The sequence below is a fragment of the Sander vitreus genome, chromosome 17 (genome assembly GCF_031162955.1).
Source record: "Sander vitreus isolate 19-12246 chromosome 17, sanVit1, whole genome shotgun sequence".
In the NCBI taxonomy this organism is placed as follows: Eukaryota; Metazoa; Chordata; class Actinopteri; order Perciformes; family Percidae; genus Sander; species Sander vitreus.
Window position 1 is genome coordinate 13,922,331 of NC_135871.1, and position 110,029 is coordinate 14,032,359.

General features: G+C 39.3%; 1 protein-coding gene across 1 annotated transcript; it reads right to left on the reverse strand.

The window, feature by feature from the left end:
- Nucleotides 1-265: 265 nt before the first annotated feature.
- Nucleotides 266-97,192, reverse strand: LOC144532843 (uncharacterized). The gene is made up of 53 exons (XM_078273779.1): nucleotides 97,076-97,192; nucleotides 95,244-95,318; nucleotides 95,056-95,155; nucleotides 88,412-88,535; nucleotides 88,038-88,313; nucleotides 87,304-87,384; nucleotides 86,459-86,578; nucleotides 84,884-84,946; nucleotides 79,642-79,686; nucleotides 76,829-76,873; nucleotides 67,482-67,544; nucleotides 65,642-65,677; nucleotides 63,894-63,923; nucleotides 63,756-63,782; nucleotides 63,182-63,226; nucleotides 47,203-47,247; nucleotides 44,255-44,290; nucleotides 38,620-38,682; nucleotides 38,501-38,545; nucleotides 35,555-35,587; nucleotides 32,302-32,340; nucleotides 32,130-32,174; nucleotides 29,934-29,960; nucleotides 29,466-29,510; nucleotides 28,293-28,346; nucleotides 27,765-27,818; nucleotides 25,960-26,031; nucleotides 22,997-23,038; nucleotides 22,045-22,122; nucleotides 21,630-21,665; nucleotides 21,443-21,496; nucleotides 21,150-21,203; nucleotides 20,347-20,388; nucleotides 17,264-17,368; nucleotides 17,036-17,089; nucleotides 16,525-16,578; nucleotides 15,375-15,428; nucleotides 15,163-15,216; nucleotides 14,591-14,635; nucleotides 13,510-13,560; nucleotides 13,296-13,340; nucleotides 12,237-12,263; nucleotides 10,976-11,029; nucleotides 10,207-10,251; nucleotides 9,839-9,883; nucleotides 9,679-9,741; nucleotides 9,209-9,244; nucleotides 7,601-7,645; nucleotides 6,874-7,017; nucleotides 5,891-5,957; nucleotides 5,647-5,784; nucleotides 2,320-2,397; nucleotides 266-412 (listed from the first exon to the last, which is right to left on the reverse strand). The coding sequence occupies exons 1-53, from the start codon at nucleotides 97,161-97,163 to the stop codon at nucleotides 312-314; spliced, it is 3,387 nt and encodes a 1,128-aa protein (XP_078129905.1). The 5' UTR covers nucleotides 97,164-97,192; the 3' UTR covers nucleotides 266-311.
- Nucleotides 97,193-110,029: the final 12,837 nt, after the last annotated feature.

Consider the following 110,029-nt stretch of genomic DNA (forward strand, 5'->3'; position numbering starts at 1 on the left):
TGAAGTTGATAAAATAAAGTCATTTCATGGTCTTGAAAGACATAATGAGAGTTGACAAGGAATGCATTACATCACAGTAGGGGATGTGAAAACAAGAAATACCGTAATAGTACAGCATTGCAAGATGAAAGAAAAAGAACAAACCCAACAACAAGAAATCATGACTGCATCCAAATGTTATTGTAAAGTGAACAAAAGAGGTCAGTTGTGAGTCTGTCCGATGAACCAGATCTGAGGAAGCTCTTACATACAGCGAGGCAGCCGGGCATCTATATTCGATCCAGCCCGATATGTGAACCGCTCTGCTGGGTTCACAGGGATGGAAGGAGACAGCCACTGGGGTCACAAGTCCCAGGAGGTCCACGGGGCCCCGGAGAGCCAGGAGGGCCCTTAGAATTGATCCCAGGAGGGCCTTAACAGAGAATTAGACATTATTAATTCCTGTGCCGGGGGGCCCTGCCTCCTCTACAGCTCATACAAAAGGAATTGCAGGTACAGCCTTGTCCTTTTCCTCCCACTGAAAACACAACTTGCCCTTTTCATCACTGTCACAGCCATCTCCTGTTTAACTGCTCACACACAAACTGTCCACAGTACTGTGGTTGTTTGTACTGTCAACAAACACCAGAGTAAAAGTGCACCATCATTATCAAACATGTTTTTCTCCCAATGTGTTAATTCTGTATGTTTAGGTGGCTATTTAGAGCTGCTAGCTCAACCCTGCTAATTAGCTACAGGACAGCACTAATGCACTCCTGGCGAGCATGACTTCAGCACTATCAAAGTCTATTAGGGTACAACAAGTTGAGGGCAAAGACAGCAAATGGAAAATTGTGGGAACTCTCACATATATTATAATAGTTTTCATTTACTGAGTTGTACCTAGCCTTTTCACCAGTGTTGTAACATTCTCATGAGAAGCAACAACACTGAAGAATCTCCTGTATGTGACTCATATGTCCCATTCTCCATGAACCTGGAGGTAGTCCATTGGGAACCTGCTCTATGTGGAATTCAAGGGGTACGAGCACGTCCCTCATTATGATGGCCAAGTGACAGAAAGTTTGGTTGGAAAAAAAGATCTTCAGTTGTACAGGAACTACAGTAAGTGCACAGAAGAAAAACAAAGCAGTGGCCCAGCACACTCATACAGTAGCAGTTTGTTCAACTTTCCACCAACTCTTTCCAAGTGTGAATACAGCTGAAGTCCAACCCCACCAGTTGGGCCAAAGGTGCTTACTGTGCGCCCCTGGAGATGATGTCTTTCAACAGCTGTGATTTGTCCTCTCCAAAGGAGCTATAGCGAACTTCCCTTTGCCCTACACATGCATTATGCACATACATAGTTGGATGGATGACTTTAGGTTCAGGGATATACCACTGCTGTCACAGGCTGAAAGTCAGCATCGGGGTATGGGGAGTGATTTTTTTTTTCTTCACAGGAGCAGGGGACAAGCTGACAACTTGGGTTGTATTCAGTGAAACCTTTGTGCAGGACAACAAGCCGGGCTTCTACTTTACAGAACGGCCAACATTGCTCAGTCACTGCAGCATTTTGTCTTCTACTATTGTTATTATTATGTCCTCCATTTGTGTCACAGCAGCGGCTGAGTTTTTAGAAAACATGCCATCTGGGAGTTGTGTTTATCTCCAACATGCTGAGATATCAAATGAAGGCTGAAATAGAATTTGTGGTTTGAGACATGACACAACCAAAGTTATTTGATATCACAGTGAGATATGCTACACTTTCCGACTTTTGGTGGACAGGTAAGAAAACCTGATAAACATGGGTAGATGTGGCGGAGACTGGTCATTCTGTGACAAATTAGGTATATAATCAAAATATAATCAAAGCATGACTGCCAGAAGTGCTCTTTTATACAGGTAAAAATATAGAGCTAGATTGGCATTCATGTGGAGTTGTATTTCTCACCACCTGATGAATGTGAGTCCAATATTCACTTTTCCTTTTGTTCCGTTTTGGTCTCCACCAATTCCTGAGGGTAATATCTCTTTTTAGCAGCATTGTGCTCCCCTACGTTCGCCAGCTAGTCATCAGCATCTCTGTGGGTTCATCACAATGGATGAACCTTTTCACTCTACACACAGTCATTTGATTTGTTGTTAATATAAACATATTGATAAATGCAACTTTAAGTAATAGTTTAATAAAGAAGCAGTTGAAAAAGTCTCCAATGGAAAGTAAAAGAGCATGGAACACATTATCTTGACCAGTCCTTGCTGATGCCTCTTGCTGACTGTGATAAAATACATACATTACATTAAATTAAGCATACAAACTATGATGTCTCTCACCTGGTGGGCCCATGGATCCTGGATCTCCTGGTAACCCCAGACCAAGCTGACCTCGCTCTCCTTTCTGCCCCCTGTACCCTGAGGACAGACACAACACTTGGGCTGAGTACAAATACTGCGGAGATGAAGTAGAACTGTGCTGTGTCATGTTTACAGAGCATGGTAGTACAGTTAGAAATATTAGTACAAATGCCATAACCTGTTAAAATCCAACTGTCAAGATGAGTATACACTTTCGCAACCTTTATATCTCTCTAGGGACTCGTACAGATTAGCTTCTTGATGATATTAATATCATGTCAGGTATGAAGTCTGCATTTATTTTGAGAAAAGTAGCTTTGCTTTAGCTGATGTAGAAACAGGCTGCTCTGGATTCCCAGTTTCAATCCCAAACGTGAATAATAAAAGACATTCTGATATCTTGCCAAAATGAAAATCATCAAATAAGCCATCTCTACGTTAGTTTTTGAAGAAGGATGCGCTGTGGGCTTGTACAACTTTCTGTAAACAATAGGGCAAAAGCAAATGTCTTTGAAGAATTTAAAACAGAGCAAAGAGGCTTTTTTTCGGAGGTCAGATATCTGGGTCACTAAAGGCATTCGGAGAGAGAAAAGAAAGACCTATTCTGTAGAAGACAGATGCAGAAAACAATAAGGTCTATTCTTGACAACTAGACTCAGAGATGTAATTCATTGGGAGATCATAAAGCTTTTTTCTGTTTGACCACAGAGAGAAAACTAGATTATGTTCAATCTTTTTTATAATGGCCTTTGGATAAGATACAACATAAAGCAGATATGAACACAGGGACATGCTCTGGCTGATGAGTAAAATCAAATCAAAGCATTTGCACTAATCTTCACATCAGGCCAATGTGTGTGTTGCCGATAACAATATGCACACAAACATGTTATTCAAAGGCTTTCTCACTCCATGCAAAGCCATTTAGTCTTTACAGTTCAAAACAGCAGCATATCAAGTAAGAATATGAGGGGCTGCGAATATATTTCCCCATGAGGCACTTAAAGTAATGGAGTCTCAGGACCAGCGGTTGCATGGAGTGCATCAGAAACATTGACAGGAGTATCAAGCATTGCACCGCCTGGCCCAAAGGGGAAACGCTTCAACGCTTACATGTCAGAGAAAATCTCAGAAAAAAGGCTTATGAATGCTCCAAAACCGAGTCTCAAAGAGAGAGGGGCTATCCACACATTGACGCAATAATGAGACTTCTTTCAACACTCACAGAGCCTGGGGCATTCATTCAGGGAGGAGACGTTCCATGGAGAAAAGAGCATTGTACCTTAAGCAAAAAAATACTGAATAGCACACAGGGCAATGAGCTTGGGTTGCACGCTGGATTGGTGCACTCTGATAAATCGAAAACGCCATACTGCGTCTGCACTTGGTTGAAAACAAAATTATTTCTTGGGGCGCTAATGGACGAAATACATTAATAGAAAATAATATTGCCACAGAATGCTTTTTCATGTTTGATTGATAAGATTGCAGTCCTGCACCTGTTGTAAACACTATTAACAGCAACATCTATGTATTCATGCTATGCCTTACAAAAGAAGAAAGCTGCTCCATCAAAGACAAATTACTGTGAGATATATACTGATATTTCCATATTGTACAGCACAAAGCAGAGCAGTTCTCAAACACAGAGATTACAGGCTGATATAATGAAAGACACTTTGTTTCAGTCAGTATTAATAAATATACAGAATGCACTGAAAATACAAAATTAAAAATAAATGTTAAAACAAAAATGATTTATGAAAAACGCACTCAAACAAAATGGATTACATCAGTGAGACTTTTCATTACACTCTCAAATGCAAAAGATGACTAGAATGATAATGGAGTACTCAATTACAACATAGGGGAGGGAAAAAACAAACAAAAAAGTGCTGTCTTGCATGCGTCCTTATGGATATTCTCAAACAGCTTGAGACTTTCACAAATGTGAAATCAAACAATGAGGGAAAAAAAAAGAATTCAACAGAGGGGTTATTTTTCTCCATAAACAATTCATTTTGGCATGTCGGGGAAGAAGTCAAGTTGGATATTCCAGAGGAGCACAGTCTCCAGCAGAGGATGACAAGAAATAATGAGGATATATTACCCCAAACTCTCTCCCCAGCTGAGTGGAGGCACAAGTCATCAAAGAAAACATTAAGAAGTTGTTGCATTTTTGATTTATCAAAGGAAAAAAAAAAACTTTCCTCTTTGTTTTCAATAAATATTTATTGCAAAGCTGCACTAAGAATAACCTATAAAACACTCTTTGGAAGCATAAAAAAATAAAACAAGCTAAACACAATCCAATACATGTGTAATGCAAATGGCATTAACACAACAGATATTTATAGTCGAGTAGTATAATAACTACATTACTCATGAATGAAAGCAGCATTTTATATTATAGCAGTGGGTTAAAGGGTAAGTGGTCTTGAATAATGTGAGGTAGATACAAAGCTCAAAGAGAAAGGCCAATGCAGTGGTGCTTTGATCTGCACCAACACGTAACACACTCCTCTTCAAAAGTTAAGACACCGTAGTTCTGCTGCGACACAATACAATTCTAAGCAAGTTTGAGGTATAAAGCCTGACTGGCAAACCATTAGTGTTGTATGAGCAGTCAGAAAGTTGTATCAGTTTGATAAAGAACGTCCACCCTCTTTCCTGACTATGCTCCTTTTCTACTTTAGAAGCTTTCTTTTTCCTGGAGTGAGGTATCAATACTGGGGCTCTTTCCTGTCCACATTGATAATAGTTTCTCTTATTCACAGCCAATTCTTCGTTTGTCTTCATATTTCCCAGAGAGCCGCTGTGCACCACACTCCTGGCCTTGCCTCTGCTTCCTGCCCCTCAGTCTGCATTGATATATGGGTCTAAGCAAGAGAAAAATACCCATGAATCCCTACAAAATACATGTGCCCCCACCTCATTCCAGCTCCAATGTTTCATCCCAACTCTATGTACAGAAAGAACATCTTTAACTGAAGGGTGTTGCGGTTCACTCTGCATAGTCAACCTGCAGCTTTGTGTTTACAGCAGTAAATGCTGCCTGCTTTAAATGTGTGTGGTACAACATACGGTAATTGGACTAATTGATGTAATTAAACTCCAATGAGGCGTACACATATGGTGTGGCTACATACATAGATTACAATTACATCAGACAACAGAGGGTTAATTGTCTTCAGTAGTTATGAGCAGTTAAGAGTGTTATTTCTAATTCATATTTCAACAGAAGTGGTTATTTTTCTGAGGTGGTGTTAATGTCCTACAGTTCAGTCTGGCAGCTTGAGCTCTTACCATGAGGACCAGGATGTCCGGGCTCTCCTGGCGGGCCTGGTAATCCGTCCTTTCCGGGAGGTCCTGGAGGCCCGTGGACCTGTGAAGCTAAGATCCCTGCAGGTGTCTTCTGCAGCGTGGCCGTGCTTGATACCTTCTCTACAAAGTAAGAAAAATCTAAATTCACATTCAGAATGCGGAATATGGAAACATAGAATAAAGATAGCGAGAAAACGTGAAACATTTCATTTAGAAAAATGTATACCTTCGAAGACCCTCAATACTTCAGTTCTGATAAACATTTTGAGTTCTTCCATGAAGCTGGGTTCACCCTGTGTGTGCAGTGGAGAAGAATACATCTTTCATTCATAGTGAATTGGCAGCAGAGGTGATACAGTCGTTATCACTGCATGAAATCTAACTGATGCCTGACATGTATCTCAACTCAAAGACCTCCACTACAACTCGGTGGAAACCATCTGTGTTGAAAACAAGGGCGGGGAGGAGGGATTACTGCTGATATTTTTCTTTTCTAACTATTCAGTGAAATCCCACCTTGCATTATTATATCACATCTGCGCCACGAATCCAGCTTGAAATAAAATGGATTCAGTCGGGGAATGTTAAATGAGATATTCTGACTCTATAAAGAGACTTCTTGGTGTTACTTTCTGATATAAAGTGTAGCTTTTCATAACAGCTGTGTATGCCTCTAAATATATGTATTATTAAGGAACATAAATTATATAACAATATATGCTCTGCTACTCAAACATTGTTCAAGCTTTCCAGTGTAGCAACGACAAACAATAGTAGCCCTGGACCTTGAATCTTTCCAAACAATTTCCATCTCTACTGTGAATGTTATATAACTGCTGTGACCGCGTACAGAGTGTGTAAAATGTCTGTGACACACGGAGGTGTTTTCACTGCTCTGCAGAGCTCTAGGCATGCCCACATTTATCTGTCTTTTTCTCTGTCTCCGTCTCCCTCCCTCTCTGACCTTCTGTTGCGCCTGGATGAGGAGGAGTGAAAAGCGTTGAGCAGAAAGAGAACAGCAACCTCCCTTGCACAGCCTTGTTTGATGTTTCATGCAGAAATCTGTAGCGGCACCATTTTTCCATACAGGGAACGAGAACTGAACTAGTTACACAAGCTCAGAAAGGAAGTAGGCTGATACAGGTTTTAATCATCTCTTGTTTGATCGGAGGTATCTGCAAACTCAAGGACCTTGTCTTTACGACTTACCATGAGGTTTACATTGTCCAAATTTACTGGAGGGCCAGGATCGCCTTTTTGGCCTGGAGGTCCGATCTGTCCAATGGGGCCAGGATCTCCTGAGCGACCCCTCTCGCCTTGAACACCCCTTTCTCCAGGAATCCCTGGATCACCCTGCAGTAAAGAAACCCAGACATTTCTCATCTCTCTCTCTCTCTCTCTCTCTCTCTCTCTCTCTCTCTCTATATATATATATATATATATATATATGATGCAGTACTGGATACATTTAGATCTGGTGAGTTCTGTAGTATTACATTGAAAACTACATTTCCTGGCTGGCATCAGCTGCATCAGAGTCACAGTCATTTTACAGTCTGACTCACTCAACTGTATCACTTAACATGCTGTGCACACTGACCTATTTCTCCTAATGTGTCCAGTCAGTCACCTGTCCTAAGGTTCTGTTGCCAACAATAAAGCTAAAAGCCTCATTTTGCATCCTCTATTTGCAATAGATTACTGCGTAAGTGTGACAGAGCTCTTTAATTTTGCCTTGCAAATACAATAGGAAACTGCACTGAGCCTTTATCTAGTGCTTACGCCTTTATCTAGTGCTTACGTGCTTGTTGGGATTAGTCACATTTGTGCTGAAGTGAAGACTTCCATTACTATTCATCAGAACCTTTTGTGCATTATAGTCCGACTCTTAAAAACAGCTTATTTTTTTTAGGAAGACAGGGATGATGCTACTTACACGTTCTCCTTTGGATCCTCTGTCCCCTGTTGCACCTGCAGATCCCTTAGGAAAAAAAAGCAAATAAACATGTTTAGTCTTTGTTGTTATAGAAGAAAGGTAAAGGAGTGACATCTAAATAATTGGGAAAAGAAATGATGCTGACCCTGAAGCTATCACCCTCTACACAGAAATAATTGATGTTTAGTAACATGCAGGGGCACACATAACACTCCACTATTGTAATCTGTACATGAAGCAGAGATTACTGTTATTTACACCCACCCTATTGGCATAATGCTCCCATCTACTCTAGTATTTGCAAATGTTTCTGTTCTGTTGCCGGAAGAAAAGAAAAAAAAACGTGAGCAAGCTTTTCATGAATTACTTGACTTTGAGAAATTTACACTTTTCAGACGACTGTGCAGTGATTGCTTCTTACTCAGCTCAGGTATATTGCTTGTATAATATCTCCCTGTACAGTGTTTCACCTTCTGCAATGTCACGGCTTCTCTACATCACTCCTATTTTGATTGAGAAATGCCTGCGTTCCCACCAGCTGTCTCTACTGTATGGAAGAGCTGGGAGAGTAAATACCTGTCTCTGGCTTCATGTCACAACATCTTGTGTCTTCCAATCTCTCCCTGTCACTCCTCATTGCTTCCCTTTACCATGCTCACAGCAATACCCCTGGGAGAATCTTTGTATCAATTTCCTGCTGGATTACAGGAGCCATGCAAAAGACAATCTGGCATGATGTGCTTTTAAAACGGGCATCTCTTTGTGATGCTGTTCTCCCCTGCCTGCTTTAATCTGCAGTACTCTGTATTCCCCAATGCCTGATGGGAGGCTTAAATCTATCATCTTGCCCACTGAAATGTGCTTCCCTGAGCATTACATTAAACCTCAAAGCAGTGTGCAAGGTGTCTGGGTAGAGGAGGAATGCCACCTGCTAGATGGCACTGTTGTCCCACCAAAAAGGCAGGCACTACTGCAGAAGGACATGAGGATAAAACTGTAGAAGGGCTTCATGCAATGCTGAGATTTTGGTGGAAGAATATTAACTAATACTAATAACAAGAAAACAATAAACTGTTGGAGTTGTCATTATGGTGAACAAAATATTGTAAATCAGACAGCAAAACAAAGCAATACTCATAGTCAAACCAGTTTGGTATTAGACTGTATAATGTGTTAATAATGACTATTCATAGCAGATCTGTTCTGCATGCTGTGAGCCCATTCTGTGTTATAATGCAGTAAATAGTGTATAACAGATTCAATCAGTCACCTAAAAGCTGCACTATTTGTTTCAATTTTAGCCAGGTTCATCAGGCAGGGAAATGCATATTTAATCTAAGTGTCTACTGCCCTCTATTACAAACATTTTATCATTGCCTGAAAGCATTAATGGTATAATTAGAGTAAAAAAAGACTAAAAGTCAACAAAGCCTTAAATCAGCAGGATTTCATTTAGTTTTTATCATGCTAATCTCAAATATGCAAATAGGTTTAATGCACTCAGGATGCTGTAGCTCTATTTAAAAATCTGCTGTGCCATCTTTCTGTAGCTCGGCTGATGTAAAGCACTTTCTATAAGGGGATTTGCAACACGTTCGCACATCTCACCTTGTATCCAGGAGTTCCATCTTTTCCAGGTCTCCCCTGCTCAAGGAGTGCAACACAAACAAAGACATGTTGTATCAGCTCCCACCTTCGATTGGATCAGCACTGTTGCACTCCTAGTAATCTCCACAGTTAATGAGATATCTCAACCAAGGGATAATGATCCTGATTGCTGTGCGAACACTCTTCCATTGTGCGCTTACAGGAAAAATTACAGAAACTATCTCTGATGGTAATTACATAGAGGATTGTAATCCTCCCTCGTCTACAGGACAAGTGATCTCTAACATACATTTTTTTCCATATTGTCCTTGAATCATGTTCTCCCATATATAGGTAAAACAACCTGCTGATGTAAAGGAGCAGTGTGTTGTTTTTTTGCAGCCTGGACATTACTGGAAGGTGCTTTGGCAACAGCAAGTAGTGATTATATAGGGTAGAGCAACAAAATTCATGTACAGTAGCATCCTTACAGGAACACCTTGGGGTCCCTCGGGCCCTGGGAATCCTGTCTCTCCGAGCGGCCCCCTCTCACCCTGTCAGAGAACAGAGACAGCCAATGTGTCAGTCGGCAGTGACAAAGGAATGACACGTGGATTGACAGCTCAAAGAGAGTTAGAGGCTGAGGCTCACCGGCTCTCCTGGGATCCCTGGCTCTCCGCGAGGGCCGGGCTTCCCCTGTCAATCACAACATAGGAAAAGAACAGACTGTGTTTGACAGGTCCTCAGTGGTGTCATATCTAAAGCTACCTCCTGTTTATAATAAACCAACCAGTCTACTATAGCTTCACAAAAATATCCACTGAACAAGCCGCAGGTACTGTATATATCCGAGGTTCTTAATCAAAGTAGTGTTGTGTTATGGCACTTCTGTTGTTAAAGGCTGGTATTCTTTGTACTTCATGAAACATCATCAACTTGTTGCCAGCAGCAGACTTAAACAGCACAGATGATTCATCAAGGAACAGTGTGAGTCATAATAAATTATTCGTAATACTTACAGGAGGACCTAGTATACCAGGTGGACCAGGCAAACCAATATCACCCTGAAGGAAACATTAAAAACGTGTCAGATAGATGACATACACATAACATAAAGAATACACATAAATCACTGTCAAGCTGACACATGGATATTGATAACAGAAACTGCCTAAACCTGGGTGTAATGGATGCTCCGGGGCTTCTCACTGTTTGGACAAATGCAATGCAAATAGGCTTAAACACTTAAAAACACAAGTCTCTACTTGAAAAAATCACAAATAGGGAACCTTCTTTTAAACTTAAGTCTTTTTACTATTTCAACAGCAAACACTTTTCATATGTCACACCTTTAACAGTATTCCACTAAAGGATAAATGATGTCACAGAAACTGGAACGTTCCACCCCTGAGCGCACACTCGTTTTTACAGATTTAGACTTAGATTTAGATGTTTCATGCAGGGGTAGCTTTGTTCCATTATGGAAAATGCATCCAATAGTAGCAGTTTGTTGTGCAAATGGTTAACTATTAACTATTACATTTGGCTCCACATTGCTGTTCAAATAGCTCAACTGAAATTCCTTCAGTCAAAATAAAAAATTGCATTCTGAAGTTGACTTGTACAGAAAGCTTCTTTTTTTAAAAAACTGGATATCTTATTTCAAAAATAAACTCTTTAAATGTTCTGTACTGAGAATGAAGAACAGAGAAAGTACTTTCCCTCACTTTGTAATCAGGTTAGGTCATGGCAGATGGGACGCCTCTCTGGGCCGATACTGTTGCTTACCTTGGCACCGGGTAGCCCTTCAAGCCCGGGTAATCCCATGGCCCCTGGGTCCCCCTATGACAGAAAAACACACCACCTGCTGTGTCAAGACAAAAAAGTCACTACTGATATGGACTATGGGTGGTTAGTTCCCCCTTTCTGCATCCAAGAATGATGCTATTTTTGTCTCACAGTCTTCAATAGGAGAATGGGTTTGGCGATGAGCCACTGGTGGCTGGTGGTAAATGGTATAATCATAAGACTCTCAGTAAACATTACGCATGAACAAGTAAATAAAGATCAAAGCTACATAAAGGCAAATAAATTAAATTCAGCAGGAGCCAAGATTTCCCACATTTTCATTTCTCCTCTTGATATACTCAGCAACATATTAATACAACCCTTCATATGTCAATATGAAGACAATCCTAAGAGGACAATACTTCAACCTGGGTTTATTGTATTAAATTATCTATGACACATGCTGTCACACTTTGTAGGCTATAGATGGGATAGAAAAGGAGCCCCATTTAAAAATCACAATCAGACTTGCCTTCTGCACTAAAAATAGAGACCCATTCCCAGCGATGAAGCAAGTGATGGCCTCTATCTACCTCATCTTGCTCAAGCGTCCATGGAGAAATGCCATTGCACAGAATAGTGGGGCGACTGGTGCTGACATAGACGGATTGTGCAGGTAATTGTCACACATGTAGATTGTCATGAATAAGCGAGTGCGACTAAGGGGAGAGTGGGCCAGCCAGAGTATCAGCTGTGAGACGGATTGTGGCAATTCCACCACAGCACTGGAGCTGCTCACACAATTTATTAAAATGTCAAATTAACATCCTGGTGAAAAATCACTTTGCAACAAAACAATAAAAAATGCAATTGGCCCTGTGAGAAAAAAAGAATTTAAGTTGATGGCAGGAGCATCAAATTGTTTCCATGTCTGCGTGGATTGTTTTCAGCCGTCAATATGGTGGGGGTGGGGGGGGGGCATTCAAAGTGCAGAGAGAGTTCATAGGTTCCCACTTGCAAGACAATACAACAGTTTCATATTTTCAGGAGACATGATCATTCTTTCGCTGTGTGTTGGAGTTCTACTGAGAGTGGTTAAGTGCTTAAGCTTGAAGGTCTATTGACTTATGTTGTAGAAAACCACAGATACATTGATAGAAGGAAACTGAAAAAACTCTGACTTCTCTATTTTTTGGACAGCACAAAAAATAGAGAAACATTTCATGAAAAATATATTCAATAATGAAAAGCTTCAACTCACTGCAAGTCCTTCATCTCCTTTGGGACCCTTAAAAGAGAGAGAGAGAGAGAGAGATAGAGAGAGAGAGAGAGAGAGAGAGAGAGAGAGAGAAGGACAGATTACTCCCATGAATGCGACAACTGCTACCATACAAATCATAAATATCGTCTGAAATGACATGTGGCTACTGTTATGTTAGTGTCATTAAAATTCATAGCATATATCATTGCTTCTCTTGTCTCGCAATCTTTTGTCTGTAAATCATGCTTACATTGTGTTATATGACACTGGTGAGACTGTGGTCTTTCCTAAGCAAGATTTAAAACCATATATAATAATATAATCCAGTCTGTTTATCACACATGCTTTACAAACAATGGTCATGCATGGTTACATTTTCAGTGAAGAATTTCTAGCATTTTTCCACATTAAAAAAACAAGGAATAATGTACACATTTGGCCTCTTCTCCCTCTTAACACTGATGAAGATGCTCTCATATTGGTTGCTCCAGAGGAGCTGTGGGGCTGTGATGGATGCAGTACAGGGAGTAGAATCCTCAAGCTTGAGCTGTGGTTCATGTGCATTGTGCACTGGGGATATTGCAGTGTCTATTTTTTGTTACAACATTTAGTGTCTTTTGTGGAGGATGGATCCCTGCAGGGCCTGTGAATGAATGTCTCCCAGGACACTGGACAAGATTACAAACTGTCTGATAAGGCAGAGCAGGGGGGAGCTGATAAGCAAATCGGGTCACTTCAGTGTGGCACCGTACGGAGCAACTGAACTTCTAAGTTCATTTTGCATATCAATAATGTTGTGAGCCCTCGGGGGCGGGTCAGAAACACCTGTTTGAGAATCAGGAAGCCTCTTAGCTTTCACCAACCATCAGCTCTCCATGAACATGATTGACTGTGATAGGACCCTTAGAAGCCAAGATAACACTGGAGGGCTGGTCAGATTATTTGTTATTCAGCTCTCTCAGGCTCTGCACCTCATGCAGTATCACGGTGCCTGTGTGCTAGTGTGTCTCCACAGTAAACCGTAAAGGATTTTGCTTCAGGCATGATGATTATGCTTACCGGAGCGCCAGGAGCTCCAGGGGGTCCTAAAATAGCTCCACCACTCTGAAAAAACACATTTAATGTTATGACTATATACACATTATTTTCGGAATGTGGGTCAAACACATTTTAAACACAATTTTTTGCCAATATGATTGAAGGCACTACGACGTGGATACAATGGATCACAATGACATTATCACTGAGTTGAAGTCATTTGAGAAGTCTTTACCTGCAGCTTGTACAGACTGCTCATCCCATTGCCCTCCACATTGGGTACACCCTGAAACACAATCAACAGTAAATCATCTTCCAACTGTTCTGTTGAGTTTTAGGCATCCAGAGTCTTTACATAGAACTGTACAGTAGGTCTGGAGCAGTTATACACTGTTAAGCCCTTAAAAGCTACATGGGAGAGATCAATAGCTCATTTGGTGATTACACAAAGAGAGGGAAAGAGTGTGCAAGAGAGTGAGAAGTGAAAAGAAGAGGAAAAATAGAGAACAGTAGACTTAATAATCCTTGAGCTAGTGGCAATTCGGAATACCAGAGTATTTCAGAAATACAAAAGAGCGCAGGGATTAAAAGAGATTCGGGTATGAGAACTAGGTAATCTAGTCTTCTTAGGTAGTATTAGGACATAAAAGAATGTTTTTCCCATGATAGATTGGTAGAGGGCAGCTATTGTAAATGTAGAAGGAGTGAAGATTCTCATTTAGAAGCAAGCGGATGCCTGTGCCCTTTTCAGGCCACCGAGCCATCCCCTGTCCTCCCAGACTGCAGTTTATGAGACCAGGGTGTGTGGGGGGGCACGGCAGGATCAAGGGGACGGCTGATGAATTATAGATTTGCCTTTGGAAGTGCTTACTCACTGGCCTTTTAAAGGGTACGAGCATGATTCAATGCTAGTGAGCAGGTCGCCACAATTTCATCATATTTGAGCTTGTTTGTCAGTTATGTTTTTCTTGTTACACTAAATACTGTTAGACTGGCTAAAATATGTGCACTGATGGTGATTTCTGTAGGAACAGATGCCAAGGCAAGGTTTTGGCTCTAACATTTACTTGATCATGGGAAAAGAAGATCTTCGGATAGTGCTGAGAAAAGCAAGACGATTAAATATGTTTCAATGTGCCATCTGTGTTGAATGGATGGCTATAAGTAACCTTAAGAATGAAGAAGGTTACATTGTGTAACAAAATGACCATAAAATGTATTTAAGCGTACATGTAGGGCAACATAGAAACTATGACCTTAACAGAGGTTTTGAGACATATCAGCATCTGGCTCTTGTTGAGGCAGGAGGAACTTACTGGAGGCCCTGGAAGCCCTGGCCTGCCTGGGGGTCCTTCATTTCCCTGCCAAACACAAACCAGAAGAATTGTTAAACATGTCTGTGGAAATGGAAATGTTTGTCAAGCACAATGCCCATGCTAATGTAATACCATGCTATGGAACCTCATTCGCCAACCCTGAGAAAAAAAACAACTAAGATTCCTTTAAAAGATCTGGCTTCCTACACTTTGATGCATATAGCAATGATGAAAAGCCTTGAATTATTTAGTATTACAAAAAATATCTTTATCATATTTATTATAGGAACTGGAGCCATTTTGTTTTCCATTTTATAAATCAATCTTTAAAATGTATGATAAAACTACATTTTGAGGGGGAAAATATAAAGAAAAGTACTTATTACAGGCTTTGAGCCATGGTATTCTTCAACTAATCATATCTGAATCCTTTGCATGCAAATTAGCTTGGTTAGCTGAGTTTAAAGTTATATAGTGGACACACTGATCCACTGTTTACTGTATATAAAGCACAGGAAGACATATACACTACCTACATTTTAAAGATGCATGTTTATATGATAACACCTTACTTTTTCTCCTTTTCCTCCTAGTTGGCCCATTGGCCCGGGTCTACCCATAAGCCCCTGCAAACAGAACAGCATCCTGTTTTAGGCATAAACCTCAGAAAAAAAGCCTCACACATGTTAAGATAAAGTCACTGTAAAAAGATAATTTGTGTTATTTTTCTACAATGAAAGAGATTCTGTATATAATAAGACCACGTGAACGGCAGGTGTCTTACTGGGGCCCCTGTACGACCGGTCACCCCGGGAAGTCCTGGCACTCCTGCAGTCCCCTGGAGAAGACAAATTGGATCACCATTTTTCAAAATAATGTCTCTTTTGAAATATTTAAGTTCACATTTTACAGTAACACTGTACTTAGAGTGTACAACTTTACAGATATGTTCTCATGGGTGCAAATTTAAACATTAATTACAGTCAGTTCATTAGTAATACTTCCATATATGGCGAGAAATAGGTGATGTGGGCATCTGGCCCTGCTGTCTTACTGGCTGTTCACGACACAGTAAGCAGATACTCTACCTAAGTAGTAAAGTGTAAGTAAGTCTTATCCAATTTCTTGATGCCTGGACCAGCTTTCTATGAATCCATTAGCGACAACAATCACAGATGAAATAATACAGCACATAGAGCTTACAACAATACTATAGAGGATGATTGAGAAAACGTTTCCATTCACTGCAATGACTCCTGTGGTTATGTTCAAATGTTCTTATCTCTGTAACACCTTTGATTATGCAGAAGCTGTGAAACATGCCATTGTCTATGTATATGCCGCATCTTTATTCATTTGTTTAGACAAGGCATTTCTGTACTGTTTGTTGTATTTTAGAGATGCATTGCATGTATGTATCTCAGTGATTTCTTTCATCATTTAAAGGAAAAAAAAGTCAACGGGGCTATAAAACATGTTTTACTGAGCCTATAAAATCCAGTAACAAGTCTTCCTGATAGTGCAAATCTCCTGCCATTGCACTTCAATGCTGAAAGTTGACCTCTGAAATGCTTCTCAGCTTCTCTAAAGAGTGGCTTGTTTTTTAATACACACACACACACACACACACACACACACACACACACACACACACACACACACACACACACACACACACACACACACACACACACAGGGCAGGCTTCGTTCTTTATAAAGTGCATAGTGGGCATAGTGCACATGCAGCACTGTGGATAGCTTTTGATAGATTCTTTTGAAAACAGACTTTTGGAGTAGACAGGCTTGAAGATGAGGCAGACATTACAAGATATTTACATACTTTTAAAAAAACGACCTCTCAATGTCACAGTGACTTCCGTATGGTTACTACTACCGGATTCATTTTTTTTTAGATTAAACCTTTCTTCACTCACCTCATCACCTTTATCTCCTGTGGGGCCTGGGAACCCTCTCTCTCCTTTTACTCCCTGCAGGGGAGGCAGAAGCAACGAGGGAGGAAAAAGAGTTTTTCACCAAACAAAAAAAAAAGTCCTAAAACTAAAGGCTGATGGGTGTAAAATTTCAAAATGTCTCTTCCACTCTTACAGCACACGCAATGAAACACTGTATCCATAGCAACAACTTCTGCAGCGAGCACATAAGAGTGTGTAGAATAATATGAGTTGTAGAACAGCTGGTTAGGCTTTCAGAGATAATCCAAAAGGCGATTTATGAAAAGCGTATGTCAATGTAAATCTCTATATATTAAATTAAACACACATTTTAATAAACAGTATCATAGAATGAGGCTTTTTGTGTTACATATTATTTTGCCATGCTGAGAAGCTGAATAATTCATTTAGATCCACACAAACAATTACATTACAAAATGTGTTTTATTGTCTACTGAGTATACTGAGTTACACCTGATATTTCCTTGCCTACCTTTGGGCCTTCTTTTCCAGGGTTACCCATGGGACCTCTTACACCTGGATCTCCCTGTTTAGGATAGGAGTACACAATTAATATGAGTGTAAGTGCTCTCAAAGTACTTAATAAGCAACCCCAAGAGTACATTTAACAACTGTCATGTAATGTCAAGTGGCATGGTCAGATTAACATGTTTACAGCAGCTGTTCCAAATAGCCTGCCATGCTGATGAGTTACTTGTACCTTTTCTCCCACCATGCCTTCGACTCCTTGCGCTCCAAGGGACCCCTTCTCTCCCTTCTGCCCAGGAAGCCCTGGGACTCTCGTCTGGCACACACTGCAGGCATTCTGCCAGCGCAGGCAAGGCAGGAAGCAAAAGCGATGGCACAGATAAGATTTCATCAAGTTGAGCTGGAGCACTGCATTTTCGCCCTTTATTATGTCACATCCCCTGGGTGGAGGACAAGACCCCAACTGACACAAAGTGTTCTCTAAATGTCTGCAGAGCAGAATAATGTGAACCCACCAAGAGTGTCTTCAAGAGTGTCTCTCATCTAGGTGAGGGGTGAACTTTGTCAAACTCATTGACTGTGACATTTAGGTGAGAATCTTAAATATCATTGTCCCTGATCCAGTCTAGATATAGGCACTGCACCTTCCAGGAAATAGCTGGAAGTTGGAGGGAGGCAGTAGAAACCAGTGCACCATTAAAAAGCAGCTGAGTCTAAAATACAAAATGGAAAATAATTTGAACATGTCGTCTAATTATCCTCCAAGACTCCAAGGAAATGAGTAAAAATAAAACAACAAAAAAGAAAGAATGTTTTTATTGAGTATACTATTGAAAAGGGAAAATAAAATAATAATAATGTTTATCCATTTTTGGATGCGTCATCGAGGTGTTGAAAGTACTAATTAGAGTGGAACTGAGCAACCGTGATGAAGGCAGCAGCTGAAGCTAAGAGAGCTTGAGGGCTTTGAGCTTGAGCTAAGAGGGCTTTGATGGAAATGGCCATTAAGAAAGGTAACAGCCACAAAAGAATCTCAGGTCATAAAAGGTAAGGTTGAGAAGTGTTTCACATTATGTTTGGCCTCGCAGTCCGAGTACAAGTTCTGCATTTGGTCAGTGATTGATGAAAAGATGAGGGCGAAAAAAACTTGTATGTATGATGATGTTGGAACACAGTTTCAAAGTGTGAAAATAAATATACAACTTCTTTTAAATCTTTGAGAAGAATGTTTTAGCAATCCAACCAAATGCTTCAATGCTTGGTAATTGGAGGTGAAGGTTTAAGTGACAAGGGAAATCTACCAGAGGAAATTAAATTAAAGCATTTTAGAGGTCAGAAAAGTGAGAGTTGTTCTCAAAGGCTTATTTGGGGTGTTGCATTGGATCTGAAATAATATGGACTGAAACAGTGGTGCATGCCAGGTTTCATCTGAGTTGATCTCACTTACTATAAACCAATACATAAAAGGCCATGTTGTGATGCCAAATTTAGATATATACATTTTTTCCATTTGTTGTGCCATGTAGGCTACATTTAGTTGATAAAACATGCCATCACAATAACAATCAACCTAAGTATTTTTATAACTTTAATGATAAACAGATATGCTGTCATGGAGTTACAAGATTTAATATTTTTATCTCTGTATATCAGACATTTAAAGATTGTAAAGATAGTTTTATTATTACAGGACAAAAACATTGGGCCCTATCTTGCACCCACGCAATTGACTTTGTACACCGACGCATGTATCATTCCTATTTTGCACAGCGGACTTTTCCCTCCACAGACTCACGTTGGTAAATTAGGGAATGAACTTGCGCTCGCGGGGGCGGTTCAGAGAAAAGAGGAGGCGTGTTCCGGCGCAAACGTTCCCTAGTGCAAAGTTGCAGTTTCAGAAAACAATTCCGCCACAGACCAGGAAAAACCTAGTCTAAAGTCAGTGGCGCGTTATTCAGATGCTATTTTAAGGGCGCATGCTTGGCCGTAACGTAGAGTGTGCACACCGCGCATACACTTTGCTTCTCTCATCTCATGGACCCAGCAGTTCCCATTTTTTCAAACCATACATAAATACAAGGAAAAATATGACCTTGTTTTACACATTTCCATGAATCATGGATGTGTTGATGACATAAATGAGGAAATATTAGAGGACTTAAGGAGATGTGATGTTGAACTGCATGTGCCGATGTCACTTATCCCAAATGCCCCAGCGGCAGCACGGGAGAGGAGAGACAGAAGAGCTGCATCGTCTATAGTGAGGTAATCTCGGTCTAATGTTAGACTACATTGCAAAAATATCATCATGCATTCATAACCTCGTGATTCAGTGAGAGTGAGCCCAAAAACATCGGAAAGTATGTTTTTGTGACATTTCTTTATTTACATTTTGTCAAAAAGAAAAATCAATAGCAAACGTCTCCTTGGCTGTGAACCGCTCCTGGCGTGCGCCTAGCAAATCCGCCATTATAATAGCAATCCGCCATGGAACAAGCGCGCCTGCTTTTAAAGGGAATGTGAGCTAACAATCTGATTGGTTTATTGCATGTTACGCCCAAACCACACCTATTAGTAATGTAGCTACTTCAGACCAACCCATTTTAGATTTGCATCCGGTGCAAGAATCATTTATCCCGCCGGTATAATAGCAACACCGCCCAAGAATCACCCACAAAGCTACTTGCATTTCAGATTGTTAAAATAGGGCCCATTGGGTGATATAGCCTCATTTTCCAAATCTGACACTTGTTTATTGCTGCCTAATTAGGGCTGATTGGTGCAGTATTACCATAATTCAGTATAGTAATCCCCTAAATTATGTATGCAGGTTTTTATTTTTTATTTTAGTACGCAGCATCCTCAAGAGAAACAAATTATTATTATTGACAGTGATTTACAGATTTTCACAATTCATGCTATAAAAGCTTTTTTTTTTACACTATGGATGATTGCTGTGAAATAAACAAATTTCAAATTCTGTATGAGTCTTCATAAATTGCCACATAGCAATCATAAATATGTATAATTGACAGGCTTTAGTAAACATATTGTCATACAGTATGGCTATACTGTGCACCTGTGGCAAAGGAGTTAGCCTGGATTTCATGTGAGATAATTTGAATGCCTTCTACACATATTTCTCCCAGTCATCCTGATGGAGGCACTAGAGGACTTTTACTATCTCTCTAAACTGAGAGAATGCATATATACCTTTTCAAATACTGATCGTGTTTAACTACTAACCCAGGCACCCCATTACATGTTATTGTTTGTGAAAAGCTGTAATTATCATTAACTATGAAAATAAAATACCTTGAGTAATGCACCCATGTCTCCAACAATTGGCAGGGCAGTCTGTCAAAGAAAGAAAAAGAAAAACATGAAACATTGCCACAGTTAGAATTTCAGAACTAACAAATCTTTCATGTTTTGGAAATATTCTGCTGTTCTTTGTTCAGTTCAACTGCATCTGCTAAATTTCTCGAAAACATCAATTCATAAGAGCATCTTATATGCCTTTAAGGAATGTGATTTTACCTCAAACATTTCTTCGTTTCATTTTCATTTTTTTTTTTTTCTTTTTTAAATCTGTAACGCTTGAGGAAACAGTTTAATAACTTTGTTGATGGAAAACAGATTCCTCACATCTTGAAAATATTGTTGTTCTTGGGAGCTGAGGAAAACATTTTGAATTGCATCCCATGTATCTTTTCAAAACATAACATCGACAATAAATGGGCTTCATGGGTCTTTACAACACATGAATATATAACAGGTTCAAATGCTAAATATACAAGACTTTGATGCAGCAGCACTCGTATTGTGCTCACACTACAGCTACCAGAACTATAATAAATGTTGCTTATTTGAAACACTTGAAAAGACAAGAAAGAGATGAAAACGTGCTAACAACAGGGTGCTGCCAATTTGTCGTAAACTGCAACATTTGCTTAAAAGTGATGTTGACTAGTGAACAGCAGGACAAGCTGCTAATTATCCACAAACTGAAGCTGCACCGTGAAAGTTGACTTTGACGTCAAGGTTTGCTCAGTAGTTCTCCTTGCAGATCAGTGATGCTGAACTGCAGAAAGCAAAAATGAGATTGTCTCACTTACTGGTTCACCTGGAGGTCCAGCAGGTCCCGGGGGGCCTGGCCATCCAGGGGAGCCCTTTAATTGAAACAAGAAAAGGAGTTAACAATCCTCCTGGCTAGGATATCAAGCAGACATGCAAAGCTGTGACTCTGCTTTCACACCCATCTCAGTTGGTGCGGTGTCCAGCATCCGTGATACATCGTACTTGTTCATCCACAGTGGAAGCTGACATTCTTTTATGCTTTCAACCGTCTTTCATCTGCAGATGTGTGAGGGAGTGAATACGAGTGGAAGGGCATACTGATCTCACTCACCTCCGTTCCTGGAACTCCAGGAGGGCCAGATAAACCTGGGGGTCCGCGAGGGCCCTGAAAAACCCAGACACTCTCATTTTTACAGTCCTTCTTATACAACCACACAACAAGTGATCAACACTGCAGGATGTTATTTGTATTGTAAAATATTTGCAAGACCGCTGGAGTCTGAGAATTTTCCACAAACCTCAATTCCCGGCTTTCCTGGGGGTCCCATGCGGCCCTAAGAACACATAACACATCTTGTTAACACTATCGGCCTTCTAGTACCCAGGACCCAATAAAGGTATTGTGTTTGACACCTTTTGCTCTATTGATTTTCTGTCTTTAACAATCCTGTATTTCAAAAATGAAAGCAGACTCACTCTCAATTAAACCTGTGTGAGGTTTAAACTAGGAGTGCAGAGCATGCAGTATAATGGTGAAGGCAGAGTGCAACACGCTAGCACCTCGCAGTATTGGCAAGCGTTTTCATCTGAGAGTGTATTTCATGAACACTGATATTCAAAGAAGATCACTTTCTCTTTATCTCTTTTTGTCATACTTTGAATTAAATAATGAATGTGGAAGACACGGACCAATCAATACAACATCATACTCACAGGTGAGCCTATGATACTCTCTCCAGGTTCGCCTTTATCACCATGGTCTCCGGGCAAACCTGGGACACCTCTCTCACCCTGACAAAAATACAAGGGAGCAGTCAGTGGTGTTTCAGTGATTGTAAAATGTAGAGATGGAGAGCTGCTGCACTGCATAATCATTAATTCAAACTCTGCCAGAACTGATTTTCCCTTTATGTTTTGTCTTTAGTTGCTTCATAGGTAAGAATCACAACTATGCTAAAGGCCAATGGTATGCACATGGTCATTATGTATTTCATTGGAACTCATGCGATACACACTGTATGTTCAAATGCTTGATTATTATCTTTTCCATGACAACACCTTTAATATTTGGGGCATCTTTAGGGCATTGTTTTGCAAACCTGCTAACAAACTCAGCATGATATTGTCAGAAAACCTTGAAATCTCTACTACAGTTTAAAATTAAGTACATACAGCATGTGAGCAGATTTTGGTTTTGTAAAAACTAATAAGCAAGCAAGCAGAGAGGACCTACTACTACCAGTTAGCTGAGAGTAACATCCTACAAGTAATGGAGACATAGTTTAAATAGCTACACCTAATGAATAAATGGTTGAAGTAGCTAAAAAGAAAATATTACTATAGGCTAAAAATGTCCACAACATCCAGTTTGAAGTCAATAACTGAATAAATAAATGAACACATTTGGTACATGACAGATGGTCGTCATGAAGGAGTGCTTGAGATCATCTGACAGGGCTGGGGGGGTTTCAGTCTTACCAAACAGATTGTGAACCACTGACCTAAACTGTACCTGAACATTAAATCTTTTATTTTTATTTATTTTTAATAGTGTTAACATAACACATACATACTGGAGTTGCCATAAATACAACTGATCTATCTGCGGAATATTAATAGTGAGATGTTTGTGTTGGTGATGCTCCACCACCACAGTGCTTCCTACCTTGGGCCCGCGAGACCCTCTGCTTACAGACAACCCATCGCCCTACAAAACAACAGGAAGAAGACATCAGAATAGGGATTCACTGCACATTCATCAACAATTCACTTTGAGACCCGAGGTGCAGCCCAAAAAAAGCTGTTCTAGTGCTGGAATTTGAACAGGTATTGAATCTGTACGAGCTGCACTCCACACTGCAAATGGTCTGAACACAGTGTTGCATTATGGGCTCATGTTCAATACTGTTTACAACATTTTTATTAGTTTCTATATACAGTGACAGACTGATAATGTCATACCACAGAAAAAAACCTTGATTGGAATAGAGGCTACAAGCATTATTTACTGTACAGTTCTGATGGGACATTGATTTCTGTGGTCAGCATGTATTAGTGTTACAAAGCCTACATTGCACAATGTAAATTAGCTGTGGTAGAAGTGGTTAGTCAGATTTGAACTAACACAGCAATTCTACAGTTTTAGGGAGAAATGTACCAATTCACTCAATCATAAAACAGAGAATAGTTTGGGAAGTACAGAACCTTTTGAGACTAATAATATAATCCTATGACTGCATTTTCTTTTTCAAAAAATAAAAGGTTTAATTAGACATTATGCATTGGCACTTCACTGAAACACAATAGTACAGTACTTGAGAGGAGAGGGAGACTGCTAATCTATTAAAATAATAAAAGTTATAAGAAACAAAGAACAAATTGATCATTATTCCTTTAAAGGCAAAATCAATAAAGTGACATTAACAACTTGAGCAGGCTGACTCATTAGAGATCCTCAGACCATCTGCATTAACTTCTGTTTATTGCTTTTTCCCCTTTTCTTTGTCATACATTACAAAGATCATAAAATGTTAAGAATCCATTTTCCTCCAATGCCTCCAAACAGAAGTGATGTCCGTAAAAGACAATCAGGATCTACGCAGGAGGATGTCCACTCTAAACAATAGACATCTCTCTTTGTTTAGCTTTTGAACTACAACATAAGAGGTCACTGGCCTGCGTCTCCCGTTGACACAATTTTCAAAGTGCTGGAGTACATTAAGGAGGTTTAAATACTTCTGCCTGAACACAATCTTTCCCTTATTACTCTGCTCAACTCAACCGACTACCCATTGCTTGATGAGTAGGTCTGCTGTCGGGCTTAATGTTCACTTCAGTGTTTCCACGCACAAACATGATTGTTTAAAGCCATAGAGCGATTGATTGAGGAGTGCAAGCACTGTCAACCAGGACTGAGGCCATGGCTGCACATGTGCTGCCTTTTTTGGGACCCTTTAATGAACATTTCTATATGCAAAGCCATGCCCATAAAAGAGAGTGCTTCAACAGCTATAAGCTCCAAAGTGGGAGGAGAGGTGATTACCCAGGCTGGGGTTATTCAATGGTGGATTGCTTAATGGCATTGCATCTCCATAATGTCATGGCAGCTACGCAGCCAGAGGAGCTAGTTTTCTGTACCTTGTCTGCTGCTGTTCTAGCTGTTTGCAGATGATATATGCATGGTGAACTTCTGTTGAATTGTTATTTTCTACTTTTGTGTCCTGTGACTCCAGGGGCCTCATTTATAAAACCTGTTACGCAAAAAAAAGTTGCGTGAAGCAGGGTGAAATTTGCCATCGCAACATTCCTCGCAAAAGTCGGGATTTATAAAGAATTTCCATGCATAAAAATGTGCCTAGTTTTCCACAACCTTTTGACCATGCGTGTGATCATGCGTAATGCTCCCAAGGTTTTGTAGACTGCGTTTTAGTGAACTCCAATGGTATCCCCGTTTTCCGAACCCAACCCAGTTTTTGTTTTCCTGAACCCAACAATCCCGTTCTTTCCAAGCCGACCCAAAGCTGGTCGAGGTGCCTGGCGAGGGGCTGCCAGCAACGGGGAGAGGCAGGGGACCCTCCCACACCATGCAGCGGACGCTAAAGGAGACTTTTAGCGTCAATAAGAAGAACAAAGGCACCTGACCAAACATCCCTATTTTACAAGATGGGAGTGAGAATCTGTTGATGTGAGCAAACTCTAAATTTTAATAATAAAGAAAAAATATGCTATTTATTATTTCTTCTAACTCAAACTCATTGGCCTTGGCTCATTTTTTGTGAAGAACATAACAAATAACTTATTTTCAATGACTGCACACGGTACAACCCCCTACACATAACTATTACATATGAGGTGTTCGGGTAGAGTGTAATAATTGTAGGTGCTATGAAACTTAACTGTGTCCTCCTCCTAACTGGGCCTGCTGTGTGTGTGTTTCTGTGTGTGTGTGTGTGTGTGTGTGTCTGTGTGTGTCTGTGTGTGTGTCTATGTGTCTGTGCGTCTCTGTGTGTGTCTGTGCGTCTGTATGTGGGTGTGTCTGATTGTAGGTGTCTGTGTCACAAAGTTACAAAATTGTTACATTTCAAGCACTTTCACCTGTTCTGATTAAGTGAACCATAAATTATGTATATGTCATTGGTAATTGAGCTAAATCTGTTAAGGCTGTGTAACAAAAATATGAACACCACACAAGGGTTGAGGCTTCCAAACAGGATTTTGTTTCGATGTTCTACCTCTGTTAGGAGCACATCAATCTCACAATCACTGAATCGTGTTTTTTCCCCATTTTTTTGTTTCATGATTGGTCATCAAGGGCTTCTTTACAAGGCTTCCATATTCATTGATTGATTAACATGGACCTTATTAGGACAAATATGGGACGACCTTGGGAGGAGCGTGAGGCTCGTGCACGACCACATAAGGTAACGCACGTCCGTATTTATAACGAGAAGAGTGTGTACCGGTGTGCGCCGCAAGGTGTTATAAATCTGAATTTTGTTTTTGCGTACGAAAATTCTGAGTTTTTGGTGCACAAAATCTTTCAGAATAGAATCTATGCAGTTTTATAAATGAGGCTCCAGGGCTGAAGCCAAAAAGGTCAAATTAAAGGGAACTTGATATGGTACCCACCATATATCCACCTCCAGGCTCTCCAGGCTCACCCTTAGGTCCCTGTGGCCCCATTACTCCACCAGAGTCCCCCTACAAACAGAAAGCATTCAGAAGTTTCTCCATAGACATGTCAGACAGGCTCTGTCATCTCATCAATGCAAAGGATGTTCTGTATTATACACAGGGAAGTGAACAAGGAAGAGTCTGGAGGGTGAAGCAGGTGCACACACCATTTACCAGGATCATTTTGCACCTCAATAGTTATAAACATTAACATTGTTTGTTAGAGGGGACAGCTTTTGGCACTGCATAGACCCTTACAAACCATCAAGTTTCTAGGTTGGAAATTGCTGTCCCCAAGGCAGTAACAGCGGTGTCTGCTTCCTGCCTCAAATATATTTGGTGATTCTCGTCAAGGATACAATTTAATTTAAGTGTTTTGAATGTTCTACCAAAATCATTTTTATTTACCCCCCAAAATGAAATTGCACTATGCACTTTGGTGCCTTGATGCTATTATCTTATAAGCGACATGGCTCTACAGATGGCAGTGTTGGTCGGTTGATCCACCACTGTTGGTAAAGACTCAGATGGATTGCGATTACATTACGTACAAATAAATTAAATCCTACTAATTTTGGTGATCCTCTGACTTTTTCTATAGCAGCATCATGAGCTCAAAATTTCAATGTGCCTAATAATTTGAGTTAGTTTATGACCAAATGCCTCGCCTCAGCTATACTTTGCTTTTAGTGTTAATTAGCGAATATTAGCATGCTAACAGGCTAAACTACAATGATGAACATGATCTTCTAAATGTATATAAACTGGACCAACAGATCCCGTTGCTCTGGACGGAGACCAGTGAAGGATAGTAGAAGCACTTTTCCGGTGATGGCTGAGCGTTACTGCGCAGCCTCCAACTGAGCTCGAAGACATAGATCTGACCTGAGCAACCTGTCTGAAAGTTGTAAGTCTTCTGGTAGCTGTGCCAAGAGAAATCTCAATCATTCCGAATCTTGCAGAGACGGAGAGCGTAGGTATATGTAAGGAGATAACATAGGCATGGGCTAATTATTGCTAACTAAAATGCTAGTTAACATTAGTAATTAAACAGCTAATGTAAGTCGAAACTGCCTGCGAGCTTTTCCCTTACTATACGGTAATTCCTCTACTATGCGACAGTAAGTCGCGTGGTTATGACACAATCGTAAGCCTATTTTTACAAAAACGTCTACTACGGAGCCATAACATGAGATACAAGGTAATGGAGCCTTTTATACATTGTCGTGTTTCTTTAGAAATAAACAATGGACAAATAGAGTCTATACACGCTTCAGATGTAAAGTTATTCGCTGTCAAAGTGGCGCCAAAATGAATGGCAGTCAATGGAATGCTAACGGGAGGTGATGGCTTGGTAGCATCAAAATGGCGCCATAGGAGGTACGCGTTCTGGGGAGAGGCTTACCCCCTTGCTAAAAATCAGCATGTTAGCATAGTCACTGTGAGCATGTTAGCATGTTGATGTTAGCTTTGTTTATTTTGTGACAAACCATCAAATATGCATGTCAACTGTGCACTTTTCCTCTTTCAGCACATTATTTGAAACGAGTCATACTGCAAGAAGAAATGTGTGTACAAATAACAGTAGTCAGAGGCATCAGAGGCAAGAGCACAAAGGTACAACATGATTGACAATGGCATGCTGGGCAAGTAATCTGAAAGGTGTCTTCACAAGTTGTCTACCATGTTCAACCTGTGATGAAAAATCATAGCTTCATATTTTTCTTTGGAGGTAAGAACTTGATCAGAAGTTTACCTACCTTTTCTCCTTTCAGGCCATCTCTCCCAGGCATCCCTGACTCCCCTGGCGAGCCCTGTAAATAGTGGTGAAAAGAGACACATCTATCACCAGGCCTTCATCTCCACACCCACATTTATCTCCTCCTCCTCACTGCTTCAGCGGGCTGCCGTGTTCCAACATAATTTCCCTTAGCCAGGATTTATGAAATGCCTCTTTTCCCTCCCTGCTTTTGAGTAAAGACAGATGCTCATTACCGAAGCAGGTGTGGAGAACAGATTGAGCCTCTGCCTCCGTTCCTGGCATAAAGAGCTTAGAGTTGTCTCTTTCCACTAATTAATTCTTAAATTTGATTACTGATCGTCTGTGTAAAAATTCTGGACTTTTCTCCCTACTTCCTCTCTGTCTCTGCCTGTTGACGTTTATCTGTTTATCTCTCTTTTTCATTTTGGCAGGCTGAGTTAAAGAGGAGAGGATATGCCATGGTGACAGATAAGGCAATGAAAGAAAGGAAGGCTTGACATGAAGTGTCTACCGCTAATATACTTACTGGCTCGCCTGAGAGTCCTGGGAGTCCAGTGGGTCCAGGCAGGCCTTGCTTGCCCTGGCAAAACACAAAGGAAAACCAACAGTTTGGGCTATTTTCTGCCTTTGTTTGGTGACAGAATTTTCTGGGCTTTTAAATGTTACAGCCCAGCCAGCTACACTGTGGACACGACTTTTGAGAGTATTTCAAATAGCCCTGTTTTTTTAAGTGCTGCCCCTGCTAACTTTTTTAATAAACCGTGGTTAGTTTCATGGCAATAACTGTATGCCGAGGATATCATCATGACGTTTGAGCAGCCGTAGGTTTGCACGCACATGTTATATCAAATACATGCTTAAACCCTGATTATGCTGTTATTCTAGATAAGCTCTTTATATGAATTCCCCTTTTCAACTCATTATTGTCTTTGTAATCACGGACGAACTGAACAATCCACATTACCATGGAAACTGAGCTTACGTCTAATGATAACAACTGAGAAAAGGAGTACACAAGCATCATTACCTGGCTGCTATCTCCTGTATATTCCCCTTTTTATCATTGGGAAAAAAAAGTATCTACATTATTATGACTGTTTTATAATATTTTTATAAACCAAGTTTAAAAAGAATACTCTAGTATCTTCAATTATGAGTTTTAAGTTTAATTCATGTTAATGAGTTGGTTTACAGTGAATGCATTTGCAATACTTGTAATACCTGGTATTATTATAAGGAGTGAAGAAAAGGTAACGCAGGCCACGAAAGTTTAATAATGACGTTTCAATCCTACTTGGATCTTTGCCAGATCAGAATGTTTGAAAAATGGAAACCACACCCATATTTATACATCTTGCACACCAATACACTGACACACTCTATGATGGCAGGTGTGGTTGATCAAAAAATATTACAAACATTGCCACAGAAACCAAACTTTCACCAAAACCAGCTAGAAAAACAGTGAAAAGGTAAATACAATGAGATGTTTACATTTCCGTATGCTAGTTAATATTGGCCTGAACCAGCTCTTATGATCAAGATTTACAAGTAACAGCATCAAATCTTTTATCCAGTTCTATTATTGACCTAAACTTGAAAACGTTCGTCTCACTGTTGTTTATGTTCAGCAGGTTTTAGTCTCTGTTTGACCTACTGTAAGTGGCACAGCTGACATGAGATAAATACAAAGACTCACCTCTGGTCCTTGATCTCCTTTGAGTCCTGGCGGCCCGATGTTTCCCTGTCACAGCACCAACAAAGGGTGAGTGAGAGGTATGGGGGAGGCAGGAAAACGGAGGAGAAAAAAAAATTAGGCTTGTCACAATAGAAAATCTGAATTCAAGATAAAAAAGTTTGGAGAGGCATAAAAGTCGACAGCAGAATAGAGTGAAGGTCTGCTTCAGTTGCAACTGGAAGATAATTATTGTGGCGTGTTTTCTAGAAACAACCGCTCAAAAACACCAAACTGGACATCTATAATCTCTGGCATGTTGCAGTGCTGCTGTCTAACTCAGGACTTGACTGTATGTCAAAAAAAGAATCTTTTCTACAATAAAAGAAAAGTTATATTTAATGGACAAAATTGGCTTTGGAGTCTTATTTTGTTGGCAGTAGATATTGTTGCTCAAGTTCTAGTGCAAGTGCTTTATCTTCAACAAGTTACCTTGAAGCCTTGCGGTCCTCTCTCCCCCTGTAGAAAGTAAAAGAGATAGACAACCATAATTTCTTAAAGGGGTGATAGAATGCAAAACCTATTTTACCTTGTCATAGTTGAATAACGACAGTTTGGTGGGTAAATAGGACATACATAGAACCTCAAAATTCCATTGACACCTCTTTCCTCTGCAAATCTCACAATTTGAAACTGTCTCTGAAAAGTTGACGTCAACTCGGTGGCTCCTCCTCATTTGGCTCTAGTCTATCTTTGTCACGCCCCAACATTTACATAGGCTACACCACTTATCTGAGATCAGGTAGTCTTCTGAATAGGTTGCGCAGATCTCAGAAATTGTATACATTGTTCGTCTGCTATTTTACCACTAAATTCACTTCTGAGACTTTTTTATGAAGAAATCAACTATGTAGAGGTCAAATATGGGCCGTTTTACGAAAATTGATAACTAATTGCAAATTTTGTCCGACTGTGTGTCGGAGTTCAGCGGCCGGTGCTGCCTGTGTTGCTGCCTCGCCACCCGGCCTGCCTTCCTTCACAGACCCCGGCCTGCTGGTCTGCTCTTACCACAGGTTCCAGTTAATCTTATAATGGATATGTGTGTTGAGTTATTTAAACAAACAATCAGGCAAATAAACGCCTCTTGTCCGCGAGTCTCATTGATAGAGCCCACGGCTGGATGGAGCTCTATCAATGAGAGCTAGCTAGCCTCCTCTTAGAATTCCTCTGGAATTCACAAAAATGCTTTAAATTGAAATCAGACAAAAGTGTTAGCTAAGCTTTGTAAAGGCCTTAGGGTAGCTGTGATATACATGTCGTGACGAAGTTCAAACTGTTAATATACTCTAGTTATGCCGAAAGTGTAGCTAACTAGCCACAATCTTTACCCATAGGATTGAATGGACACTAGCAGCTAACGAAACCCCTCATTTTCACAAAAATGCATTAAATTGAAATCAGACACAAGTGTTAGCTTTGTAAGACCTTGGGGTAGCTGTAATATAAGTGGCGTGACGAAATTCAAACTGTAAATATACTATAGTTATGCCGGCAGCTGGCCAGCTCCGCGGAGCCCCAGTAGTCCAGGAACCCAGAAACAGTGACTTTGTCCTGGGTATAGAACCCAGCAGGCTTCCGCTTTCTCGTCAGACTGTGTGGAGCTCCTGAAAGTCCAACACGTCTTACCAAATTCACAATTAGCCATCAATGTTCGTAAAACGGCCCATATTTGAGCTTTATATAGTTGATTTCTCGCATAAAAAAGTCTCAGAAGAGAATTTAATAACGAAATAGCAGACAAACAATGTATAACTTTGTAGTGTCTGAAATATGAGACCTGCTGTCTCGTATGTAATGTAATGTATGTGTATGTGGTTTGTTCAAACCAATCAGCGCACAGCTCATCTAAATATTTATGAGCATACCATATTTGGAGGAAAAGCTCTTGTTACAAACAGGGCCATATTAAGTTAAGGGCCCATAAAATAGCACTTGGGGAATTTTCAGCCCAACCAATGTTACATACCCTATTAGGAGACCTTAAGGAACAGTGTAAAATACCCTATATAATCATTCTATCACCCCTTTAAGACGTGCATAAAGGAAATTGTCATGTAAGCCATTCCTCTTGCTGACTGGAGTAAGTTTTTTTTTTAAAATGTCCTCAAGGACCTTTATGAAGTTGGCTTTTATATTGTGTTTCCTTTGCAAAGTTTGCTTCTTTGTTCTAAGAATGTGAATACAAACAAAACAGTAACTTTAAAAAAATAAAAAGAATGATTATGATTACTCGGTGATATGCCGAGTGTTTGGTTTTGATAAAATTCAGTACATTTTTCATTTGCAGATCCTTATATCTTTACATGTAATTTATTTTCTTCTTTTTCATTTAGCTGACAGTCTTTTGATGTTCGGTCAATAGCTGCATAAGTGGCCTTTGTAATCTACTTGCCTCAAGTAGATGCATCTGTTGTTTTGCGGTCTTAGCTACAATTGTACCACAATTTATTCTGTGCTCCACCTCTGCGCAGCACAAAGACGACATCAAACTCATCTGAATGTCAACACTGCTTTTGTAAAATCATTTTTACGCTGTAGTGTCAAATGTTGGATGCAATGAAAACTAATACTGAGTTTCTTATGGTTTTATTGTCTTTACTGAGAAATAATAATGAGGGAAATAGTTACCTCATCTCCCTTTTCTCCCTTTAGTGTCTTCTCCGTCATTGTATCCTCAAACACAAAAGAAAACAGACCACTTCAGATTCTGACTTAAGTGAACCTGTAAGTGTACAAGAGGAACAACAGGTAGCGTACATAAACATTTCAAGTTTTGTGATTAAAAAAAACAGCTGCTTACAGTTTCAGAGAGCTGTCTCAATCCATGAGCTGTCATCACCTAGAAGTAATGAAAAAGACACAGTGTTCCCTAAACAGTCACCACTGAAGTAAACGCTGTTGGTTGTTTTTTTGAGGAAATATAGAACTTTTTCTTGATTTCCAAATATATAATAAATCACTAGCTAGATATCATGTTTTTATATTTCTTTTATATCTTCAGTGAAGTTTAGAAATGGGGTGACGAGGCCACTGGACAGAGCCATCAACAACAAAATGAAATTAAATGAAAGGGGAAAGGTCAACAAAATTGAGGCAGGCGGATGCCTAGAACTACTCCAGGTGAAGAGGAGAAATGTCCACATTAAATCTCAAATCTAAAGCAGCAATTACTAGGATTCAAAGTGTTTTTACAGAGCTACTTGATCCTCATATCATTCTTTGTACAGGTTACACATCAAATCAAAGACCTGACATTAACATCACAGCAGATCAGAATGAGATCTGATAGCACTTGATCAAATAAAAATACAGGTGTAAATACTACCCAGGACACATTGAGGATTAATTGCTCTCCAAAAGCAAACCACAATCAATTTTTAAATTGTAAAAGGAACAATTCCAGTGAAATGTAATCCCGAACTACTGACATAAGTGACCACATTTAAGTGTAGATACGCAAACGCATTTTTGATCTACACATCTGTAAACGGAAAATTAAGTCCAACATTCTACTGCACAAAAGGTTTCAAAAGCAAGGCCAATGTTTAAAGCCAAATGTATTAAAAACTGAGAAAAGCAATCTCAGAGCAAATCTAATGATCTATCTATAATCATCTGAACTCATTACATTTTAATGTCCTCAGGCCCTTTCTGTTGTGTTAACCACATGTTTCACCCCCATATGCAGTTATAACCAGTTCAGTCTTGGGTGGTTTTAGCATATTAATAAAAGAAATAAGAGACAATAGAAGCAATCTTGAAACTAAAAGACATATCCAGATGGGGAAAATTGTGGTGACCCTGTGGCACTTCCATTTTGGAAGAATGTGCCTATTGAAATCATTGGTTTATTCCCTTTTTTCCTTTCTTTGTCCACCTGTGTAAGTGCCCTTGTTTCTGGACTAATGTTTGCCAGTGAGCCCTTTGAGAGTGTTACTGTGATTAAGGGCTGTACAAATAAACTTGACATGAAGCTGTCCTTCAGCAGCAATGGTCAAAATAACCTTCAGTAAGGAAGTGAATCCCCTACTGCCCCAGTGGAGTGTCTGCATAATCAGTCAACCTTCAACCTGCAGTCACTCACTAAAGCAGCTGCAGTGTCTCAGTTTCATCAGTACCAGATCAGAAATGTCTGCCACTAGAACACTGCAAAGAACCTTTTACTCAACATAACTTGGAATAACAGATTCAGTTTAATAGATTATAAAACTCTATTGTAAAGTAATACTGGCAGCAATAAAAACAGGACAGTCTCAGAGCTGAAAAGACTGTTTTGCCACTTTAAAGGCGTTGGGGGAAGTGATGGCCGTGCATGCCTGTAAGCACACTGCTCCTCCCCGTCACTAATAAACAGAGGCGCAAGAAGGTTTATGAAGGGAGGGTAATGATCCAAACCCTTATTTCTGCTGTGTAAGGGAAATCAATGCTTAACTGCCAAAATTACCTGCCACAGGAAAGCCGAGAGCGCAGACAGAGACTGGTACTAAATATTCAAACAGCCTAATTTATCAAATGACTAATGTTTTCCCCTCTGCTGTGTGCTATAGTACTGTATACATCTTCTATATCCTGGGTGGCTCATACCTCACTACACAACAATGAACACAACTGACTATTTCAGTTTTGATATAATATTTCTTTATCTTGCTCCCCTAATTTAAATGAAATTTAGGGAAATTTTATTCAAAAATAATTGCAAAGCAAGACCTCAATGTTTTGAACGGCTATTAAAACCGCCTACATTGATATCTATTCTTATTAAGGGAGTAGACTTTGTTGGTAAGACAGAAACCAGTGAAACCAGCAGAGGGTGAGCGATATTTGTTCTCTATATAATTAAGCTGTCAAATTTCCATATGAAACGCTTGCTAACAAGCAGTGATGAGAATGAGAGCCATCAAACTTTGTTTCCAAGCTCATGTCTGAAGCCTTCAGAGGGTAAATAGGCAGCGAGTCTTTAGAACCAAACCCATTAGAACAGAGTCATCTAAATGTCAAACCCTTCACTTTGTTATACGTGGGCTCCAACACCACTTTTTTATTTGACGTTTTTATACTTTAATTTCTTTATTCTTTTTTTTTTAAAGGGTACTTATTGTCGCAGCATTTTGAGTCAAACCTGCCCCCTCCCAGATATTTTACTATAGTTTTTGACTTTAAAAAGTCTAAGCATGAGTTCTCTCATCCAAGCACCACCCACGCTGTGTCACCTTCAGTACAGACAGCCACCATAACGTCAGACTTTCACTTTTAAAAAAAAATATTTTTCTCCACTAAAAGCAGCACTTGTGTCTTCCAACAAAAATCATTTTACTATAATTTACAATTATGAACATTATAAACAGGTCATGTACTGCATGGCCCCCATTAATTCAAACTATACAGATTGTTTTGTTCCAAGTGAGATCCAAGAGTAGGACATCAGTGGGGGGTGGCTAGTGCAAATGTGTTTAATTTGATACTAGATAGGAAAGGAAATCACAGTTCACAGCTTTCAGTGCCTCTGCAAGCTATTTTGTGCATATTTATTTGCTTTGCTGTACATTGCTAAAAGAATTACTCACTGGGAACTTGCTGCCAAATATCAGTGAGTTCATTACCTGAAAAAAGGAAGCTTTTCCTTAGAGAAATTCAACACAACTAATCTCAACTGCCCATGTTGCATGCCCTTTATCAACACTGAGCCACTGTTTTGTAGTTAAAATACATATCTAAACATAGAACAAATCTGCAGGGTTGTCATTGAATGGAAATTGGTTACAAGATGACATGCCACAATGTTGGAGCTATGACAGCATGGGTAATACACTACTGTTGCTTTTTCATCCATGGTCCCGACATTTCTTTCATAATAGGATGTGAACCTCTTACTAATGCACAAACATTTCTTTATGTTGGTCGCAGAGAACAAAGCACTGACATTATAATGATTTCTTTTAGTGTTAGTCATCCAAGATGTTGTGGTGTCTCTCCTGACAAAACATTGATACAATGTCATACTAACTGAAAATGAATGATATTCTGTTGGGCTTTCACCACTGTATTGTACTCACAGGACCAGGAGGACCAGGAAGGCCAACATCACCCTGAAAATACACAGAAACATCAATAAGAGACTAATAGACAGAGAGACAAAGAGACAAAAATAGAAGAAGAAGAAAAATACACAGCCTAAAAATTTCACTTGAGAAACTACTTCTGAAAGGAAGTTGCCATTGGTGACCTTGTACAGCTACATCAATAGGTTTTGGAGGAACAATAAAGGAGGCAATAATATGTCCAGACTTCAGAGAAAATACTGGCTACCTCAAGTGATGTGATAAGAACCACGAGATGAGTGGAAAGAAAAGTATACTTCACTGGTGTGCATTTCATGTAGAATGTACTTATAGTGTGTGCAACCCTTTATAATGGGCGTACTGAGTGCTCCAGGGAACCATAGACTGTTCTTAATTGTGATGCATTGCATCTGGGAGCCTCCACTCCTCCATTCATAATTTACAAGCTATAACATTTGTGCTTTTAATAAAACAAGAAAACACAAGACAACATCTGCATACACACAGTACTATAAACTAATATAAAACACTAAGAGAATACACACTGTACCAAACCTACACAATCCTTTGAATGTGTGATTCAAAACATATGTGTTCAGACTTTTAAACAGAAAAGGTTTAAAAGTTTTTAATCCCCATCTGAATCTGGATCAAAATACACATAACGACAGACAATCATCCAGATTTCTGGAGAATACCTAGATCATGGGAGTAAAGGACTTAATGGTTTAATTAAACAAGTTGCACAACTTATCCCCAATATGCAGACATTCATGGTCCCCAGAGGATGAATCCTACTGACTTTGTTAATACCCTGACTTTTCCTCTAGCGCTACCATGAGATTGACATTTTTGGGGTTTAAGTGAAATATCTCGACAACTATTGGATGGATTGTCATCAAATTTGATACACATATCCCATACGACTTTGGGTGATCCTCTGCCTTTCATCAAGCACCACCAAAAGGTCAAAGTTGTCACTTAACATGTCAAATATATCAAGATCTACCAGATAGACTGGCAGAAAATTGCACACAGACAGTCATGGATCCAACTGTTTATCCTAATGGTACATGGTGGAAAACCATAATACATTTTTCCTTGATTCATGACAACATGTACAACCATAAAAAGATGTACATACCCAAACACTCACACTGACGCACACTGTCAACAGCAAGAAAATGATACATGTCATGCGTTCAGGAACAAAGGATAAACAATAGAATCTATAAAAACCAAGAATTAATTACAGATTTATTATTTGCTGCTAGATGATTCCAAAGAACCTTGGAAGATAAACAGACTTGAAGAAGATAACTAACTCAAAAGGTTTAAAAGGGGTGAGAGAATGATTATATAGGGTATTTCACACTGTTCCTTAAGGTCTCCTAATAGGGTATGTAACATTGGTTGAGCTGAAAATGGCCCGGGTGCTGTTCTATGAGCACTAATGCAACCCTGTCAAACAACCCCAGACTGAAACAAGAGGTTTTCTCCCTTATATGGTATGCTCATGAATATTTAGATAAGCTGCGCGCTGATTGGTTAGTTTAAAACGAGCGAAGCACACAAAATAACACTGCAGACTGACAGCGTTTGAAGATGCTTATTGTTAAGTCATAGCGGGGCACATTCCGTGTCACTATGTTGATAATCGCACACGTCTACAGTGCATGTTGTGTCCGAGCCTGGCCCGGCCCAACACATTAACTGGAATTATGAGGTCGAGCCCGATTTTAACCAGACAATTTTTTAATACGTGGGCCATTATAACTGACTTTATAAAGGACTCTTGAGATATCTGAAACAATCTGGCCTGGTTGGGCAATTATCGAAGAAGGCTACAAATGGGGGATACACGATTTAGCACAGTTTACTACACACTCAAGTCAGTGCAGGACATATACTCAGAGCTACGGGAGAAGCTGGAGAGGCATAGCTTTCTCCCCATGTTCTCCCCATTTCTCGGCATTTACCTAATGGATTACGTCGACTACGTCGTCGAATCGTCCCAGCCCTACAACATACCGTGAACCGTCACCGGCAGGCAGCTCCACAGGAGCTCCAGCAGCACACAGCCCGTTACCACAAGTCCTCTGCGCCGCCGCGTTAGAGCCACAATCCATTGTCCGATATCTACTCGTTCTAAACACTTTTCTCTTTGTGTGCATGTACACACATGGGCCAGTATTCAGCGGCAGCAGCTCCAGCAGCACACCGCCCTTTGCAAGTCCTCTGCACTGCTGCGTTAGATCCACAAGTCCCACTCCATTGTCAGATATCTACTCCTTCTAAACACTTTTTTCTTGGCCAGTATTCCGTTCCTGGGACATTTACATTTACGACCGTGGTTCATTTTCAAAATCCTTGAAAAACTTCCAAACTTTCTTCTTTCTAAAGTACACAGCGCAGCTTGCAGCTAAACTCATGTGTGAGATCTACATGACCTACATTCTGAACACCAGCTGGTCTCAGACCAGTGGTCTGTAGCTATGTAAATTTTGGGGCGTAACAAAGGTACAAACCAGAGCCAATTAAGGTACAGCCACCAGGTTGACGTCAACTATTAGCTTCGTTGAGATTCGCCCGTTTTCAGCAGCAGTTTTCTCAAATTGTGAGATTTGCATAGGAAAGAGGTTTGAAAGAGGACTTTGAGGTTCAATGTATGCCTATTTTACCCACCAAACTGTCTTTATTCAACTATGACAAGGTAAACTCGGTTTTGCATTCTATCACCCCTTTAACCTCGGAGTTCTAGTATATCATACCAATTATATCGCTTGAACTACCTCACCTCCACCACCTCTGTCTCTCCTTTTCTCAGCTCTGCTTCTTTTTTCTCACGCATACACACACACACACACACACAGGCTGAATCCCAGGGAGCACAAACAGAGGGAATCATCATGTATATCACTTGACATTGATGTGACTTACTTTTTGTCCTTTCATCCCGCTGGCCCCTTCAGCACCTGGCTGACCCTGTTGGAGGAGGACTTAGTTAATGACTCTGTAACATGATGGCATTGTAAATGTCACTGCAGGAAAATACGTACAGGGTCTCCTCTCTCTCCTTTCTCCCCTTTTCCCCCTGGGACTGCAGGCTCACCCCTCTCCACCTGTATGTGAACAGAACAGATCATTGACAGTGACTGACAGAAAAGGCAGGGCAAAAAGACAGAAAGCTCAGAGAATGAAACTTAACAAGGGCAGACATTATAAATAAGTAATCAGAAAAACATACAGTATTGTGTCATTTCAGAATAAAACAAACAACACGTTTGTAATCATGCTAGAAAAAAAAGAAGCACTATGTGACTTTGTGATACTATATATGGAGTTGAACGGCTAGCAGGATAATGATAAACTCGAGCCCCTGTTGCAATGCAGCACATTTCCATTTTAAAATCATTCCCCTGTCTGCCAATAGATGGCACTTTATGACTGCTGGTGAGCTGTCCTCAGAGTATTTTTTAATAGGATTTCTTCCTGTCAGTTATGTGGAGAGTACTCTAAGTAAACATAACTGTAAAACAAATGTACTTGCACATTGGTCAAGACATACTGTACAGGGAATGAATAATCAAAAATATTTGTGATAGAACATTTTTACATACATAAATGCAAGAGAACTTAAAGCCTCAACAGAAGACTCATCATACTATATGCATTATTATATGCTATTTTAGCTACATAGCAGATATGTGGCTAATAATTCACTAAATGCATCTGGAGTCGCAGAAATACATTGTTTCACATCTCCGAAGACACTTCATAAAGTTCATCTGTTTTTGTTTCTTGTCGAAACATAATAACAGAGAGCAAAAAAAAATTGATTGTTCATCAACAATTATTGTTCTTTTGTATGACATGTGTGCAGATTTGTCGGGAACGCTTCAGATACTCTGTGCTGAGACATTATGGAGCAATGAGCATCTGTTTAGCAATCTGAGAAGACATCTGAGAAAGGTTGCAGCATATTTGCACACTCCTCCTGAGCAACGTCTGGACTCTAACAAACAATAATTGCCATTCCGTTTCAGCCCCTCCCCCATTCCTTTCACTCACTAACAGCAGCCGCTGTGATGCCATTCATTTAATGAGATATAGTCACTGTTTCCTCGTCCAAATTATGAGCTGTTATTAAGTCAGCACACTGCTGCGATGTATGAACAGATGGATTGTTCTATTAATATTTTAGGTGGGGAGGACAGACTGGTGGTAAAATTGACTTTGAGTACTAATTGAATTCTGTTCAGCTTTATCAACCACATTGGGAACTCATGACCACTATAATCTTACAATAATCTTATCAACTATATCACTGTTGGCGTGCTATCAGTCAGAGGGCAGTTTCCTAACAAAGGCAACTCACAATACAGTATCTGTCTTACAGTAACTGTAAAAGACATGCTGTATTGTACACAGAAAATGGTCTCTCACTGAGTAATGACTCAATGTAAATCCCATCGGGTGGAAAGGTAGTATTAGCCTGTGATGTCACTTGCTGTAAAAATGTTGTGCACTGTATTCTGGCTTGGACTCATGGCAAAATATTATTGCTATCATTGTTAGATCTCCAAGGAACATCATTCAAAGTCAATGTATTGGCAGAGGGGTATGTAACAAGTTAATAAACCTTTCAAATGAGATTAACTGCAGCACGACCAGTATTTATCCTGATTATAACTGTATTTATACAATGACAAAGCCCAGCGTGTTTAGGACAGGGACCTGGTACACCTGCAGAAGCCTGCGGGTGATATGTTGACTTTAAGTCACCTCGAGTCATCAAACTGTAATTAAGCCAGTCTGCATCCCTCTCTGCCTCTCCATCAATATCTGCAGTGTTCTGTCAGAGCCCGTTTGAGACTGTCAGTGGGAGACACAGTTATGGAGATGTGATTCAGTTGAATGTGCACATTGTACACGGCACAGACCTTTTGTTTTTCACTTTAAAACATTCACACTCTGCTGAGTGAGTGAGAGGGGGCTCGGCTCATACCAGATGTTACAGTTTAGTCTGTTTTGCGTCTGTTTTGTCCAAGCGAAAAAATGCACAAGGACGGCCACTGAGAATCTCTGATGCTGCTCAATTATTACTGCTACTGGAAACTTACTTTCCATTCCTCTGTGATGTGTGATGGTTTAGCTAGCTTCTGCCGCTTATCATGCTGGATTGGGGAAATTCCTTTAAATGCACAGCTATGCTTTTGTTTCATTTTAACAGATTGAAATGTAAAGTTATTCTCTTGGACAAGAGAGTTTTCTTGTCATCCACAGTAAGCATGAATTTATAAAGACAAAGGGAAGATTGTTCTGTAATGTGAGGGCATGACTGATTCATGGCAAGGGCAAGGCTGGCATGCACAATTAATGTAAGCAATCTTTGTGGTGTGTTTCTACATAACATCAGCATGAGTTGACATTCTTAGAAAGAATGGTTAATCATATTATTTAATCATAATGCCACCTTTAATCTAATCTCAAATGAGTAGCTTTGTTCTCCTGCAGGTGTGACTCTACCTTTCATCCTTCTGAAATCAGTTGAAAGTTGTATGTTACAGTGAGCCTATAGGTTTACTTTCTTAAACATGTGTAAACTTTACCCTACACTGTTAAACAATGTGTTGCAACAAATGTTACATGGAATTAGCTTTATGTGTCTTTTCCTTTTCTGTGTTCAAACTCATCAGTCATTTATTTAACAAAATACCTACAGTATGAAAGTGAAGTAGCAATAGCAAATATGATGCAAAATCCACACTCTCAGAGCTATTTTCCTTTATGCCACGTCAAGGTTTGAGTTTTACGGCTTTATTTTATGATACGAGAGCGATTCAAGTCACATAATAAAGCTGCAACTCAGTAGCCAATTACAGAAAACTCATGAAAACCTGATCAAGGTAACTTCTGTTTGTCATTTTGTTCTTAAGCTTGATTTACAAGGGCATGGTAGTACTATGGTATTTTTCATCCAAATGAAACCAATTTCCATTGTGCCTTCACCTGAGGTATACTCTACTGTAATACCATTTGTTTTGAGGTATAATAAGTGTGTCCTCATACAGACAACTTTGTTTTTCAAGGTTGGCCAGCTGACACATCTCCTTCCTCTGGGCAGAGGGAGCAGGAGGAATTCTGCGGCCTGAGCTGACACACCAGTAAACGACGCATCTATACATCAAATGAACAGCTGCGGTCAGGAGGTTGTCCACTACACAATAGCTTTCACTCTCAGCATGATCACAAGTGGGCCACTGGAGGCCTGGTGGGTGGGGGCTGAATGGGGGTTGGGTTTGTGAACGAAGCGGGTAGCAACAAAGAGAGTAGGAGGCTAGGTAGAGGTCCATGTTTGTGAGTTTTTTACACCACATATCTCATGTGCCTCTGGTGAGCTACAGCACCCCTGGGCTTCATGGAAATGATTGCAGACCCTTTTTTGCAAAAGCACTGTATGTAATGGCCATCTGTCTGTTTGGAGTGCAAGCAATGAGTCACGCTGTGCTGCGCAACAGGAGGCGCAGGGTGGGAACAGCTATTTAACTTGCACAGTAGATAGGCTACAATTGACTGAAAGGTGCCATTTCCGACAAGGGACATCCGTTCCTGACTGAAAACACAAAAAATGTCAGTCAGTGACAATGAGGTCTGGTCACACATACATCTGACTTGTCTTGGCTGGCTTCTTGAGACAACTACTTACACATGGTGAGTCTTTATACAGACAACACAGTGCAGATGATTAAACTACGGTGGAACTTAAGAAAAAACACGCAAATAGACAAAACACAAGCAAATTAAGAAAACAACACATGTGCAGCATTCAGCAAACGCGCTGCAAATTCACACAACACAACCAAATACATAAACGCGCTGCAAATAAAAAACGATGCAAAAAGAAAAGCACGCAAACCCCGAAAAAAGAAGCGATGCAAAAAGAAAAACAACTTCATTAATTTGACAACACATGCTCAGCATTCAGCAAACGCACTGCAAATACCCACAACACAACCAAATACATAAACACACTGCAAATACACACAACACAACCAAATACATAAACGCGCTGCAAATATGAAACGATGCAAAAAGAAAAGCACACAAACACAGAAAACAAATGCAACAAAAAAACGCAGCATCCAGATTACACAACGGAAGTTCTCCAGACCTCTAGGGGGAGCAGCTAGTGGAACAGCTTGATTTTCGACCCCACGGGGAGAGAGGGAGGGAGGGAGAGAGAGAGAGAGAGAGAGAGAGAGAGAGAGAGAGAGCAACTGCATAGACTGTAAATATTAAGTCTATGTTTGAGATATGTTTTCTCTTGTTTGGTGGGTGTGTCTTTGCTCAGGTCACAGGTGACACTCAATCAGCAGAGATGTCTGTAAACTCATGGTAATAAAACATTTAAAACTGCATCAGCGTTTAACGTTGACGTTTGTTTAAGCCATATTACATGAGAGGGTTTCATTTCGAGGTCCGAAAGGCGCATGTATAGGCAAGTATAGGCCTCCTCAAGTGTAATATTGTGATTATACAACAACGGTTACCAACAAAATAAGTGATCAATCTGTATTCATATTGTGGAGCAATTCGCTCTTGAAATACAAAAAACAGACAGGATTTATAGTCCCTCCCTGTTTAGTAAACCAGCCAGTTTACCGTGGGATTTATCAATCTAAATAAATCGCACATATAAACACAAAACTGCTTTGCTAACTCCAACGTGTTGTAAGTAAGACATCTGCTGAAAAGTTATTGTATTCATTAGCATGATTGCCATACTGTTTAGTTCACAAACATCCAAAACACCAAAGTACAAACACATAGCGGACCAGACGCGAGCTTTTATTTTGAAAAGCCGAAGCTCGGGGACGGCAGCAGCCGGGAGGGCATGAGACGGGAGCATAGACTTTATATTATTAATATATTATGTTATTAATAATAATATGAATTTAATATACATATATGGAGTTCTCCAGGCTGCAGCCATACCCGACTCTAATAAAAAGGCAGAGTGCTCTCTCCCCGTGGGGTCGAAAATCAAGCTGTTCCACTAGCTGCTCCCCCTAGAGGTCTGGAGAACTTCTGTTGTGTAATCTGGATGCTGCGTTTTTTTTGTTGCATTTCTTTTCTGTGTTTGTGTGCTTTTCTTTTTGCATCGTTTCATATTTGCAGCGCGTTTATCTATTTGGTTGTGTTGTGTGTATTTGCAGCGCATTTATGTATTTGGTTGTGTTGTGTGTATTTGCAGTGCATTTGCTGAATGCTGTGCATGTGTTGTCAAATTAATGAAGTTGTTTTTCTTTTTGCATCGCTTCTTTTTTCGGGGTTTCGGGGTTACGTTTCTTTTTGCATCATTTTTTATTTGCAGCGCGTTTATGTATTTGGTTGTGTTGTGTGCATTTGCAGCGCGTTTGCTGAATGCTGCGCATGTGTTGTTTTCTTAATTTGCTTGTGTTTTGTCTATTTGCGTGTGTTTTCTTAAGTTGCAGGGCGTTTGCCCCGGTTGGCCACCGCATTAAACTCCTTGCCTATCTGGAGGACTGCTATGATGAACACTGCTCAGTCATCTTGACAATTCACCCTTGCTGGATTTGCAGGTAAGGAACGGTTTATAAAACGGGGAGACAGCTCAAATCTCCACATGTCAGTACTTTGTTTTGTGATGAACAATGTTTTGAGTGATACCTTGACACTTTCTCCTTCCGGGGTTCCTGGGGGACCCTGCAATTACAAGCAATGGGTCTTTTTCACACAGAGAAATGATAAAAGGATTTCATGTCACAAAAAGATGTTTAAATGAACACTTATGAACAGCACCACTTTTTAATCACTTTAACCATCCTAAACCTTTCCTAGCCTTTGTTTAACCTGGCAGGTTTACTTAAAAACATATTCAGATTTACAGCAAAGGCCTGTTGTATTATATTTTCTAACCTTTGCACTAATGTTAGCACTCATAAAAGACATGGCAGGCCCCCAGCAGTCTATAGATTATCTTTGATTGTGGCCTTTGTTGCATGCCTTTCACAAACTCTCCTGTTGTCGTGCAATGCTAATTTGACTTTGAAAAATAACCGCCGCCCCCTCCCACTGTCCTGCTGCCAATGGACAAGAGAGAGAGATGCCCTGGTGTGTGTTTTGAATAGATGATTTGCCCCTGAGATCTACCTCAGCAAAAAAGGTGACTCATAAATGCCAATACCAGGGGATGGAGGCAAAGCTGGTACATGCTAAGGGTATCATCGGGACATTGCCATTTAGAAATGTCACACCTTCTCCATCCTGTCTTTCTTTTGTCCTACGATTTTGTGTCCTACAAATTTATGAGTTATTAAGGAGTCAGTGGATACATTGAGTCATGCGGGAGAGGTTTAACAGTGAGTAGCTCAATTATTCTAAAGATAATTGAACCTATTGAGCATAACGGTGATAGATGCAGAACAGAATATTTTTGGATTTCTGGGTGTAAGACAAACCCTATGTGCTGATTTAATGTGTAATCAGGGTGATAGTGCATGAAAATAATTGGACACCCAAAGCTACATGATGCCTAAACACTCCTGTTTGTCCTGACATCAGAGCAGTTAAGAGTCTGACAGGCTGTCTTCTTTAACACATCGTGGTGTTTGTGCCCTTTACTGTGTGGGTCACTACACAAACACACAAACAGTGTCTGGGATTGGTTTGGACGCCTGGGGAAAACACCATAATTCAAGGAGTCAATGGGCTTTATAGGCAGACTTGTCCTGCTCATCAATACAAGCATTCTCAAGAGCTACCTTAATATACTGCTTGTGGTTTCCTGCTAATAATATAGCCCACTTGCAGCAGTATGGGGTTATGGGAGATGATTTTGAACAGATCAATACAGCCTAAGCATGGAATTAATGCAGTCTACAGAGATGTTTCACTATGAAGAGTGTAATTGCTCTATTTAAGATAGATTTTGTATTGCAGATTGTTGTGCTGATTGACTGTTTGTTTTAATATGCTTTTATAATTATAATGACTTTGAAACTTTTGTAATGTGTCCAATTTTAACGAGGTCTCAACTTAAAAAGACATTGGTAATCTCAGTTCTCTCAATCTCTCAATTCTTGGTCAAATAAAGTTAAAGGACAAATCTGGCGCAAAATGAACCTAGGGGTTAATTACATATGTGTCAGAGTTTGACCGTTCTCTGGGATATGTTTTCATGCTAATCGAATGTGACCAGTTTTAGCACAAACTGCTAATTACCTTATAACGCTAGTCGTCGGGGCACGGCTAAAGTAAAAAGAAATCGCTATTTCTATACCACTAACAAGGTTCAAAATAGCACCACACTTCCAAGGTAGCATAATGAGGGTACAGTTCAGTATACAGGCGGGCGCCATCTTGGGAAAACAGTCACGACCAGTCGAACGACGAACGCCCGTGCAACCAGTAACCAGTAACATAGCTCAAGCACGGCGTTTGTCGTTCAACTGGTCGTGACTGTTTTCCCAAGATAGCGCCCGCCTGTACACGTGAACGGTACTGTCTTTCTAAACTATCTTTTTAATAAACTGTCTGTACACTTACAAAGTTCTCAATGCTTTGTTTACATGTAGGGACCATCATTATGCTACCATGGAAATGTGGTGCTATTTTGAGCCTTGTTAGTGATATAAAATAGTGATTTATTTTTACTTTAGCCGTGCCCGACGACTAGCGTTATAAGCAGTGTTTCCCACACATAGACTAATGTCAATTAATATCAACACCAACCACCGCACATTGCATTTCGTTATTCTTTTTTTTTTGTAAAGCTATTTAAAACACGTTCAGCTGCATTTCCTTTCCCTGCTCTCCTCCGTCTCTCTGTCAATTGTGTTTCGCTGACATACACACACACACACACACACACACACACACACACACACACACACACACACACACACAGCTCCTCCCACCTTGTGGTGTTTGGTGTTTTTTAGCCCCCAACATTGCCTTCCAGGCAACGCGGCAATGGTTATGTTTAGGGTTAAGGTGAGGGTTAGCTGCTTGTAAGGCGATGTTGGAGGCTTAAAACACCATCGAGCCCACCGTGCACACAGCGTCTGTCTCCGTAAAGGATAGAAGACGGCTGGCGAAATTCACAAGTTCACGAAAGGTTGGTATCTATCTCGTGAACACCTTTACACAATCACACATTAAAAAGTGCTATAAAGTGCTTAAATCAATGTTGTGTTAATGTTGGAGTACGGACCCGACTCTTAGCAAACAAGCGATTGTGCCTGCTTTAGAAAGTTAACTAGTCGCAAGTTTGCGGTAAAATGCAGTTGGGTTGTCGATGCAGTTGGTTTGTCGAGGTCAAAACACTATATAGCAGCTGTGAATCCAATTAACGTATTATAAATAATGTTGTCATTTTTTACTCTTACACTGAATGTTTGCTGCTTCAATCCAGATTGTATTCTCATTCACATTAAATAAATACTGTTCAAAGTGCTGCTGTATCATACTGTCTGAGCTAAGCTTTCAGGGTTCGTCATTTGGTCAATGAAATCACTGCAGACATGTATAGCAGGTAATTATTCCTTGTGTGTGTGTGTGTGTGTGTGTGTGTGTGTGTGTGTGTGTGTGTGTGTGTGTTACTGTATATCACTTACAGGCAGGCCTCTGAGTCCAGGCTCCCCAGTCTTTCCTCTCCGTCCCTAAGAAAGACACAAGAAGAAAGAAAAAAGATTAAGATGAGTGAGTGAAGATGCTACAACAGGTGTGGCTGGGCATACGTGCTGCCAGCAATTAAGGCTAGACAGCAACTCCTGTCGCAGTCTCTAATTTGCTTTTAATTAACAACAAGAAAACAGCTTAATTGCTGCACCCCGTGTGGCCCCGTAGTCTTTGTTCCCTCCTCTGGTTTACTACCTCCTTTCCAGCTGTGTAAGTCCCTTGGTGCATCAATCAACCCAAGGAGCAGATACAGCAGCAAACAGGCAAAGCCAGCTAGTGCTGTCCAGCATTGCAAAACAAGGTCAGAAGGAAGCAACCGTTTTTTAACCATTTTTGCTTGCTTTAAGGCTAAGTTCTTTGTTTTTTGACATTTTGTGAATTGCAAAAGGCCTTCATGCTTGAAAGTCTGCAAATCTTGAAAAGCTGACATCTTAATGAGATGTAATGCTATCCAAACCAAACCAAAGTTGGTATAATTTACATCAAGAGGGTTTATGTCCTTGTGAGAAAAGAGGATAAAGCACTGTGGATATCCTTACAGCTATCCTATAAACTGGCAGAGCATCACTGGCTCTGTGTTATAAAGAGTGCCTGGAATTAGCTGGCTTTCACACACACACACACACACACACACACACACACACACACACACACACACACACACACACACACACACACACACACACACACACACACAAGACAGATGTAAAATCAACTCATTTAGAAGATGGTAATACTCTGGCCAATATCAATTCACTGTGCAGCAGTGTAATCAACGGCGGAAGTATGAGACAATGCAGATATCTGTTTTACAGCTACACATGATTACCTCTTTCTAATAGGAGTTTCATCATCTGACACAATTGCTATATTGAAACAGTGTATCTCTCTCTGTGTCAGTATGGCGGGTGACACAAAAAAAAAGTTAGTGGTGGTGTAGATCTGTAGAGAAGTAAGGATCACTGGCTGCTGAAAGAATTACAAAGCAACGCCCACGAATCTTTCCTTCTGACACTCTGACACTGTAGACTTTGATTAACTGGGTCGAATTGGACATTAAGGAAGGAACTTCACTGAGAGCGATGGCTTTTAATCATTTGTTTACATGTGCGCTCATGCTTACATGCTGTGTGTTTCTCTGTTTGTACTGCATTTCACGGATTAAGGACTAATGAAAACAGGAGAAGCCAAGGTGTAGTACAGTAAATATTAACCTTAATAATGACAAAGTGGAACCAGTGTATGCCTCCTTTTGGGAATTGCACACTTTCCTTTGTTCATGCTTTTTGATGTTATAAACAAAGGCTTGCTTGGCCAGTGCCTTTTGATCATCTATGTTAATGTAGCTTTGAGGCTACATGTGCTTTAATGTGAGCATGAATGAGTGCTTTTCTCACAAACAAAGACAGTGTTTTGGTGAGGGTGATTGGTGTTATTTTTTCTCTTTCACTGACAATAGGCAATAGACACTGAATCATTGCTACGTTTACAAAAAGTTCAGACTGTTTGTTCTAGCATCATCCGCCTTTGCTGCCCTTTCTCCCCTGAACTCGAAAACAAAAGCAGATTACAAAGATAAGTAATTCAGGTAATGGATATATCATATGCTATTATTCCAAGCAAATTATGCAGTTTTCAAAATAATTTCTCCACATTTGCCCTTAAACCTCTTTTAACACCAAAGTCCATACTAATTTTATGTCCATGTATTTGCATATTATCATCAAAACAAACAGACGACCCCATATTATCAATTTTAGGCCTGAAGCTTACTTGCAGTTATCTACAAGTTGTACAATGGTTCTTAATAATGTGATGTGATTTTGCTTCCGATTTTATTTCCACATGTAAAACCCCCATTTGGGAAAGATGTTCTAATTTAAAAAGAAAATGCAATTCTGTCATACAATAGGAAATACTAACATATTTTATCCTTGAATTACTGCCTTTATTACATATAAAATATTCACACAGCTTAGCTATGTGTAGCTGAGTGTAGATAAACTTGGTTGGGGGTGTCAATGTTGAAAGTCCATGTCAGAGTTTTTTCTTCTTTGATAAAAGATTCATTTCATATTCATAAACACCAACAGCTCAGACAATCATTTCCACTATAAAGCAATCCATTTAAAAGACTACAACAGGTGACCTTGTGGTTAGACTGACACCTCTCTGTACAGAGGACCTCTGGTTAGCACGCCATCCCCAACAAATCTGTGCACAGTGACAAGAAATAATTAGGCACAGCTTTCATCACCGTTTGCACTCAGTTGACTCTCCAAACTGAAACACCTGCCAGTGACACAGCCAGATAACTGCCTGTGAAGGGACGTACAGGCTCTGCAATACTGAGATAATCAAGATGCCAGCAACCGCCGTAGTGCCCATGAGCACCCAAGTTTAGCTTTTAGCACAACTGTGTGAAGTGTTTTCAGAGTAGAAACTCAGGGTTTTAAGTTGAATCCTGACATTTCAATGATTTGATAAATTCTAAATGTCATGTTTGGACCTCCTAGACTTTTGTAAAAGTGAAACTACAGGGATAATCTGACATCTGGAATTGAGGTCATTTTATAATAACATTTAGTCAGGTTAGAGATTTCTTTCTTCAGTTGCTTTAAACTGTTTGTTGGTGTGTTGACGTTGCAGACAACAATAAATGCTTCTGGGTACAAGCTAAAAAACTTTAGTACCAGTAATTGTAACACTGTTAACACTGCCAACATTTACTTTCATTGTAGAACTATCAGGGAAAAAAAACATCATATATTGAACGTCCCTTACATTCAAGCCATTGCCAAAGGAGTTGATACAAAGCTAATTACGCCTATTAGCTCCACAAAACTCTCTCTGTATTGGTCAGTATGGCTATGTTAGGAAATAGTGTAGTCCTTTTAGACTTGTGCATGCAGAAGCTTGAGTGAAGATAATACCGCTTGTGAAAAGTCCGTCATGTTTTTTGAATCCTTCGAGTCGGGGGGGCACAAAATGGGGTGCGCGCGATCACAGACGTTTTGCCTATCGTTTCTTTTTTGGTTCACTGTTTTCTCGGTGAAGGAGGTAGACACAACACCAGAAGAAAGTGTCAGAGGTAAACTGCAGTCCAAAGCAGTCTCTAGGCAACAAGGATGAACAGGAAACTGAAACTGAGGATTTTGACTTCGAAAACAAACAAAAAAAAGAAATGCAAGATGTGAACAAAATGAGAAATGTGTGACAACAAAACAAAAAGATGTTTTTCTTGATGTACAAGGACTTTACGGAGAGCAAAAGAGCGTCTACATACATCATTAAAATGGCTATTCTACTCTGCCATAATCAAGTCATTTTTAAACTTAACACCACCTATGTGTGCCCTAATGCCATAGTACAATATGTCACCACGATAATAATTTTAACTTGAACAGAGTGGCAAGCTTACAAAACCAGCCAGCAGTGTCTGTGAATCTTTTCTTTCAGCTAAGCCAACCTTAAATTTCTCATGTCCTTTTCGGTTTCTCAATCTCTCATTTATTTCTCTTTTCTATTTGTGTATAATATCATAACTCTCCTCTTATCGTCTCATCTCATCCCTCTCTACTGTCGCCTGCTTTGCTCGTCATCTCTCCTTCCTTCTCCTGTCTCCTGTCACTCGCCCTGTTTCTCACTCACCCAACTTCCAGCGCCTGTTGGATCACCCTGGCAATCTCTGTTGCTATGCAACGCTCAGTGTCCTATAAATTTGACAACATCCTAGTGGTTGATTATTATTTGAGCGCTGCAGTGTGAAGCCCTCCTTCAAGTCATTGCAGTAGATTAGAGGGAGGGAGAGATAGAGGAAGGCAAGGGAGGAAATGAGGGATGAGAGGGAGGGAAGGAGGTGGTGAAAGATGAAAGGATTGTGGAGGAGAGGAAAAGAGAGAGTCAGAGTTAAAGATGAACCAGCTTCTTGAGTAAATGAAAGATGGGCTGGCAAGACCAAACACATATTCACCAGCACTACTTATCTGTTCCACTCTAAAAACCTTCAAACCATATAACAGAAGTGTGAAAAGCACTCCACATTAACTACTAATTCAATAATGGTGCTAGTAAAGCAAGAGTGAGTACATGTTAGAGCTGAGGTAAGAAGGAGGCCTCAGTAGATTGACAGCGTATTTTCAACTCCCGACATAATCCACATGGATCCCAGCCTCGACTGGCTTCAGCTCTGCTATGAGTTGTAAAGTGTAAAAGGAAAGCACAGACATGGGGCCAGGCTCAGTCCTGCAACACAAACCCCAATCTGAGAGCAAAGTCAACAGTGACAGTGACACACAGCAATGGCACTCATTGATGATGACTCCATAATCCTTATCCCAAATGTCAACATGTTTCCATATGCCTGTCTGACTACCCATACTGGGATAACACAGTGGTGTAAAATGGAGAGGCCAAAATGTGCCGCATTTTTAGCAATAAAGCAGATATACCATCAGAAAGCCACATAATCCACCTGACAAATGCCCCTGTCAAGAGAGGTCAGTAGATAAGCTGCAGGTAGCCTTCTGAAATGATCACCACAGAGGACCAAACTCAAACCTGACACACAGCACGGAGGGTTGATGTTTCTTTTTTCTTTTACATGCAAGAACAGCTATCAGCAGGTAAATCAATTTGAACTAATGTTAACATTCCAGGTTTTATCTTATTTCAAACACAATATATTTAATGTTTGATTTTTGCTAATTTGTCTTTCTATGTGAAAAAAGATAACTTGCTATGTGACTATGCCTTTTTCCTATTTCCATTCATCCTCTACTAAATTATTAATCAGTTCTGTTCTTTTACTTCCAATTAGTTGTGTTGCAGGAGCCATAGTATGACAATTTTAGTGGGGGTTTAGACCTTGAAGTTTAGGAAAAAACGGCTTTTCCCGCTAAGTCACACATTGTACATATTGTATTCACTTATTCATCTAATTCACTTTTAACCAAATGTTACACCCAAGACACTTTGAACAGAAATCTTTGGTATACTGCTTTTCTTCTGCCTGTTTCATATGTGACACAGAAGTTTTATATCCTGAAGGGGAAACTACCTGACATTACCAAAGCCAAAGTTGCGACAATGTTCTGTGGCTCATGGGAGAGATGACCTTTTCTAGCCTGAAAAAACTCACATGCCACTCCCACTCTTTCTGCCTGAGTTGAGTCCTGTCTCCCTCCGGGGACATGTGCTCAGGCCACCTGAGCCTTTTGTCTAACTGAACTGCTGTACTGCGTTTAACTGGAACTGACTATGTAGCTTTTGAACAGCTGTATTTGCTGGGAAAGCAAATTAGTACAAAACAGTGAAGATGATACATACTATCCTCATGTCTTTTAACAAGTCGCAGAACAAAGAGTAGATGGTATGAAGTTTTCTGTTATCTCTGTCACAAGGTGCCCTTTAGCAGTACAGCGATGGGACAAAGACAAAAACATCATCCTTCCACACCTTCAAAGGATTATTTGGACCATCCAAAAAATGGACATGGACATCCAGAAGTGTGAACTTGTGTAAAGTTGTTTCCACTCAAAAAAGACAGAAACACAGACAGACACAAGAAAGAGAAAGTTTGCCACAACATAGCCTGTCACAATATTTATTCCCAAGTGAAAATGCTTGTCTGCCCCCGGCCTGTGAATGATGAAAAAAATAAAGGACTGAAACATTACAACCAGATGTACTTGATTCCCTCATTCCATCGGTCAAACCTAGAGTCTCTTAGGAACACTTATTGTATCCAGATTCCGACAAGATACAGACAATTACTCTCACTGCCAGCAAAAGCTAATTTATTCTGTAATTAATTCTGAAATGTCATCCTCTCCCCTTTGCAAATATTTTCTGATTTCTCATTTAAACATTTGCACAATGAACCATAAAAATTCACAAGCAACCCAGCATTAAGTATGCACAAGGATATCTAAAATACCAAGATTCCTCTTAAACCTTGCACATGTTTATCTCAACTACAGTATGTTTCTAATTATTAAGTAATATGTTGCAAATGAATATAAACATTACATACAGTCCAGCGTCACAGTTTCTTAAAAGGGAAAGTAGTTGTATTTTTTCTCCAAATAAAGAGCAGAAAAGTTTGTGAAAATCTACAGTTAACTTGTGATGATGTGTCTATTTCTCTATTTTATAAGAGAATAACTCTCTCTAGGCACATACTCAGCTTTGTCTACATGCTTACTGTAATATTTTCTCACACATACACTACAGCTGCTTCTGGGCGTTAGCTTCAAAATATCAAGCTAAGTATCAGTTGGAGAAGGGCACAAATATTCAGTGAATTCACACTGTGCAGCTTGATATGCTGCAGTTGACAGAATTCTCACCAAAGCCCTTTTCACTGTCACATCAGCTATTAACGCTTCTGAGGTAAATATTGATTATACGGCCTGCTTGAAATGTCAAAAAACACACTGCCGAGACCGCTGTCTCACCTGCTTCTGATTAAGGATCCAATTAGAGACAGACAGTGCAAATTCCCTACTTGTGACTGCCCTCGCTGGATGCCATCTTAGGACACTGCACAAGCTAAAAAAAAAAAAGCCTGGGCACTGAAGCTTGCAGAGATCCCTTGCACTTGGTAAAAGCCTCAATAAAATAGGATTTGTTCCAGTTGTTTACTGAGGGTTAAGAGGAGCGGCCGGGGCAGGAAGAGAACGGCAAAGCCGACAGCTGCCTGGCAGGGGCTCAAATGCAGCTTAGCATTTTCACCATTCTGACTGGCACACAATGCTCTCTTTAACTTGCAGCCATCTAAATATTCAGGAACGTATAAAGAGATGGCTGACACTGCAGCCGACTTAAGACACAGCTCAGCTGGCCAAGATTGCACCTATAGTCTCTTGGCTAAAGCTTTCCATGAAGGCTTTCCTCACAGAGACTCAATCGTAGATCCCATGTGACTAAATGGTGATTTGCACTTGTGCCACTAGATGGCAAACTAGCTTCATCACAAATGTTGTACACGGTGGGGGACAGAGCCAATGAGGAGACTGTACACTCTCTATGAGAGGATAGATGTCCTCAATGCATGAATGTATGATGTGTGTTGGGTAACATTCCTAATTAGGCAGTCTGGCAATTAGTCACTGAATACCATAAAGGATATTTTTTATGTAGAGGGCTTACAACGATGAGAGAAGAAGGAAATAGACAAGAGCAAGAAGCTGTATGAGCGCAAGAGAGGGGGACAATAATTTTCATACCGCATTATGGCTCTTTTCAACTGCCACACAATACAAGGGGACACAGGTGGCATTACAAGGGTACCCAGTCATAGAACGCAGCACAAAATTGGGTAAAAAAACCCATTATAGAGCTACTTCAGCAAACACCAAACTCCTCACTGCCATACAGTATGCAAACACAGATCCAAAGGCAAACACAGGAAATGCAGACAGTGGATGTCTGTGGAAAACTAAGCTAAGGCAATCCCAAGGGAGCCTCAGAACAGCTCTTTACAACAGCCACGTCTCTACCACGTCTTCACGGATGAGTTTTAAGAGCTCATTGATTTTAACAGCTCCTAAGGAGAGGAAAGAGGGCTGATACTATCTGAATTTGCATTTTTATGTGGTGAAAATGATAAATCTATATTATACTATGAGCTCAATCCCCACCTATCAGCTGAATGTCTGTGCAGTGTTTCCATGCGAGCTGGGTGCCTATTGCATTGGCTCCTCACTAGGCCGGCATAGCCTCTTGAATGTTCTCATCTCCTAATGGATGCTGTTATTAGTCTTGGCTCTTAGAAATTTCACAGTCTCATCTGGACTTTTGGCTGTATTATTCATCCGGAGCAGATTGCTCCCATCCTATGTTTACAGATACTGAGTGTTTCATTAATGCATTATCCACCAAGTGAATAGGGGAGGCTGAAAATCTACTTTGAATAAAGCCTGGTTCATTTTACAAACCAAATATTTGAGGTCAGAGAGAGAATACACTGTGCAAAGATCCACAGGGCGCTTACTCTGGGTACTGTAGCCCTGGGCGAGTCTTGTGCTTCATATCACTCACCACGCATAACAGATTACACTAAGGTCCCACACACAACCATCTGTACAATATCAGGCCACTGTAAATGCGCTGCTGCCTGGCATGCCATTTAAGTGGACACAGATGAATGTATCTAAATTGGTTGTGGGCAGAATGAGAGTGTGAAGAATCAAAATATGGATGGCAGACTGTAGCAGTTGATGCAGCCTCCCACTACCACGCCTCTGTGTTCTGCAGTGTTCAGGGCTACATCTCCTGCCTGTCCAGCCCCCCTGCACTCTGAGCTCTCCTCCCTCCCCTTGGCCGAGGAAACAGCAGACATTGACAGAGCTTACTCGGGGCATGCTTCAATCCAAGCATCATGGATCCAAAATGCCCTTTTAAAGGTATTTACATTCAAAGCATTTCTCAAACGCTGTCTGCTCCTTAAACAGACCTAAAATGCCAGGAGAGTGTCTTTGTATATTACTAGACTGTTTGGAGCCAAATAAACCCCATTGTTTGGATGACTGAAGCCGTGGTGTGGCCCGCAGTACCTAGAACAGTCACAGGGGCCAGTCACCTCTTGTCCACTGACATACCTCAATGAGTCGAGTGAATTCGGTTCAGCAGACCCTTCCTGACACACGACACTCCATTAGTGTTGCTATGACCTGGCAGACATTGACACAACATTTGAAAATGTTGGCAAGGTATAAGACACAGGCCAAGAGGATGCCAGGCCCTGAGGAATTCTGACACTCGAGCAGCAAGGACACGTATATTGCTTGCAGTGTCCCTGTTGTGTGGCATAGCTCTGTCTCCTGAGAAAGTGGTGAGGTTGTAGATGTATGAATGAGGGCCGTGCCCTGGCCAACTATAGCAAGCCTATCTAATGCTCAGAGGACGTATTGACCTACATTACCCCGTTAAACATCAGCTTTTACATGTATAAATACACACATCAGCTTACACACACACAACATATACACGCGGTGACTATTAAAGCTGGTGAACAATGTGCGATCAAAGTGGCCCTCTCAAAGTCTTGCCCCCTTTATTCGTCCCTGTAATTAATTGGCCAATTAATGTGTGTTTATTCTGGACACCCATGGATGTAGCCATACCGGGGCTCTCTGGGAAAGATGAGAGTCAGACAGATAAATCAAAGCTCTGTGCATCTGTCCTTGCATGTGCCAAACACTTCCCCCTGTAACACTCCTCTATCCCAACTGGGCCTAAATGTAAGACCTTTTCATACCCAATCAGGTCAAATCTTTGTTCCATCCTCCGTCCCAATGCACTTGACATTGACAAGATTAATTGCCTTGTGCACTGGGCAAATGTGCTACCTCCTGGTGTAATACAGGTGTCAGAAGCATGGCTCTCTGGATTTCCTCAACATGAATTTGGACAGAGAGAGAAGAATAACCTATTCCATTTTGTTTAACAAGGGGTTAACGAATCCTCCCTCTGCTTGTAAAATCGCACAGGGTGTAAATCTTGCCATAAAATCTCAGCTGTGAGCCCTGCTGACCTGTAAATTCTTCTCTCTGTGTTACTCTTGCCATTGAGAACAGGTCAGGCCAAAACTGTAACTACATATGTTCATCACGCTACTGTATTTAAACACTGCATTAAAGACACAGACCATCAATATGGTCATCAATTGTGTCGCAATGGTTAAATATACCATTGCTTTATAGGTGCTATGTGTGCGTATGCAGTAGTATATGTTAATTGAGTTACACTGAATTTAACAGACATAAATGTGAATGTGTACATATGGGATATACTGTATTTCACTACAGTTTGTAACTATTCTTAAATTGCTTTCTGCAATTTACCACAAAATGACTAAAGATAAGCCAAATGTGTCAAGGTATAAAAGTATCCTCAATTAAATGTACAGAACATTTACTTTTAGCCATGATTTATAATGTATTTATCTTTAATGTAAAATACATCAATGTGAAAGTATATTAAACAGATCAGTGGCATATCAGATCAAACCTGACTAAAGGCATTTGGGATAATTGAATTTACCATATCATTATAGCTTTTTACTGAGCAGGACAACAAGAAGCATGGCTCCACTCAAATAGCTGCTGTAATTTCATGCATTTAGTGTATCACCCAAATCAGCAGCCTCCCGCTGAGATCTTCTGGCAGGAAGGCTGGTATTCTCACCAGGGACTCGTTACTTAATAATCTCGCCCTGCAGGTGCTCTGGTAGAGGTCAACAGTCTGTTACAGTTGCATCACTGTTCATGTCTGCCTCCACCTATGGCGCAGGAAACCGCTGCCAAATGTCCCAGTCCCCATACGCCGAACCATAACTCCTTCCCTATCACTGTCACTGCCTGCTTTGGTCTCTACAGACACACACACTGATCCAAATGAACCTGAGCCAAGTCCATCAGATATAATATGAATATTATATATACTATGGTAGCTCAATTATCTAAAAAAAAAATATTCGCCTTGTAGAGGAGAGGCATCTAAATTCCAGTTACAGTATGCATTTGGTTTTCAGAGAACGGCATACTTTTTCAAACGAAATTAGGTTAAATGACAAAAGCTATTTACTGTGAAATGATACATAAATTTAGTTTTAAAGAAGATTAATGTTATTGTATCTAATCTGACAGTAATGTTTTGACCTGCATTATGCCATCCAGTAGAGAGTACCAGTAGGATATGGGTGCCCTGTTAAAAGGATTCCTTGCTCCATGGCGATATTGTCCTCAGATGTGTACATATTTATACATGGTTGTGCTGAGAGAAAATGACCAACAGTTTGGTAGGAGATAATAATGGCATAAGTGAAATATTATATGATTGTTCCCTCGTATGGAAGAGAACATTCAACAACTAGTTTAACCATCCAGTAAAGAGATGACCTTTGAGACATGTGCTAGCACAAGTGTGAAGGAGCAAAGAATATGGAGAAAAATATGCCTGTGCCTTTGGTCAGGACTTATATACAGCTGTCTCAGTCATTCAGCAAAGGGCTTGAATGGGAAATGTAAACACCACTATCACTTCCAACAGACAGCAATTACTTCCCTTGTCCCTTCTTTGGAAATGTGGACCAGTCCAGTTGCCAAGCAAAGACAAGACAGGCAATCTTTTCTACTTTTTTGACAGATTGTATCCATGCCACTTTAAAGTGCCCAGGCAGCTGTTGTTGATGTTCGTTACACATACATTTTCTTTGACACAAGTGAAGAACCGAAAGTGTGTCTGCACTACAATTACTGACGTGCATTGATCTGGGACTGTGCTATCAAATGATCTGAAGCGATGACAGCTGACGAATGTGATGTGACAGCAGTTGAGGTTTTGAGATGTAAATTTGTATTATTTTACAAATAGCCATCTCTGCCATATAACTAAAGGATAGTCTCTTTACTGAGAAACTGTCTTCAACAAGTGAACATCATACTTACACCAAAGTTGTTCTCTGGTTTCATTCAACTTGCAGCTTAAGGAACTCATGATTTACTGATATGTGCTTGTGGGGAAAACATAAAGCACACTGATATAAGGCTCCATACTGCTGCATGTCTACATTCACATGATACAAAGGCATTAAAGACACTTTTAAAGGAACCTTTTGCACCTGCATCTGTTACATAGAGCTATCTTGTACTTTCAACTCTGTGAAAAACATTAGAATAAACTTTACGTTCTAGTAACTATAATTCACAAGTGAACAACAGATTTAAGAACAATGACTTGTGAATAAATAATTAATATTCTGTCGGACCCTGAAATTAGTGACCATGGTGGGTCTACAGCATAAAGCCTGAGAGTGGGAGCTGATTCAACATAGAATGAATAACCTGTTAGAGAAATCAAAGTGCTGCCATACCTCCAAGTTCCACTCTGTAATGTTTTTTTCAATAGCCATCAAATACTCTGGGTGGATTATTTTACCTGTGGTATTGGTGTGGCACACCATATCACTTAGTGAGAAAATGATTTCTCCCAGATTAAAAGTCTCTGTTTTAATGGCTTTTCCCTCCACAAGGTCATCTTGTGTGGCCTAGCTAGCAACTGTCTCCAAGCCTTTTCATTTTCATTGTGACTTTTGTTATCTCCTTGACATATGAGGCGAGCATCTCATGTGGCACAGTGTCATCTACCCACATCCACAGCTGAGCTACGCAGATGACTCTTTCTATGAGAAACAGGAGCCATTTAACAGGAGGGAGAGAGATACTAGAGACAATCGGAAAGCAGTCAATTGAGAATGTCACCTCGTACCTGAAGGTAAAGTCTTTGTAGCATCAAAGATGACAAAAATCTCACCTTACGCACAATAAAATACAACCGCATATTTATCACTGAGCTACAACTCACCAGTTATCAATCCATATAATTTGCCAACTGTGCCAACTAGTTCGCCTCTTTAAGCCAAATAACTAAATAACCAACTCAACTTAAATAAATAAATCAGTAAGAGGATCTATACTGCATAATTAATTAGAAGAGAACATCCTTAGTAGCAATTGCACTGTTTTGCTTCCTCAAAGGCTTGCTGGAGTTTCATCATGTCTACATTAGCACAGCTACAGTATGTCTAATAAGAACAAACACTGTGCAGCACATCTGTCAGACGTTTGCATTTTCCAAAGCAGGACACAGGGATCCTTGACACAGTGGAGGCCCTCAGCTGATTAAAGAGTATTTAAAATGCTCTGCATTCACATGAAAATAGTGCAACATATAAAGAGAATCTATTTCTAAGGCTTATGCATCAATGGTCCCAAAACATGTAATTAGAACAAATGCCTGTCCACGATGTATGACGACATCACATAGCTTCCATAGCAAACCAAGGGAATCCACATGGCATTTGTCAGTGACTTATATTTAGCAAGGACTCCTTTTTCTATACAGGTACATTTATACAGCTAATAAGGCTTAATGTGGTGTTAGGCATGGATTCAAACTCCAAAACCCACCTTGTAATGGAGGATTTCTTAAGGTGATTATTTATTAACCCACGGGAACCTACTGCCTTACCCAGAGATGAACCCATGTCTGCACTGAACCCACTCACAACACAGTGCCAACTACCGAAGCAGTATGCTGGGAATACTTGGCATGACATGAATAAACCAAGCTTGCCGTGGCGTTCCTGTTTATTTTGGCTTTCAGGAAGCAGTGTGCATTGACCAAGCGTAGGTTTTCAGTCCTATTTTGAGCATGCAAAATTACGTCATTTGGTACTTTTGCAATGCTTTCTGCTATCAAATCCCACATCACTTTTGTATGCACACAATCCTTTATTATACAGTCCATCATATTTATATATTGATGACTGTCAGACAGGCACTTCTCTGCAATGCCAGCTGTTAGTATGAGCATACCAAATAATTACAAATGACTACACTGAAAACTCTAAAATTCCAAGGTTGTTCTCTTCAGCATGCACATCTTTCGCCTCCTGGGCCTGTGTAGGACAGGGTCAGAATACAATGACAACATAGAGCTTAGCACATCACCACCTGATTAATATTTTGGCACACCACAGTTAGCGAGGGGGACATGTTCTTTGTTACTGGTGCTCCCCATCTTCTTTTTGATCTGCTGTTATGTGCCACTGAATTTCAAAGTCCTACTTTTTGCCTGTCATTCTGTCAATGCCATCCATAATAGATAAAATCAGGCCATTCACATTACTATTAATGGCAATGTGTAATGTGGGGGAAATACATTCCCATAAATTCCTCAACATGGTTGGGCCCTTACCTCCACCCTGGCAAACTGAATTAGTTATCCATCGAGGTAATAAAATAAAACCAAGATTCTGTGAATGTTAGACATGGGGTCACAGAGGGGGCTGGGTGACTGCCCTTGAAATCCGCTCTTGCATATGTTGCTTTAAACTTCAGAGATAGATCGGTGCAAATGGCATCATTCCTCTTCTCCGCACTACAATGTCCTCCACATCTCCTTGAAGTAAATCTAAATGGCTTAGAGTGGTTGTGTTTTCCTCAACAATAAATTGAAGTAGACAGTGTGAGAGATGGCCTGGCTTGAATCTAAGGACTTGAATCTAAGGACTTGTGAAAGCTTTCCACTCCCAGCTATTCTTTGAAGGTTGTAAAGTGGTCAGTCTATGTCAAGATATTCTACATCATTTGTACATCAGCTACGGCTCTTAGTGAAACCAGTAAGTTGCAAGTGTGGACAAGTGTCACTAATTGGTCTCCTGCTGTCTCAGCTGGCCACTAGCTAGCCTCTGACAATGGTATATGTCCACCTTCCTAAAAATAAGCTGTCAAACTGCAGAAACACAGATTGGTCAACAACGTTGAGGCCACATGTGACTCCTAGAGCTAAGAATAAGCAAAAACCTTAGCACATTAACAGTCACCATGAAGTCAGCCAGTCATCAAAGACAGGGTATTAATAGATCAGAACTGTGTCTTCAGCAACAACAACAGCAGGAAGTGTGAAATGGCTAGTTTAAAGCCCTGTGGTGCAAGAAATATTATGGGTATATAGGAAACCAAGAAGCCACAACATCAAACACAGAGTGACTTTCTATTCCTCAAAACCAATTATGATTGAAAGATTCATCATAAAACTGTTCCACAAGAAAAGCGCACACCATAATTGATGCCTCTGACACTCCGTCCCTTTGACGCTCCATCCTTAATTAAGTCAGGTTAGGTATGAAATAACACAGAACTAATGAAGTAGAGAGACAACAGCATCAAAAACACATCTGCACCAGCCTCTGAGTTCACTTTTGTTGACCACGAATACCTTCCCTGAAAATAGATTACTCCATGCATTGTGGGAAATGATCCTTTGAGAAATTATACAACCAATGATAGGTCATGAATTGTTAATGTTATTGGAACAAGTTTTGAGTTTGAATGTATTCACACACACACACACACACACACTGAAGGGTGGAATTCTTGAGATACTTGTGTCCAGATGTCTTGAGTATTATGCATCATCTCGGCTCTTGCTTAATCTGAAAAGAACATTTTCCTGACCTACTTATGGGTGCTCTACAGCTCAACCTGCTATATGTTTTATATTAGCCTAATGTTTTCTTCTCATTTTATGATAATTCTCAATCAAACTGGAATTCTCAGTCTTCTGAAGAGCCTAGTTTTCATCATGGTGACAGGCAAAGGTATTCACACTAAGTCTATTAAGCTGGACACAAAAGGACACTTTCTTCACCTGTCTACCTGTGAACACTGTCTTTTCAGCTGTGATGTCAAAGAACAACAGTCATCAGCCCACCATAACGTTACACAGTTTACCCAATACTAATGTCAGAACACCATGAATTACAAGTACTTCTCAAATGAAGTGGAATTTTGCAACCGTCCCACAAAGAATGTGAGTTATTTTTTTTATTTTATTTTTTTGACAAAGCTTTGAAGAGAGGGCCTCCTGAATTAACAGTATTAAATGTAGTAGTAAATGCATACTTTTGATTCACATTACAGATTCAGACACTTGTATTCCTTACCGTTATTACATTCAGAGGTGACAAATAAATACATGTGGTGTAATGTTTCCATTGATTCAGTCATGGACATTGTCTACCCCAAATCAAGCTGGCCTTTTAGGACAGTGAATACTGTCCACTGCAGTCACCCAGTGGGGCCTAACCATGTGTGCTGCCAGTCATAGTGTGAGTGTGTGTGACCCCTTGACCATGAAGCCCATTCATTATTGTCATACAACAAGCCCACACGCATCCCCTTCTCTCTTTGTAGGCCAGGCACAATCCCTTTGCCACACATCATCTTCGCCTCCCCCCAAAACAACAACAGCCACTCAGCTGCCGTTTGGCCTTTCCCCAGGCCAGGTCCTCAGTACAACCACTAGCCAGGCCACACAACTGGTGGACTGTTTCTGTTTACTCACCCTTTTGCCCTCTTTGCCTGGTTCCCCTGGCACCCCAGCCAATCCCTGTTGGAAAAGGACATGTATCATAGTGAATTTGGTGCTAGATGCATGTGGCATTACGGGGAGAGATTATGGCTTGCTTCTTGTAAAAACTGATGGAGACAGATGTTTGTGCCACGTTTTCAGTAGACCAGTGGATAACTAGTGGGCTTATTTTCAGTGATAGGAAATGCAGCATTAGCTTAGTTAAAATTGCATGAATAGATAGGAGTGAGTTTGCACAGCTGCAGTTTCCATTCTTGCTCAGTTTCTAGATGACTTCTCCGGGATCCCCTTAATAGGCAATTTTCAGCCTCGGTTAATCAGAGCTTCATTCCATTATTCTACACAGTATCTTGATAAAGAACAATTAGTAAGTTAATCACGGTACGTTCTGAGTAGTGATTTTGTTTTGAAGTTCTTCTGAAAAGATATACTTATGGTGCTTCAATAATTGCTAGTAGTTGATTGTTTGAGCACATAGTATGTGCAATTTGTCGACCGAGCAAAACTTGTGGGATATTATACTTAAATGTGATGAATAATTTGTTACCTTTTCTCCTTTGTCACCTGGAGGGCCCTGCATGTAGCAAATAAAGAGTTATGTTTACAAGAAAACAAAGGCATAAACTCAAGAAGACAGAATGCTTACATATTTTCAGTGAAAACTATATTAACTTTGTTTAAGTACCTGATCTCCTTTGACGCACTCTTTGTCAGCCTTGGAATCAAACAAACAATCAAAAGCGTGACAGTTGAGAACACGACTCACATGATTCATAAATACAGTAGATTAACAACGTTTGCCAGTTACAGGCAAGAAACCCAGTTGGTCAGGAGGTAATTATCTTTGGCTGCGATGACCCGAAGAGAAGTCAGGGCATAGCTATTACAACTCCCCAGACACCCTGCTGGCCACTGTCAGGAAAGGGCAGACAGAGTCATCTATCCACCAGGCCACAGAATGGACGCAAGGCCACATACAACATCTCGGCTTTCTGAATAATTGGTGTCCGCTTTCAATTGGCATCCAAAAGTCAAATGCTGTTGACGTTTCTTGGAAACAGCTGCAAAAATGGACATTTACAACATATGTCTTGCACGTTAGTCAGAGGCCTCATGCAAAGAACAAACAACAAAAGATAAAAATAATTTAACAAGGAGGCTGACAGCCCTGAGATATTTGCAGCTGTATCTATAATAAAAAAGAGTGACAGCTCTGACCTGTGACACCTTAAATAACACATGCCTCAGTTCATGCAGTGCTTTTGATAATAAATCAATTATTCATGTACAATAGTACATATTCTGTTGCCTTGTGAGCACAGAGTTTTGACCTTGGGTAACAAGCAATACAATGCAAATCCACTCAGCAGTAAGTCTACACTACTTTAGTAACTTCCTCCCAACATTTTCTGCTCACATTAACCAGCCAATTTACTGGCACAATGTGAGAAAGTTTTGCTCAAAACTATGTTTGCTTTACAGGGAAATTAGCTGTATTAACTTGTCCTTATAGCTTGTCCTTATAACTGTAAAATTAGCATTGGAGAAAAGCTAAGGGATGGTGGCCGTGTTCTGTGGGTATGGTAGGCACTTTGGTGACATAAAAGGGGCAAGCCAGAAGCAGTGGGACACAGTTTTTGTGACACTCCATAGCTGATTAAAACCAGCAGGCTGATCCCCTCATGATGTGTACATAATTAGCTAACCAGTATACCTTTAATCTCCAGCAGCCGTCAACTCCCTGGCAATGCACTGAGAGTAAGTGTGTTTGCATCTGTCCACACATTCACTATATGCGTTGATAGGCGAAAATACAAGCATCTACTAGTACATATATCTGTCTGCTGACAGCACAGGAATGAGCACATTTCTGGGTTATGTTCTCTATCCTCTCGATTTTTACAAGACCACAGAAAAAAGCACTAGTACAACCAGTCCAATTATAAGATCGAAATGCATAAAGCATGGTGTAGTTCTTCTCGAGTGTCTGCAGGGACAGCCACCAACATAATAAGTGCATGTCTCACCCATGTGGGATACAGCCAGCGACTACCTGTCAACCTCCCCCTCACCCTGAGGCTTGGAGCTCTACTCTTCTCTGCCTGGCTGCTCATCCCTGTCCTTTTTGGCCCGAGTAAGGATGCCCACTGAGCCCTGTCAATCTGCTCCTTGTTTGACCCATTCCCAGGCGATGGTAATGTGACACAGAGACTGCTCACCTGAGTGCCTCACTTTCCATCTCTGTGGGCCAGATGTTTTAACACTGTGTGTAGCGCCTGGTCAGCCAAAAAGGCTGTGATACAGTATTTACAAAGCTCAGGCCAGCCATTTCAGGTCACACCCACGTGAGTAGATTTCAACATTTCTACTTCTTCTGAATGTCCTTACATATACAGATAGCATAATGAGATGTAAATGTAACAGTGAACTTACAGGCAGCCCCCGAGCTCCAGGAAGACCCACATCACCCTGCAAAGAAGATAATAATTAGTAAAAAAAAAAAAAACTCAGTCAATAACATCTTTATCATTCTGTGTGTAATGGAAATGGCTACAGCTAAATCGGCACAACATATTTTTTGACTTTTGAAGATCTAGCCTAAAGGCCAGCCATCATGTCTGTGATAAAAACTGAAGGTCAGGATTTTACTATTCATAGCAGTACTATCTCAATATATGCACCATGTGCTATAGAAGGCCATTAACTGGTATTTACAGTATGCCTTAAAATGAAGCCCGTCTGATGACTTTCAAACTGTCAAACAACTGGCAGGTGGGCTGGTGCTATTAAATGTGACAGGCCTTAAAATAAACACAGCCGTACTATATCATGTAAAAGCTTTGCAGTATTAACAATGGACAGGTATGATAACATTGTTTGGTGACTGTGACATACAGGCAGTCACAAAAAGTCATATAAGGAAAGAAGTAGATGTCTTTTGACGCCAGCATAAACCAGTGTAAGCAATGATCTCACATGCTTTTTAATGCCTCCCTTGTCTTTTCAGATAAAACTCATGTATCGCTGTCTAATATTTTTGCAGTTCTGTCCTCCTTTTCACCACAATCCCAACAGTACTTTATAAAGCACCGAGTTGAAGATCAGTGAACTTTACATCTGGCAATACCCGTTTATCAGATGTGGATAAAAAATAAAAAAAATGGTGTTTGTAGTTCATATCCATTTTGTTGTCTAAATGAATGTCACAGCTAAAATATGCCTGCTATGGGATATGCAAGGAACTCATTACTTTATGCTTCCAAATCTTCCTCCCTCTGCCAGTTTCAATACAAACAAACGTTCCCTCCACCCCCACCCTCCCATCCAGAAAATAGGATAAAATATGCTGTGATTCTCTGTTGTCTTCACAGAAACACACAGACCTCATTATAACTTCAAGGCTGGCAGACAGAGCGTTACACCTACAATTATGTGGTGAGTTCTTCCAAAAGACAACAACAACAAATAAAGCCCCAATAAGGGAGGAAAATGAAAGAGTGGGAGATATGGCAACTAATTACAGGAAAAAAACATTTCATCTTATACATGGAAAATAATCCCACTGTGGGATGACAAGAAAAGAAAACTTATTTTCTGCATTGCAACAAGAGTTTATCTAATTCATGTCAGTGATGTCAGGGAACAGGTTATAAAGGGGCTGCAGATAAGAACAAGGTTTTGCATCAAACTCCACTGCTGCACTTCCAGCTTGTCTTAAATTCTAGGCTTATGATAGCCTACTGCACAGGACATACCTTTTGGATTTCTAATATTTGGGACCAAATGTCAAATGTATTCTAAATCAAGAGACCCTGTGAGGAGTCACTAAACAAAAAGGCAATATTATGCAAACTACATTTTTGCTGCAGGCTTTACTCCCATAAAAACTGTTTAGAGAGGGCAAGATGAAGAGATTTTGTTGGGTATGTCCATTACAAACAGCTATCCCTATGAATATACAAATACTCTGCAAATATAGTGAGTGGAACATTTTCTCTCAGCCTGGATAAAAGCTACTCTATATGACCATCAATAAGCTCTTGCTAAGTTATGATGGCAATAACAGTATTCTTTAGCTGGCCATGTTTGGAGTAGCAATCATAGCAGCACTTCAAACAGATGGGCAAACATGTTATTGAGACTGGGATTACAGCTCATGAAAGTCAAGCAGATTTCCTGAAATATCTAAGTTATTTTCCTTTAAAAAAGAAAAAAGAAAACAATGATGGTGTAATTTTGTCCGGGGGCCAGTCTGTATAGCAGACTCACTCACTTTGTGTCCTTTGGGACCAACTGGACCAACTGGACCAACTGGCCCTGGGTCACCTTTCAGACCCTGGAAACAAAAAATATACAATATATTGAAGTATATTTCTTTTTAGTGAGAGTTACAGATTAGAAGATAGTTATAAAAAATAACCCAACATGTGTTACTGTATGTCACTATGTTGATACTAAGTAGACAAGTATCTCATGCAGGTGTGAGATTCTCATGCCTGCCACTACCAGTCAATGAGAGAAGAGCAAGTACTGTCACTCATTAGACACTTCATGTACCAAAAGCCTGCTCAGAGATTTACAATCAGTGTTTTTACTCTCGTCACACTTAGGTTTAGCAAGGACTGTGATTGTCATTGCTTTTACACCTTGAAGCAGAAAACCTGAGGGTGGAATTGAGCTACGCAAACTCGGGGCAAAGTCAAGCCTCTCGGTGGTGAAATGTGAAAGAGGAGGTACAGCTGAGATAAAGAGTGATAGCTGATGAATGAGACTTGACACATATTGACAGGCTAAATTTGCAGCGAGTCTTGTGTGACACATTTGGGCCAGTCACAGCAACTCTTTAAAAATGGGTTTGGAGGGGGGGGGTGTAACGGGAAAAATGGGGAATGTGAGCGGTCCAAGTCTGCAAAATGATTCAGAAATACAATAATTTGTCACGGTTAAATTTAGAGTTAGAAAGGCTATTAATAGTGAATTATATATCTGCAGAAGATGATTACCTACCTTTATCACATTAAGTCTGGCTCCACCAGAGACGTGACTAATTCATTGCCTATTCCCTGCAAGCCTTGTATTACACATTACCAATTCAGAGAACAGAAGCAATACTGGTGTAAAACAATTGTCCCTATGGTAACAACAGCTAATACAAGTTGCCTATAAGTTGCACTTATGATGACATGACTGTGTAATGATTTTATCAAATTGTATCACTTAATGCGGGCCCTCAGCCCACGCACACTGTCAATAATAGAGCAGCTGTCTCTTAGCTGTACATGAGAGCCAGATTATTTATTTAAATTGACAGCCTAACCACTTTACTAGGGCAATCTGACACAAGGGGATCTAGAAGCAAATTCTCCTCTGAGTTATTACCAGTAGCACAAACGAAGGAGCATCAGAGCACAAGGCTCATCTGATAACAAGGACGTAAACAACTCTGGGTTCTGTTGACTACGGAAGAGTATTTGATTCATCTTGTAAGAATTTCGCCAGCATTTTTGTAATGAGATCTTGTCTCATTGTTGTGTTGTAAAGCCTCTTGTAATATAAACACGTTTTGTTGTTATGTTCATCCTTTACATTCATTATGTGGTGTCCTCTTGTTATTTTGAGAAAAGACTGACAGTTGTTCCCATTCACAACTTTATGTTTGTGAGTTAAGAGCAAATTCAAACACACTTATGAAACAACATTACTACACATTTCTTCACTTCAGCCATGTAGAATGACATACTTTAGCATCATCTTTTAAAGTATGCTCAGTTCAGAGACATGGGAAGTTAAATTAATATATACAGTATAAGTGACCTGCAAAAAACTGACCACTCGTAAAAATCCAAAACACAGGGAATTCAATAAATCTAAGCTTAAATTAGTGGGTGTTATTTTACATTGGTTAAAATAAAGCCCTGAAGCTGATTAGCATCCTAAAACAACATGTTCTGCCTAGGACTGACATATTTAAGTTATAATGACTTACTCATATGATTACTTTGTGGGTTTTAAAATAAAAAAAACTTGAGGTTTTTATGTTGCCTCTCCCACAGACTGCAGACACAAGACAATATGTTTACAGAGGAGTTGACAGAGGACTACCATAATTCAAACTGAATAGCTGGAATGAACTTGTGCACGGTGGTGAGTTATTTTCCCCATGGCACATATCCTTATCAGAAACCAAATTCAGGTCAGTCTGAAGCTCAGTCAGTCAAAATGTCACTCTTTCATCCTTTGTTGAATGATAAGTCGCTCAACTTGTTTTACAGTCTGCAACTGCTGTGGCTTATATGTATGCCACTGATAAATATTTTAATCACAACATTCAACAAAGCGGTTTTACATAAAAAGATTAGTAATTTATCAAGTTTTCCAAATGCTAACAGTGTACTCTCTCAACTTATGCTGAGTGATGCTAATGTTCCCATGTGTGCTTATGGTTGTTAATTTAGTATGATAAACGATGCTTTGTCGAAGGGAAAAAAAGTATTGTGTGTGAGTAACTGTGTGATTATTCAGATAATTCTAGGGCTGCAGTATTGTCAGCGATAGGACCTGTGGAACTTCCCAGTACCCGGACCTGTCTGTAGTAATACACATAACCAGTGCAATTAAAAGTGAGCCCTCACAGGTTTTTGGCAGTCTTGCAAATTTTGCATCAAATCTTACTCAGGTACATACAGAATAAACTCTCTAATTGTCTACTTTTACTACAGCCAACAGTATACACCATGTTTTCTGAATTAATTCAGAGTTGGTGCTTTGAATATGTTCACTATATTTTAGGGTATTTAGTATTAGGGCACAAACAATTGGTTGTCAAAATAAAGACTACGTATCATAGTTTTATTTTGTCTTTTACGTGATCATTTTTAAATAATGATTTACACTGTGGACATTTTTATGCTTATTTTATAGATATGATATGATATGATCCTCACATAACAGAAAAAAGGTTTCAATTTGTTCAACTATAGGAGAGCAGAAATGCAATATAAGTATTGACATAATACTGTATTTAATGCAACTGATATGTGACAAGGTTTGTTGCAAAGCCGTGGGCCAAAATCTACAATTATATTGCTAAAACTTACTTTTTCTTTACGAAGTTTTGCAGTCAATTGTTACCTACCAAATGTATACACTTGTCACTGAGTAAATTTGTGCCAGAACACTCTTTTATCCTGTCTCTCTCTTCTCCTAGCCTCCACCGTTAGAGACTTATAACAGTCGTTCTAATGTTGTTCAAGCAAAAATGAGGTGTTAGAAATAATACAAACTTTTACATATACTTGTTGTATACTAAGGGATAAGACCATTTCAACACTCAATTATACAAGTTTGATATATTTCAATGATTGTCAACAAAGTCTCATCTCTGAAGTAGGAAACATCTAATGACCCCTTAAGGAAAGAAGTAAATTTCCTTTTTTTAGCATCCTACCTTCCACACCATAGCCTAGTTAAGATGCTGTCCTTTGTCTAATGGACTCAGTCGTGAGCACATAGGCCCAATTCAGGTGCACAGTGACACTGAGGGCGGTGTAGACTAGAAGGGCTAGATATATTGTTAGCTTTTGTTGCAAGCTGTGGGTTTTGTGGCATTTGTACAGGGAAGGTTGAAAAAGGGATGAAGGGGCTGGGAATAGGACGGTGCTGGCTCTGTGGCTGTCGTTCCTGCAGCACGAGGTCAGAACACTGTGGGGAGCTGTGTACACTTGCCTGATTACACACAGCACTGTGTCTCGTCAGTCCTGTAGCGGTGGGGCCACAAGACAATCTGGCAACTCCCCAGCACAGGACAGCTAAAGCAAGCAAGAAGCAGGGATGTACAAATGCATTCTAATTATGTTTACTTCTACCTTTTACAAACCAGAGCAGCTACAGGTCAGTGCCCTTGTCTGACAAGAGGTAGAGTAATTGCAAGTTTTAGTTACTGTACACAATTTAATCATCACAAACTGGGTTTGACCTATTGGGGAGAGGCTAAATTAAAAAATGTAGATGTACTATGTATTCATTCTGGTGGGGAAATGTTGTAATACTGAGTGACAGGCCGTTAAAGCTCTGTGGAACAGGATCTCTAAGTAACATAGATATCTCGAGTGCCAGCCTACAAATGCCAGGGAGGTTACAGCAGGAAATGCCTTTTGTGACTTTCCATTTGCTCAGCGATACACCACATACAGTGTGGTGATGTAGGACTAATCACATTGAGTGCTAGAAAATATATCTTTTTGGCATGTCTATTTCACTCTATGAATAAATACAGTTTACCAACCTAACATAACCAAAGGGTCATTGCGTGAGGATATCAGGGTTCACTGTCAGAGACCCTCTGAGGATATCATGTTCTATCAGCATTCCTTGACTTTTCTACACCACTTCACTCTTCAATTGAACATGTATCCATAAATGCAACTTGGATTACCCACAAGATAACACGGTGTGCACTCCTTCTGTCCCTTGGGATGTGTATCTGCAAAACGATACCAGATCACATGCTCATAGATAGAATTCTGGCTCCTCAGGTGTCTACTCAAGCCTTAAATAACACACTAACTTTAAAAATGGAATATGAGCTAATTGCAGTAAAGGGACAGATTGGGTAATAGAGTCACACAGTAAATAGGTTAACTGAAATGATCTAGTAAATGTATTTATGCAACATAACAGTTTTTAATTTGTTTACAATCAAGAATAGTAACCTACATCTTTCCTGATGTTCTTATCTTCTTCTGGCTTCCAACTTGCTCCCTTTTTCAAATACAAGGAGCATTACAACCAATTTACTGAAATTAAAATTGAATTATATATTATGATGGGAACATTAAAAGACAAGCAGTATTCAATTCACTAGATGAGCATTTTTCTCAATATTGAAGCAACTAAAACTAAATCAAACCAGTCAACCACCACTTGATGGCAGATATAAGTAATGTAGCAGTATCATTATATCATATATTAATTATACACTGCATATGACCACATGATCTACCTTTATAATGTTAAATACGGTTTTACAGACCTAAAAGATGTGATATATCTACATAACGGACCGGAACATCTGCAGTCTAGGTCCTGCAAATAATGTCTTTTGGACTTTTAACACTCTAAGAACTCATTACTGTAAGTGATTAACTGGTTAAGAAGGGTCAACCTCATCCACTCACTTAAGGAAGCAGGGATACTGGTTTTAACCCATTAATTCTTGACTGCTCTATGCTCACATGGGGCACATTAGACATGGGGCTAGGTTACAGTACCTTATGTATTTTATTCCGTGTCCTGCCTTCATATTGATCTAAATCAAATACAATACAAGGGTTAGGTCAAGAAATCAAATACATCACAGAAATTAGCACAGCTGTGAAATAGACTAATAATGAACATCCCATTACAGCTTGATTTATACTGTAATGTTATGGCTAGAGAGACTGTGTTAATCTAAGATTGTTTTTGGTTTCCACAGAATTTCCAGAGGGATATAAGGAAAAGGTTATCTATTGTATCAATTGTGATAAATGGCCAACATTTGTGTTAGGATTATTTGCGACAAATGACAAATTGCGGTTGATTTCTGCTCTTGAAAGCAGCTAGACTCCATATTTCTATATTATCCATAAAGCACAAGACTACTTGTATGTGAAAGGAGTTAATCGGGGTGACAAACCAAGAGAGAATATTGGCCTACTTTGTAGTTCCCCACAGCTCTACACAGCATTTTAGAGTCTATCAGTCTGTTTTGGTTTTATGGTCCACAACTTTACTGTTCTGGTTCATTCTCCCTGCTCTCATCATTTTTTGCCAAAAAAGCCGTAAAAACCTACTGTTCGCTAGTCACCCACCCAGCACTAAATGGCAAATCGATAAAGTTAGTGACTAGCTAGTGAACATATTGGAGCTTTTAGCTGCTTAAGAGCCAAACAGTTACCTCAAGAGTTAGTAGAGACCGAAAGCAGAGCTAAAAGAAGAGTGAATATTGGACTTGCATTCATGAATGAATAGTTTTATAATGCTGCAGCCATGTGCACTTCGGTTTCTGGATTCCTGAATTGGGAAGTCGTTCTTCCGACTCCGGTGTGTTCACGTCTTCTTTGTAGTGTCCATGTTTTTCCCCACATTGCAACTTAAGGCCATAATGTGGAAAAAAACATGGATGCTACAAAAAAGATGTGTTGTATTTTATTGCTCAAAATGTTAAAACAACACGTTGATGGCTGTTTCCAGTATTTAATACCAGTTTGAAGCTTTATATTAGTGCTTTTGTTCCAGACTTGTTGCTGCACCAGCAAACGTTACATTCCCTAAAACCACTAAAATATTGCTTTACCTGACTTGTTATTAGGGTTAATGCTAATAAACAACTTTTCTATCTAATCTAGGTCACTCTATGTGGACAGCAACTAACGGTTACGACCTTATACGATCACTACAAATTACATGTGAGCAAAAATGTACAGTATATTCAATATGAGAATTAATAAAAATTTCTTAACATTAACCCAACATTTACCTTCGTCGGCCATGTTACAACGCAATATGGAGGACTCGGAAAGTTGTGTAACAAACATTTCATTACTTGAATTTTCCCAGTCGGGAACTCATTTGTTTCCAATTATTACACCACATGAATGCAGCATAAACTCCAGAAAATTGCCAATCTTTAAAGAATCTTCGTACTTAGCATCAGATAAAAAGAGAGGTGTCACGTTGCGTCAATGTCATCTCTGTGCTTCCAGTACAGAGACAGGCCAAGGCCATGTTTAACTTACCTTAGCTCAAAGACAAAGCCCAGCTGACACAGATGTATTGGTAACTGGCTTGCTAGCTGACAAGATACAGCCAGTTGAAAGCACATCATTTTCACTTTTGATTTAGATAGACTGGCTGTCTTTGTGCTAAGCAGTGCTAAACACACCGAGAGCCATCCATTAAAATATAGTCCCCATTTTTTTTACTTTGTTTCAAATCACTCAGTGAAGTGGGGCACAGTATAATGAATCCTTAGAGGGTATGCATAGTGAGTAGGGATGTAACGATGCTTCGTGAATCGAATGATGACAGCTAAACATTGTAAAGTATGGCTATATTTCACTGATTCCAGCACCGGGACGTACAACAGTCTGCAGCTAAAGACACAGAGGAGACTCGCTGCGCGTTAGGACAGCGTGGCCACTGGCGCTGTCGGATAAACAACTGTGATGTGACTTAGTGTTGCATTTGGGTCCAGCTCCGTAAGCTTGTGTTGCATTCAATGTTGTTGTAAAATACCCTTCTGCCGTCTAGTGTTTAACAGCAAATGACTGGTGAAAAAAGTTTTTTTATGATCTTATTATCTTTATTATTGTTATTACATTTTTTGAATAATTCATTTAAATTTAACCACATGGCCTTAGCAATAAATAAGCCTTTCTTAAATCTATACTTTTTTAATTTATTTAAGATAAAATACTATTTCAGTTGCACTTTTGATAAGAGGACACATCTGCTGTTTTGCACAGTTTACATAAATAAGAAATGTTTTTCAGTCACTTCATTCTGTTAAAAAAATCAGAGAAAATCATATCGTGAACTTCAAATCCTGAATCATATCGAATCGTGAGTTGAGTGTATCGTTACATCCCTAATGGTGAGCCATGTGAGAGTGACCGAAGAAAGCCCAACTGCTCCTATAGGATTTACAAAGATGAAAAACAAGTCACCTCTCCTGCTGAAAAGTGGAATTGTTATTTTCCATAATCATTGACTCTTTACTGACATAAGAATGAGAATATAATTTCTGGTTTCCGACTGAGCACCACTAATGATGATGCCTCCCACACACAGAGAGGAGCAGGACGGCCTGTCAGCAGACCCTTAGTCCAATGCTGCTAACTTAGCAACTCACAACACTTTTTTTAGACAACCCTAACCCCCGTGACGACAAATCTAGAAACTTCTCATGATCGTGAACACAATGTTATGCAGATTGCCCTAACTATATTTGGTAACAATGTTGTTACCAAATATATTTATGCAAATATGTGGCTAATTTTGATTTGTACATACATATTGTAGACCCTTGCCTCCCGAAACAGGGCTGGACTTGATGTACTGATATGCAAAATAGCAAATGACATCAACTGGTGACATCCAGACGAAGTTTTGAACAGCAGCACAGTCTCAGTATCTCTATAGTGAACAAGCTTCAAGTTGTTTTTCCAGTTTATGCACCGCTGTTGTCCAGTCAACCGGAGCCCAGAGTGAACCAGTGAGTAAAGAAAGAAGGGCTGCTCACAAGCTCTGTCACTTTCCCTCCTTTTGATTGCTATAGCACCAGTAGCAATCAATGAAAAAAACATCAGAGGAATAATGTCGCTCACATTATTCCATTATAGATGGTGCAATATTATGACTACAAATCAGTCAGTCTTTGATGTAGATGGAGTTTCCAGTTAGGTGGTTTTGCTCTCCTTCAAATTTATATGTAAATAAACTTGATCATGGCATTCATATGCAAATATACATGGGACCACAACTGGCTTTTCAAGCTGCCAATAGCTACTTACATTGGAACAAAGCGAGCTGTGCTGGTTGTGGGAAGACAAACTAATGATTGAGTTTAAAACCTGCCAAATTCAGTTTTATCTTTTTTACCTTCAACCTGAATTGTACTTGATTTCCTGCACACTCACAATTACTTTTATCCACTGTAACCTTCTTAGGTTACTTCAGGGAAATACTGATGGGTGGAAAGCAAGCAGAAAAAGTACAGAATTCTATTCAGTACATTTTTAACAAGCTACCTTCCTACTCATACAAACTGTTTTTGAATACCAAGTTACTTCTACTTCTAGTACGCTGTAGCTCAATACTCTTTTCACTCAAATTTTATTTTTATCTCTTGTTTTATTTTCTGATTTCTCTCAGAGTTACTGTTAGGGCAGAGTGCACGTCAACAGCCTGCAGGGAGGCTGATTTCTGTGGCAGCTGTTTGACTACTCAAGGGGGTGATGGCGATGAAAAGAAGTCTCTTTATTAAGCTACTTTAAACTGACCATCTGCACAGTTACAATCTGAGAGTGTGCCATTGTGGGAAAACAAACACTGTACAACATAAAACACCCTTTGACTTAACAAATACTTTAAAGGAATGTTGCTTGTGGCTAAAACAAACTTCACTACGATCCATGAAGAATAGTGTATTACTAATGCATTTGCATTTAGTTAAAGAATAAATAAATCATTTACTAGCACTTTTTGTTGTGGTTCACATGACATACATTAGTTTAATCACTGCAGCCAAATTTAAGAGTATGCTATAAAGTTTACCCTGAAATGACAGAGACAGGGCTTAGGGTAATTTGAAAAATTAGTTTAGTCCATTAGTATGCCAAGCCTATAGAAGCATACATAATCAATTAATTTCACAGAAGGACATTGCGGGCTCTAACACTGAGATCCACTTCAGATTTGACAGGCACCTGAAAACAGCCACGCAGAAAACTACGCTTTGCTCCTACCCCCAGGCCATCACACAGCAAATGGAAAGCCTATAAGAATTGATTCTCTGACGAAACTAGATCTGGCTGATGTGCTATGTATGCAATGTCTGCTGGAGATAGTAGTACTTACCTTCTCCCCATCGATTCCCTTTTGCCCTTCTGATCCAAGTTCCCCCTGCAATGACAAGATTGCAAGTTAAAAGGCAAAGAAAGGACCCTTGCAAAGTTCATACTTTAATCCTTTCCCCCCCACTTTTACACCCAGTAGGTCTAAATAATTTGGACCACAATACCACATTCCAGTTAAGCATTATTAGAATCAACCAGAACCTCTAAAAATTCTGAAGCAAGATTAAGGAGGAACATTGTCACTATGAAAAAACTTGTTTTTAATCTTTCATAGATAACAATTACATGAGCTAAAAAATACATTTATCCACAAATGTTTCTACTAAATGTCAGCATTCCTCTTACCTTTATTTATATGAACTCGCTTAAAGCATTAAGGAGTTATAGTAGTTTCAAGGAAATCGTTTATCCTCATCAACAAATCTAAGCACAAAGGGACTCCACAATCTAATCGCAGCGCTGTACAGATTCAGATCATACCACCACCAAACAGACTGTTTGGTGGTGGTATGATATTTCTATTAGGTATTGTCCTTGAGTTATCATAGTTACAAGAATGTGTCTACACTCAGACAAATGCACAGATGCCACCAGGGTGACATTTTGTCCCACATGCACTACTACCATGTGCTACAGTGGCATGACATAAAAAAAGAAATCCTTTCTAAAAGCAGCTATTTATGTAAGTAAAATAGCTAAAGGGGGTGAGAGTATCTAGAACTTTTTGTACTGTCCTAATTGGTGCAATAAAGTGAAATCCCAAAACTCACACACAACTCCTACAAACTGAGCTTAGCTGGGAACCTTAGACTTGCACCACAGTGACACTGACACAAAAAACACATTTGGGAACCAGTTATCAAATTCCCAGCAATCACTTCAGCTCCTATAGCATACGTAAGATTATATGTTGTCGGGTAATAAGCTGTTAGAGGCTTATTTCCACAAATATAACATCTTAGAGGAACGAATATCTTTCTGATCACTGATTCTTATAAGCTACCAAGCCCCTTTCCACACACTCTGCCAGAAATGTCTGACATGTCTTGGAATTTGTTGGCTCTGTTTTTAGAGTGTAGCCTATATAGTTTCATGACCTCAGCTGGCCCGTATAGTATAGCTCAAGCAAACTTTTATAGTGTCCAAGGGCAACCATATCATTACTTATTATATCGACAGCTGCATGAAATTGTTGTTCTCACAAAATGGCTAACAAAAGAGCCTGAAAATGTGTGAGTCTGTGGTTTTGTCTTAGGGCACCATTTAAGCCAGAAGAGATACGAGCCAGAAAAAGCTTAATTGACGAGGAGTTGAGCTTAGGTATAAAACAATACAAAACATGGTACTGTGCATTAGCATCAATATCAATACTGCCAGTGCTGCACTTGATGCAGACTTTTCTTGTGCACTGTTGTGAAACGAAACAGCTTTAGCTGCCTGCTAAACCTAATCTCAGAAAGCACACGTGGATAGAGCTGTGCCGTTTAGTGTTATTCCATATTCCATATATCAAGGTTCACTGGCAAATGTCCCCCCACTGTGAGTTTAGCATCTTCTATGGATAGGTCCAGGATTAAGCCATCTTCCACATCCAGGAATGATCCTATTTACTGCTGATGCATAAACTTCTTCCACAACCATCTGCAATTCAATTGATCGCTTGAATGGAAAAGAATCTAGAGAATACGAATGTTTTTTTTGTTATGTATTTTCTTCATATTTTCTGAGAATAGAATCACAATCCCCTACTTTCTCTTTCCAATACATCAAAGTACTACATGACATTCACACTTCAAGACATGGAAACAAAACCCATGTTCTGGCATTACACAAAGCATTGCTTCCGGGTGACAGGACCTGCCCACCCAAACTATAGGAGATAACCACAGGCGTCTGAGATGCCACTTTTGATGGTCAACAATCTTACTGATGACAATATCATAGAACACAATACACAAGCAACAAAATAGTGAGAGCATGTGACATTTGGCTATTTTTTCAGTTCTTCGGGATTGTAACAGCAACATCCAATTATAAAACGAGCACTTAGCCAAGTCTTTGAGTCTTAAAAATTCCATTAAAATATTCACTTTTCTCCAAATTTAAATGTCAAACTCCACAGCAATGTCTATCTCCGCTATTGGCCAGGGGAGGGTGTAGACAGTTACCTCAAATGCGCATCAAGATAAGCAAGCCATTTGCTTTTCACCCAACTGCAAAGAGCTTCATCGAGAGGGCATAACTGAAACAGTGAATTTCACACACTGATCCCAGCCCCCAGGGCATAGACAGTCCAACCCTCTAGCAGAAGTTGCTACTACAGCGACAAGGACACAGTCCTTTATTGGCTTCCCACCCAGGAATACTGCCAACTGTGTCCAATGGGGCACCTGGCCAAGCCTCTGAAATGCCTCTGCTTGGGACTGAACTTATGTCTCAGCACCACTCACCCTGTGCCAACCAGGCACCCACTTGCTGGTTTAATTTGATTTTAAGATTGCTTTGTTGTCTGTGTTGCTGTGACGGGGTCAACACAAAGCAAGCCAGTGATTCAATCCAGTGATGAAGAAAATAATCTCAGAGATGGGCAGTGACAGATTCCATAAATCACTAAACAAAACGTGCCACTTGCTATTGACTGCATCTGAAAACCCTGCAGTAAAAACAAAAATCTATTTGAAACTAAAACAAAACAGGAGAAAACTAAAACTGAACCTCCCAACTGAGTTCATGTCAATCGCAACTTTAATCACAGTTTTAAGGGCAAAGCAACATGAGTTTTAAAGTTGTTTCATCAGTAAGCAGCCTACCTACCTTATGTCCTGGGTTTCCTAAAGGCCCGGCCTCCCCTGTGTCCCCCTGTGACGGAAACAACACACAGAACAGTTAGTGAAAGGTCTCTCGTTCACACATTAGTGAATAGCTTTATGACAGCTTGTCATTTCAGCAGTGATCTTGCTCTTACAGCTGTTCCACAAGTTATTGCTGTCATTGTGGCTCAGCAGCTGCAGATCAGGATATATAATATTTCGTAACAACTGGAAAGCAAAAATCGGAACCTTGTTAAGGTTCATTGTATTATTTTAATAATTGTATAAAAAACAGGACAGGGCAAGAAAGGGAAAAAAAAGCTTGAATGTCTTTGGGTTATGAAATTATACAGGGCTGTATAGGAAAAGACAGAATGGGAGAGAAAAGGAAACCGATTGTCCACAATGTTGTTAAGAAAGAGAAGATAGAGGTAGATAGCAGAATAGAAGAATCTTATTAAACGTGATGCCCATGCATGGTCATATCTTCATTACAAGCCCTGTTTGTCAGAACTGGCTTGTTTAGGAATAACAAGGAATTGTGGCAAAACCTAATAACTGAAATGCCATCTCTATACCATGGGTTAAGCCATTATTCTAGAAAATACACCCAGTCGACCTTTTATAAATTCTTAGCATTTGATCCGTGAAAATGATGTTCGTTGACAAGATATTAAGAATGTGGTAAGATATTTTTTTTACAGTCTATGGGAAAGATGTAATACATGGACTCAACAATTAGATGATTATTCCATTTGTATGAGGCAAAAGAAGTACACAGCTGCTGATGTCATTCATTAAGAACAGATATGCCTCTTATAAAATGCATATAGGAAGGTACATTTTTCACAGTGCTCTCAATTCAGTCTACTTTAATTTAAATGTTCTATTCAACCACTGGCACAATACCCTCTTTTAAGAAAAGCTAATAACATTTTAACACTGATGTATATAATAGGAACAATGAAAGGTTTTGACAGCTAATAGAAATTCAGTGTCGGCGAAATAATAAAGTGTCCTGAATTTAATTCCTGGAATTATTCACTTTGGAGGTACAATGGGTATAAATTGAATTAGAAGGTATTAATTGAAAACACGAGCCATAAGTGCAGGAGAGTTGTAAATGGTGCAAAACAAATTAAAGGTGTTTTAAAAGGGGAAGAAGTTTTAATTTCACCATTATGCCTGTGTTGTTGTTTTTTTAATGTACATGCAGGAGCTGTATATCTAGTAATACCAGGGTTTACGTGCAAGGCCATAGAAAATGGATTTCCTTTCAAGTAAGCTGCATTCTTATAACCCAATCCTTATCTGTTTAATTTCCTGAGGGATTCTGGATTAATCATAGCAGTTTAATCCCTTTGCAGTGCATTAGAATCCTCCGTCAAACTCTTGACTGTAATGCGGGGTAGTACTTTCTGTTGGAGTAACACAGCCAAAGTAATCCCCACACACTTTCCTAAGAAACCCTCTGTGTAGGTCAATATGATTGGCCTGCACTTCTCATTATGGGTGTTTAAAATGCTCTAAATTGCCAAGATGTCTTTGATTAATCTCTACAAAGTCAAGCTAAATTGTTAATACTGTAAGTATACTCTGACTACTTTTTAATTATACAGAATTAGATTATCATGTTGGTAATTGAAAGTCTCAGGAGCTTACCTTATTAACAGTATTTGCTATGACTTTGTTACCCCCTTTTAATGTATTATAATGTAAATCTAAAAGAGTGCAGCACAGTTTTATAGTCACTTGAACTCCTTTGGAAATTTAGGGACCAATATGAATTAAATATGCTTAAACAGAGGTCCACTGCTACCATAATTTATCAGAAAGATTAATGTGCAACAAGGTCAGAGTGAATAATGAGAAAAGCAATTACTACATGTGATTGTGTCAAAGCATAACATCTCTGATACACTGCCCAGATGGCTCAGAATAAACTACTTTTCTCATGTTTTTCTCTTAGTCGTACTGGCACATGGACATTTGCAAATCCCACAAGACATAAGAACAATTTTCACACGATGATTAGTGACATTTTGTCGTCTTTCTGCTCCAGTTGCTTACTTCACTATATTGTAACTAATATCAGCGAATGGCATACTGCATTATCTGGTTTGACATCATATCAGCTCTGCCTGCATTATTAAATGGTCAAATAAAGTGTGTCACCAAAAATAATGCACCTTCGTCTATCAAACACAGCAACTGTAGCTTGTAGCTCATTCAAACTCATAAATCAGGTAAATCCCAAAGCACCACTGTCACAGGAGAATTCACAAAGAATGGATTGGGGCCGTTGATAGCATCACGTATTGCGCATCACTTGCCACAGCTATATGCCCCGTCTCAAGCACTCTAAATATACTACAGGTCAAACACGCCCATAAAGTTTTGCAGCTGAGTGCAATTTCCCTTTTTTGCCTCTGATTGCAATTATCCATGTGGTAAAGTACAAATGTTGCCTTTGTACGGAGAACACAGTAGGCCAAATGGCACAGAGAAAAAAAGAATAACTGCAGGTAAGGAATTTAAACGTAACAGAGAGAAACCGGATCCCAGTCTGTCAGTGCTGTTGGTGCACACCTTCAGACTGTAAAAGAAGATGGCATCATTGAAGTGGAGGACACGCTTCATTATCACCAAATCTCTGAAGACGCTAATAATTTCACTGTAACTGCGTGTGGCTATTAGCACTGATCATTGTGAATTTTAGCAATGAAGCTCATTTGCATAGAAAGGGGCCACTTTTGCACCAAATGCAAGAGCACCGAGAAACAATTTGCTTGGCAGCACAGTTAGGGGTGCATTTCATCCTTTGCGGGTGCTTTGAGAATTACACAGCTTCTGTTTGTCGTATTTGTGCAGGTTTAGCGGCCATAAAAGTCTTTTTGTGAAAATGCATTGTATTAAATCAAATATTTACCAGTAGCTGCAAAATCTAGGTTTAGATTGATTAATCCACAGTGGAACAATGTTTTTGAGTAAAAACAACAGTCGGGTTGACTGTACCAGTTTACCACCATTAAACTGGAGAGCTTAGTCTTGAATGTGTAGTCCCTGATCAAGTTTTCCTTAACTTCATTGATTAAGTGTTAAGCCGGTAATAGGATTTGTTATGAATTTTGTTATTCAGCAAGTAAACAAATGGTGCCAAGTATTGATTTGTTGAAGACCTTAAATTAGATTTCAGGTGTAACAGTGTGAGCCACTGAACATAGCACAAGACCTGGCCTGCATAAATGATAAAGAAATGGAATGGCCTCCTAAAAAATCATGTTTAAATCATTGTTGAGGGCCTTTTAGATGTGCTCTTAGGCTACGGTTCAAAGCTAACAAAGGGAATTTATGTCTAATTGCGAAAGAGCACGTCACAGGGCCTGCTAAACATGCTGCCTTTTATGAAATGTAAAATTGCCTGATGCATTCTTGCCTGGTGAAAGTAGTAATTTCACTTAGCAGCAAGTAATTAATCACCAGCACTGCCAACACACTCAAAGTGCACATACACGGACACATTACAGCTTGAGAGCTGATCCCTGCTAGGTCAATTAAGAGTCATTAGAGGCCAATTATAACACATTTACAAATCTGATTAGTACAATCTGTTGCTATAAACATATTATTTCATTTTCCTGACTAGAAAATGGGAGCCAACGGGTTCTCACATAGCACATTTACAAGAGTTGACCCCTAACCATATAAAATTTATAAAAAATAATAACTAAAATAACTATTAAATAAAACTTAAATAAAGCCACAACTATAACTAACTAAATATCTCTCTCTCTCTCTCTCTCTCTCTCTATATATATATATATATATATATATATATATATACATAGTTATATGTGACTATTAATGACATATTAATGACATTTTAACAGTAAGAACAATTCACTATGTAGACAGCACAAAAAAATACCCATATTCATGTCCTGAGCTCTACAGGTATAATGATTTTACACTAATATATATGTCGCTATTGTGCCTTCCAGGAATGAGTGGTTTGCCAGAAACAAATATCATCCTACATATCTTAATCCCACAGCCACATCATGGTAATTAGGACACTGACCCCAGAAGCCATCTGATCTTATCAGGCATACAGTACCACCAACTGTTCATCCCTATGAATTCCATTCACTGCCTAATGCATTCTACCCTGGTTCTTTTTCTAACCTTGCACAGACAGCTAAAAGTGGATTTCATACTCCAAATAATGTAGTTTGTCTAGGGAAAAATACCACTTCTTCTCTGGGTATTTGGTGGTTAATTTATGTTTTTTTTTCTTGTCCTTCAACCAACACCCATAATTTTCAGTGACTGGGCATTTACCATTTACAATTTCACCTGTCTATTGAGCTGTCAAATAGAGAAAGGATTTTTCACTTTTTGAATTACCTATTTTTTTAGTGATGGGATACATGTTTTCCCAATTCACACAACATGGGAGATTTGGAAGAAAATGCACCTTGGTGAAGGTAATTGTAAGGTAGCATCTCTGAAGGACATTGACGGCTGAACCTTTGTCAGACACTATAGCATAGATATTTGCTTGCTGAGAGAGAGAGAAATGTAATCCTCTTCCTCTGACAGTGGCTTTCTGACAAAGTATACAGGGGCTTGTTCTTATTCTTGACATTTAGACAATGGATGGGCAATGATTTTGAAATATTCAAATAGTCATTAAATTATAAAAAATCGGACAGTTCATGCGACTATCGTCTCGTCTTATAAGTACTGTATATTTTCCCTTGTTTTTACCGCCACATCAGGTAAAATGTGTGTGGCCCGTTCAGTTCGGCTCTTTTCCGCAGAGCATGTCAGGGGGGGGCAATTTTTTAAGAATAGTCAAATAGTCCCAAATGACTATTGAATAGTATTTTTGCTTAAAATGCCCATCCCTAATTTAGACCTGGCCACTGTCCTGGAAAACCAGTGATACCGGCCACATAGAAAACCCATGGCAGCAGTTGAGTATCATTTGAGAGCAATAGTATGGTTAATAACAACATGGGACATAGCACAGTGGCCCAGTGATAATACACTCTATGATTAAATGAATGTTTATGAATTATGTATGACTTAAAGTGAATCACGGATGTTGAACATGATGCTGCCCACCTACTTAAGTCTAGTGTGCAGTGAATATTTTGCACCTCTAACATTCATGTAGCCCCTGCATGTTTCTTTTTAAATAAATAAGAACACATAAATGCATATAAAAATGTTGTCCATACCTTGTCTCCTTTATCCCCTTTTTGTCCTGCCAGTCCAACTACACCTGGAAGACCAGCATCTACCTGTGCACATAGTATACATTAGTAGGATCAAAAGATTTCTTGTAATCAAATAGAAAATGTGGCTATTGCTATTGGATTTCTCTTGAAAACACATGCATTGCATAGTGCTACATTTTGTATGAGACACTGCATACTTTGAACCTTTACAATAAAGCACAGAGTATAAGCTGTTATTCTATGAATGTTGCATATACAGTAATATACAAAAGAGAATATAAAAAAGGCCATTTAATGATATGATGATTTAATGATATTGACAGTATGACAGAAAACTTATTCACACACTAAAGTTTTATGTATACGATTAAGTTAATTCTCAGAATATATCATATCGTATATCGGAGCAAATTCAACAAATGTAAGTCTTGTGATTTCTGAATGAAAAACCGTTCTTGACCCAAGAAGTAAAATGTTTTTAAATGAAATGTATTATTTGTCAGTAAAGCAATGTAGCGAGAATGTCCAGAGTCAAAGTGTTACTTGTGAAAATGTGTAATCTGTATTATTTAAGCCTATTCTAATATATAATAACCAATTTATACAGTATGTAGTAGCAAAATAGTGTTCTAATCTAGGACCTCAAAATGTTGATTTGAAAAGTTAATTATGTTTCTAACTTCCAGGCAAAATTTAAAAATCATAACATGTGGAGTTGGACATCACCTTAGAGCTGAACCCTCTATGTATCCACAGCTCCCTGTTCAGATGCACCAATCAGGGTGTGTCAATCGCTGCTCATGCACACGCATTCATTCTCTCTTGTGGGGAGAGGGGCTTAGGAGACTGTTTTGGGCTTTAGCGGAAAGGGGGGAGGGACTGAGTTGTCAATGTTCAAATTTTTTGAACATTGCTTTTGATAAGAATCTGTGGGGGTCACAGGGTGGGGACACACTGCACCACAGTGGTGGCCTAAAGGCTAAAGAAGCGAGCTTGTGACCGGGAGGTTGCAGGTTCAATCCGACTACCACTGAGGTGCCCTTGAGCAAGGCCCTTAACCCCAACCGCTCCAGTGGAGCTGCTCAGTGGCCAGCAGATCAGACTGTGGTTGTACTGGGCAGCTTCCAATGTGTAACTGTGTGAATGTGACACAGGTCGTCGTTGCAAATGAGAATTGTTTCTCAATCGACTTACCTGGATAAATAAAGGTTAAATAAAAAATAAATAAATAAAATAGCCTCTGCTGCCTTCAAGGAGGACTTGTAGCTTTCAGGTCTCAATTGGCATTTTAATCTAACATTAATATTTGCAGTTGAAAGAACCCTTTTGCATTTTCACAAATGTATAGCAGGGTGCATATTTACCATACTTACATACATAACAGTTTGGGAGAATGATACGTGTTTGCTAATACATTATGGCTATACTGCCTCTTCCTCTTTCAAAGAAAAGACGTTTTTGTATAAATGTCCTTTAACTGGCAGTTTAGTGCCTATAAAGGATTGAGTACATGCAGTGTAAATCAGTGCTGCACTTACTCAATTAAAGGCCCTTGTTGGGTGGAATTGATTGTACCTTTTCAGCTGGACAGTGACATCTGTCAATTGACTGTGAGGTCGGCTGAGACAGCATCTGGGGGAGCTGGGCTGTAACCAGGGGAGGGGAAGTCCCATTAAAGGTCTTCATGGCTTCACACTGGATCGATACAGAAATGTCACCATTTAGACACCTTCCTTTGTCATGTTTGCTATATGGCACAAAAACACATCCAAAACCTACACCGTAGCACACTTGCAACACACTTAACCCAAGGTAACCTTGGTTTTAGCTAGTATAGGTATATTTACATCATGCTGCAAATAACAAACATAAAATGTGGTAAACTGTGTGGTAAAACTTAGAAAGTACTAAGCAGACAAGCAGTGATGAGTCCTTCTCAAGGTTGTGACAATTTCCTCGGAGTAACTTTACACTGACATGACAGCATGCAAATGGCGATATGCAATAGTAAGGGGTCAAAGGTCATCTCTCCAGTTGGAATTACTGTAACATAAGCTCTTATTGATTCTATGGTGATGGAAGATCTCTGTTATTAAGTTTCTATCTGGGGTCCCCTCATGGACAAGACCAAAAACTTACACTTTTGTCTGATCACACTGATCACACCGCATAGGTCAAAATACAGGCTATTACAGTCTATGCCAAGAGTGACTACACCAAGACATATGGTGAATGTGATTTAATAGGTCTCATAATTTAGCAGGAAAACATATATTGTATATTCTCATTTATTCATTTAGATGTGAAATGAATTATATATGATATAGGACATTTTGTAAAAAAATATTAGTACTTGTTGTCATTTTATTTAGAATAAACAGTTGGTATTATTGTTTTGGTGAAACATCATAGCGTTTTACCTTTGGTTCCAATAGCTCACAGCAATTTTCCATTTCGGCCATATAAGGGTCACAGTAGATTAGAATTTGTTTCAGCTCAATCTGTGAAAAAGAGTTCTCATTAAGGGACCATTACAGCATAATACAATAGATTCATGATCACATCGTGCCCCTCTTTTTACTGATAAAGGTCTGCTCTTCACTGGTTAAGACAACTGTTGTAGCTTGAAGTTGTCCTAATATTGCCATTCCCATTGGCAGAAAAACACTTCAAAAACATCAGATTTAAATCTAAAATATATATTTTTAAAAGAGCTTCAACGTCTGCATGAATTGTAGTTGCGTCAGAGCAAAACTTGAACCCTACATTTTTTTCAGATGTACTGCCTTACATCTTTACAAATCACATGGATGAAAAACTCAGCTGTTAATGCTACTTAAGCCAAGTTCTACTCAGAGGCATTGGGTGACCAAATGGAATAATGGACCTCATGTTTCTTTTAGCACTTTGGGGGCACCTCTAAGAATGAGCGTAACACATTTGGATTTGCAGAGATTAAGCAAATATGCCCCTGAGGCATGTTTTTGAAAGCACTGGGAGTGCATTTTACAAATCTCTGTGAAGATAGTACACTATTGATGGATATGAGTAACAAAACTACTGCATCAAAAACTGGTAAAACCCTAAATGATACTGTGTAGATTTAGCTAAAGACAAAAAAAAAACATTTTCACAAAGTGTGCGTGGAACATACATCTACAGGTCGTCCATCCTCCACTCGTGTAGTGATGAGAGTGCGCCCACTGGGGTCAAAGCTGTCCTTCTCATCAGTCTGTTTGCTTTCTATTAGCTTGCAGTCCATGTAAATGGAGACTATGTTGCTCTGTACAGAAATGCCCAGCTTGTGCCACTGGCGATCAAAAAGGGCATGTAGGTCACGGCTCTTAAATGTGTAGCGGAGAGCATTCTTTAGCTGGCCCTGGAAAGAAAACTCCACCCCCTTCTTGCCACCATCAACCACAACAGATACCTGAGGAGCAAAGAAACAAACATCCATCCCATGATATTCTAGCACACTTGTAGATACTGAAACTGATATGTGACATTAAAACATACAGTGAGGCCCACCTGACTGCCTCCCGACTGGTCTAATATCTGCCAGAGATACCAGCGGTCTTTTTTTGTAGTTCTTCTTACCCGGAAGATAGTGACAAGGGAGTATTCACCCGAAAGCCCATTTGGAAATATTACTCTAAAAAAACATCACAAAATATACATATTAAATATACAATTAAAACAATAAGAAAATGAAAGATAACAGTGTCAAGTGTCATTTCTCAATGTTGAATGTAAACTCTTTTAAAGCTTTCGGTGGCTGAACAATGAAGCCGCCAATCAACTTCAATGATCAATAAAACATTTCAATATCCTCCTGCTGCCGAGTCTTACACATAAATAAACCTGACAAACTTGATTCCATTTAGCTTGATGAATTTTATACTGGCTTCCCTGTCTTTCAGATAATGAAAACATGTAGAAATTGATCCAAACTCTCATAGGCCAACCTTTTACCTCACTGAGATACCATGTGCTACAGTTACAGAGTTATAGATGCCGCATGCACTGCAGTTATAGATTTATGTGTATGACCTCAGCTGCTCTGTAAAGTCAAATAACAAGTCTGTGTTCACAGCTGAAAATGTGTTCCAGCAGAAGCACACTATGCAAAGAAAAAGTAGGGAATATATAGGAAAAACATCATATTTCAAATCACACCCACTCTCAAATGAATTACAGCTTATTCAGTAACTCATCTCTAAACCCACACCCCCACTCCCTTCCTAATTTTATACATTGCGTCAAAAAAACTAAACACTGTAACCTTCAAAATACTCTAACCCTAGCCCTAGCTCAGATTCAGATTAACAGTCAAAAGTCGAAGAACATAAACATAATAAATCAAGATCAGCAAAAATAATAATAATGCAATGATAAGGTCATTGAGAAGGCAGAGCACAGCCTGGGGGAGGGAGAGAGAGAGTTTCTTCAGACAGGTTGGAAATTAGTTTTCACTTCAATATATCATCTCCTATTCTCTCAGAGCTTCATACCCTCTTCTATTGTGTCCCATGAATTCTTTGAGATTTCAGTGTAAATGGTACATGACTAAAATGATAAATACACCATGTTAAAGCTTCTGAAAAAATGCCTCTTTGAGAGGCCAAGGGCTGGAAAGGTTATTTGTTGCCCAAGGGCTAAAGGACTATTACAGCTGCAAATCAATATGAAAAATGGCAGAGCAATTTATAAAAATGAGGACTTATAAAATAAATTCAACACAGAAAATTCCCATGCTGCATGTAGAATAACTGCTTATACCAAATGTATTACACATTATTATAAGAGGCAGGGAGCAACATAAAAGAAAAATGTAAAAGAGAACTCCAAGAGCCTTTGCACTACACTGCATATTATAAAAACATAATAAATTTAAGCAGGTTTAATATAACTGAGATACTCTGTGAAATACACTGCTGGGCTGTTTTCTGTTTGAGCCCTGGAGTTTACACTCTTCTTTACAAAGTGTCCCAACTAAGTCTGCTCTTATTTCAAAACATCAGTGTGTGCCGCACTGTCTAATGTGCGGCACACTTGATCTGTGAGGCAGCAGAGGGTTAAAGTTCTTGACCTCATGTTGACTGCCATCTGTGGCTAAATGGCTAAACCCGCAGCTTGTGTAGGTTAGTTATTCCGAGTCTTTTGAAAAATGCTAGTCTGCAAGTTTAGGTAAGTGATAATGAGTGAACCAAAAGGAACTTGATTCATTTTCTGCTCTCATGCTACAATGCTAAAACAACTTTTACAATTTACTGTACTGTATGTGATGTTGCCAACCCTGTCTCTTAAAAGTTCCATTTATATATAACTAATTTACATTGGCAGATTTTGGAGAACATGTATTCAATCAAAGTCATGTGCCATTTGTATACTACAGGGTTGGATTCTACAATGTGAAGTAGCTGGGCCGAGGTCCAGGCCAAATTATTCAAACAGCAGAAAGGAACAGCCAAAAAAAGAAGGTATGAGTGACGTGTCATTAAGGCAAGAGTTACTTGTGCATACTGTACGTAATGTATATTGTAAAATAGTGAACATCCATAGCAATAATCAAGAGAAGCACAAAAGATAACAGAACTTCCACAAGAGTTATAATCAGAATTAATTCAATTTTTGTAAGGAGGCGTTCCTTGTGCTTTCTGGAAACTATCACCACTCTAGGAAAATGTCTTAGACCATGCATATTGCTTGGCTGACACTAGTCCTTGTATAAATAGGGACAATATTTTGACAGAATGTCACAGCAACACTACCGGTCCAGTAGAAAATCTCCTGGAAGCCGCTTTAGTATCCTGGCTTGTGAGGAATCCTATCCAGCAGGATTCTAACAAACGGCTGCATTTTCAAGCTTTTTGGTCTAACGACATACCCAAATTAAAAGTGGTAGAGCTCCCATATACTTTGACACTCAGGGATGTGTCATGCCTGGTATCATTGGAAAGGAAATACTCTCAAGTTTTTGTTACAAGTGTCAGGGTGATTCTAGGCCTTAACTGACACAGAGTTACAGAGGCTAGAATGGAGGGTTTCTATTTCCGTCCAAGTCATACATCTGTAATATTATTAAAATACACTGCTGTAAACACATCTAGTGAGATACTGACAACAATGTCGTAGCCACATGTCTCAGCTTACTACAGAAAAAATCCAGAAGCCAAAAGACTCAAAAATGGATTTTATATGAATGATTTTTTTCTACATATATGTCTGTGCGTTTTTCTGATTTCCATTTAAAAAGTGCAAAGAAAAAAGCCAATAAAGTACAAAATAAAACACTTCTCAAATACACAAACACACCCACATCAATCATACACATACTTGAAATAACTATATACAAAAATATATAGAAATAAGAAATTATACATTGCATAGGGTGTGATATGCTTATGTTTTTGCTTTGACACAGCTCCAGCCATTACAGGGTTAAAATGTCAGGGGCAAATGTGGTATCTATCTTCTTGTCTGCTCATTGGCTAAAAATGTGGACGGATCTTATAGCATTTAAATCTAACCGAGCAAATGTCGATCGTTTTCACGTGGGCTCATATCGCGTCAGAGGACTCTTCAGCTTTTCATTGGTGTATCACAGGCAAACCTGCTTTAAAGTTATAAAAACGTTTATGAATGGAGGTTACAGCGACGCCACAGCCACAAGGTGTACCGTAGACGGTACAGTGACCGTTAAGAGGTTAAATGAGTCAGAGGAATCAGATTGCTGTAGCTGAAACAATCAAACCTCAAACGTTAGCCTAGTTGGCTCACATCCCTATCGCTGACACTCAATCCTTCAACAGATCTAAGTGGGCTCAACCATGTCAGTTTATACACTAAATGCATCATCCATGCAAGCAAGGACTCTAACTTCCTCACAGCATGACTCCCCTTTCCTGTTGAAATGTGAAAGTGCAATACTTGCCAGCATGATAGAAGACTGCCACTGATCAAGCCAAATCTAATGCATGCCTGTGATCTGGAAGGATTTCTTACCAGTGAAGAGTCATTATACAACTGATTGTGCATGTGTGTAGCTGAGATGTGTGACACTGCTATGTTATCATCATTCCAGTGTAAATAAGTGTTCCTCTGCACACGTACATAATGGAGAAATAACACTGTGATTGCAACAAGCCACCGATAACAGACAATTTCAAAAATGTGTGATCTGCAACCATGACTACATGCTGTAAAATAATTTCAGAGTCATTTTTTACCTCCAATCAACATGGAATGTGGAATTGTAAATTGGTAGAAAATCCCTGTCACAACTAAACTGCTGCTATGACTATCAAACAAGTTGTCTCAGTTGTCCCTCCGTCCCTGTCTCCAGCCACTTCATACTTCCCACAGGCCCATGCATCAATTTCAAGGCCTGCCATTCTCCATCCACCCATCGGATTCCCTCAGACTTTTCCAAAAGTCCAAGTCCCCTCACTCTTACTGTACATCCTACTCACCACACAGTATTTCTACCAGCACATTTCCACATTTTCCGTCAATGTTGCGTCATGCCTTTGCTTTCCGGCCTCTTCTACCTGAAACTGACTCTGTACCTTTCACCTGTAGATTCTCTGCTACTTCTGTTTGGATTTGCTGCCTTTGCCTGTAAGCCTTTGAATCATAATTTTACCATTAAAACTGTTCCTATCTGCCTGGATGTCTGTTAAGTATTTTTAAAGGCCATTGACGTCAACGTATATAATTACAAAATATACAGTATTTCTTAATAAGCACTGTTTATAATAATTTGGATTATGTTTTGTTTATGCCTTTAAAAAAATGAGTGAGTCAGCTATACAGCATTGATTGCAGTAAAACCCATATGATTAATTAGCTGACACGACAGTCACAAACCACTGAAGCCACAGATTGATAAACAAACACAAACCCTGGTGATTTGATACACTATATCTCAGCCTCAGTGGCTCCTTTGTATCTACATTTCACGCTACATTTTACAGTATCTTTTTAAAGATATCTTTTTTAAGCTTACTGTTTCCCATTGAACATTTTACTTATTACGAATGTCTTTGATGATATAGTATCCCAGTCACACAAACCTTACCAACATTATGAGATCCTGTGATCACATTCAAAGGAAGTGTTAATTTCAGTCCCATTTCAAAATGAACAATGGTTATTATGTTGAGGAGAAATTATTAGAAAAATGTCGTTTTGTTTTGAGCTTCATACTGACAATTTAATTTGTCTGAATCTTTAAGACTAGAAAAGAACACACAGGCCTGAGAATGTTCAAAGTACATCTAACAAAAAGCACAAATAAGTCTAAATATGTATACAGACGAATATGGATTCTACCTTTTTATTTGGCTATGTTTTGTTTTGCAAATCAAGGATTATAAAAACTGTAGTCCAACAAGGCTGCTTGCTACCTTATTGCAAATACCAAGTAAAGAAAAAAAAACACTTACTGATCTGCTTTTGCTGAAAAGTAAAAAATAAATAAAAAAAGAAAGCACAGACAGCAACTGCAGCACTGTGTTTTAATACTGTGTGAGCACATACAAGTTATACATGTTGCATTTTGTAGGGCAATTTGTCACACAAATTTTCCTTGAGTGTGTCAGCTCTGATCTATGCACCATAATGTGTACTGTGCCAAGAAGCTGGCAGAACATTAGCCAGATCTAGAGAGTCGAGCATCTATTGCTGCAAATCCTGCGAGTAAAGTGAGCAATGTTTTAGTGGTTGTGGCAGGGGCAGAGGGGCCTCATGCTTCGTGCAATTGCCCTCGCTTTCCTTCCTCAGCTGACATGCAGTATCACCTGTCAAAGTACTTAGATAATTGGATATGAGAGGGAACGCAGTCTCGCCACTATAACCAATGACACTGTCAGCAGTGTCATTGAGAACCAACATCTTCTCGCACTATGGGCCCAGACTGAGCGAAGGGCTGAAGTAAATGTATTTTTGGCTGACTGACTGAACAGAGAAGCAGATCACAAATCACCTGGCTCTAAGATTCTTTCACCTAGCCAGAAAGAGAGTGGCAGTAAATGTTTACAGTTGCATGTCATGTAAAAATGCTAAAAATATCCTCCCCTCCCGTAATAACGACACAGTGTTCTCTTTCCCCGTTACAACCTAAGGTCACAAAACAATGAACATCTCAAAATACATTTTTTAAATGCAAAACATCACTCTAAAGCCAAGTTTGGCAACCCCTACAGGTTCATATGAGCCACTTGTCTTTCTTGATACAACTGAATTGTAACAGGCCTTTATAAATATTCTATCAAATTCAAATTCCCACTATATCATCATATTAGCATCAAGGTAAAGTCACAGAGCAGTCCCACCAGTTGACCGGAGGAAAAAAGGTCTTCAGTAAATGGCACCTTAGTGTGACATTTATGTAGTTATTTTAATATTCCTGTCTTATTATACATGCTCCAACGTTTTTTTCTGTTCCTTTATGTCCCACTTTTTGCCCTTAGGAGATTTCTAGAATAAACGCAATATATATTAATTCTGTTGAAATTATTCCCTGTCTATCAGCTCACCTCACAGCTTGCCCTTATTATCAAAGGCAAATGGAACTATTGCTCTGAGCAGGGTATATCTGGGTTGCCTCAAGTCAACCCTTTCATGAAATCCAGTAATGGCTACACTGTTTTTGTCTTAGAATATCACCGGATCTGAAGGAAAGCAAGCTTAAACCTTCATCATGGTCTGCACAGCAGAGATCTATGATAGCAGCAATATTTTAGCTTATTTTTTTAAATTTTTTTTTTTTTTTTTACAGTATTATGAGGTCTTGCAATATTTTAGTTGTAATACATAACCTCCATATTCAGAACCTGTGCATGAGAGAGAAAAATAGCAATAGCCAAGGTAGTAATCCAAATGAATATTGCAGTTTAATACTGCACCTCTGTGTGCACTGTGTCTCTGCCACACATGAGTGGCTGCATCTTATAGCATGCTTGCATTGTGCTACTGTTTATAGCAAGAGCATGAGAGTGGTAGAAATGAAGCAGCATATAAGGAGATTATTTACCGGGTCTGACTGACATGCAGGCTGTCTGTCTGAGTTATCCTTAAATGTTATAAGGAACCAGAGTAAAACATCTAAACCCAAATGATGCAGAAAATAAACACACAAACATGCAAATACACACAAGGATGCTACTCACTTTGTCGGCTTAATGAGTGGACTGCTTCCTAAACGAAATGACGGCAGGTCCTCTGTGATTGTCCCCTTTCGGAGAAGAAACTTTTCAGTGAGATCATATCCTGTGAAACAGGTTTACAATGTGTCAATAGATTTAAAGAAGCCAATGTTGACTTATTCACAAAGCAATTGTGTTGATTCAGAACATACCTTGGATTTCCAGGGGACGATCTAAGATATCAGAAAACCTGTGCTCCTCTACACTCAGAGGGGGACATGAGCCATCTGGAGGGAAGCCACCAAGAAATTGGTTGTGCCGGGGTACAGATGTTCATTTATATTTTGAACCGGTTTTGACAAGTGTTATAGAAAAAGGGGACGATATATTGAATCATGAATTCATTTCCACAGTGCATTTCCTTTAATTTGAAAAACAAAACATCTTCATGAGAAACTTTTCATTAATCTTCAAAACTTTAGTTTAAAGGTCCCATGGCATGAATATTTCACTTTATGAGGTTTTTTAACATTAATGTGAGTTCCCCCAGCCTGCTTATGGTCCCCCAGTGGCTAGAAATGGCGACAGGTGTACACCGAGCCCTGGGTATCCTGCTCTGCCTTTGAGAAAATGAAAGCTCAGATGGGCCAATCTGGAATCTCCTCCTTATGACGTCATAAGGAGGAAGGTTACCTCCCCCTTCTCTGCTTTGCCCGCCCAGAGAATTTGGCCCACCCATGAGAGAGAGAGACATCATGGCTTTTAAATGATCAAAGTGGCATTTGGTCAAAGCCACACCCCCACCCTCCACCTTGCTCCCCCCCTCTCTCCTCCTCTATAGCTACAGACACAGAAATGGCACATACTAAGGAAAGCTCATTGTGGGACTGGCTCTATTGGCTGCCAAAGACTTCAGATACAGTATTAGGGGACCACTAAGGTCTATATAAAAGCATCCAAAGAGCACCATGTCATGGGACCTTTAAACTTATAAAACAACCAACAGTGATAAGACTCTAAGACGTAATTTAAAGGCAAGCCTAGATCTGTTTTACTGAAAATAAAATGGAAACTGCCTTTATGAATAATGATAGACCCATAACATTTTTACAAGTCTAAAGTTTTGGTTCAAGCTGTCACACTCTCAGTATACTGTTATGTTATACAGTAGCTCCAGCCCAGCTGGCGCGCGCAAATGTGACGTCATGGAATCGCCATAACTATTTATACCCGTGCTGGTGGTCGCGACACTAGTTGCAGTCTTCTCCTGAACAGAGGTGGCGCTAATGAGGAAAGGCTACCGACTTTGCTCTTTCTACAGACTAGAAGAAGAAGAAAAAGATAACCAATGGCAGAACTGGCAGCAGCATTGCCGTTAATGCTTCAATTTGATTTGATGACCTACTTCGTCGGATCAAGCCTTTCATTCACCATAAAAGAACTCATCTTAACCCAGTAAGTTTACAAGAGAGACTAGCAGTCACTCTGAGAGTCCTGGCATCCGGTTGCCCAGGAGCTTGTTCATGCTTCCTGTTTCCGCTTTATCGCGCGCCGCTGAAAAAAAAGAGTGGTGTGCGACCTCTGCTCGCACGCTATAAATCCGGGCGCGCCAGCAAGATCTACGTCATTTTGACATCACGATGGCGTGCGCCAGCTTGGCTGCGGCTACTGTAAATCACGCATTTCCCAAGTATTAGCATTACAAAGGGTGGGTTTTTCATTGTAAACCATAAATGTTTTGTAAAACATAAATAAATAAAAAACATAGGTATGATATCTTGTACACATGGATTTGGGATGTAAATATTGAACTGTCTATCTATCTGCCATTTGTGTAACTATCTATTTGTTCTTTACCTCGACATTATTGAGAGACAATTTATTTTATAGATAACAAGTGTCTGCTTTATGTTGATACCAGAACATTTAAGAGAAAGACTACAACTGATATTTGTATGCTTAACTATTTATATGTTTTTTTAAATGACACAGTTGAAAGACAGAGGTTGCTGGACAAAAGGTGGAGGACAACAAACACACATACCTGGTCGTTCATTCACTGACATTCCAAATGTGCAAGGAATGAAATTTACAGTCCAAAGGAACGCAGTCCATCTTAACAAGCATATCATAGCTCTGACACCAGGAAGCAGTCCCACGTGAAAACCTGGATGCAAACAGAACAGTTCTTATTTTACAATCCTGTTCAATTCAATATTAATACTTGGTTAAAAAAAGAAAAAGAAAGAATGAAACACGTGCCTTATGCTAATCTTGATTAAATATTTGTCCACATGTAAGTGACAACAAAGGTAGAACTAATAGACAGAGACACAGTCAAACAATGTGGCTTTACTGATCTTTATTATAAACTTATAAACTAAAATGCTGACAGGTGCAATAGAATCTTTGACTTGGATTCATTCAGCTAGTTTAGATAGATTTAGATAGATACGTATAATTTGTTTTCACAGTCTGTTTCAGACAGGTAGATAGACACATAGAAACAAGCACATTTACAACAACGACACCGGATCTACAAGGTCGGTGAGATGGTTTGTTCTGCAGTGCTATGGAAGAAGAAGCGACAAAACTTATTCCAAAGCGAGTCCTTCTACATCTCAGAGTCCTGTATCTGCGGCCAGATGCATCTGCAGCAGTGTAAAGTGTGGATATAGAGGGCGATTAGTGTCATTGACAATGGTGAGGGCAGGGCGTGTGATGGCTCCTTTGTTCAGGTCTGAGATGTTGGGTGTAGGGGAGCTGATCATTTTGGAGGTGACATGTGTGATGTTGGTGAGTCTGTGTTTGTTAGAAATGGTGAGCATGTTGTAGAAACAGGGGGAACAGTACAGCAGGATGGTGTCTGCAAACTAGATGGATACAACTTCAGATTTCACTCCTTCATATCTAGCTGCAATCATATTTCACAAGGTTCTAATAATTGTCCTCAAATCAGGGCATTTATTTTTATTTTAAATCCACTGCTTATGATTATCGGCGACTTATTGTATTACTGTGGACTGTAAATCATGTTAATTCTCCTATTTTAAACCTCCACTCTAATGCCCACTTGTATGTCCCAAAAGCCTATCTGTGTGTTTATGTAAAGCTACTCAATCTGGAGAATGCACTTCTGAGTCCTTCATTCATTAGTTTTCATGAACACCTGCCATACAGTGATGAATGGAGATGTCTATACTGCAGTTAAATCATTATACACTAAGCAACGTTTATGTTAAGGTTTCGGTTTGTTAACTAGCAAGCCAAGCTGCCTCTTGTTCTCTATAGACAGTTTGTAATTCATTAGCTCAGTATGTCATCATCACAAATTAGCTGTGGGACTGTGCTTAACTTCAGAATACAATCAACAGCAACAACAACAACAAGATAAAGACAACACAATGGGGAAATATTACTACATCAGATGTTGATCTAAATGCAGTATGTTGCATGTTAAAAAGATACAAGTAGGCACGTTTTTATCATTATTTTACTTTCTCCAAATGTATCTATATTCCAAATAAGAAGTTCAATATATTTACAATATGCTAATTGGCTCCTCGTGTATCTTTTGTGTTTTCGTCTTAATGCCAAACCCTTAATCTTTGTTTCTGTTGTACTCTATTAACAGTCTGTTGTTGTGTTTTGATCTGTAAGCTGTCAGCAGTGTTTTGTTCAAGGATGTCACATGCAAGGATCAAACCTGGAAACCTCCAGTTACAAGTAAATCAACTCTTCTCCATTTCTCTCATGCCATTGCAAAGAAGGCAAGAATTGTTTTAGGGCAGAGTGATCCTCGATAGTAAGTGAAGTCAATCAATTTTAGCAAACACTTTCAGTAACTTCTGGATTGCTTCGCCTGCAAAAATTGGTGCACTGCCAGAATAGTGATGATTGAACACAAAAAGAAAAGAAAAATCATTTCGGGCATTTGTTTTTTCCAAGAACTTTTAAGGACTTCAAAAAGAAAGAAGAAACTCAACAGAAGCCCACAAACGTGGTTCGCACATTATCTAGGCGTGACACTGAATACATAAATCGAAAATCTATTTGGTTTTGTGATTATTCTCTTATAAACAACAGAATGGGTCACATCTGTTCGTCAATCCCACATAACATGAAGTAGCAAATCATAACTCGTAATGAATAAGGTGCTTTTTTTCAGTATGTAATGTAGTTTTGGGACAACACAGCTTTAATCCCGTTACAAAGACCATAATCCTTCCTTTCTGGTGCACATGTATCTATTCCCACTGGGGAAGAAACGATAGAAGACAGAGCTGAGTACTGAACTTGACCTGGATAGACCACAATACAGCCACATTTAGTTAATTTATATGCACAGTCACACAAAGTGACCAACGTTATTTTTTTTTATGACACTCTCCTTCTTTAACTGCTGCTGTCTTATCCAAATGAATCTTGCCCCAATGATTAATTCCCATACATGCTGCAAGCACTTGCATGCCTTCTTCCACTGGATCAAGTTTTGCATGCAGGCCTACAGTATCATGGCGTTTGGAGATGAAGTGACTGTGACTACAGAGGTGTCACATTCCTTGTCTGTGTAAGGCGTAATGTTATTCCGTCATTTCTGAAAATGCATGCAATACAAGCAACTATAAAGCCTGGAGTCACAGTTACTCGACAACATTAGGTACATTTTCATATTAAGGATTCTGTAGGAGGTAAATTGGTACTTTAAGCCCACACGTTTTTTGCCTCATGTAGTTTAGTGTACAGCAACGCTGCTGCACCATCTGCATGGATTTCAATCCTAAATTGACAGTGTATTTATTTTTGTAGGCTATTTTCCCACACATCTCACAGTTTGAGAGAGGGTGCAGAATGCTAAACGTTCAATAGCGAAGTTACCCTATCCTGTCTGTCCATCATTCATTGAGCCACTTTCGGTCAATGGCAATAACTTCACTGTAACACTTTGCAATATTCAAAGAAGCGTGTTTCTCTGCGCAACCGCTGATTGGCTGCATAGTGTTTTTATTTTTTTAACACGATATGAAGCGGTTGATATTCTTTAACTGTCCGCCACATTTCGCAATTTGCTGTTAACAAGTGATGCAATACGGTACATGCTTACTGCTGCAGAGCGTTCATTAATCAGAAATAATCTGTTCATAAGGAATGGGTCCCGGTAAACACACAAGTTAGAAAGATCAAACCATGCGGGAAAAATAAAACACTTTAATAACGAGCGACAAAAGAGGCAAAAAGAGTCCGTTATAAAGGGGTTTTCAATAGGTTAACACGCTGATATTTACATCAAGCCGATTTCTGTGGAATTATTTTCGGTCTATATAAGTACCTACTTACAGTTTGTGAGAAAGTTTCCTCTAAGGCAGAAACAAATAAAAAGCTGCGAAAAGAGTATAATCCATGTGTGATTACGATCAGTCTGATTCCGGATTCCAGGACTTGGAAATAAAAGTCACAGTGGGATCGCCTGCTAGATCGCGGTCCTTATTAGTTGCACCAAGTAGCCCTCCCACTCTGTCATTATTACTGAAATGCACTGACAGAGACTTCAGGAAACACGAGGAACACACACTGAAAGCTTTCATATTAGTGGGAATAACTGCCTGCGGGGGTTTAAACAAACTCTTCTTTAACTCAGCCAGGTGCGGGAATTAAACACCGTTTGATGTATTGTCATTTTATCACAATTTCTGAATAAAAGGCCTTATTCATATGTATTTGCTTTTAAGGTGTCTTTGTGTGTGTTATTAGCAGTAATTCAAGCTTAAAAGAAAATATCGGAACAATACCCCTTAATAACCCTTAACACATAATTCATCTTGATACAAAACAAAACTCTAACCCGCATCACATAATACCCCACAGCACATTAGACATGTGTTATGTGAAGATTAGGCTACAGATGATCCGAAATAATAAAGTGACAGCTCTCAGCTGTAAAGGCAGGCCTTTACAGTAACATTCTCCATGCACATACTATTTTAGTCAGGAGAGCCATGTCGCAATACTACACAGCTCTGTGGAAACAAATTTAACACCCACTAAACTTTCACATGCATGGTTTAACTGTCTTATCGGTGTAGTATCTATTAGTTCCTCCATTATCCACAACACACTGAGGGTCTGCTCATGTTGAAAATGCATATGTGCCACATCCATATTTTATTACTGTTAACTAAATGAAGGTTAAAGCACAGCTACTTTGTCTGAGGTTTTTGTTGAAACATCACACCAACAGTTCAAGACACCCGGTCCACAGAAACAGGTGCTCATGCTCCACACACAGAACTGTTTAGACAGTTGATTTCAATGCACCCTCCCCTTCACCACAGGGACACACTAACGAAACAAAGAGAAAATTGTTCAAAAAAACAACTGAAGATTACAATAAAGCAGATGGCTATATTTCTTTGTTGAACTTTATACAAAGATAAGGATTGAACTATTTTTTGGTCTTTTTGCAATTCTTTGTTGTCGTTCTGAGTGAGGACTTAACTACTTGAATCGTCAGCAGCTTATTTATGGCTATCTGTCTCAGAGTTAACCAAGGAAAAAAAACTATCTTTTCTGGATTTTTGGGTTACTGGAATAATTGTATTGACAACTTTGCATGAAAGTGGTGGTGGGAGTTGTTTTAATTTAAATATTATGAACATACATTTTTCGTCTGTCTTTTCAGCTGAAATGCTTCCACTGTTGCGTAAACTCAACACTAGCTGTATTTATTTTGACTCTGTCCCAGGATCTATATCCACTGGACTGAGTGTAGATTCATGCCTTTAGTAGCCTATTGGCTGTCGTTTCACTTGCAGTTCATTACAGCCTTTTTCGACTAACAATGGATTGATAACAAGGTTGTGCAGGGATTTAGAGGGACAGTTTCTCCATTCAACAAAAAGGACTCCCTCTCCATCTGCAATCAACATTCTTTAACATTGAATAATTTCTTTAACTTGACATGCAGGGAGGAATCTAGCTTCTCTTCAAGAAGGCAAAAATTGTTGGTGTGGGTTGTTAACTCTGAAAAGAAACAATGTCCCAGTTTTCCATGAACTAAAATATTCTTCACCTCTATTGTATTGGGGTGGCAGCAGAAGTCTCAGCGGTGGATAACTCCAACCCCTTGCAAATAAAAAAAGAAACCAACTGAATGCTCAGTACCACTAGGGAAATTTGTTTGTTTTTTTGGGATTTGGGTGAACTGACCCTTTAAGGTTAGGAAAATATTGAGGCCATGGTGAAATGATGAAAATGGTATGGGGCCTTAATTGCCCAGCAAGCAACATTCTGTACAATTTAATAGCAACTTCACGTGCCCTTAAAAGGGTTTACATTACTCAGCATAGTGCGCATTTAAGGTCTGTGTTTTTAATGTGTTTAACCATAAGACAAATTCTACCTTCTCATATCCAATGTGTGCAGTTACTTATTTCACCTTAAAATGCATCTGTCACTGACTGGTGCCAGGTCCATGGTGCAACTTGATAAAAGCAAAATTTAAATTAGTGAATAATACAAATAGTTGTTTTTTTAAAATTACAAAAGTCATATAATTTAAAGATACCAATACTGACAAACACATTTTCTCCTATCGCAAACACAGAGTGGTATTTGTGGACTGCATCATCTACAGCTGACATCATGGTCAGTGCATCACCGAAACTTATGTGCCAGCCTTTGCTGTCACTTAATAGATAAAGTGTTTGTCGGTGCAAAACAGGTGACAAATGCAACCACCAAGTGCTACATCAAGTTAAATATTCCAAACACACCTAACTGGAGTGACATCTTATAAACTCCAAGGTCCCCAAAGCTGTCAGGAGGTTCTAAAGTACCCCGGAGAGGATTGTTGTTTGAGAAATATTTTGTGAAAGTACAGAACAAAACATCACTAAGAAAGAGAGTCGTTTATACAAAATAAGGAAATCAAATTGTAATTTAAATGTTTAGTCTTGCCTGGCTGTCATTCACTTGCACAGCAACAAAATTATGTGTTTGAATAAGTCTCAATTTCCAAAAGATTGTTTTTCCAATAAATATTACACAAACAATATATTGTCAAATAATATAGAATGAGTTCGTTAGTTGGTAATGTCTGGATTCCTGTTGGCTAAACCAGACATTACTAGAAATATTCTGCTCCATAATCTTAATCTGGAACATACTCAGTGTTGTGAAAAGCCATGCTGTTGCTTGGTCACTGCTCTCTGGGTAGAGAGAGTATGTGGGTGTTGCATGCCAAACCTGTATTAAAAAGGGTGAAATTCTTTCATTTGTTACATGGAATTTTAGGGTTGTTGTCCTGCTTCTACTATCCTTAAAATCCTCACTAAATCCCATGCTGTCAAAGGTTTTCAGGCCATTTCTTTGGCAGTTCGGTCTATGGAGCATCCAGAGTACCCAATACATTTTGTTTTTAATGGTGCTCAAATTAAATCCCATTCACCTGACCTCTGCAGTATTGACTTAGAGACAGACATCTCAGCAGCTTCCCAATATATCTTTTTGTTCCATTTCATATTATTAAAAATAGAATACATTGGGGTTTTAAAGCATTGTTGGACTAAGTAAGCAATCGTAGGCCATCTCTTTGACCTCTATTACTGTTTTATGGACATTTAGATGTAGGTCTCTAGATCCTAGCATTTGAAATACTATTTTCATTGCATATCAGCTTTAATAGACAGTTAGTTCACACTTCAGTGAAATCTCTGGTACCATTTTTTGTGACAACCTACGGGTTAAGTCCCATATTATTCAATGACATGAAATGCAACCTCACTGCCTAGAAGCAATCCCCACCCAAGTCTCTGTCATGGTTACAGCAATACATGTGGCTAAACCGGAACACTAAAGCCAACCCACAACATTAAAACCCAGATAACATAAATGCACACCCAAAATATTAAAAGAACATCATTAAAACATACTTCGACGAAGACAGGAACCATTCAGAGCACAGTCCCATGAGCCTTTGCAGTGATTCAGCGCAGAGCACAACGGTGTCCTGTTGGCCGTTACAGTATTGTGCACACAACTACGCTAAAGTTAAAGCATACAAACCCCTGTGTATTCCCTGTATTACCATACTGCTTTTGTCGCTATATGGACTTTTAAGTTCTGTGGTTTCTGTTTAAAGCAAATACAACTTTTATAAAAACAATGATCTCATCAAATTTGATAAAAAATATCATGTCACGCTTCCAGGGATTAAAGGACCCAAACGCAGCGAGAAGGCAGGCAGGCAGAGGGTTTGAACTTGAGGATTTATTGAACAAAAAGACAGCAGCACAGAGGCTGGAAAAAAAACTCAGAGGGAAAACTTACAAAATAACGCAGGGGAAGAATCCAAAACAAAGGCACCAGGCTAAAACACACACAACTGACAGGACAAGGACACAAAACGATGTGACAAGAGACAAGGGGAACCAAGAGGTTAAATACAAGAGGTGATGCGCAAACAATGAACAGGTGGTACAACAGGTGAGACACATCAGGGCGGGGCAGGACAATCAGACAAGGCGGGAAAACACAGGAAGTAAATCTAGACAAGACAAGACAGAAAACAGACTATCAAAATAAAACAGGAAGCAGAAATATACACAACAGGGAACAGAAATATACACAACGAAATATACACAGACCACAGAATACAATAAACACAACAGGATTCGTTTTTTAAATGAAATGTAATAATTTGTATTGATATATTATAATGTATTGATAAGCCACTTGTGGAATATATAATTATTTTTGTAATGTATTTTATTTTTATTGGCTAGCCTACCCAAACCTCCACCTCACCTGCCGCCTATTATACCCCAAGACATAACATTTACATGTTTGGTGTATAATAGAGCTGGACGATATCGATACAATCAAATATCACGATAGTTTTGACTAAATACCTTGAGTTGATATTGCGGCAATATTGTAGGGTTGACTCTTGGTGCTTTCTCAAAATATGAACACAATGAGATTTGTGATAAATGGTCACCAATAATGTGCATACAAAGACTAAGTGGGTAAAAGCAAATAATTAAACAGCTAATAAGTCTGATAATGAAACCGACATCACTTTACTGTAATGCAGCCTTTAAAACCAGGAAAAGATTCTTGTGTCATATCACAATATCCCAAATTTAAGCCTCATATATCGATGTCGATATAATATCGTAACATTGCTCAGCCAGCCCTAATGTATAACAAAAAATATCAATGTTTGACATAAATGTAAAACAATATCATGCAAATAGATACATTTACCTCTTAATAACATGTTACCTTCCACCTGTGAATAACCTCCTGTGAATGCATGCAACATGTAGGCCTACAGATGACTCACAGCCTTGACTATTAGCTAAGTTAGCAAGAAGCTATGAGTTAGCTAACTAACGCTAGCTTACTGTTAACTCTTACTGTAACCTAAACCTGTACTAAAGGACATTGTGACTTTACCATACATTTCTTTCATGACATTATGACCTATTGTATACAGTTCATGTTTAGGACACACTTATTGTTACAAAATAGCTAGCTAAATACGTGTCAAAGTGCATCTCCAATCAAACAGACAAGCAGATGATTTAGGCGCAACCATTTCTCCAAGGAGGTGGGGGCGGTCCATCAAACTGTGCAAACATAGACTGAATAAAAACTAGGGTGCAAAGTACATTCAACAAGCAAATTAGAGCTGTGAGCTGAACTTATGGTCAACTCCAAACCCTATTTTGGCATGGACATGACTTAGGCCTATTGAATAGATTCCACCTCCAGGACAAAAATTATATAGGCTATTTGAACCATTGATTTGAACCATACAGTCCATGATTTGAACTACAAATTCATTCATTTATGCATTCTTAGCTTGCCTGCTCTCTAGTGGCTGTTAGGATGCATAACATCAATCAATCAATCAATCAATCAATCAATTTATTATTTGTCACATGAAAGCATATACAATTCCAGTAGGCTAAATATCAAATAGGCCTACTTAAATAGTCAATAGATGTGCTGAACCAGGATAATAGCCTCCTTTCAGTCTGTGTGATATTCTGTTTTGAGCTTTTATAGCCTACAGTCTATGGTTTTGAGTGCCTCCGACTCTGTATTCTCAGTATTTCCATCAATAAAGTCAATGCTGCAGATGTTCTTTGTCAGATTTCTCTGTTGATAACATACAGAGCAGATCTTCCCATCTGCCTTGTCCTAACTGTATTCTCTCACTGTATTTCCAATAGTCACTTGCATGGATAAACTATGTGCCTACTGCCTATATACATGTTTGATTACCTTTTTTGCTTGCGACTGCTGGCATCACAGAACATTTGGGTGTTATTCTTAGTTGCTTTTCAGATGTTGTGAAAGTGGTGTTTTGATGTATGGGACACATTTACAGTATATTGATCCAACTGGAACTGCTCTCAGTGATAGTATTCATGACCTGGACATAGCATCCAAAAAGAATGACTTCTCATTGATACAGTAGCTGCAGAAGTTTACTCCAACAATTTCAGTTTATACTATGTAATCTGTTTATGATTAATTGTTTTAACATTTTTAACCAATATGAAAATAATACAATCAATTCACCAAATCACATCACTGAAACGTATTCAAGATAACATGCTGAGCTAAAGCTGCATACGAACCATCAGGTTTCAATATGCTGTGATCAACATCATGCTACAGCCTGCACTAGCTGAATCTTTGTTAAATCTACTGATCATAACATTAGTATTTGGTGTTTTTTTTGCAAAGAGCTGTAAAACTTTCTTCAATGATATGAATTTCTCTAAGGTGCTTATTGTGTTTCATTATTCATTTGAAAGTGAACATGAAATATGTGGGGCTATTAACACTGATACGTTCTATACACACAATCAAAGGAAATATCTTCTTTAACCTAAACAACACAGATCAACAATTTACTGTTAAATAACTTTGTTCTGCTTCCTTTAGAAGTATGACAAATACAGCAGGCTCCTCTTTGTGTTTTTATGTGTGCATAAGAATATGTGCTTCTGCATGTTTGTAGCATCGTATTTATACAGGATGTACGTAACCTCAGCAAACACTATTGTTTTGGGCAAGCAGTTGTTTGCCTTGAATACAAACACACTTCACTACACCAGTCAAGTCCCTGTTGTTGAAGGGCTTTAGAGGCAAAACACCTGTCACTTTTACTGTTTTATCATTCACTAAACTGACATATGGCAAAGCATAGACAAAGACAGCATTACTGTGTGTCACTAATCTGTATGCAGACATAACCATTGATGTACCTTTCATGTGCTCATAAAAATCACAAAAGCCATTAAGGAGTCTCATTCATCATTTTTGAGAGCTCACCTAAGCTCCCAGTATGTAGACAAAAAGATATAATAACATGTCAGTTTGGCCTGTAGCTATACTTTATAGTTCTGAGGCATATTCTTGAAATACGATCATAATTGACCCATCTATTGATATGTAATGAAAGAAAATCTGTTGGTGGCAACCTCACTGGGATAGCTGTGTGTGTTCTCTTGATATCAACTCAAACGTTTAGTGGTTTGGAATCAACTTTTACCATGAGGCACAAGTACAGATATAAATGAATGTGCTAAATCACCCAAAGTCAGTTGAGGTAACAGAAACTTTAAATGCAAAATAATTTACAAGTCGTATTAGATAATAGATAAAAGACATCATTAAAATGAATAAATCCACAACAGTGTGATTGTCATTCCCTTGAGTGCACAAAAAAACATGATTCATGAAAATGTAAAATAGTTAGGTATCTTATTAAAACAAACACTATTTAGTCATTTCTTGGATTGCATACATACATACATACTAAAATACATCATTTAGAAAATTCATAAAAAAGGATAGCCTATATCTCATTTTGCAAATGACCACTGAATGCAAATAGAGAAAGTAAATATAGACCATGTTTGTTGCAGTTATTGTTTTTGTTATTGCATCTCTATAGCACCGCAAATAAAAGTACAATATTTGACCAATGGAAAACATTGTTGGTCATTATAAGCTGCATTGCACCAACAGTATTTCCTACATTGAATTAGGTCATTTTGCATTTGTTCGTTTCAATCTCCTGTCTGTACAAAAAACTGCCCCTGCTTTACAGCACATTGCATTGTGAGGGTTCTTCAGCAACCTGCTCTAATAAATTGTGCACGTTATATTTTATATAGATTCCCCTATGATGGCTAAGAGCACGACCACGAACCCTAAGTTAATGTTATAGTCAAGGTTAGAGTAAGGTGAGGCCACTGAACATTAATAAGGTGATTTAGTTGAGGTTACAGTGCAGCTTCTGTCACGCTAAATTAGAAATATTCAAAAACCGACCCCATGTCACCACATCACACATCACACTGACAACAACATACACCCATCCCACATCCAACCAACCCCCCTTTACTTTATCCCTGTCTGTTTTCATCCACGTGAGCTCCAGCTATTTTCCCACCAAGTCAGTGGGAGGAGGTCACATTAAATGGTGACAGTGCATTTTCATTTTCAGAATTAAAGGCCAAATTTGATATGGCAGCAAGCACTTTTCAGCTGGGGTGAGTAAACTGGTTTGGATGTCAGAAAAAAAGAGATGAGAGGTGGATGTGATTCTATTATTCTGCTAAGACAGAACTATCATCCATTAGAGAAAACGGTGTAACGGTTCTGTGAACTGCTCACTGCAGGAACCCCTGCAGCTGAGCATTTTTATGAAATTACAGTAAAAGAAGGATTTAAAACAACGTATAAGAGATTCTTCACAAAAGATTACAGAGTCGAAGATGTGATTAATCAAATATGCAGCAGGGAAAGAAGACCTGAACCTGGTGTTCTCGCCAGACTTTCAGAGTGCCTTGCCTTATATATCATCAAGTAAACAAAAAATAACAATTGCTGACCTCATGACAAGGTTGATTCAGTCACTCATTTACCATGTGTCAAGTACAGTACCTTAGCCCAGAACAATGGCCCTCTCAGGTGACAGATGACTGTCTGGCAACGTCACAACTCAAACACATAGAATCATAGTCTTCACCAAAATCAATACATTGATTACTAAATCTAACATGTTCATTTACCACAAAAAGCATCTACACTAATCAAATTTAAGTTGTCTATTCCCTCAATCCTTCCTTGATTGACAAAAATCTTGACAATTTCCTACCATTTTTTCTCCTATTAATATACTTATGTACATGGTTTCCTTTAGGGCACGTTGCCAAGCTGCGTGATAAAGGCATTTGCAGTTTTTAAAGGTTGCATGAATTAGGTTAACCTACCTTCCCTGTGAAAGTAAATAATGGGCTGTGAAGAAATTGCATTAGTTTAATTAAAAAAATGTTTAAAGTCAGCTGCATAAATGAAGTTTAGATATATGGTAATTGATTTTAGTGAGTTGAGTTTGAAAGTGTCCAAACCAACAGTGGCGGACTAATTAACTGGTAAAAATGTTCTTCATTCCAATTAGTAACATACTAATGTCCTCCAATACAATATAGAAAATAACTATTTGCACTTTTAGAAACTTTAGAGCCTCAATGTCAATGTGGTCTGTTATAGTCTTTCCCTTGCAATACTAATTACTTAAGTAATAATTTAATTTTGTCTCAATAATTCCAGACATGATGAAGCATGACTGTGTACTCTTAAACAGTTTTAATTTAAGGGATGATATACTCCACAAATGGAGTAGACTTCTCCTGAAACTATGCGCTCAAAACTGTGAGAAGGGTGGTAAATAAAAACCAGCAGATTCTTTAGATTTAGATACCATGGGGTCTGCATGCAAGACTAATTGGATAAAAACAAAAAAAACTGTGCCTAGCACATGGGTGGAACCTCTGCATGCACACAAAAAACAACCAAGCTGATTGTTACACTTCACATATAGTCTGAAAAAGTTGATATAATCCCATTGCTGCATACATTTGGATCCCCTGCTGAATGAAACAAGTTTTCTTTTAAACTTGATTGGTGT

What these genes read in the sequence shown, in the direction of transcription:
- LOC144532843 (XM_078273779.1), bottom strand. Translation starts at nt 97,163, where the DNA reads ATGATATGCTTGTTAAGATGGACTGCGTTCCTTTGGACTGTAAATTTC. An exon ending in CCACTCATTAAGCCGACAAA is followed by an intron (nt 88,536 to 95,055) that starts GTGAGTAGCATC and finishes ATGTTTTTTTAG; the next exon opens with AGTAATATTTCCAAATGGGC. An exon ending in CTGGAGCTCCTGGCGCTCCG is followed by an intron (nt 12,264 to 13,295) that starts GTAAGCATAATC and finishes CTCTCTTTTAAG; the next exon opens with GGTCCCAAAGGAGATGAAGG.